Below are 144179 nucleotides of genomic sequence, written 5' to 3'. Positions count from 1 at the left end.
GGTACGATGGCAGACAGTGTCGAAGGCCGCGGAGAGGTCGAGGAGGATGAGGGCCGCTGTTTCTCCGTTGTCGAGCAGCGCTCGGATGTCATCGGTGACTGCGATCAGGGCGGTCTCGGTGCTGTGGTTGGCCCGGAAGCCAGACTGCGAGGGGTCGAGGGATCCGTTTGTCTCGAGGAAGGTGGCCAGCTGCTTGTTGACGGTCTTCTCGATGACTTTTGCAGGAAACGGGAGCAGCGAGATGGGGCGGTAGTTTTTGAGGTCGGTGGGGTCAGCCGATGGCTTCTTGAGTAGATCGCTGAGTTCGGCGTGCTTCCAGCTCTCCGGGAAGGTAGCAGTGTCGAAGGAGGTGTTGATGATGTCCCGCAGGTGGGGTGCGATGATAGCGTCGGCCTTGTTGAAGACGTGGTGAGGGCAGGGGTTGGTCGGAGATCCGGAGTGGATGGAGTTCATCGTGCGGACGGTGTCTTCGGTGCTTATCGCAGTCCAGGCGCGGAGGGTGGTGGTGGGGGGCGGTGGTTCGGTTGTGGTGATCGTCGGTTGAGTGCTGAAGCTGTTGTGTATGTCCGCGATCTTGTTGTGGAAGTAGGAGGCGAGGGAGTTGCAGAGGTCTTGCGAGGGGGTGATGTTGTTGTTTCCGGCGTTGGGGTTGGAGAGCTCTTTGACGATGTTGAAGAGTTCCTTGCTGTTGTGGGCGTTGTCATCCAGTCGTTTATGAACTTCTGCACCGGGTCTTCAGGGAACTGGATTCACTGCTGCTCCTGCTACTCCTATTACTGTGGAATGGGAAGCGGTGTAGGATGTAGAGTTTTCTTACAAAGTTGTGTTATGTTTAAGTGAAAATGAAGCTGCAATATGGTAGACACAGGAATCTCCACAATCATAATCATCGCCACACGACTTGTCTTGTATTGTTGCTATTCACAAACCACCTCAGCAGAGGCGGTTAAGCTGTATGTTTGTACCTTGCTTGTCTTAATGATCTGGAGATATACACTTAATAAAGAAATATTTTTAAAAAACTCATCAGTGTCTGACATGGGCTTACACACTGCCCAATGCTGTTGTGGGTGGAAAGAGAGGGGCACATGGTGCAAATGGGTATCTTCATTGTAAGTCACCCACATTCTGCTCTTTCACAAAGACCACATCTCACAAAGTAAAGACAAATGTGGTATAAAGTGCTTTTGCCTTATTGGGTGTGTTGCAACTTGAATTAATCTTTGTCTTACCTTTTTACCTTACCTTTCTTCTTGAAGTTTTTGGCAGCGCTGGATCTTTAGAAAAGTTGTCTTGTTCTGATCACACTTTACTACTCTCTCATAGCATCATATTCAGCTCTTTCAGTCCATAGGACACTTATACCCCTGAATGCATTTCTATGACTACCTCTGCCTTTACCAAGGTCAGAAACATTTAGTTATAAATCAGAGATGGTGCCTCTTTAAATGACTGTTGCCAAAGCTCTAACTCAAATAATGGTGGAGAGTTGTGAGGCAGAGTCTGACACTGTGACAGCACCAGAGGGAGAATGCCATGAAGCTGAATCTGGGAGTGATTTTTCAGTCGCAATACCTTCCAATGATGACACATCTTCCAGTGATTCAGAGGAATATGGCCCTGGTAGTCGTGATGTCCCTTCACAAGCACAAATTGCAGCAAAAAGCTAATGATAGGGTAGACCTAAGCAGAGTGGAGGCAGGTACTGAGCCGAACATTTGGCAGACTCCTAATTTAGTTCAGACAGTAATTACCCTGTTTGTGGGAGATGGTGGATGTACGGTCATTAGAGACAATATTTTACCTATTGACTACTTCCATTTTTTTCTTCCTTGAGGAAATTGTGCAGAACACAAATGTGTATGCCAAACAGTTTCTAAGAGAGTTTGAAGGCCCTCTGGCACCTTACTCTCGGGCACACATGTGGACTCCCACTTTTCTTAGGTAGCAGAAAGAAATTTCTGGGTCTAGCACTGGTCTACTTGTAGGGTTTGGCCAAATACAGTTTCCCACCGGTTATGAGCAGATAAAAAGTTTTCTTTTGTTGCAGCATATGCTATAGTTCAATGAGCCTTCTGCTGCATTGCCTTCGGACAACACAGAAGATGACAGATTGTTCAAAATTTGGCCAGTAGTGAAACATTTGCCTTTCCAAAGATTTATATTCCTAAAAAGAATATAGTAGTTGACAAAAGGACAAAATAGGTTTCTCTTCGGGCAGTACCTACTTGGTAAAAGAGCTTTTTATGGCATCAAGATTTATATGTTATGCAAGAGCTCTACTGGTTATGGTTACAGCCTGGGCTTATACACAGGGAAGTCAGTGAGAAGATTATATTGGAGCTTGCCCAATCTCTCCTTCTTAAAGGTCATAACCAACCTTTATGTAAATATTTTTTATACAGGAGTCCAACTGTTTAGTGAACTATATGAATCTGGCAGTGACATGTAGTATCATTAGAACGCACAAGAAACGATTCCTTAGGAACTTCTTTGCAAGAAACTCCAAACAGGCCTGAACAGTGCATTGTGTTGCAGCAAATTGCTTGCTATCAGATTTTCCGACAGGTGGGAAGTAAATGTGCTCACTACACTTCAGGATGAGAGCACTTCTCCCGTCACAGTTTGGAGACAGATGACAGAAGTCCACAAGCCCGCCTGTATACTTGCTTTCAACAAGTAAATGGGTAGAGTGGATAAAAATGAGTAGGGTTTTCAACCATATAATGTGAGTAGTAAAAGTTGGTATAAGAAGATGGCTACTCACCTGATTCAATTGGCAACATATCATGAGTATGTTGTCTATAAGTAGACCACCACAGGAAGACTGGTATCTTTCCTGATTTTCAGTTGGTGCAGGTAGGTCGCCCCCAGCCGCCGCACGGTCCTCCTGTGACGCTGACCCCGCTGTCGCCTGCCCCCCGCCGCTGCCTAGTGCCGCATGAGCCCCACGGGTGATCGCCGCTGTGGATTTGTGTTGCTCTGTTTTATTTTCATTTTTGTGACTTTTGCTCCGTTGTTATTTCATTTCTGTGTCTCTTGCTCCCCTTGTGCCTTGTTCCCCTTTGCCTTCTGTGACCCCTTACCTCTGTGACCCCCCACTCCCCCCATTGTCCCACGCTATCCCCCGATCCCCTCTGTGCCTTCTCCCCGCCGCTGCGTCCCTGCGGCCCCGCCCCCCATTCGCCGCCCCACTCCCGCCTCCCAGCTGCTCCTCCCTCCCTCAGCCCCTCATATGGAGGATGTGCGGCATTGAAGGGAGCGACCTTCGACCCTGCCCGCAGGTAGGTCGCCCCCCAGCTGCTGCACGGTCCTCCCGTGACGCTGACCCCACTGTCGCCTGCCCCCCGCCGCTGCCTGGTGCCGCGTGAGCCCCTCAGGTCATCGCCGCTTTGGATTTGTGTTGCTTCGTTTTATTTTAATTTATGTGACTCTTGCTCCGTTGTTATTTCATTTCTGTGTCTCTTGCTCCCCTTGTGCCTTGTGCCCCTTTGCCTTCTGTGACCCCTTGCCTCTGTGACCCCCCGCTCCTCGCATTGTGCCATGCTCTCCCCCGATCCCCTCTGTGCCTTCTCCCTGCTGCTGCGTCCCTGTGGCCCTGCCCCCCTGCCATCCCCATTCGCCGCCCCATTCCCGCCTCCCAGCAGCTCCTCCCTCCCTCAACCCCTCATATGGAGGCCACACAGCGGGCGCGCAGCTGGTGCGCCGCTGCCAGGGTACCCGACTGAAATACGACTCCGCCGCCCTCAACGCACTCAACACCGGACGACCACCCGCCTGCTATCGAGCCACCCTGAAACGCACCCACGGACCCTTCACCTGTCAAGCCTGCAAATTCACCTGCCTCCGACCCCGCCCCCCGCCAGCCACGCCAAGCAACAACGACAACCACCTCAAGTGCATCCCCCTCAACACCCGCTCCGTCCACAAGCACGCCGTCGAACTCTGGGACTTCCTCGACTCAAAAACACCAGATGTTGCCTTCCTCACGGAGACCTGGATGAACACGTCCTCGGCCCCCGACATCGCCATAGCAATCCCGGACGGCTACAAGATCACCCGGAAGGACCGCACCAACCCAACCGGAGGAGGAATCGCCATCATCTACAAGAACACCATCAACATCACGACCAACGCCAAAGACACACTCTCCACCGCCGAACACCTACACTTCCAAATACACACCGACTCCAAGACCACCCTGAGAGGAACGCTCATCTACAGACACCCGGGCCCGCGCACACAATTCAGCAAAACCATTGCCAACTACATCAGCCCGCACGCCCTAGCCTCACCAGAATACATCCTCCTAGGGGACCTGAACTTCCACCTAGAGAAAAACAACGACAATACACCACCACCCTGCTCAACAACCTGGCCAACCTCGGACTCAAGCAACTGGTTGACACATCCACCCACCGCGCCGGCCACACGCTCGACCCCATCTTCTCCGCCAACAACCACGTCTCCTTCAGCCACTCCACAGAACTACACTGGATCGACCACAGATGCATCCACTTCACCTTCAAAAAGAATACATCCCACCACCGCGCACAACAAATCCCCCGCAGATGCCGGAGCAAAATCACCACAGACCAGCTCCTCTCATCACTAAGCCAGAACCCGCCAGCCGACACCGCTGACCCTAACAACGCAGCCCACAACCTCGCACAATGGATCACCACCTGCGCCGACGACCTCGTTCCCCTGAAGAACCCCCAGGCAAGACCGGCAGCAGGAAAACATCATGGTTCACAGATACCCTCAAAGAATCAAAGAAATCCTGCCGGACCCTCGAAAAAACCTGGCGCCACGATCGGACTTCAGAAAACATGACAGCCCTCAAAAACACCACCCACGAACACCACCAGCTGATCCGCACCACCAAAAGGACATCGTTCAAAGAGCGACTGGAAAAGAACACCCACAACAGCAAGGAACTCTTCAGCATCGTCAAAGAGCTCTCCAACCCCAGGGCCAGCAACAATGACATCACATCGTCACAAGACCGCTGCAACTCCCTCGCCACATTCTTCCACCGTAAAATCACTGATATACACAACAGCTTCGGACCCCAAATGCCGCCTCTAATCACAGAACCAACGACCCCTACCACCACCCTCAACGCATGGACACCCATCAGCGCGGAAGATACCACCCACGTCATGAACACCATCCACTCTGGATCCCCCTCTGATCCATGCCCCCACCATATCTTCAACAAAACCGACAGCATCCTCGCACCCCACCTCCGGAACGTCATAAACAGCTCCTTCACGTCAGCCACCTTCCCGGAGAGCTGGAAGCACGATGAGATCAACGCCCTACTGAAAAAACCCACGGCGGATCCCAAAGACCTCAAGAACTTCCGCCCCATCTCTCTTCTTTCCTTCCCGGCCAAAGTCATCAAGAAGACCGTCAATAAACAGCTGACCGCTTTCCTCGAGACGAACAACTCACTCGACCCGTCCCAGTCCGGATTCCGAGCAAACCACAGCACTGAAACCGCTCTCATCGCAGCCACCGATGACATCAGGACCATGATGGACAACGGAGAAACAACCGCCCTCATCCTCCTGGACCTCTCAGCAGCCTTTGACACCGTCTGCCACCGCACCCTAATAACCCGCCTCTAAAACACTGGGATCCAAGGAAAGGCCCTGGACTGGACTGGGTTCCTCTCCGACAGAACCCAGAGAGTCCGCCTCCCTCCCTTCCGCTCCGAGGCCACAAAGATCATCTGCGGCGTACCCCAGGGCTCCTCACTCAGCCCAACCCTCTTCAATATCTACATGATCCCCCTCGCCGCCATCGCACGCAAACACACATTAACATCATCTCCTACGCCGACGGCACCCAACTGATACTCTCCCTCACCAAGGGCCCAGCCACCGCCGAAACCAACCTCCAGGAAGGAATGAAAGGCGTCGCAGAATGGATGAAGCTCAGTCACCTGAAGCTGAACTCAGACAAGACGGAGGTCCTCATTCTCGGACAATCCCTCTCCACCTGGGACGACTCCTGGTGGCCCACAGCGCTGGGCTCCGCGCCTACTCCCACGGACCACGCACGTAACCTAGGATTCATCCTGGACTCCTCCCACTCGTTGACAAAGGCAAATCAACGCCGTATCTTCATCCTGCTTCAACACCCTGAGCATGCTCCGAAAAATCTTCAGGTGGATCCCCACAGAAACCAGAAAGACCGTCACCCAGGCCCTCGTCACCAGCCAACTGGACTACGGAAACGCCCTCTACGCAGGAACCACAGCCAAACTCCAGAAACGACTTCAGCGCATACAAAACGCGTCTGCCCGACTCATCCTCGACATCCCCCGCCACAGCCACATATACGCCCACCTAAGAAACCTGCACTGGCTCCCCGTCAACAAGAGGATCACGTTCAGGCTCCTCACCCACGCACATAAAGCGCTCCATGACAAAGGACCCGAATACCTCAACGACCGCCTCTCGTTCTACACCCCCACCAGCCAGCTCCGCTCAGCCAGCCTCGCCCTCGCCACCGTTCCACGGATCCACAGAACCACTGCTGGAGGAAGGTAGTTCTCCTACCTGGCCGCAAAGACATGGAACTCACTCCCCGCACACCTTCGACTGACCCAGGACCACCTCACCTTCGGGAAGCATCGCTATTCAAGCAATGGCAGCACCCGTCCCTTTAGCGCCTTGAGACCCACAAGGGTGAGTAGCGCGCTCTATAAATGTACTGATTGATTAAAAGCCTTACTGCTGTAGAAGCAGTAGCTTCTACTTCGTCTGTTGTGGAGGATATAGCAAGGCTGAAGTATAGACACTTTGCCAATCACATTCCTGCAACAGAGTAAAAGAGTTGCTAATATCGCAGATGCTGAATTTATGCTCGGCAAGGAGAGTGGTAGGAAAGTAGATATCCGTGTCTTCAGGGCCCATCTCAGTCTGCCTGTGCTTTCCAACTTGCTTCACCTTGTACCAAACAAACGTGAAGTTCTGGGACACTGACTGAAGTGGACCACATAGATTTGGGGTTACTTTCTGCCCAAAATGACTGTTCATGCATACCATTACCTGAGTAGTTGTGTAGATTTTGAAATGTTGAAAGAAGGATTCTAATCCAAGATCCCAAATGAGATATGAGCCACTGTGTCTTTTCTGACTCCAGTATAGTGAACACATTGGTCTAGCTTTTGACTGCTTGCCAACTTCATCCTCCTTCAAAACGTGGTGGGTGTTCTGTCCAAAGCATTACAAATGTATTTCAGTCAATGCCCTGCACTTAACAGTGGGCAGGACATGTGTCATGTTTTAACTGAATACCCTTTCTTTCAAAACCTAAGGCCATTAGTCTTTTCAGAAGATGTTCTTTAAGGAATTTAGTAGTCTTTGTCCTCGAATATTTAGCCCGATTTTCAAATGCAAATTTGATGACGATGTCCAAAGAATGGGCCACAAATGCATCCTCAAACACCCCCTAACTTATTTTCACACAATGGAAGGAGTTAGATGTAGTGCAGTGAGTGCACTTAAAGAGCATGAAAGACTTGTCTTCCTGAGCATAAGCAGGCTGCCGCTGAGAAGTGTTAGTAAAGGTGCACATGGCACCCTCAGGGTGAAAGGCAGACATGAACATGTAGTCAGAGCTTAGCCAAGGTTTGTTTTCACGGGGATCTCATGAAATGAGAATCCAGATGAACACGGAGGAGTAACATGCAGATCACTTACCCATCACTATTCACATATGTCATAATTGTGGCCTGCTTGCCTACTTCATGCTCTGTCAGAACATGGTAGATATCCCACCGGTCATATTACCAGTGCATTTCAGTCAATGCACTGCACATAATGGTGAATGAGACATGCACCATGTTTTAACTGAGTACCCTGTCCACCAAACTGTAAGGCCCTTAGCTTTGCCGTAAGTGATCTTCATGGAATTTATATAGAATCTGCCCCAGAATGTTTTGCCCCATATACAAAGGTAGATTTGCTGACACCATCTGAGAAATGTGCCACAAATGTATCCCCAGACACCCCCAACTTACTTCTACATGTTTAAGGAGTTGGATGTAGTGCATTGAGTGTGCTGAAGACATGTAAAAAAGGCTTTCTGAACCATAATCAGGCTTCCATGCTGAGGCTTTAGTAAAGGTGCACCTGGCACCCTCGCGATATTGGGACTCCAGTTGAGATAAACATGAAAAGGCAGTCAAAACGTAGTTTAGCTTTGTTTTCATAGGGATCTCATATAGGTAGAAGGCAGATGTTCATGATCGAAGTGACGCTGTGGTCAAGACACTAACCCATAGCTTTCCAAGCTTTTCATGTTGGTGACACACCTTTTTGTGAAAAAGATTTCAGGGACACAGTAACGTGAGGAAGCACAGCGAGCGAACCCGAACCACCTATGGTGGGTTCGGGCCCAACACACACATACCCCACCCCACACACCCCACACACACACCCCACACAACCCCCCCACACACACCCCACGCACACACCCACCCACACACACACCCCACACACACCCCACACCCCACCCACACACACCCCACACAACCCCCCACACACACCCCACACACAACCCCACACACAATCCCCCACAGACACACCACCCCACACACACACCCCACACAACCCCCCACACACAACCCCACACACGCCCCACACACAACCCCCCACAGACACACCACCCCCCACACACACCCCATATAACCCCCCCACACACAACCCACACACACATCCACCCACACACACACACCCCACACACACCCACACCCCACTCACACACACCCCACACAACCCCCCCACACACAACCCAACACACACCACCCCACAGACACACCACCCCACACACCCACACACACAACTCACACCCCACCCACCCAACACCCCCACACACAACCCAACGCACACAACCCCACACCCCACCCACACAACCCCCCACCCCACAGACACACCACCCCACACACACACACACCCACACATACCCCCCCCCACACACACACACCCCACACACTCCCCACACACACCCCACACACACCCCACCCACACACACCCCACCCACACACACCCCACACAACCCCCCCCCACACACACACCGGGGCCAGTTTGTTACTGGGGGCCAGGTTTGCAGCTGTGCTGCAATATTGCCCCCAGGTTACAAAAGCAGCATACAAGCGTTTCCAGCCTGCCAGGGCAGGCAGTGCTTCCCCAGAGGCAAGGCAGCCAGCCAACCCCAACACCCCGCCACCCCCACTCCCCCAGGAACGGTCCGAGAAAATTGCCAGGGCTGCCTTCGGCTCCCAGTCCGGCCCTGTACACAGCTCTCAAAACATTGACAGCGCTCAATGAATAGAAAAAGTATTGTGTGTTTGTGAACGTGGGAGAGGTGATGGTAAAGTGGAGGCGACAAAAGGAAGTACTTGCACAAGAAGAGAGTGAAGTGACAGTGATGCGGAGGAAGGAGATGAAGCGTGATGTATTTAGATGCACAGAACACACATACAGAAGATGCCAAAGTCCCATATGCAGGAACACAACTACTATTTATAGGTAGAACAAAACTGAGGAACTAAAGGGACCCAAAAATGCAGCAACACTAATCATTTTTATAGAAATTAATGTCTACAATCTGTAAAAGAAAGTGGGGAAAGCACGTGACTAGAAATGTTTTTCTTCAATAAAACGAGTACTCTTAAAAATAGAATTAGTTCCTCATTTTCGGTCATTTCTGTCACAGGGCACTTAGCCTAAGCTCACCTTCTGCTCGGCAAAGAGAATACCACAAATATTGACCTGAGCAGTGATGGTGTAAAACAAAAACAATGGGGGACCAAAAGACAGAAGAAAATGCACCATACATAACGTAAGCATATCTTCGTATAAAAAAGCCAGCAATATCTAGGGCCTAAATGTTACTGGCTTTTTTATACGAAGATATGCAGGATCGACAAATAATGCAGATCATCGTGTGTGGCATCCCGGGCCCGCTCACAGCCGCACCCGAGCACTTCACAGGTCGTTAAAGACCTTGTGCATGTTAATGGGGCTTTGTTGTTGTTTCACCCCTTCTTAGAGCCCCTGCAGCTCGACTCTGCCGATTGCCGGCAGAAGTTATCTCATCCCGCCATCCCGCGACACACCTACGGCTGGGGCGCGACACAGTAATGTGTTGCGCCACACAGTTTGGAAAGCTGTGCACTAACCCAACAGTGGCTGGCAAATGTATGGGTGTTGGCTGGCTGAACGTGTGGCAGTTGGTTGGCAAAATGTGTGGCTGTTGGCTAGTGGAATGTACAGCTGTTTGCTGGCAGAATGTGTGGATGTTAGCTGGTTGGAGTCTGAGACTGTTAGGTGGCGGAAGGTGTGTATTGGTTTGCCAATGTGTGTCTGTATAATAAGTTGGTTGATGAGTGGTTGAGTAGCAGTGTGATTGGTGTTTCAGTCTTGTTGCTGTATGAATATGATGGGTCCTTGAATGGAGGTGGTTTGTTGATGTGAGTATTGGGTGTTTAGACCATGACTGGCGGTGTGAATGACTTTCTGTGGCGTGCATGGAACGCATGTGAGTGAACCGTAAAGTGGTTGGTGCCTGCATGCAGCTTTATGGTTTACTGCCACTAAGTGATGGGTTCAATATTTTGATACTTATTAGTATTTACTACTTGACCCTATTACTACTCGTAGTGCCAAAACCAATTGGTATTCATTTGTACTTCAGCTGTGGATATACTACGAAGGAACAATAAAAAACACTCACATTTAAAAAAAAAAATACCCAGAGCTGTTCAGGGTGACTTAATCTGCATCGATCCGATTCTTATATCCACAATGCCAAGCACATTTCCAACTTTTCCTAAATAGCTAATAGCATGCATGTTACTCACATTTCTGTGACAGATGCTTTCAGAATCTGAAGTTATCTACAACATTTCTGCAGCCAGTGTTTCCACACTTGTTCTCATAAAAATGCTACCCCCTGTGTGTGGTTTGACAAAGTGCATGTGACCCAAACTATATCATAAAAGGCAAAGTGGAGCCATTGGCAATTGGGTAGCTGTGGTGTTTTGGTCCGCGCTTGGCTGCCATCCAGGCATTTCTGACAGCTAGACAACCGGGGCAGTCCAAGGCAGTGTGACTCATGTGGATTCCATGAAGTTTCTTACCCACGATGCCCTGCACCTACAAACGTTGCCTAAAATTGGGCATTTTCCTTCCATTTCTGTGACGTAAACTTCCAGAACTTCAGGGATCCACAAAATGTCTACCACTCATCATTCCCCTACTTGTCCTGATAAAAATGACTTGTTTGGCTGGGCCTAATGCCCGCGACAGGAACAGATCAAACCAGGGACAATGAGAGTCCTTGGAATTTTCTGAAATTTCTGGATTTGATAGGTTTCCCTGGGTTGTGAGCAAGTCCAAGCCCAAAATCCACAGCCACCAAAATTTAAAAAAAGGGTTGGTTTTCAATGTAAAAATTTGATGTGTCCATGTTGTTGTTTGGACTCTTTTTTATGTCACAGGGGCTAGACCCACAAGTGAGGTACCATTTTAACCAGTAAATATATGGGAACGCTAGGCGGTGGAAATTTGTAAATTCTCGCAGATTCTGGAACATTTTCTGGCAGAAACGTGAGGAAAATGTGTGTTTTTTGGCCAAAGTTTGAGGCTTTCAATGGCTTCTGGTTCAGAAAACCTTGTCAGATCTAAGCAAGTGACCCCACCCTGGACTCCCCTGGGTGTCTAATTTTCCTAAATGTCTGAGTATAGGTTCCTTGGGTGGCAGCTGAGCTGGCGCCTAAATTCTGCACCTACTCACATTGTAAAAAAAACGTGTGCACTTTGCTGAGTGAAAAAAGGTGTCTTTAAGTCATGTTTTGGGGTCTTTCGTGTCACAGGCGCTACACCAGGCCACACAAGTCAGGTATTTCTTTTATTGGGAGATGTGTAGGAACACAGAATTGTAGAGTATCGGTATTACCAATTGAATTTATCTGAATCTGTGCTTTCCAAATGTAAGCCAGCGTGCAAGAAAGAAGGCATTTTGTAAATGCCCTCTGAATTACATGATAGTATAGCTAACCACGTATTCAGGGGTGTACCAGTAACATCTGTTGCTAAACTCAGCATCCGGTGTACATTTTAGAACTACATAGAATTCCTTCATCCCCATTTATCATTCTTTATATGTTACTGTATAATTTGCTATATAGTGGCTACAGAATGAAAAATAAATGTCAAGTGCCGCTCAGTTGTTTGCTCTTGCGACCAAGTGCTAATGGAGATCCTACAAACCCTATAGAATGCCACAACGATCTGTCTGATATATTAGTGTACTGCTTTTGGACATTGGTTATCATGGAAAGACGTGACAGTCAGATGAAAATATTGTCAAAAACAGCAGTTTTTTCTGTTATTTTTTTAATTAGCAGTTAGTTTCTGTGGGAAATCATTGAGAGATCTACACAAATGGCCCCACATGCTGAATTCAGAATGTTGTCTACTTTTCAGAAATATATAGCTTTCTGTGATCGCCCACGGGTTTCATACCTGTTTACAATATCTGCTTCTACTACAAACTGCAAGTAGGTTGAAACCACAAAAAAATTGAAACATAGACTACCTCTGCTAAAACTGTGGTAAAAAATGTTTTTTGATATGACTGTGGTTCTTCCTGAAAGCTGGAAACCTGGTGATCATAGCGCAGCCCTTTCATTGATACCAATTTAAAAAACATTGTTTCTTGAACAGCCCTTTTTTTCTAAATTTTTCTCCCAAAAATGAAATTTTACAAAATTTTGGCTATTTCCTCGGTTCCTTTCAGAAGAATCCAGAATTCTTAGGTTTTCGAAAAAAAGGACACAGATTTACCGTGGATACCTTTTCCGGAAAAAAAGTTATGAAGGCATAGACATTAAGTACATCAAATAGGTAAAAAGGTGCTCAGCACTGAGTATGGAAAAGCCTTATGAGCAAAAGGGTTAGGGATGTGTGTTAGAACTACTACCAGCCAAAAGATAAATGTGGTTTGTGCAATGGGCCTTCTTTGTTAATGATTAACAACAATAAATAGGATACGTGCAGTACTGCCGGGGTTTGAGAACATCAAAAAGAAATTACTTAGTGTTTGACGTGACAATCAATAGAGGGGTCATATTTATGGAACACAGATGAGTGTGAAGAGGGAATTGTCTTTACTGTATGGCAAGAGCTTATGGAGTCCTGAACTGTCAACCATGATTATGCCACTGCATTCTAAATTATGAGCACAATAATGCCAAGTCTACTAAATGCTAAATGATGAAACTACCAAACTTTGGTTGGAATCTAATGTATTAAAGTAACTTGATTTAACCACAAGGTATCACTTTAAGAACGATTTAAGACATTTGCTCTTTAGACGGTGAAAGAGAAGTTCAATGGTGCTATTTCAATCTGCCAATTGCACTTCCATAAAAACCTCAATGAGTGTATATGATTGCCTGACCATGGGAAAATGATCCCTTACCTTCAGGTTGGACATAATATCTTGATTTGCAAGGTGAGAATGCTCACATGCTGCCAAGATCTGTGCCGTTCATGTTGTACCCAAATTCATCGATCCATTGCTAGACAGTCCAATGAATGATTCATTAGAAGCCATTGTCAGTTGTTCATTATGTGGTATTCTCAAGATAAAAGGCTAAATAATTCAAATAATGCACCATTTTGCCCTGCAAGAAGATCTAGAAACACAGTCTGTGCTTTCCAACTTGCCTGATGCAGCCAGAAAGTACATCTACCAGAAAGCACTATTGAGTTCTACTGGAAGACTGGCTACTGGAATCTGCTCTTATCAACCTTTCAGATGTTATGTTAAAGCTCCAGTACGGATACTGCCCGGTAACCACCTACAACTCCAGGACCTAAAGAAAATATCTCACAACCTATGTATGCTTTTTGGAAGTGCTTTAACAAAGCACCCTGACAGGATCCATACAAAGGTAAACACTTCACAGGGGTGGCTGGACACAACTATTAGATTTAGGGCCTGATTTAGATTTCAGTGGATGGGTTACTCTGTCACAACAATGACAAATATCCCATCAGCCGAAATATGAACTCATAGGATATTATGGGATTTATATTTCGGCGGATGGGATATCCGTCACCATTGTAATGGAGTAACCCGTACATCGAAATGTAAATCAGGCCCTTAATATCTAATCCTATCTTAACCACTTTATGTCCTCAAATTGTAATCCACCATGCAATTTATCAGTGAATGGATGAATAGCAATTATCTAAAATGTAACCCCGATAAAACGGAGTTGATCCTAACCGGTGGGCAAGCCAAACCATGGAATTTCAACTTCTGGCCACCCGATTAGGAAACCCCCCACTACCAGCATGCTCCATCAAAAGTCTGTGTATTATTGTCAGCAGTGATCTGTCTGTGAAAGCCCAGATTGGTTTCCTTCTGCTTCTGCCAGCTGTGATTAATCAGGAACATTAATAGATTTCTAACTACAGGAGCCCTAATCCAAGTCATTTTGGCACTGGTAATCTCCTGCATTGACTATGCCAACTTACTTCATGCAGGTATCCCAGCACATCAACTAAAATGCATGCAGTTAGTGCAAAACCAAGCAGCCAGATTAATCCATCACCAGCCCAAATGGCACCATGTCAAACCACTAATGGAAAGTCTACACTGGCTTCCAGTTGCCAAAAGCTGCACATTCAAGCTAGGGTGTATCACCTTTTAAGCTCTATGCGGCAACAGCCCAGCATTTGTATCCTCTGTGATTCAGTGCTATGTTCTCAAGACCTTAGGTCTTCGCATCTGAATTTTTTTGCTCATCCCGCCTCTAAACGTAAGAAACATGGAGGACTACGTTTTGCGGTCTTGGCCCCTCAATCACGGAATTCTCTCCTCATAGAGATTAGATCACTGACCTCTTACGCACAGTTTAGGAAACAGCTAAAGACCTGGCTGTTCCACCAGGCATATGACTAATACCCTCACTGTTGCATCACTCCCTGGACTCTAGCGCCATGAAACCACTTTGTGTATGTGCGCAATATAAGCTCTTTTAACATAACAGAATATGTAGATATGCTGGAAATAAGCACAGAATTATAAATTTAAATTGGGCCAGGGGCCACAATACAGTGACATTTCCCTGGGAAGGGTTGTCCCTTTCCCTTTTCATCAGGATTACTACCACACCTGTTGTGGTCTTTAATCCCTGCCTCTGCATTTGGCCAAATGATGTGATTTTGGACAATCACCATTTGAACCTATTTCTCTGCTCCCCCTTTTGTCCAAGATTAGGATTATTTATAATCACCTCAAAAACTGTGGTAAATGTGTGGTTATAAAAGAAGAAGTAGACTGGATATTGTCTCAGGGGAGGGTGGGTAGACAGAACTCACGCTCATGGTTTATTCACCAAAGCATGATATGGTGGTAAACTATTAGCCATTGAAACAAGAAGTGCTGTGTTACAATTACAGGTCTCCAACTTTACAAAATCACACTCTCCCTATGCATCTGTCTCCAGATTTGACAATATGTGTGCACCTTAAAAGAGAATTAAACACCAAAGGCATAATCCAAGATAAGCCTCCAGCATGGTTTTAATTCACACACTCATGGATACTACACAGTGTTACTGCAGGTGTCCACATTTTCTATTTGCATCTCTAATGTTGACTTGTTGCAAGACCCCTCCTGTGTTGCAGCTCCCCCCTCCAGATGACAGACAGGTTACTTCTTCTCTCAGTTCACATAGTGATATGTGGACAACCTGAGGCAGCTAGTTGTGAGCAGCAATAAGTGGGACCTATGGCATCCCTCACCAGCTGAGTGTGGGACACAGGACAGACCACGAACATGTGAAACAAACCTGTAAAAAATGGGACGGTTGTCCAGTCTACTTTCAGTGGGCTTTGGGTCAACTCCTTGCTCATGAGTGAATAACTCTTGAATGTCTTCAGTGTCTGCTCTTGATAGAATGGCTTTCCTTTTTATTGCTGTGTATGTCCTTCCTAGGAGAAGTTAATATCACAGTGTTTTTATTAGATGAATTGTATCATTTAGCTGCATACTTGAAGGGGGTCCTGTTTTACTTTTGTATTCAACGCCCCATGGGAGTGCATGTGTTGCCTTGCTTTCTTCCCCATTTGTTCCTCTGCCCACTCTCTTTTTACTCATCTTCTCTATGCTCCCTGCCCCACTTCCTGTAGTAAATATTATTTTTCATCTTTTATTTATTTATTTTATTTTTAATGATGGTCACACGGATGCAAAAATATTACCGGGCTTCTTGCTTCCTTTTATTGCGCTGTCACACTCTTTGTTTTTACTTTTGCTTACATTTCATTTACCATCCTAAAGTGGCTGTCCTACATGTTAGAATGGTAAATTACAAATGGTCGCCATGTGTCTCAACACATTGACCCCAACCTGTGTGCATTCTCTGTGACTCACACCTACGCATGTGTCACACCACATACAAAGGTATCACCTGCAATCTTGGAATCTGTATTGTTTTAATAGAAAACCCATTGCAAGATTGCCAGCCAGGTGTGCACATTTGTCAGGAGGCATGCGTTTGTATGCGAATGAAGTACAAGCACAAATCATTAGAAAACCCTTTTGCTCGCCCTTTAAGAGGTCAACCCTTTTGGCTTTTCCAATGCTTGCTTACTCAGGTCAGACCTTTTGGATTTTCCAATGCTTGCATCCTTAAGTTCCAGGTTTATTAAGCACATTGCATTTTCTGGTACCTGCCTCCAATGTAGTTTACTTTGCTCTCATGTGCTTTCTTTCAAAGTTTTATGTTACTCACCATGCATATTTCCTTATTCCAGTGCCACTCCCGCTTGCAGGTTGGTTTTCTTGTAATGATAGTCTCTACTTTTGGTGTGTGTTTGAGTTCTGCCCATATAGTTAGTTTCTCTGTGCATTATTGAGATGATCATCTTTGTAGTGGTATGATACATTCTATTGTAGGCCCAGGACCTGTACAGCTAGATAGGTGGGAGGTTGTGTTTTACAGTTGTTGACTGCAGGTTAGCAGGCTCTGATAAAACACTATTAGCATTGTCTATATTTGACAACAGGAAGGGCATTAATGCCTGTGCTGTGGGCAGTTGATTTCCTACTTTAGTTTAAGGATATGCATACACTACAGAAAGATTTACGTTACAGCACAGTTGCAGGTTTTCATCCACAGGTCCCACCCAGTCTCATACTTCTGAGACTGTTGAAATGTTTAAGCAGCCAGTGAAGAATCAAAATATCTTCCTTAACCAGACTAGCGGGCCTGCAATATGTCAACAGATCCTGGTTAGCTGAGTGCAGGCGTCTAAGATAAATGTATTTAACAAACGTCTGCAACAAATGAGGACACAATGTAGTTTACTTTGCTCTCATTTGCTTTCCCTCAAAGTTTTGTGTTACTCGCCATGCTTATTTCCTTTTTCCAGTGCCGCTCCCGCTTGCAGGTTGGCTTTCTTGTAATGATAGTCTCTACTTTTGGTGTGTGTTTGATTTCTGCCCATTAAGTTACTTTCTCTGTGCATTATTGAGATTATCATCTTTGTAGTGGTATAATACTGATATAATATTGTAGGCCCAGGACCTGTACAGCTAGATAGGTGGGAGGTTGTGTTTTACAGTTGCTGACTGCAGGTTAGCAGGCTCTGATAAAACATATATGCACTATTAGCATTGTCTAAATTTGACAACAGGAAGGGCATTAATGCCTGTTCTCTGGGCAGTTGATTTCCTACTTTAGTTTAAGGATATGCATACACTACAGAAAGATTTACGTTACAGCACAGTTGCAGGTTTTCATCCACAGGTCCCACCCAGTCTCATACTTCTGAGACTGTTGAAATGTTTAAGCAGCCAGTGAAGAATCAAAATGTCTTCCTCAACCAGACTAGCGGGCCTGCAATATGTCAACAGATCCTGGTTAGCTGAGTGCAGGCGTCTAAGAGAAATGTATTTAACAAACGTCTGCAACAAATGAGGACACAATGTAGTTACAGCTTTATGAACCAGGCACGTGGCCTCAATAAGAAACCACTGCCCCAGCGGGAGCCAATACAAGGAGCAAATTGTGGGGAAATATCAACCAGATTTGGCATCCTGGGGCCATATTACACAAGTGCCCAAGGAGTGCACCAGGTGTTTGCACCCAGTTTGTGCGCCATGGTTGCACTTTGGTATTACAAAAGGATCAGCAAATGCTTGTGTGTCCCCTTCTGTAACACAGATAGCGCTGGCGCACATGTAGCGTCAGCGCTATCATTAGAGGGCGTTCCCTCATTTGCATAGGGGCTGTGGCCCCACGCAAATGAGGGAATGAATCTCTTTGCCTCTGCGCACCACTGTATTACCGATGTGGGCACAGAGGCAAACATGCATTCAGCTGTGAGAGTAGAAAGCTGGCCCCCATGTGCACCATCATGGTCAGGAAAGTTGCAGTGCCTGTCCTTATAGAGACAGGGGTGTCTTTCAATATCATGGACTATGAACAGTATGAAAAGCTTCAGCCGCGAACCCAGCTGGGAGTCTCCAAAGGCAAAATCTTCACATAGGGAAGCAAGCACTCACTGTGCTTAATGGGGACCCACTTCAATGTCACCAAGGAAGGGACTGGTACCCCCCTGAGTTGCCAAGCAGAGGAGGACCAGGCCTTGGCTTTTTCGCTCAGTACGTACGCACTGACTAAGCAAGTGCAATCATGGAGGAGTTCCCTAGTCTGTTCCAGGGCCTTGGCCATCTACAAATAACACAAGTGAAGCTCCTCATTGACCTTACCGTCCGGCCAGTGGTGTTACACCACCGAAGTGCCCCCCTTCCACCTTCTACCTTAAGTGAAAGCAGAGCTGAGGAAACTGGAGCAGTTAGATGTCATACAGAAAATGACGGGGCCCACCCCCTAGGTGTCCCCACAGGTTGTCGGTCCCGAACCGAGACACCAGAAGCAGTGTGCCTCTGCGTCGACATGCACCTCCCAAACGCAGCGATATGCTGCGTTTGGGAGGTGAACAACGCTGATAATGGATGACATCATCTCTGACCTCAACAGGGCCCAACGGTTTTCTAAGCTAGACCTCATCGCGGGTTACCACCAGCTCGAACTAGACCTCACGTGCAGGTACATCACTACCTTCTCTACTGACCTCGGCCTCAGGAGATACAAACGCCTCAATTGCGGCATCTCATTCCAGAATACTATCAGGGAGATGTTGTCCGGCCTTGCTGGTGTGCTAAACATAAGCAATGACATTCTCAGGTATTCCAATACAGTTCAAGAGCATCATAAGCGACTCTACACTGGCGAAGTGTGGCTCAATGGTTAGAGCAGGCAGACCTCGATGCAGAGCTCTTGCCAGGGACCAGGGTTCGATTCCTGCCCCGGCGGGTCTCGGGCTCATTAATTCCCCTGACCGGATATTCTCGCCTCAGTGCCTATTCTGATCATGGGTCCCACGCTGCAACTCTGGGCAATAGCTTGCTTAGTCTCCACAACGGCCCCCACAACGCGAGGGATGCCTGGTCTGCACCATGGGGGTGCCCAGGAGTGGACACTTCAAAGGGAAAGCCAGGAAGGGATCCCTTGCGGTATTCGTACAAGCGCCGGGAAACACACTGCGGGTAGCTGTGTGCTATACAAGTACAAAAACATTACATTTACATTTACGCCACCCCACCCTACCTAGCCGAGCATGGCCTGACCCATAAAGAGAAGTGCTCCTTCTTTCAGTAATCAATTGAGATTTTTTAGTTATATATTTTCCAAGGAAATAATGTGGATCAGCCTGAAGAAGGCTGAAGCGATCCACACCAACACCCAGAAATGCAGGAGAAGTACAACATTTTCTGGGTCTAGCCACATACAGTGGCCGGTTCATCCCGGATCTGGCATCCTTGTCGGAACCCCTAAGGGCCCTCAGACATCAAATGGGACTGGACTGATCAGGAAGAGGAGGTTTGCCGAAACATAAAAGGGGCCCTTATGAGCGATGCCATGATAACATACTATGATCCTGGATAGAACACGGAACTGATCATCAATGCCAGCCTCCTAGGGCTGGGGGCCATCCTCATGCAGGAGTCAAGCCAAAAAACGTGGGTCCTGATTGCATACGCCAGTAGAGCACTCACAGCTAGGAAAGCCAGGTATGCGCAGATTGAGAGGGAGGCCCTAGTCATCCGATGAGGTTGCTGTCATTTTCATTTCTATGTGTGCGGCCTTCGCTTCACAAACTGCTGGCCCCCTCTGCGTCGGCACGTCATGCAACCCGCCTCCCAGGAAGGAGCCATGGGCTATCCAGCTACAGATGTGCAACTTTACAGTGACGTACGGGCCCGGAACATATAACCCCGTGGACTTCCTCTCAAGGCAGCCAGGGACAGGAGTATGGGTTGACAAGAAGGGGGAGGAAGTGAACAAGTGAACGGAAGCCTTCGTCAACATGGTCGTGCAAAGTGCCGTCCCTGGGGTGATGACATCTGAGGACATCCGGATTGCAGCCAGCACTGACCCCTTTCTTCAAATGGCAGTGGATGCTAATCACAATTGGGAATGGAATCGTTTTCTGGATGGAGCCAAGGGATGGAACACAGAAGACAAAGAAGTCCTCACTCAACTTTGGCGTGTCTGCCACAATCTTAGCTACACCATGGATGGACTCCTGCTGAGATGTACCAGTAATCACTTGACACTTAAGCCCTGAGTGGCTGGCTTGGCACACTGCGGACACCAGGGCATGGCCAAGAACAAGGACAGGCTAAGGAGGAAAGTTTGTGTGGCCTTTAAGAGAAACTCACAGGACCGGATAGTGGGGTAAGACTCGGTTTTATTGATTTTAACACTCGTTTTTTCCTTGTGGTGTTCCTATAGTAGGGAAGAGCCAGTTCCGCTTCTTTTTTCTCGGGGGAACAACGAAGTCTTCGGCGTTCTGAACCTCCTCTTCTCCACTCCAGCGTGGCGTGTACCGGTTACCCAGAAAAGAAGGGAGAAACACACTCCGTTTTAGGACTGGGTTCACAAACGTGCACTGTTCTAGGGGAAAGGGAGTGAGGAACGTGGTGCTCAATAGTGGCTCGAGTGACGATTAGTGAGTGGGATGGGGAGTGTAGGAAACGTGGCTCGAGTGCTTTACTTCGGCTCTGTCAACCTCCTTCCCGCCCACGCCGCAATGCGAGCACGTACCTGGTGAAGCCACACTTCCCTTGAAGTGTGGCTCGGGGATTCGCCTTGTCGTTGGCCTCCTGGATTCTCTCCTTTCCGCTGCTCCGGCTCTTCTCCGTCTTCCGACCGCTGTTCCTCCTCCGCTTGCACTCCTTTGCCTGCCGGTGTAGAACACGCCGAGTCAGGATCTCCTCCTTCTTTTCCGTACTCGCTGGTATCGACGTCATCAGAGGGGGTGTGTCGTCCGTCGAACTCGGCCCAATTAAAGAAACAGTGTTCTGTTTCTTCGCTGCCTCGGCTCTGTTTGCGAATCTCGTCACAACCTGCTACGCCTGGCTGCATAGAAAGAGATGAAAGGCTCAAGTTCAGTCCTGGGTTCGAGAGCGAACTCCTCGCCTCGTCACAGTTTGGTTCCTGGGGATGAATGAACTAGTAGATGAATGTGGACAGCATGTGTGCCCCCTGCCAAATCACTGGAGTTGGACTAGAGCACGTCCCGGTGGCCAAGGAGGACAGTCCTCGAAACCCGTTGATCCACCTCATCATGAACTTTGGGAGGTTCCCCAAAGGGAGATTCACTATCGTCATTATGGATGACCATTCCAAAAACCCAATGGTGGAAGTGATTCCATCAACAGCATTCAAAGAAGTCTTCCCGGTGCTAGAGAAAACATTTACACTGTTCGGACTGCCTTACGTAATCAGAGCTGACAATGGACCACTATTTCATGGCACGGACTCCAAGAACTATTTCAAGTCTTATGGTCTGCCACCGAAAGATCACACCAGCGTGGCCCCAAGCCAATGAGGAAGTGGAGCACTTCATGAGGACCCTCAACAACACTCGAAGGATAGGGGTCAATGAGGAGGAGAACCTCAAAGCATGCCTCCAAAATGTCCAAATGGCCTACCAGTAAACCCCTCGCAGCACAAGCAGGAGTGCACCTGTGGATTTCATGCTGAAGGGACCGCCCATGGACACCATCCCCGCTAGGCGCTGCCCATTTTAGATGAAGAGGCTCTGCAGGATAAGGATTAGGGGACCAACGCAAAAGCCAGCTGAGACTGAGGAGCCCACAAGCCTACTCTCATGGTTTTAATGTTCATTAAAGATCGTCACCAATAGCTCAAATTCTGGACACCTTTCGAAAGGACTCCATGGCATATCACCAGGATGCGCCAAAGGGAAACCGTAAGCAGGAACATGTCCTCGTTCAAGAAGGCCCATGGAACTGTGTGGCCAGACCTGGCCAACCCTCGTCAGCCCCCCTCCAAGGAGGACTGGAGTCAGGTTAGGCGCTAAGGGTGAGGACCCCTGCCCTGAGCGCAGAGAGGCAGACAAGGAGCCCGCAGTTCATGTCCCCGTGTCCCAACAGAAGCCAGCCAACACGGAGGGAAGACAACAAGGTTTCAGAGGGGGGCAATGGGGCGCAGAGCAGGTCCATACCACCGTACAGCTTAAGGCCAAATCCAGAACCCAGCCATGTCCTCATAGATTATGTTTGGGGCAACTGAGATCTAAAAGGAGAAACCGAGAGATGTGGGAGGGATGTAGAGTACCACCCGGACTCTACCTATGTAAGAGTTGAGCACACACCCTGGAGGTTGGGTGCGGCCGACAGGATGAAATAAAAGGGTAGTGGGCTGCTCGAGGCGACGTCCAGGTAGTGAGAGTGTGTTGAGGTTATTGTTATCCAAACTTAGCCTGATTGCCATCTCTTCCCAGCCTCTCTGCACCATGGATCCCTCAGACATCCCATTGCACTGCACCCGCCTGCAAGGGGATCTCTAATCCGTATTAAAAGTGCAGGCGGGTTGCCGCCTGCACAGGAAAACATGGAGCAGCTTTTAGCTTGTCCGTATTTCTCTTCAATGTGCTGCCTAGGGGCAGCACGGGTTTGCAGCTGCCCTGAGGCAGCGCATTCAACATAGAAGGGTGCACTTTTTAGGTTTCGACTGCAAAAAAGCTGCGCAAGCAGCTTTTGCGCAGGAGAAATCTAATGAGTTACAGTATGTTGCTCTGGAATACGCCCTCTGTTCCATTGGCTAGCTCCATAAATGGAGGCTAGCCATTGGAACAGAGAGGCGTCCGTCATGGCCGGACCAGATTCGGGGGCGTTCCCGAGAATTTTTGGCTTTTGGCTACGTCATGCTACGTCAGCCAAAAGCCGGGAACGCCCCCGAATCTGGTCCGGCCGGGCCGTGCTTGCTGCTGTCCTGCCTTCCTCCGTGTCCCTCCTCCCGCTGTCCCCCCTCCCGCTCTCCCCCCTCCCGCTCTCCGTGTGGTCCTGCCTTCCTCCGTGTCCCCCCTCCCGCCGTCCCCCCTCCCGCTCTCCGTGAGCCCGGGGCACATTCTTGTTCCATTTAAAGCACTGAGTTGAAGCGACCAGAGGAGCAGCAAGGGGCGCGAGCGGGTGTGCTGCTGCCTCCGTCCTACCGCTCCGTGACTTGAGCCACTGGTTCCTGGCCCTCGCTCAGAGTTGGTTATCTGACATAATATAACGTCAGGCTACACGTCCAGCGTGCACCATCTGCAAAGGGGAGATCTATCCTTTATGTGGGGAATGGTTCTTAAATTCTTGATCGCATCTCACTACAACATATTAAAAAAAAAATAGCAGCTTCCCGTTTCAAATCTCCGGAATTCACAAACCAATATAATGGTTTGAAAAGCTATGCCAGATACACACTGACTGCTTAAAATGTCCGTCATCAACTGTAGCAGGACTCGTTTAACAACGCTATCGATGCGGTGGGCTCCACCTCCACCACCTGACTGACATAGCAGCCCAGGTCCCTCTGAGCTAATAAGTTACTGTTTCCCAAACCTCAATGGATAGATGTCGGAAGGATGAAATGCGGAGTTGCAGTTTGAGCCTGTGGTTGCAGGTAGCAGTCCGATTTCAACAGAGATTGATCAATTCACAATGTTTCCTCAAATACTATGTTGAATTCGATTAACTCGATTTTCTGAAGAACATTTGAATGTTGTGCTGTTTTTATTTAAAAAAGCAAAACCTTTTTAAACAACAATCGTGGTCCGCCATAATGATTTCTGTATCTTTAACCATAGCAGGAGCTATCGCAATTGAAGAACAAGTTACTATTAATATGTGTTTCCTTGCGTGTCTTGTCAAATGGGTTCGAATTCTGTTGTGCTTTTATTTACATTTTCTTTATATAAATATAAATGCATATAAACCTATATAACCCCTGCTCTGCTTATCAAGCACGGCCAACAGGACCGCAGGAGTTACTGATTGTAATCTCCCGACCCCCTGGGGGAATAGGGCGGGGAAGGGCATCAGGGAGGGACTCGCATGAGTGTGTATATTGATCGCACTGTTAGAGTGTACGATCAATGTCTTTATCCACATTGGCGTGGGGGGCTGCAGATGAGCACCTGGCCCCGGGCTAAAAGAGCAACACAGGCCCAGATGGTACCAAGATCCCCTCCCCCAGCGCTCTTCCTTTTCCAAACTAGCGACCAACAAACTTCTAGCAGTCTTACCCTCAATTTGTGTTTATATGGATCGCTGCTGTGTCTGTCTCCATGGACACTGTACCCAATATAATAGATTGTAATGGTTGTTTCGTTGAAACTAGCCTTATAAATCAGGGCAGTTGTTGGGATAGCAGTTTAGCACATGCGTAGAACTGACAACGACTTGATCCAATGAGGTTCAGGGGGTTTGTTACACTGTAGACGGTGCGCGCCAAGCTGTCTCTTGAACAAGCATTTGCAATGCAATAGGTCTCGCATTTATGCAAGTTAAAGCTCTTTCCATTGTAAATGACAACTTCTTTTCTTTTTGTTTTAAAATTTAAAACCAAAATAAAATCCATAGCCATTTACAATGCCAATAGCTCAAACGCGCTTAACTGCGAGACCTATTGCATTGCAAATGCATGTTGTTATAGTCCTCACTTTGCTGGCAGTTGGTTATCCGTAAAGAGTACTCTCGTTATTCTCTTCATCCCATGGGCCCTGCCCCCTCGCTGTGCTTGCTTCCCTGCCCCCTCGCTGTGCTTGCTTCCCTCCCTGCCCCCTCGCTGTGCTTGCTTCCCTCCCTGCCCCATCGCTGTGCTTGCTTCCCTGCCCCCTCGCTGTGCTTGCTTCCCTGCCCCCTCGCTGTGCTTGCTTCTCTGCCCCCTCGCTGTGCTTGCTTCCCTCCCTGCCCCCTCGCTGTGCTTGCTTCCCTGCCCCCTCGCTGTGCTTGCTCTCCTGAGTGTGCATTGGCTCTGGGTGGGTGTGTGTGGCTCTGAGTGGCTGTGTGTGGCTCTGGGTGTTTGTGTGTGGCTCTGGGTGTGTATGTGTGTGTGGCTCTGGGTGTGGCTCTGTGTGTCTCTGGGTGGCTCTGTGTGTGTGTGTGTGTGGGTCTGTGTGTGTGTGGGTCTGTGTGTGTGGCTCTGTGTGTGTGGCTCTGTGTGTGTTTGTGGCTCTGTGTGTGTGTGGGGAGGGCTCTGTTGGTGTGGGTGGGTCTGTGTGTGTGTGTGTCTTTGTGTTTTTGTGTGGCATTTGCCAGAGATTAAACTATTGGCATTGTAAATGACAATGCCATTTATGTATCTGTTTTCAAAACCAACATATAAATACAAATGTTGTCATTTACAATGCCAATAGCTCAAACTTTTCAAAAGGCGAAACCATTGCATTGTAAATGCTTGTTCTGTTTGCACTCTGGGGCAACTGCTTTGAATATGCGCTGCGGTGTAAAGAGGAAAAGTGCGCCCTAGCTGTAACAGGGCCCCTGCACGAGACGGCGCGGCTCCGTTCTGATGCACCGTTCTGATTTAGGTAGCCGTAAATAGACACTACTGCAGTAAGCCGGTCGAGCTGAAATAAAGGTGTTAACCGCTACCACTATGTGAGGGTGGGCCTGGGGAAAGGAAAGGAAAAGGGGAAGCATTCTCAGGGTTACTAATGTTAATACTGTAGCTACGTCTAAAAGGCACTTACCTATTCTTAGACATGTTTATATTGTATAAACAAACAACACATTTCCACTCACCAGAATGTATTAAAAAAGCCCTATTCAAATTGAAACAAAAGTATCCAACAGATTCACCAAGGTACACACAATCACACTTCACGCTAGTGAGCAGTCTGTACACCCATGTAAATGAGCATCATAATGGGTAAGATTCTTAAAGGGCCAGGTATAAAAGTACCAGTACTTCTTCATGTGGCGAAGAGTGCTGACTTTCTAGGACTTCACAGAGTTATAAGAGAACTTCGGGAAAGACAGAGACAGATTTCCTGCAGCACTCTGGTGCATGAGATGTGCTCACATGGGCTTCACAGCAGGTGGAAAAAACAGCATGTGAGAGTCACATCCAATGTGCATTTGCAAATGTACTCTTTATCTAGGAGCCAAATATGTTTCATGGTGGAAAACCCCTTCCTACTGCACCCCACTACATATGATGGCATTCTCTCCCAATGCCAACATGTAAGCGCCCTTAGCGCTGCTTTTAACTCGAGCAATCCCCACATGTATGTTTCCATTACGAACATGAGGTGTGTGAATACCCCTACTGGTACAGCATGCTCCTCCAAGAAATGCACAGAATCCCGCCCAGCCCAAAACCAGTGTAATTGTCAATCAATTCCACCTTACTTACAGAATTTCTGCTTTATTAAGAACACTTTCCAAAAGTAAAATGCTAAAAATCCAGATTGTGCAAATGAGGATTGGAAATGTACATTCACAAATATATTTTTGCCCACCTAAGCTCTACTGAGATGAAAAATGCTTTGTAAATATTCCGCTGTGCTGGATGAATTCCTCGCAGTGTAAGTGTTTCTTCCTCGCTCATAGATTTGCCTCAGCCCTTTACTTAGGGAATCTCCATCTTCCTAAAAGCAAGAGAACTGCTCGTGCAGAGATGGTAAACAGCACAAGTGTTCACTGTCCAGGGGATTTCATGGTAAACACCGTAAATGCCCATAGTAGAGGCTGTCTCTTTTCTTGTGTGGGTGTGCACTTGGCACACGCCCAGCCCATGTCGTATGCATGCCCACGCTCAGGGCAGGTTGTTGCACACATGTTGACCCTCGCGTGCACTCTCTCCCTCTCTTGTCTATCAGTCTGGATTCCACAGCCGCACATTCCCGCCACGACCGGTGCTTTTTTCACGGCGCCCGGGCAGATCCTGATAACCGAGGCTCCCTGTAATGAGTGGGGAATGCACCTGGTCTCATCTAGCGTGGGAGGGGTCTGCTGGTGCTCTCCCTCCCCCGTGCTGCCCCCTTCTGGATTCCACCCCCTCTGTAGTCTCAGATATGCATGACGTATGTGATACACCTGCCCACGGTGGAGCTGTATTGATGCAGTGCTGTTCGCATTTATTGTCATAAACATAAGGAGTGCTGTTGTTGACTGGAGCACGCCAGGATCATAAGGTGCCCGCCACCATCTCTGGCACTGGAGGGGGCACTGGACACCGATGAACTCTTTGGAGAGTCCATCTTTCTGGGCTCTGCGATGCCAGATGAATAGCAGATTTGGAGAAGCACAAACGTCCTAGCAATAACAAAATAATCACAATGGGCCCGATTCACAGAACTAACTTAAGACAAAATCCTAAACTTACTACTTTTGGTATTCACAGAAGTTAGGATTTTGTCTTAAGTTTGTCTTAAGACAGACTTAAGACAACATCCTAACTTAAGTCTGTCTTAAGTCTGTTTTAAGACAAACTCAAGACAAAATCCTAACTTCTGTGAATACCAAAAGTAGTAAGTTTAGGATTTTGTCTTAAGTTAGTTCTTTGAATCGGGACCAATGTCTGTAACAGTGTCAACCCCCCAGTCAATAGCAGCAACCAGAGAAAAAAGTCGAAGGCTACAAAATCCACATGCTTGGAAACAGCGTGTACTATATGGGGTGGCTAGGAACCCGTGTTACACACAGAGCTGAGCATTCTTGAATCACAGCCTTATTGAGGAGGGGCCAAGCCTGGTACCACCAGCTGGGCAAGCAGGTAGTACTATAACAGTGAGTGTAAACGCACAATTAAGGGATTCATTACAGAGTGGTGGTGTATTTTTCTGTTTTTATTGGTCTGCATTGAACAAGCCGACACAAGCAGCCATTACAATCCGGCTATCTAGGAATGTATACAATGTAAAGATTATGTGACCGATTCTCAAAGAAACTCGGCAGTCTACGGGCTTGCTTTTAAGTGCGGATGTTTTCATTTCTGCAATTGGCGAAGGTCGCACTCCTGCACAACTATTTTCAATTTTATTGGGATCATATTTTTCCTCGCAGACAAACTCACCAGTTGAGCAGGGGCGGCTAGTGACATTTGAAAGTGGTGAGGCGTAAACTAATTTGCATATTGCACCGCAGCGAGCGAGCGCAGCAAGCGAGCTGGAACCACCTTGCATCCATCCATACATCATTCATGCATCCACCCACCCACCCACCCACCCATCCTGCATCCATACATCATTCATTCATGCATCCACCCATCCATCCACCCATCCATCATCCATCCTGCATCCATTCATGCATCCACCCATCCATCCATCCATCCTGCATCCATCATTCATTCATGCATCCACACATCCATCCACCCACCCATCCATCCTGCATCCATCCTGCATCCATAATTCATTCATGCATCCACCCACCCATCCATCCTGCATCCATCATTCATTCATGCATCCACCCATCCATCCACCCACCCATCCATCCTGCCTCCATTCATGCATCCACCCATCCATCCATCCTGCATCCATCATTCATTCATGCATCCACCCATCCATCCACCCACCCATCCATCCTGCATCCATCCTGCATTCATCATTCATTCATGCATCCACCCACCCATCCATCCATCCTGCATCCATCTTTCATTCATGCATCCACCCACCCATCAATCCTGCATCCATCATTCATTCATGCATTCACCCATCCATCCATCCATCCATCCACCCATCCATCCTGCATCCATCATTCATTCATGCATCCACCCATCCATCCACCCACCCATTCATCCTGCATCCATCATTCATTCATGCATCCACCCATCCATTCAACCATCCATCCTGCATCCATCCTGCATCCATCATTCATTCATGCATCCACCCACCCATCCATCCTGCATCCATCCTGCATCCATCATTCATTCATGTATCCACCCATCCATCCATCCATCCACCCATCCATCCACCAATTCTGCATCCATCCTGCATCCGTCGATTCTGGCGCTATATAAGAAATATAATAATAATAATAATAATAATAATTCATACATCCACCCATCCATCCATCCTGCATCCATCCTGCATCCATCATTCATTCATGCATCCACCCATCCATCCATCCACCCATCCATCCATCCATCCATCCACCCATCCATCCATCCATCCTGCATCCATCATTCATTCATGCACCCATCCATCCATCCATCCACCCATCCATCCTGCATCCATCCTGCATCCATCATTCATTCATGCATCCATCCACCCATCCATCCATCCACTCATCCATCCTGCATCCATCATTCATAAAGGGGTGGGGATCGTGGGGAATAAACATTGCATATAACACTGACAAACACAAATGTTGCAGAAGGGCAGAAAAACGAGTGCAAATGAGGGCAGCAAAACGAGTCTAATTGACGGCAGAAGGGCAGCAAAACGAGTTGCAGAAGGGCAGCAAAACGAGTGTAAATGAGGGCAGAAGGGCAGCAAAACGAGTTGCAGAAGGGCAGCAAAACGAGTGTAAATGAGGGCAGAAGGGCAGCAAAAGGAGTTGCAGAAGGGCAGCAAAACGAGTGTAAATGAGGGCAGAAGGGCCAGCAAAACGAGTCTAAATAAGGGCAGCAAAACAAGTCATTAGCAGTTAGATGGCCGACAAAGCTACACTCATTTGTAGCAGCGCGCCAAAAACCGCCATTCCAAGCGCGTGCATAACGACGTTACTTCCTATAGTGTTTCTTTAATGAGTTAATCAGGTATTTACTTTTCTATCACCACATTTCATAAGCAAACCTGTGCTGCCGAACTGGCGATTGCTACTGTGGCATAATTTAATAAATAAAAATCACTCGGCATCTATATTTCTCAAGGTCGGATTTCACTTTCCGTGTACACTACACTACCCAGACAGGGGGTTATGTACCCGGGCTAGGTATCGACCAGCCAATCCTGGCGCTGTATGGTGCCCCCCCAGCCAGGATTGGCTGGGGGGGCACCATAACTGCTCGCCCAGTCGCCCTGTACAACCCCGGGGGCTGCCGCCCGCCCCCATGTCCTCTCTAAAGGGAAAATCAGGGAGGAAACAATCTGCGCATGTGCGGGCATGTTTGTGCCCAAAAGTCGACATGCGCAGCTTTAGCAGGCCCCACCCCCCTGCGCGATCCGGGAAAGTCGGGTGTCTCCCGGATTCCCGGCCGGCAGGTAGCGCGATTTTTTAAAAAATTTGTATGTGGTTTAGTGGCGACGCGGTGAGTCCATGGGGCTTAGTGGGGCTACGCCCCTACGCCCCAATGGACGCACCGCGCCTGCAGTTGAGGTGGACTCCTTCTCCAGTACTACTCTGGAAATTGATTTATTGCGGTCCTAGGCATAAGTAGAGATTGATTCCAGAACGGGAACTGACCGAGGGCACATTTATGAATGCCCACAATCCACAAACTCACAGGTTTGTGGCTGCGCCCTCATGTTCTAGGGCATCTGCACCCTGAGGTGTCCTACCACACGTGAACAGGTTTACCATCATGTTATTTTACAAGAATATGAGGTAAAATTATGCAAATTAATTTACACTCCTAAATCTAGTGATTGGCTCGAGTAATTGAAATTACAAGTGTGAATGGTTTTGTGAATTGGATCTTCCTCTCCTCTGGTGTTTGTCTCAAAGCCATTTGTTTCCATTACTCGAGTGTGTCTTGCCCCGATTAACAGTCTAACAAAGTGTTCTAGTTTCTGGCATTACAGAATGCCTCGATCCAACCAGAACAACAAATGTTCCGGAATGTAGAACAGGAGTAAACAATGTGTAAAATTAAAATTGAGGATTATGCAAAGTCTAAGTAGGTTATGACCAGTTGCCCACTTGGAAAATCAAGGGAATTGTCGAACAGCTTTCTGTGATGAAGGGGCTGGGAGCGGAATGCTAAGACGGATATTTGAGCACATATTTTTAGGCATATCCTCAGCCTGTAGACTTAAGATATTAACTGAAAGCACCACTGCAGGGTGATACTGTTTGCTCAGTGATACTACTAATAGAGCTACCACCTGTCCTTGCGGGAATTAACCAGGTCAGGTTTGACCATATGAGTCAAGGAGAGATCATCATGACAAACACCTGCCCCATTGGGGCCTACAAAGTCCTAAGGGCTGGAGATGGCTTGTTCGGGCCCCCCTCACAAAACGCGACAACTAGAAATGCCAGCCTATGTACAATGGTGCACAGAATATTAGATGAAACATGTGTAATGTAGACATTATTTTCTTTAGACATAATGTTACTGGCTAAATTGTTTTATCAGTATAAACTCACATTTGGGGAATTTTGTAAAAGTGCGAATGGCTCTGTGAATCGGCCTTATCTCCACGACAGCATTGGATACGTTTATAATAAAAAAAAATAGGAAAAAAGTCAAGTGGAGTGAGAATGTCATTATTTGAAATTCGTCAGGATTGCAATTCGGTATCAAGGGTCTAAAGGTTTGACTCAGAAACTGTGGCATACAATTCGCTGTCAACACCGCGACACCCTCCGCACGTGGCTGCGTGCTGAAAAGGGACCTGTCACATAGAGTGAGGAACAAAGCGATGAGTAACTTTACTTCTGATACTGCATATGGCAAAGCTGCGAAAGAGCAGACTAAGAATTTTGAAGCACATAGGATGCCAGAACCTATGCAATGGTCAAAAAGTCTGAGACACTCAAAGTTGCAGGCACTACTGCGGACACTCAACTGAAAGAGGTGAACTTCTCTGTTCTGCTCTGTTCAGTGTCAAAACATGTGAAGAGAACTAAAGGAAACCGGTTCATTTTCAGGATTGAGCTACAGAGTCTGTCTTTTCTGCAATGGGTGAGTTGGGAACCCTTGTAAAATAAACTTAGAGCAGCAAATTGATGTCTCATCGATCGAGAGATCCCTCTCGGAGAAAGGGTCGGTCCTGCAGGTCACTCCTGAGGGGAAACATCCTTTACAATGCAACTTTTACCACGCAGTGCTTTTACATCGCAACTTTTACAACGCAAACCATTACAAAGCATTGCACTGGGGGTCGCTGTAGGATAGGGAATAGATTTAATTTACTATCCAACACCTTCCCTACTATCCACGGGGACTGGAGTTGGAATAGTAAATTAAACTATTCACTATCCAGCACCCCTCAACACTATGCGTTGTAAAGGCATGCGTTGTAAAAGTTGCGATGGAAAAGCATGCATGGTAAAAGCATGCGTTGTGATGTCATACATCCCTCCTGAGGAACCCGTGAGCCTAGGGCAAGGAAGTGTCACCCTGGAGACTGTAGAAAGTAAAGCCACTGTTCACGAGGGGACAAGAGCCATAGTCCTGGTGGCTTCAACATGGCTGCGTAGAATGGAAGAGATACCCAAGGAATCAGCTTTAGGAAATAAGCCTGCTTTGTAAAGGTAAGAGATTGTGGGTATTTGAGAACTAAAGTTTCAAAACCAATTTGAAAAGGTAGAAGTTTTGAAGGGTTCCACGGATGGAAACCTAGGATGCTGTGTGGCTGTAAAGCTTTGAATGATATAAAAAGTGAAGGACTATATATCTCCCCGGCAGAGGCAGCACATGGCACACAGCAGTATCTGCTCAGTGATCCGCTTAACAGGTTCAGTCCAATGTTACAAGTTGACGCGTACAATGTGTGACTGAGTTGTGTCTTAGGGAGAAGAACTAGGGCCAAGGCAAAGAGGCACATCCTGGGCTTTTTCTTAGAAATGTTTACAAGGGAAGCATCTGAAATCACTTATGCTTGCACATTCTTCCGCGGAATTCATTTTTGGCTCACTAGACTAAGCAAGCGAGCTTGAGTAACGTCATCGGAGGGGGTAGTTGAAGCTTTCTCATTTGATGAGCGACGTTCATGTTCCACTTGAGCGGTATCTTATTTTGAGAAATTGTCAATAAAAGCACAGTAACATGTAAACTGCAATTCAGCAGAATGCTAACAATACACCCGGTTGTAACTGTTTCAAAAAACGTTCCATACAGTGATCTTAGTCGATAATTGCTCTGCTGCAGAAATATGTCTGTATATTGCAACTTCTTTTCATGCCTCCAAAGATATAAGGTGTCCTTCTTCGGTTTCATTAATCTGGAAGCTGTCATGAGTACCTGCTGCTTTTTTACCAACTCCACCAGCGTTTACTCCATAGCAACTCATTTGTCACCAAACTGATGTAATGTCCTGCGTCTGACTTGTAGAAAGAGCATGGGAGCCCTTACTGTGGTGATTTAGTTTTACAGGGCTTGTACGTGATGCAGAAGGGGAGGAAGTCATGGGCTGTTTGATTCCGAGGACCTTTTGAGCTGCTTGTGCTCGTTTATCTTCATAAACCTGCTTTTCTAATACATCAGAGTGTCATAAAGTGTCACAGAACGTTTCAGGTGAAGATCTGATGGTAAACAGTGGGTCATTTTTGACTGTATTTCAAGTGTCCCTCTCAGTCGAAGAAAACATCTCTGCATGCACTTAACATGGGAGTGTTCTGACTTTTTAGGTCTCGTTTATCATGTTTTGACCAAACCCGAAAATCGTCGCAGATCGGCCTCAACCTATTGTTGATAATTTGTCTTCCCTGTGGCCGGAAGGGTATTTGTCAGTTGGATCCCCAGGTAAGTTATTTGATTGTGTACTCATTGGTCTGGGATTCGAGAGAGTAGTGTTGCTTGTTGTGTGGTTGGAATTGAGATGTGAGGATCTAGGAATTTTGTAGGTTCAGTTTGAACCCTAAAACTTCTCCAAATGTGTCCTATTGTTACCTGGAGGAACTGGACAGATCCGTAATAGTGAGGATCACGTCATCAGCATACATGCTATTCGATAACAGGCGTCGTCTGAATGGGATGCCTGCGGCCTGGTCTTGTGGCCAACCCACCGTGGGCAGCCAACACTCACTGCTCATTACCTTCCCCTGCTTACTTCTCATTTCCTCTTCACTGCATTCCATGCGGCCACTGACTCTAAACTAGGGGACCATCATAGAATGGCCTTGTCCATATTGTGTAATTAATTTACATTTCCAAGATGGCCAACACTTCGGTTCTAATGGTGGTAGACATACTGGAACTTTAAAACAGTGATACACTATGCACAATATACCTGAAACACAGATACCCCATGCTATGTTTAATTGTATTTGTTATTGCAAACATATGCATATAGCTGGGTCTGAACTGATCTGTCGAAGTGAGCTAAAGAATGATGATGGATTCCACCCAGATCTGTGACTAGGGGTGAGTGTCTAAAAAGTTTCTGCACTCCGTCCATCATCTCCTTGTGTGTGCTTTGTTCGCCCTAAGTTTCAGGGTATACCCAGACGTGGGTCTCTTGCTCACTTTGCCACTGGATTTAAGCTAGCCTGACTGGTGAAGGGTGTTATCCAGAAACCGGTCCCAGGATGCTTGTTTCCAGTTGATGGAAGACCTGGCTTGGCAGTTCGGGCTAGACTGTTCCCATGAGACACAGGGTCAAGACTGATTTGCATATAGCTTGGTCTGACCTGAGGTGGCGAAGTGAGCTAAAGAATGATGATGGATTGAACCCGGGGGGGGGGGGGGGGGAGAGGAGTGTCAGAAAAATGTCAGCGCTCCGTCCATCATCTCCTGGTGTTTGCTTTGTTTGCCCTAAGTTCGCAGGGCATGCCCAGACATAGGTCCCTTGCTCACTTTGCCACTGGATTCAACCTAGCCTGGCTAATGAGGGCTGTTAGCCCGAAACTGGGCCCAGGATTCTTGTTTCCGGTCCAGAGAAAGCATAGTTTAGCTGTTCGGGCTGGACTTTTCCCACGAGGCACATGCTCAAGACTGATTTGCAAATAGCTCTGTCTGAACTGAGGTGGCGAAGTGAGATAAAGACGATGATGGATTCAACCCAGATCTGTGACTGAAAAAGTGTCTGAAAAGTTTCAGCGCTCCGTCCATCATCTCCTTGTTCTTGCATTATTATAAGGTTGGCAGAATCAATATTTATGTACTGGCATAGTACAGGTGTCCAGGCAATATGGTGCTGAATAGCATAGTGCTCTGATGTGCTGTGAATATAACATATTTGATATTTACCACAATAAATCTGCAGTTTTGAGAATTTCATATGCGAAAATAATGCATAAAAACTCTTGATTTTGGGGGATCTTTCCTTTGCTACTAGGGACAAAGTCTATTTCCCTCTTGATTTTGCAGCCCACTTGGGACTTAGAATAACTTTTGATAAGGGTCTTCTTTTTGGGGAAGGATCCAGTATGTAGGCCTTGGAGTCTCAGAGACCCCTCTGAGAGAGAGTCCACTGCGTAAAAGGAGCCTCCGGCAACAGAGATAGGTAAGTGATACCACTTCCCCTGGGATCACAACTTACTGGACTTTGGACGTTGCTTTGACTCGTCTACCGGTTTGTGTCCCCGTCGCCCTTCCCCTCCTCTTTCCATGCGATGTCCTTCACCCTCCCCTCTTCTTTCCCTCCTTCATTACCTGTCTACTTCCCCAGCTCCTTCCTCCCTCCCCTGAATCTTTCCCCTTGCCTGCTTTTCCCCTTACGTATTTGTGCTTATTGTTTATCTTGACCTTACAAGTAACTATGTTGCCATGCTCTAATAACTGTGTAACCTTTGTAACGATGTAACCTGTAACTATGATCTGATGATCATGTAAAGCGCTCTGATACCTCCGGGTCAAGCCAGCGCTATATAAAACCTTTAAAATAAATAAATAAATAAATAAATGCCCTAATTCCTAAGAACCTTCATGGTCTTATTTTTTAATTTTGTAATAAAACCCTTGAACTATTCCACTGATCTAGAATTCAGTTAATAAGTGGGTCCTTTACCTAATCAACGGTATTTCTGATGTTGATGTGTTGGGAGGTGCCTTACCTTGAGGAGAAATTGCCTCACGAAATTGAGATTTAACACCATCCAGATTAATCAAACTGCGAGCGTGCGGTTGAGATAAAGTTTTGGGGTATCACAATTGCATGGTCCTCCGTGCCCCCACACTCACACCACTGATGTTACCCCTACCTTACCAGATCATTTCGGCTAGTCACAGAGAGCCACTTGCTTCATGGTGCCAGCCCCGGAGACCAGCTACTTGTTTGGTTAGGTAAACAGAGTTACTATGAAATTAAATGCACAGTAAAATAAGTCAATGAGAACCAGCTCGTTTATTTGTCCTTTTAGAAAACTATAGCCTTTTTTTAATTTAACTTTTTTAATAAGGAAAGAATAAGTGACCATTAATCACTACTCTAATCTGCTGTTGTAATCCGTGTGCAAACCTGTAGACCGCAGGTCACTCTGCTGTCAGGGAGACTTGGCTTTTTCTCTTTCTGAGGAGAATAAATAACCTACCATGGTGTGGCAATGACATACGCCTTTACAGAGCTATGAAATGGAATGGGTATTTTGAAATCTACCCTATCAAGGGGGCAATACACCAGGGAAACTGTGGTAGCGGGTCCTGTGTCGCAGCATCCAAACCTACTTATAAATAGACCATCTTTAATTGTGAATAGCTACGAAGAACTGAAGGTTTCAAGAGGAGACTTCCTCAGCTCAATCCTGCAGGAAGAACGCAGGAAGTTCTGGTACCTCACTTCCTGTCACTCTCTGCCTCTGGTGATGTTGCTGTTCGCATGATCTTGGGAACCTGCGCTAAAACTGTTGCACACATACACTTCCATTTTCCGTCTTCCGTGATACGCGCTGACCCATTTACTTGTTACGCCCAAGTGGAGCTTTACGCGTGTTATGGGCGTTTCTCATCTCAATAGTGCTGACATTTAGGTTTTGTTGTTTGTAGACCCCCAGAAGAAGTGGTCCTGGTTTATTAGAATGGTATCCCTGCTGACTGCTCGTTTGGAACTGCAGCTCAACGGGAAACTGCTCAGGAACATAAACTCACAGTTGCTTTTAATGTCATTACTGAATTATAAGTAATGCCAGAGAAAATAATTCCTAGAAGTATGTGGAGTGCGGATTAAGCCTCGTTAGGACCATTTTACGCTATTAATCTTGGCATTGTTCTTTCTAGCAGTTGTACAGGCCTCGCTTCCTCGCGCGGCCACAGCGGCTTTGCCTGATAGGCAGCGCAGGATAAAATAGTTATTTATCCGATTTTGCTGCTGTCACTTAGCATGGACTTTGCAAAAGCATGTGTGGAGCCCTTGAGCCCACTTCGAGGAATAAAGCATTTGCTTTTATTCAAATTAGGTCTTTTGGTAGAAACCTTGTGTGAGAAATACACTTTTAGCGAAAAAGGAAGATCGGAATACACTTTGATCAAGGTCCTTCAGTAAGAACTATTTTTTACTAAAAAGAAAACAAGATTAGACTGAATCCCCATTTGTGCATCATCCAATACCTGCTCTGCCTTAACTTTGACAGTCATCTTGCACACTCATCATTACAGGGGCCAGTACTAGTTCCCAAGTAGACTGTGACAAGACTTAGAATGGTAAGTTAGATAGGTTGAGGTAACCGTGGGTACAGTGGCTGCCAGCCCCAAAGTGGAAATAAGCATAATACAACTAAAGCAGTGAGAGATCTTTACTGTAGGTGTTGGGACTCTACCCTCCTTTTTTTCCAATGTATAATGTCCGCCAGGCTGAGCGAGGGTCAACTTGATAAGACACTTGCCATATCATGGTCAGGCAGCTAAGAGTTTTTCATGCTCAGAAGCAGACATGCCACCCAGCGAAGGTTGCTGGGCCGAAGATCTCGGAGTGCTGTGACATCATGATACCTGCAAAGTGCTATGAAGACCCTCCCCCAGACGATGCGCGGCAGTATCACTGATCACGTAAAAACTGGGCTCTGTAGGTTACAAGTTGGAAAAGCTCCCCGCCTCATTCCCTGAAGCGTCAGATGTTACAGCCAAAGCTGCCTAAATGGAGACCTTGTTGTCTTTGCCAGTGCCTCTTGCTGGCTTTGAGCCCCCAGCGTGACTGCTTCATCACCCGACTTTCCCCCGCATAAGCACGATGAGTGCTTTTGTGGGTACCACAACTCCCTGCTATTGACTGCCTCAAGCTTCCTCTTCCTGGGGTGTCACGATTCCACAGCCAGCATCTCCTCCCTCTTGACTTGCTCATGGAGTGCAGCCCTTATCACGGTCATGGCCACCCAGTGAGTGGGGCATTGCATGTTTGTTTGGGTGCACTTGTGTGTGTCCCAATGGCTGGGTGTTGTTTTAATGTGTGTGTTCTTGTGAGTGGGAGCATGTGTGAGTATGCAAATGCACTAATATTAAATTCTAGGAAGTTGCCTTTTCCCTCCCTGAAGTTCCTGAAGGCTAGATTGCATGTGGCTTTCCTGCTTCTCCCAGCCTGTGTTTGAACTTTAAAAGCTTGAATACGTGTGGAATGCCTCCCAGGAACAATAAATAGACTGACCTGAATCCCATTTCTTACAGATACTCATGTCATTTTCAGTTTAAGAATCTGGAGAAGACATCACCCCTTCATCTGTTTTCAGCAGAGGCGTCTCTATTACAGTTACCACTGTGACTTGGCAATGGGAATGTTATTTATATTGACTGCCAATAATCTCTCTTGTGAGTGCAATCTGTCCAAAATGTAAACGCCTGAGGACTCTGGTGTGGAGACCACGTGAATATTCCAGCTCCTCCCTGCAGCTTCCGTCCATGCAAGATTACCAAGGATGCCTACTGATCGTACTCTGGTCGATTTCCATCTTTTTTTAAAATATAAGGCCTCCCAGACATCACCCTAGGCAGTCTCACTGCTCCACCTGTCCCATCTTCTGCAAATGGCTTCATTTTGTAGAAGAAAAAGGGTTTTACACAGTTTTCCGGTTCTGTCTCCCATTCTGTGAAACAGTCGCCCTCTTTTTTTTCAAACGATTTACTAAGTATTTCTACGGCTTCAAACTGTAATATACTGATCTTGAATGTAATACACCTTTCGTGCCTCGCTGCCTTGCTGCTCAGCCAGTGTGGATGGATGTTCTGTGGAATGTTGGATGTGTGCTGAGGTAATGGAATGCTGGGATGCCTGCATGTGGAGAGTGTCAGTTGAGAGGAAGGCTGAACAGCAAGGAAGCTGCTCCTGGTGGGGCTCTATGAAGAAGACCTACTCTACATCTAATTCTGTATTACTCCATGGTGTGATTCCTGATCTACAAAAATCTACAATAAATCTGCATGGAAATCCAACTGGCCTCGGTTCCAATTCACTTATTACACAAGCCCTAAAAACATTCCTCTCTGTGCTGTGTCTATTGAGGGGCACACGAGGCTTTAGCCTGTGATGTACAGCACCACTAGCCAACTGGGGCAGTAGCGCACTTTGAAAAAGCTCTAGAACACAACAGACCAAGCAGCCAGTCAGACGGGATGGTCCATACAGCTGACAGACGCCGATGCCATCACTGACTCGGGTGCAAGTGGAAATCATTTTGGATTCTCTTGTTCTGGACATTCTCAGTCCCCGGTGTGCCTGAGGCCTCCTGTCTCATGGAGATCTTATTGGAAGCAAAGACTAAGAGCTAATATCTGCTGTGAAAGAAGCAGCAACAGTAACCCGGGCCAGAGCTGGGGACCTTGAAACTATTGTATGTGAGGAGAAGCAGGACATGGGCAGAACCCATGGGCCTGGCAGTCCATATCTGTCGTCAAGACTTCCTGCCATGTATCAGATAGAAATATGCGCACACATGCGACTGAGATCCAGATAGTATGTTTATCCATCCTAGAGCAGAGCAGAGCAGGGTTTCAGTGGCTGGCTGGGTCCCTCCAGTCCTGTTATTATTCTGGGGCCTTCTCCTTAGACTGGTCCTCAAAAGAACACATGCTCTCTTCTGAAGTTTCTCAGGGCGCACGCCATGTTTCTTTTACCTCCGTAGGAAGGATGGTGGGCTACCGTCAGTGGGATGTTTTTGATGTGAAATTTTTAAGAGGGTGGTTCACCTCACTATCACTTCTTTGAACTGGGCAGACCCGGGGGTTATACTAATAACAGCTCAAGTGTATATATTACAAAGTAAGGGTGCAGTCGATTAAATTAATTCATTTGATAATCTTAGTTATTTTTCAAGAAAACATTGAAATGAAAAAAAAAACTGCGAATGATGTATAATGAAACAAGTTACGCCGCACATTGGCCAAACACGGATAGGATACCTTAAACGGAGGCTTGGGTGTTTTTACTCAAACCCATTAAAATGTTTTCCTGTGAAATGACCTGTGTTTATGTTTAGGGAAGGTGGGCATTTTAGCACAACTGGAGGAAGTTAGTGCAGTGTTTTTTGTGGATACTGAGTGCTGTGCCCCTTTTATTTTTACAATGTATATATGCAACTTGTTAGTGTTGTAACTGTATATATGTAACTTGTTAGTATGTACCTTTGCAACTTACCTGGTTCTTTTGTGAAGCGCTCTGACACCTTTGGGTAAAGTTTGCGCTATAGAAAACTGCATTAAATAAATAAATAAATACACATTGCCCTTGCATTCAAAGAGCGTGTGATGCCGCCTGGCCCAAGGGTGCAAGTGGGTCTATGTGCTTTTACCATATGTAAAGTTAAAAGCGCCTCCTTGTCATCTACTGGCTTACTCGACGGTGACTCCTTAAATATGCAACAGCAACAATTCACCTTCAAGTAGATTTCAACATTCTTTCGAACTGTCAATACATCAACATGTTCTTTGTTTAAAAATGCAGTTAGCATTTTATTACGTTTTTGCCAAGATCCGACATAGTAGACAGCGTCATGCTTTGCTGTAATTTCTTAGCACTCAGTAATAAAGTAATGTCATTTAAATATTTTGTCCTAATAAACCACCGTGGAAAGCAGAGGAGCACAAACTTAATTCATCTGTAAGGACAAGTTAGCTCCCCCTTTCTTTGAACCAGTACATGGACCCCGTCCAGCCTCTAGTTGTTCTTAAGGCAAAGGGGGCTGAGATTCTAGATCCCACAGTGATAAGTGCCCACCACTGACAGGAACCCTGAAACAGCAGGCTTGCTCTTTCTGCCCAGCTAGAGGATCAAGTTGCCTGGGCCAGGCCTATTTTATCCACAAATACTTAAGCTGCTGCTACCATTTGAAGATATCTGTCTGTTGTCCAAGCCTGACTCTCTTCTAGACTAAGGCTTTCACCCCCCCCTTGTCTTCCAATTGCTTCCTTAACCTCTTTTTTTAAGGACGAGCCTGCGAGAGCATGCACTAGTGCATGAGTCTCGCTTGCAAGACACTTTTGTCCACAAAAAGGGCTTGGAGCCTGCCCTGTTGATTACAATTTGTTAGCTTGCGTGGTACTCTTCTTTACAGCCTCATACTTCGTCACTGCAGGCCTAATATCACTTCCATTTCTCTATGTGGAGCAGGGACCAAGCACTGATTGATTCAACTTAATCACTGCCCGTTCACTGCTCCCAATGTGATCAAGGTACTACTTTGTTCTGTTTAAGATTTAGTGCCCTGCAAACAGAAGGCATATGACTGGCAAAAATGTGCCCAGTAGGACAAACAACATTACAACATTACAAAGATTTACTTTCTATAGTTAACTTTCTCTTACTTTACCAAGTGTTCTTTTCTCACTTTGCACTTTTGTTTTTGCTCGTTGGTTCTCAAAAGATGAGGATTATGTTATTGCAAAGTGACAATGTTTCTTTCTTAAGTGCAACTTCTGAAATTATGCTTTAACAAAGAATCGTGCACTACACCCCAATCCACCCCATTCTAATCGCCCCATGTCAATCCACCTCACCTCACCTCACCCCACACCAATCCGCCCACTCAGTCCAATCCAACCCAGACCAATCTAATCCACCAAACTCCAATCCAAACCAAACCATTCACCACAATCCAATCCACTCCAATCCACCAAACTCCAAGCCTCCAAACTCACCCCACTCCATTCTGCCCCACTCCAATCCAAAATATTCTGCCGACTCCAATCTTCAGCATACCAATCTGCACCACTCCAATCCAAAGCAATCCAATTCAAAACAATCTGCCCCACTCCAGTTCAAAACAATCTGCTGCACTTCAATCCAAAACAATTTGCTCTACTCCAATCTGAAATTTTCTCCCCACTACAATCCAAAACAGTTTGTCCCACTCCAATTTGCCCCAATTAATCCAGGACAGTCTACCCCACTCCAATCTGTGGCACTCTAATCCAAAACCATCTGCCCCACTCCAATCTGCCCACTCTAATCTGACCCACTCCAATCCGCCCCACTACAACCTGCTCCACACCGCTCAAAACAATCTGCACCATTCCAATCCATCCCACTCCAATCTGCCCCACTCCAATTCAAGATAATCTGCCCTACTCCAATCTGCCCCATTCTAGTCTGCCCCACCCGCGTCTGCCCCACTCTAATGCAAAATAGACTGCCTCACTCTAATACACCCACTCCAACCTGACCCACTCCAATCCACCCAACCCCAATGTCCCCCCTTCAATCCAAAAACAATCTGCCCACTCCAATGTGCCCCACTCTAATACAAACCAAAGGGCCCCTCTTCAAGCCATCCCAAGCCAATCTTTCCCACTCCAATCCAAAAGAATTTGCCCCACTCCAATCCAAAACAATCTCCCCATCTCCAATCAGCCCCAATCCAAAACAATCTGCCCCACTCAAATCTGCTGCACGTCAACCCAAAGCAATTTTCCCCACTCCAATATGTGCCACTCCAATCAGCTCCAATCCACTCCAATCCACTCCACCGTATCCCAATCCAATTCACCTCATCCCAATCCAATTTAATCCACCTCAATCCACCCCACTCCAACCAACTCAAGCCAGTCCAATCCAATCACCCCACACCAGTCCAATCTACCACAATCCAGCCAAATCCAATGAATCTCACTCCAATGTACCGCAGCCCACTGTAGTCCACCCCACCCTAATCCAATCCACCTCAGTCCAATTCACCTCAGCCCAATCCAGTTCACCCCAATCCAATGCACCCCACTCAATCCAATGCACCACACTCCAATCAATCCACTGCACAGCAATCCAATCCACTCCACTTCAATCCACCCCAAAACATGTTAATGCAATCCACCTCTCTCCATTACACCTCACTCCAGTCCACCTCACTCCAATTCAACCCACCTCACTCCAATCCACCCACTTCATGCCATTCCACCCACCCCACCTCATCCCATCCCACCCAGTTTAATCCACCCACTATAATCTAATCCACCCCATCCAGTTTACCCCTCTCCAATCCACCACAGTCTGCGGCAGTCCATCTACCCACCCCACTCTACTCCAATCAACCCCAATCCAATCCATCCCACCCCAGTTCAGTCCTCCCCATACAATACAATCCATCCAGCCCACCAATCTTCCATCCAACCCACTCTAATCCAATCCACCCCACTTCAGTCCACTCCATCCCACTCCAGTCCAATCCACCCACCTCCAATCTAATTCATCCTACTCCAAACACCCTACTCTAATCCACCCCACCCCATCCCAATCCACCCCAAACCAATCTAATTCACCCCACTCCAGTCCACCTCACACCATTTCAATCCATCCCACTCCAATCCACCCCATCCAGTCCACCCACTCCAATCCACCTCTACCATCAATCCAACCGACTCAAACCCAATCCACCCCAATCTGCCTGAGACCAATCCACCCCACTACCTCTATCCACTCCAACGCACTCCACCCTATTGCACTCTACGCCACTTCTCTCCACTCCACCGCGGTCTATGACCGTACACTCTACGACACTCTCTGCCACTGAACCACTGAACTTTACTCCCCTCTACTTAACTCTACGATACTCTACTCCCCCTGCTCCACTCCACAACATGCTCCTCCAACAAATCCAGTCTATGACACTCTACTCCCCCCACTTCACTCTAGGACACTCCACGCTACTAACCTTTAGCCATGGTGATCAACAGCCACACTGGTGTACAACATGGCAAAAGACATTGCCATAGCCAATAGTCTTCTACAAACATGACCTATTGGATTTTCCAATACTTGTGTACCTTGCCCCACACAAAGCACAATCTTGCCACCATGGTATTGTGCCTGCATGCTAGATGCAGTCACGTGCAGTCTGATCCGCTAAGGTAACTAGCACTATCCTGGCTCCTTTGGGCTGCTCTTCGCTTGAGCCGGATTGCAGCACCTGCAGTATCCGTGCTTACGTGAGTCTTCTGGCCAGGCTCCGTTTCAGATTCAAGACCCCACTTGTAAGTTGCTCTGACATTCCAAAAACACGAATGATGGTGGAACCTCTCCCATTTGGAAGGCACTCTCTAATCGGATGATCCTATTGTTCCAGAGTCGGACTCTTTTTCCATAGACCTCTTATGTTGCGGTTTGTCTTATTTTACCTTGCCACCAAGAAGGGAATCTTACTCTCTGCTGTTGTCACTCTTCCTCTGAAGATTCCACTCTCGTTTCAATCTACACCAGCCTGTTTCCAATACTGACAAACTTCTCGGTGGGGAAATGAGACATGCTATTGGAGTTTTCTCCTCTTTGGAACACCTTGTAATGTCCTTGCCAACTCCCTTGCTACCTTCTGACTATGCATGATTGGCTTTGCGTCCTTGGGAAAAGGCTTTCTTGGTGTTCAACAGCCTCAAGAGGGTCCCTTAGAATGGAAATCAGTTTTCCTGCTTCACTGGCAGAGCCCTCACCTCTTGCACAGCGCCTCTCCGACTTTACCATCATACGCCTATATGCCTTTGTTTTTTTTATCCGCACCACCTGGGTTAAAAACCCCCAGCAGGAGAAGAGTTGCTGCAGGCGTTATGGACCTGCACTCACCATCTCATATCTCGGGTCGGTCAAGGGAGTACAGTGGTTTACCTCCAATTTTTTGGAGCATAGAACACCCTCTTACAGAGAAAAACTACCCCCTATATTCAGGTTTGATTTTTCAGCAGTGGCGGCTGGTAACTTTTGAAAGTGGTGCGGCGCAAAATGTCATTATGAGTGCCCTATGGCGAGCGAGCGAGGCAAACCATCATGAGAGGAATTGGGGGTTTCTCCAAAGGCCCGCCTCCCTGCCGGATTTTTTTTCTTTTTTCAAGTGGGCAAATGGTGCATTTTCAAGCAAAGTTGAGAAGTAAGAAGGTTTATAAAGCAATTGTGAAAGTATAGACCTAAAATATTTAAAATATTTAAACACATAAAAATGCTCCATATCTCACAGAATTTAAATTGTATAACGGTTAGTGTAGTGTATAGTATAGAGAGAAAACCTAAGCAGCAATTGCAAACGTGCTCAAAAGGAAAGACATGAAGCAAAGGGAACTAGTGGAAACAAAAGCAGTTTCAACTGACACCATGTGACCGTGGGACTGAGTGCAGCATTCGCACCAACCAACATTCTTCCCAGTCCACCTCACTACCATTACCTTTAAAGGACCATCCAATGAAGATAAAACAGCTCTCTGCAACCGGTCGAGTATCTTGAACGCTCAACAATAGGCGTTCTAGATGTTGCTCTGTTTGACGTCTGCTTGGGCTTCCAGACCTGTGACATCATATACCAGGGGGCCGCTTTAAACAGACTGCACCAATCCACATTCTTCAAGCCCATACATGCATGTCCCTGTGCGCCATAACCCCGATAGGGGTAGGAAACCAGCCCGAAGTGGCATTGGTGCGTTATATAGATATGAGAATAGAACATTTATAAAATTAACTATCAACCGAACAGCAATCACAGATACGTTTTACGTACAGTTAGCGGGAATTTTGAGGAAAAACACAAAACGAAGTCCTTCTTTAATTGTGAAAAAGAACAATTCCAGTGTGCTATTGTGTTAGCGTTACATCAGTGGGTTTTACACAAATGGGACTGGGGGCCGGGGGGATCATCTCTTTGACAGGAGCTTCCTGGCAGTTGTGAAATCAGCCGACTCTTCCGAGGAAAGGAAAGACGCTTTCACATCATTAATTGTCGTGTCCTAGTATTTTACCTGGGCCCTTTCAGTCCCCACATGACGCTCTATGTACGTGGTCAGATTCCAGACATTTCCAGATCGAACCTGCTACCTGTGCCATCATGGCACATTCCACTGTTTGCTTTAATCACACTGTTCTGGACAGATACATAAAACTTGGAATAATTGCGGACAAAGGAAACCATTAGGGAAAGACTAGCAGGCATACACGTTACCATCCATCTACATGCACTACGTAATCAAAGTGATTATTTCTTCAAGAGCTATGTAACCCAGGCAGAGCTATTGCTGTTCACAACGTGGCTCCTCTAGCAATAAATCCTGTGCAACACAAGTCTTATTTCTGCAACATACGTCCCAGGTTCGTAAGTTAAACTACAGACTATTCCTAAAAAGACCCATAAACTGCCAGCCAATACACGTCTGGCTGGGTGATGTTCACCTCTATGATGCCCGATGGCGCAGGCGGCAATCTCACATGCCACTTTCAGTATACACCTTGGCATCACAGGCCAGTTTCCTGACAGTGTCAGGGCACTGAAAGCGGATCTGCAGCATCTTGTCCTTCCATCCGCTATGATACATTTTGTGGTGTTTCTCCCCGTAATTCAGGGGCCAGGAGTAATGATCAATGTCCATGGGTTCCGACTACAAATACCTTCTTAAAAGTCTGTGTGCGCCGCCACCAGGTATGTTCACACGCAGTTGCAGAAGACTTTAATGGGGCCACTCTGTGAATGGAAGCCCAAGTCCAAATTATCAAACCAAGGACCGTTCTAATCTAGAACGCCTATTGTTGGTGATTGTTAAAGGAGCTGGATTATCTCTCTGCACACTGAGGTCCCTTTAAAAATGGCTGTTTCCCAAGCACTTTTCCCATCACCAGAGACCTTCACAGACCAGCACAGCTGCCGCAAGAGACTCCGAAATTAGTTTGAGACTTCCACAGAAACCTTATCTGGGGGGTAGGGGGGGGGGGGGGGGGGGATGTACAATGAGCGATTTCTCCCCGCACAATGAGGGATGTTACATGATTTTAGAAATTACTGCTGGAGACAATTTTAAAGGGATACATCAATTTAAAGGAGAAAAGCCACGCGAGACGAGTTTACAACAGCAACCATACATAAAGCTGAACTGAAAAAAAACGGAACAGAACGAGAAATCCCTGGAAGCAGGTTTTTATATACACGCTCACAGTTAGCATCTCCACCCTTCCAGGGAACCAGCAGGTACATGCATCATTGGTGCCGTTTGCGATTCCTTAATTGCGAAAATTAAGGAATCGCAATTAAAGATTCGCAAACGGCAATGCATCAAAAAATTGCAAAATTTTTAGCGATTCCTTATTTTTCCTTAATTGCGATTCACAGTTTGCGAATCGCAATTAAGGAATCCCTTCCCATTGATTCCTATGGGCCAAAAGGCCCATAGGAATGAATGGGAAGACAATCTCAATTTGCGATTCGCAATTAGCTAATCGCAAATTGAGATTGCGATTTCAAGGGTGCAGGGGTGTCCAAAGGACACCCTGTTGCACCCCTGAAATCAATCTATGCACATATGTTGTGCACATACATGCCCTAAGGGCATGTGTGTGCACAACATGACAGTTAAAAAAAATGCACAAAATTGAATTTTTTACATAATTCGCAAATTACCATGAGGTCCAACCTCATGGTAATTTTTTCCTCCTAATTGCGATTTCGCAATTCTTTTTGGGTGTCATGCATTGCATTTAAGAAATCGCAAATTGCGATTCCTTAAATGCAATCGCATTTTCTGAAATCGCAAAAAATATCGATTTCTTGGAGTTTTGGATTGATGCATCCCAAATAGTGATTTGGGAATCGCAAACGGCCGAATTTTGCAATTCGCACCGTTTGCGATTCCTAAATCACTTCATGCATGTGGCTGCAGATGCGGCCGGCATGACTGGAGGGGGGGGGGGCATGCGCGGGGAGGGGGTGTATTGGTTAATTTAATGAAGAAAACTTACCAGGCATCTCCTCCGGTCCCGCTGCGCATCACGACTCCTCTGCAACGTGGTGGTGGAAGTAACTTCTCTCCGCTCTTTTCTTTTGCAGCAACAGGAAATACTAACTGTCAATTAGGAGACTGGATGCGACGGGGGCCGGGCGGCTGACCCTTGTATACTCTGTCCTGGCATTTGATAGGGCATGGGGTGACTTTGCGCGCGCAGCATACCAAATGGTTTATGAATGTGAGTGAGGAGCAACGCTCCTCTCTCAGATGCGCAGACCATCTTCTGGACGCAGACCATCTTCTGGACTCCTGCTCGCCTCTCGCCTGCGTGCGATGTGTGTTGACATGCGCACTGTCTTTCGCCCATAAAGCACAGGCCGGCCCGGAAAAGAAAACAGATGAATTGTAAGCTGTCAATTCGTCTGCTTACATTCCTGTTCACCTGTTGCCCGATTCTTTTGTGGTGCGTTGCCCTGGTGCCCCTATGGACCAGCCGCCACTGTTTTTCAGTTCAGTTCAATAACTTTATTTCGGTTCAAGGAACCATAAAAGTACACAGTCAGTCACCAATAAATAAGATATTTCTCTACTGCCGGTGTGTTGCTGCTCAAATCTTCACTCAAGAGTTAGGAGTAGCTTGCATAAGCATTCTTAATTCCTCTCATTATCATGTCCTGGGAAGGCCTACACATATAGTGGCTGAAAACAAAATAAAATACTTTGCTCTTATGATGAACATTTACAACAATACAAAGCTGATGCCAGACACCAAAAACTTCAGTTTGGTACCTGCTGAGCACAAATTCAAAACGCTAAAAAAGAATGCAAGACCACACAGTTTGACCCAGGAACATTGAGCCATTTACCCCCAGAATTTCAGATGATGCACAAAATCCCTTTCCACACCCCTTAGATATATACCACCAGTTTCCTTGAACGCTATAATATGGTCGTAATTGTCTTGGTCTGCTGCTGCTTCACCCCACAAGGTCAGGTACCCTCTCCTCCCCTTGCTCCAAGTCCTCAGATTCAAACACTGGAGGTCAAGTGGGCCTGTAACTAGAGGATTAACAACAGCCATGACACTTCAAAGAAAGGACCACCCACAGATGTAGCTGGGATTCTTGGTTAGCGTGCTTCACATCCAGAGCTACAATCAGCGTACCTAAAAATGACTATTATAAGTAGGGCTCCCAGTTTTCAGTTTTTACAGATTTTTCCAAATACAGGCAGACAACAATGTGTTTCTTGTCTGTTTTTATTTTTAAAAGCAGAAAAATACAGAAAATGTTGCTTTTTGTGAGTGACTTTTCATCGTGCCCTGCATGAATTCCAGACCGGCAGTTGAGCAGATAGACCGCATGGGGAGTTACAAAACAGGATGAGAGTTCCTTATCTACCAGGCATATTTAACATGTATTTGTACATAATGCTAAGTTTTGCCTGAGGGTGCAATGTTTTGCTACATTGGCTGCTCAATTTGCTAAAACGTAACATGCATCAAAGTATGAGTGCATGCTAATCAGTTAAATAAATGTGGAAATATATCATTTTATCACTCCATTTGTTCTTAAACACAGAATAAATATGGATAAAGGGTAAAAAAATAAATATGGATGAATACAGATGGAAATGTTTAAAAAATAAATACCATAAAACCGGGAGCCCTAATTATAAGTGCAAGCTCAACGGCAAGCCAGTCTATCTGCATAGCCGATGACCCCCTGGATCTTCTAGTCAACACAAATAATGCAATAAGTGCATCCCTTATACATGCCACAGATGAGACAGGAGCACTCAGCCAGAGACAGAACTTTCTTTGAGTCTAAACTTGAGCCTGACTAGGACTGGGGACTGTGTACTCTGTGCACCCTGTACCTTACTTTGGTCCAGTATATACAGAGCCACTTTCTTACACTACTGCCTACTTCATGACAATGTGTCACTTCTAAAGTTTGGTTTCACCGCGCCAAGGACTAACCCTTTTGAGGAACACTCCAGAGCAATAAATATATTCATTTTCATGATTATTGTTAACGATTGTACAAGACCAGCAATTGGATCAACTCTAATCCAATGTTCATTCTTGCTTATGATCCAAAGTATGTTAGAAAGAATTGTTAGTAAATAGTGCCATGAGATCACCAAATGGGTGCGGTCAGTTTTTAATTCATAAAATACAAATAAATGAGTTCAGAGCTCCACAGTGTTGTTTAACTCCCTGCAGATGGTGCTGCCAGGTGCCAGTGTTGCCAAATAACAAGGCTGGCTAGTCTTGACTCCACCCTGTGCTTGTTTCCTCCACCACCCTACGCTTTGTCTCTTTATCTCACTTTTGCAGAGTCCTTTTAATCCTTGACTGCTCCCTTTGCCACTTTAATCTTTCTGTTCCTCCTTCTTTCTCCCTTTTCTACCTTTCTTCTTGTGCCGGTGCCACCATCTGCACACATCAGGCATTGGATGAAATGGATAAGATGTTACTTCAAACCCTGACTTTATGTGCTTATTAAGGATTATTTTTTACTACTTTCCTACACAATGGATTACTTCCATTTTCCTATTTTATGAGTGTGCAATTTTTATATTAAACTGTGCATCTAATTTCTCTTGAAAGGGGGCTGAAATCACAGTAACTGTCGCATGACACCGAAGCCTGGAACCGTTTAAAGCCCCTAGATCTGTACCACGTGGGCAGGGATGCGAAGATTATGAAAAAAGAAACTATATGTGCTTTGCGTCTGTACTGAGCTCCCCTGCATTACCCCACTTCTTTCGCTATTCCTGTCCACCAGCCTTCTCCAAGGGCCTGTCCTTTGTCTCTCAATTTGTGTCATCTCCTTGCTTTGTCTGGTTGCAAGCTCTCGCTTGTTGCTTGCTCTGCCTTATTTGTGTGACCAGCTTTGGTGCGCTGTCACTCCCTCTGAAAAGATGGCTGTCTTCTACCACAAGTTGCTACATTTCATGATATAAATAATGTCAACCATTTACACAGCGCACATTATGAAGTACAAATTCACCTGACATTTAAATAATAACAGGTGCAATTGTTGACTTAACAGCACTTATTTTATAGAGCCTAGAAGGAGGAGAAGTGAAGGTGGCATTGCCAGGAGTGAAATCTGTGATCCAGATGCCTGCAGCTGGCGCTCAGCCAAGTGGACTGTTTCACAAAGTTATTAACTTTCCACTCCCGACACATTTTTCTATTTGCCTCCCTTCTTCCTCCAGCACCTCAGCGGCGCTACACGGGCCATGGAAAGCCAGAAATCGTCAACATACAAAACACCATCGATATTAAACGTGTTTACATATACCGACCACCATCTGCTGATTGCATAATTTCACGCTGTCTTTAACCTGGCCTTCTCTGCAGTGCTTTAAATGGAAAAAGAGATTTGCTGGTACTCACCAAATAGATTCGGATGGGTCTGGAAGGATGCGTGTCTGGGGCGTGCCTTCGAGGTGGGCAAGTACAATATCCAGGGTAACCAGACGTACCGGATTTGCCCAGACAGTCCTGGTTTTTCATGGACTGTACCAGCGTCCCAACACTTTTTCTACAACAAAGAAGTGTCCCGGTTTTTCAGCGTGCACATTATCACCACAGTGTGATTCAGGTTCACATTTCCTCTGACCCTCTATTAACACAGGACCATAAGCTGATCTGTTGAAAAAGCCACCTGCTGTGTTGCCTCACCTTTCTCAGGCAGTACAGCAGGATTTAATGAGCGGCGAATCAGTGTCCCAACACTCCAAGCCAGACTCATTAGCAGCCTGCTCCTGGGTTTCATCATAAATGGGGGGGGTGGGGGTATTTATGTGTGTGTATATGTGTGTGTGTGTGTGTGTGTGTATATATATATATATATATATATATATATATATATATATATATATATATATATATATATATATATATATATATATATCCCACCAACAAAAGGTACTCGCACTCCAGGAGGTATGGCTTCAAGCTGTTTTATTTCATTACATTTAAGCCAGTGCTATCACCGTCACCAAGAAATAACCAACACGTTTCGGCCTGGATGGTCTTGATCATGGCCATTCAGGTCGAAATGCATCGGTTATTTTTTGGTGATAGTGTTGGCAATGGCTTGAAGACATACCTCCTGGCGTGTGAGTACCTTTTGTTGATGAAATATTTGTGGAATTTGATCCATTCTGCGACACTTGCACTGGTCGAGAGCTCACTGACAGAGGAATCATCGTTGACTATATATATATATATATATATGTATATATATATATATATATATATATATATATATATATATATATATATATATATATATAGTGACCGTGAATATTTGTAATGTAGTCTATATGTGATCGTGATCTGGGCCTGCCCAAAACATAGTCCAATTTCTATGTCTATGGGCGTCCCGGATTTTATTCTGAAAATCTGATCCCCTTAATAATATCAGCATTTTCTTCTTCAATGTGAAGTGCCCTAGTGCCCTTGGCCAAGTTCAGCTCAGAGGTGCAGGGCTAAGTTGTTATTTTTTGTAGTTTTATATAGCGTGAACTTGGCCCGAGGACATTAAAGAGTTTTACCTGAGAATCAAAAGTTTTACGTGAAAGCAATTTTTTTTGTTTTGATGGCATGGGAAAATTTAAGGGATTGGCCCAGATTCACAGGATCCTGTGCAGACGCTGGGATTTCACCTACCTGTGCCATCAAAATAAAAAGTATTCTTTCATGTAGAACTTGTGCTTCTCATGTAAAGCATTTTAATGCCCTCCTGTCAAGGTCGCTCTATATATAACTACAAAAAGGACCAATGGTGCCCTGTGCACACAAGCCGAACTTGGCCGAAGGGTGTTAGGCGCTTTGCAGACAATGAAGACTATTCCAATGCTGCAACCTTACACTACAACTGACAATGTGGAAGTTCCAGTGTCGGAAGCTGTAGCCGTCAAGCCACATATCCTTATTCCTGTTGCGATATCACTCAGAGTGTAAGGCTGCAGGAGCAACCTATCTCTGGAATACACTCGCCATTAACTGGCCCATAGCCCAGAGCCTGACCCTCAGAATGCCACTAGGAGTACCGATACTCTCTTGACACAGGGAGAAGTCCCGGTACTCAATCGGAGACCACTGAGAAGTGCCGGCCCATTTTAAGCACTGCTTCTCCCTGCTCAGGCTTTAACTTGGAAATAAGTCAGATGCAAACAGATACATAGACTGCACACTCACAAGCTCTAAGTCTTCAAAGCCCTTGTCCTTGGGGGCGCTCCCGAAGATGACCCACAGGTTCCTATGAGGAGACACAGAAACATCTCCCCTCGGCTGAGTGTAGGCGCAGCCCAGAGAGAGACCACTGCCCACCTGGCCTCGCGAGGACAGTGGCAGAAGGATTCACACAATGCCGTGTTGTGTAGAAAGGTGAATTGTTCACCCTCAGCTGACCATATATGCATATATATGTGAGAGGTTTGGCATAGCCTAATAGAAAAATCAGAAAAATGTTAACTAGATTTATTTTAACAAGTTGACCTCAAATAGCACGTTTTAAAGTTGAACCTTGTCAAGTGCAAGACACAAAATGTGACTATTCGTGTTTTTTTTTAATGAGAGTAAAAAAAACAGTCCATTTTACAAGAAGGATAACTTTCCTAGCCTGGTGCGTATTTGTGATTAATAGTTTTCAGGACCACAGAGGTTCCATCTTCACAGGGATAACATGAAAGCGAAACATATATAAATCTCTATAAGATCCACCTGCGGAAGGAAGCATGGTGTTCTGAAAAACTTGTATCTACAAATGATATTATAATATAAGAAGCTTCCTGTTAATATTTTGGTCCTTTCCCCCCTTGTTTAAAGGACACAACGTTCTCCTCATCCAGATAGCATGGCTTCCCACCAGATCTGACAGTCAAACAATGGCGGGAGCGATGAGTGACGTGTTGTCTGAGCACACCTAGGCTGTTACAAACTGCTATGAACAATACTGCTATGAAAACGGAGCACGCAATTTTTTTTTAATGTCTGGTCCACTTCCTTGCATTTAGCCTTTGTCGTGTTCTTGTTTCGAGCTGGATCCTTTCAGCAAGGAAGCTTTAAAGGTACTTTTGCACAATGAAAACCATCTCATTTGCTGTCTGTGCTGCGCGCGCTAGGTGTGTTTGTGTAGAGATCATACTGCAATCAAGGGCGGCTCTAGGTTCATGGCGGCCCTGGGCAGGGAGCGTAGGTAGGGGGCCCCGTAAGAGGGCGTCCGGGCGGGCGGAGTGCAGAGGTCAGTGAAGAGGGAGGTCAGGGTGTTTGGAAGTGGAACAAAGCCGGAGGCCGCCAAATCCCTGCCAGGGTCGGCCACGCAAATATGTATCCATCATCAGGGGATTATTATATTAAGGATATATATTGGCGTGGCGGCACCTGGGGTTTGGTGGTCCTGTGCAGGTGCCCAGCTTGCACATGCCTAAGGCCGCCCCTGCTGCAATTCAGAGCTGGACTGGGAACCCAAAGCAGCCCAGGCAAATTTTGTCAAACCAGCCCCGCCAACCCCCCGTACAGTGCATGATGAGTGCAGCAAGTCAGCCTGACCACTGCAATGAGGTCTTTGGAGGGTTCTCTCCCCAAAACAAGTGGGGAAGAATGGTGCATTTGTTGTATTCTCTGCACTTATGTTTCTCTGTATCCCTTTAAGTCCTGCATTCCATTTTCCCTGATGTCATCTTCTCCTATGTTCTGTCTTGTCAGTTAGCTCCTGCTTTCTGATGGGAACACCAGTTATTCTCTATGGTGCTTAATAAACAAGAATTAAGCCTTGCATCTGTCTTCTAACTTCATTTACAACAGCATTCTACACCACATTTGTCATTATATATTCAATTTAATTAGCTTTTAAAGCATAGTAAATAATGAGCTTACAGAGTACCTGGATACGGCAATCTTTGTTGGGGCTCTTTAATGATTACCTCACTATCACCATCCATCGGTGGCTCTCATATCTCCGTAGCCCCCCTCTCTCACATGTATTTCATTTGTTTTATAGCGCCTCTCAAACCAGTGTAGGCTGTCGGAGCACTTCACATTACATGCACATACAGAGACAATGAATCATGAATCATACATGTGTAAATCAGTGTTTAGAAAATGTTACATGAGGCAAAGGGGACTAAAAGGTGTAGGAGTCACATGTCATCCATACTGGTAGGCATTTTTTAGAGTGCACGGTCTGGATATGCACACACGCAGTATTCAGAACATAACACAGTGGTTAGGGTTCACTTTAATAATAATAATGACAATAACTTATTTCTACCCAAACAAACCTTTTTTTAGAAACATCAGGATAATGAAAAACTGAGAAAAAACATACCTTTCTAACCCTTACCATGTAGTTTGCAAGCAGATCTTTGATGGCAGTTCATAGCTCACTGTGCTATAATACAATGTAATTTATGAACTGCACAGTGACAAAAGAATCTCTGTGACAAAAGCAGTAACCCACCGAGCTATGCATACTACTTATGCATGATACACTTTCTGTGCAGCAGGCGTATGAACACCCTGCGCCACCATAGATTAGTCAAAACTGCCACTAGACAAAACGTCCACCTATCTCCAGAAAGTACATTAATCACCAGAGTTATCTTTTTTTTTTTTTTAATTTTTTGAAAACCTTTATTGTGCATCAAGAAAGAACAAATACGGGCCTACAACCATCAGGCCGGCCACAGACACTCATGAAGCACCGGTGCATGCAATACGGCGACATAGTAATACGTCACTGCCATCAGCAAGTATTTAAGAGTTACACTGGAAAGCGTCGTGTTACCACGTCCCAGGATCAATGAAGGTTAATTTTAAATTTTGTTTTCTGCAGCTATTAAAATCAATTTGTACGTTTTCTTAATCGTGAAAGAGAAATAATAGGCTAAGAAGGGAGAGTCCGTGCAGGTGGAACATGACATTAGCTACAATTCACTACGTAATCTAGCAACCTAACAATCAAGTCCCCCCCCAGGCGGCATGGCAACCAGAAGTATATGCGACAAGGGTATCAGTCCTAATATCCCACCCAATGTCCGCCGCCACCCATCCCCTAGTAGGCCTAGACACGGACCAAGACAGAAGAAAGAGGAAAAACAAAAGTGAGAGAAAAAATAAGGCACCATAGAAACTGAAACTAGAAACTAAAATACTAACCCCCCACCCTACATGCATGCAGAGGCTACGGCCTGCCCCCCCCCCAGCAGTGTGTCTGTCGCCCAATAAACCCAAAATATAGCAAGAAGAAAGGAAAGAAAAAGAAAAGAAAAAATACCATAACATCCCAGATATAGAGAGTGAGAAAAGGCCATCCTAATCTTCAACTCTCAAAAAACACAAGGGAGTCGAGAGGAGGATCAATTCTAAATGTTCCCGGTCCCCCTAGCCACTAGTACATCTTCCACCCTGAATATGAAGCACAATAGCAAATATCAATGCAGATACAGATGTGGAAAGCCAACTCGCAGTGTGCGTCCGAAATAAATGCAGAACAGTCCCAACCCCGTCTTAACCAACCAAGAAGCCGATAGGAAAGAAAAACAGCCTAGCCCTGGCCCGATCTTAAATGCGTCCCCGAATACACTCCCCGAGGAAAGCCCGCCCCCTCCGAAACAAAGAGACAATATGGCCGCATAGAGGAGGAGAGTGACTCAGGAGCACAAAATGGCCGTCGAAAACCACAATAAAATCCTTTGTCCATCGTAGAAAGTTCCTCCGGGATATCCGAAAAATGTAGGCTCCTCAATAAAAGGAGTAAAGACCACGGAGAAGGAGTCATCGAGGGGGCCAGAGGTTGCATAACCCGGTCACGAGTCAATCGCGATGTTGAGGGCAACAATGAGGCAGACTCGGGAGGAAGGGGAAACAAAGTATTCCAGGCGGGTCTGTCGGACGGCCGGTCGCGGGCGCCAGTAGAGTCCAAAGCAGGCACATCCCTATAGGCAGGAAGAAACACTGTATCCCCACAAGGCTCCGGCAGAGGCAAATCAAAGCATTGCTGGGACCAGACATTGCGCTCCTGCCCCAGATCGGATACCAGTTCGTCAAATTTCTCACCCAGTACGTGGAAGCCATTGCACATTTCTGATCGGAAGTCACACAGGGCGCTCAGGATTGTTCCACAAGATAGTGGTGGCTGCAGCCCCTGCTTCTCGATCCTCAGGGAAGGTGCTTTTGAGCTGGCCCCTAGCGCAGGCAGGGTAACACAATCCACGGGCAGGGATGGGCGCTCTCCCCCGTGCCATGAGTCACCAAACACAGCCATGGTACCGGGAATCAAGAGCAGTCGCCGGGGCAGGTGCAGCACGAACAGGCGCCAAACCAGGTCTCAATATCACAAAAGTGAATTCCAATCAAGCACCCGCTATCCAAAGCCGCCTCGCATCAGGCTGACACACCGGGACAAAGAAGCAGGCAGCCGATTCTAAGCAGGCATGGCCGAGCGACCCATGCCGCGCGCATCCAGCCCCAAACAAAGGATCCGTACCTTCAGAGCGTCTAGTCCCAGCAAGCACTTACAAGGCACAGCTTGCGATGGACCGCGACAGGCAGCGCAATCAGGATTGTGTCCAGTGAAAACGACACCACCTTAAAGTCCGCGGCGCCTCGCGGATGGCCCGGCCGCCCCTAAGCCTCCGAGGCACAGCGACGAGCGGCAGTGTAGGCGAGGGTCCAGGGCTGCAAACAGCTTCGCAAATATCTCCGGCCCCCGGGCGAGCCGAGATTCCGGAGAAACACAAATGGAGTCAGCACAGCATCACAAACGTTCCGCCGCCAAGAACCACCAGGATATAAGTCAGGATGTCGGTGCGGAGGAAAAGGGCTGGTGGAGCCGGGAGCCTACACGTCTGCTCCGGTCGCCATCTTGGCTCCTCCTCCACCAGAGTTATCTTGACACTTTTATTGTTACTCGAAAACTGCTGGCTATACACGAACTAAGCAGTGCTTTTACAATTGCGGTACTGCTACGCAACCGATCCCCACCCTCCCAGGCTCCCAGGAAACACCCGATGGCTGGTACACCAGCCCGGCCTTGCTGTAAATGGTTGACCCGTACAGTTACTGTACTGCAGTGTGATTCGCCGCCTCTATTACCCATATCTGTCCACAGTACGTGCTCAGTGAATCATTGTTCCGGCCTTTCCTCACAGCTAAAGCCTGCAGCGGCTAAGCGTGGTGGCTGCTTCCATAGCGAGGCATGACTAGAGAGCCCCAGGGCATCACCAGAACTGGTGCTAGGCCGACAGCTGTCCACACACGCAGCTAACTGACGGGAGGGGTGGGTGTTGGGTAACAAACTATTGTCCTAGATTGTGTGCACCACAATTGTGCCACAGCTAGAGGTTAGCTAAGGAACGCGTAAGACAGCCAAGAACCATATACACACATTAAAGAAATGCAGAAAGAACGGAACCTTGGAGACACCCTGAGAACAGGAAGGGACCGTTCTCCTCCCTCGAGTGGTCTCCTTATGAGACAATAGCCCATGACTGTTTATCTGTCTCTCTTTGCTATGCCTCAGCCAATTAGAGCACAGCGGGGACCACCCCCAGCTGTGGCACAGATGTTTTTTTTCTCAGCTGGCGCTGCAGGTGTTTTCCTCAGTCAATCAATCGGAGGTCGGCACGCGCCACAGATGGCCAAAGCAGCAAGGAAGCCTTGTTAAAAAGTGCGATTTAAAGTGTTACTTTGAATGGGAAGAAGTAACACTGCTTACCAATTACCATGTAAGTATTGTACTACTTTGCAGAGTTCTTTTTGATTATTTCATTGTTTGAACCCAAATATTTTTTTATTTTTTAAAACAGCAATATATTTGGTATGTTTCATGACGTTCCATTGCCTTTTATCTACATTTGAAGGTGGTGCATGGTTCATAATATTCTTATAGCTGTTTTCAGTATTCTGTGGCGTCCAATTGCTCCTGTAGAGACTCCCTCACCTCTCCTCCTGGCTTTTTTTCTTCCACTACCATTAAGCAGAGGCTGGTTCACCTACTCAGTTGCTGCCAGCTAGACCAACACCCAACTCAACTATCTCCTGGGTGCACATTGGGAGGACAGTGACAGTCTGTATTTCCCAACACTCATGTTCACTTACTGAGATGCTTTCTGCATTTTATAATTATAAGACTCTAAACAAATCAAGCACAGTTGCTTGCATCTCACTGTCCTGATGATGACCTGATATCGATGGTGTGTTGAAACATCAACATGGACAAGTAGACTAGGGAGAGAATACAGTCTATTTCGAGTGTTTAACTGTCCCCACTGTCCCATGGCCATTTGCTCTATTGTATAGACATTTCTTTCTTGCACATATACGCTGTGTGATTATTAAAAACACATGGCATTTCACTGGCACACTGGCTCTAAGCTCAGTTGATAAAAGCTGTATATATTGTCATCCAGTTTGCTTCTCTAAATGGATAGTTAATTGTAGCACACTCTACAGTAGCATTTTTGTGGCATGATAATCAATGCATTAGGCTAATCTAGCCGGTAAAATATAGGATCATTAGTTTTTGTAGTGTGAACATGTTGAACTGACATGCCTTTACTATTTACTCTTTTTTCTTGATTAGTCCTTTGAAACAACTGTTTCATATAAAATTGATTACCCAGGCTCTGTTTTGGTACGTTGGTCTATTTTTAAACACCTGAGTGCACAGGCAGTGAAGTCCAGGATGAAGTCACGCCTCCGCCTTTACTCAAGTCACTGCCTTGCACTGTATGCTTATGCCAGTCGTTGATCCGTACATGTATACGTACAGTAGAACTGACAATGACACTTTAAATACACCATGGCTCCTTTGATCACTTGAGAGGCCTGCTTAGACAACAGTCACAGAATGAAACTCTAGCACACAAAAATAGGCCATGTATTTACCTTCCACCAATGTTGCCAGCTACACAGATCTATACAGAGGTGTAGGTAGGGTTAACAGAGAAGAGGAAAATTGGGTGCAACTATTATAGCATATACCCATGGGATGGCATCTAACTGGGCTCTGTGAATAGGGGCTATTCATTGGTTTCCTGTTTTGTTCTCGCAAGATTTCAAATTGAAATGTTTAACTGGATAGAGGTACCAGGACTTAAGGTGTCGCATGAATTGACTACATTTTTTGGTGCTGAAACACTATTGTGTACAAGGCCAGTACTTACAGTGGGTTTTGGGTCATCCCATTGCTTATCATTGGTTGGATTTCTTGTCAGTCTCAGAGCTTGCTGTTTACGCAATGGCTTCCCTTCCTCTGTCGGTCTCTCTCCTGAAGAGTGGCTTCCACACCATCAATTTGATTGGATTACATCTATCCGTCCTTTCATTACATTTAGGGAACTATATTTTCTTTTGCTTTCAACACTCTATGGCAGAGCATGTGTTTTCTTACTGCCTCCCCCTTGCCCTAGTGTTCTACTTCCCATTGACACCCCCACCCACACTCTATCTGAATGAATTTATATATGTGTGTTATGAATTTTTTGTCAACCTAGCCGAAACTCAGAAGAATGCAACTTGGACGGAGAGCTTGTTTCAAATAGTGAACGTGGCCTGTTCCTGCATCATAATACAGAGTCTATTAAAGAGGTATTGTCTTCAGCTCTTTCATTAATGTGTGCAGAGTGGGGACTGTCTTCATAGACATGGAGTGGTTTTCCAGAGCCCAGGTGCACCCGGTTGAAAAATGTCCACTCCCATGCTTTTTCTTTTTTGCCCTTCTTCGTCTCCAGTCAGAGTGTGCAGCGAGCCATCGGAGGTGTTGGGATTTCAGCAAAAGAAAGAAGTATTCAGTCATGATGGTTTTGTAGATGATCCTGTTGGTTTTGAAGATGGTGTGGGCCAGTAAGAGGAGCCATTGAAGTTTCATCCAGATGGGAGCAGTGTGGCCATATTTCTTCAGGCCCCTTACGTGGCATTCTGCTGCATGTAGGATGTTTCTAAGGGACGGCAGTGTGAAGTCAGGGAGACATAGAACACGGCACTTCCACCATCCAGATGCAAGAGTACCAGAGCTTGAACAACAGTTCTGAAGTTGCTTTCTTAAGGGATTGATTTAACTTCCTTTAGTAGAGAGAGAGCTAGTACAAGAGTGGCTTAGTTTTCTTGGTGATGTGTTTCTTGAGGGTACTCTGTATCCAGGTTAAATCCAAGAGCAGTGGAGAAGTGTGGCTCAGGGGTTAGAGGCGGCAGACCCGGAAGCTGAGATCGGCCCTGGACCAGGGTTCAATTCCCCGCCCCGACGGGGGTTGGGCTCAATAATTCCACGGACTCGATAATTCTCACTCCGGTGCCTACTCGACTCACGGGGTTCACATTCTGTGACTCTGGGCAATAGCTTGCTTAATCTCCACAATGGCCCCTCGCGGCGGGATGCCTGGCTTTCACCTTGTGGATACCCTGCTGGGTTATCTCACAGGGGAATACCAGGACGGGTTCCCTAAGCAAGCGCATAGATGCCTGCGATGTGGGCGATTTGTGCTATGTAAATACATGTACATTTACATTTACAAGAGAATTAGAAACAGATGAAAGTTGGGGTTATCCTGCCAAGCAGGGCTGGCTTTAGGGCAGTGTGACTGGTGTAGCCGTAGCTGGCGCTGAACTTCTTTGTGCCCAGCAATTTTCAGGTAAAAAAAATGTTGAGATAACTCTGGTGATTTTGGTTCCTACTGGTGAGAGATCGGAATGTTATCTAGTGGTATCTTTGGCTCATCATAAGGTGGTGCGGAGGGTTAATGTGCCTGCTGCCAAGAACGTGTACCCCATGCAGATCAAAGAACTGAGTGTGAGTGAACTATGAGTAGCACTATGAGAGGCTATGGGGAGGTGAGGTGCACTGTTGGAGAAATGTAGTGAGGGAATTAATGGAGAAGGAGGTCATGGGGGTGGGCGCCAAAAAAGAGACTGCCCCACATGACGCCACCGGCACCAAAGCCAGCCCTGCTTCCAGGTACATGTTGTTGAGTCAGGTGTTGACTAGTTATTCCTTGGTGCTCTTGGCGTGTTGCCACCCAGCTTGTCTGTTGCAGTCCTCACCGTAATCCCGTTTATCTAGCTCGGCTATTTTCGTACACCTCTCTCCCTCCCTAGGGCTTCTCCTTTAACTTTTAGTAGGGACTAGCAGCTGTAATTTGCTACTGATCAATTCCTTTCTCTAAATGCACCTTTACACATTTTTATATTTTTTATATTTAATGCTCCAAGATGAGTGTTTTCCATCTTGGAGCAGTGAATTATAAAAAAATAAAAACATTTGAGCAGTGAATTATAAAAAAAAAGTGTGTGTTGATGCATGCAAAGGTGTACTTCTTCGCACTGGGGTCACCACAGAATCCTGACGCATATATGTGCATGCATGTTTATTTGTAATAGTTGGCCTTGTGCCAGTTTTTGAAATGTAGCCAAAATAAAAAAAACATGCCAGCAACATTGCCACATTTGTACTCTGCTTTACCTCAGGGCCACAAAAAGGTAAGATGCCAAAAGTACACAGGCAGTGTAAGGAAAATATAGCCCGACATACTTTATTTAAAAAGTGCACAAATTATCACTTAAATACCTTGCCCAGGATTATTTATTTACATTGCTAATACATTGATGAGGTTTAAAATGTACCTTGGAAGTGCTTCAGTATAGGGGGTGGGGGCATGATTCCTCTTCCTGTGTGACACAATATAACTCTCACCCCATATTACCTCGCCTCCTCCATGAACTAAGAGATTTATTAGGGTGGCATGGCGCCTAATTTAAAAGAGGAAAGTCCTAGGTTAGGAAAGTTGTATCTGATAGTTTTACCTGCTGACATGCAGCAAGTTATTAACCTTAGTGCCCCACTGAGTGCCACAGAAAGAAAAGACGAAGCACTTCACCCAGCCGAAAATAATTTTAATGTGCTTTTGAAAAGTCCGGTGCTTTAGTGAAATAAAACTTGTATTTATTTTATTTACCCAAGTTATTAGTATTTAAAGGAAATACTCGGGGCTGCGTGCTGCTCACAGGGTAGCGCCCTCTGGTGTGGGTACAGTGCAGACGGTATCTCTTTGTCTAGGGAGACAAAATCCATGTAGCTGCGCTCGTTTTACACTTTACCAGGGTACAAAATAAAAATTAAAAGTACAAGTGACTCATGAGGCTGCCCAGGTACTCTATGTAGATTTGGGCTTTGTGTATGAAAACAAATAACCTTAGCTGGAGTTTCCCTTTTAAAGTAATGGTAGCAAGCGGTTTTCTCAAAAGGAAGTGTCAGCCAGCAGTCAGAACTACTTGACACAGGGAACTTCCGGTTTCAACCACAGAGCATTAGGCCGTCAGTGGATGTTGTGTGGCGTCCCCGGTGGTAAGAAAGACGCTCTGACTATCCCGCTCAGTTATTTTCATGTTATCAAACCTGGAAGACGCCCCTGTCATGTTTACACACGGGCCTGGACCGCAGGCGGTTAATGGAGGCCTAGCTTACAGAGTGACTGTGGGAAAATACATGGCTGTGAGAAGGCCGACTACGGTTCACGAAGACACGACGTGTCTTGTGGTTAACCACAGTTGTTATTTGAAGACGTATCTTAGTGTAATGTCTTTATGTATACTTTATGTTTGTCATAGAGTAACGCTACAGGTGAACACCCAGCGGCGCGGGGTACAGTGACAGAATAGCAAGATGTACACAAAAAAGTTTTACTCTAACAACAAAGTTTTATTTACAAAAGCATGTGGCAGTACCGTGCCATGCAAATGTCTGCCTCGCGTCATTACGGAAGTGAATGGTACCGTACAAAAAGAGCTCAAGTCGGGGTACCACACGGGTGGAGAGCTCCGATCTCTTATGCTAGGTATACCATGAGAGCGGAGTCTGGATTCGATTAATGTATTAATACATGTGTTTTTCTTAAAGACACAGTAGAAATTCGCAGAAAGATTCTGTCTTTTATATAATTTCCTAAGGAGTGCAAAAAATAACCATGTTGCATAAATATCTTCTTTTTTCTTGTTAATGTACAACAAGAAAAACAGAGCAGAAAAAAGAAAAGCAATATTACATTTTTTTATTATGCTCCATGACCTGACCTGCCTTTCTTCTAGACTGATGGCTCTGGAAGCAATCATTGTGACATCAGAACTCAACTGTAATAAGTTATTACAGTTGAATTCTGAAGTAATGTCTTTAAAATTATTATTATTACTGCAATTTGTTAAGTGCTCAGATACTCCACTGGGTTTTCCGGGCAGTTCAACAATAGGGTGGGTGTCTTCCAATTCTGCTATATTAAAGCAGCAATGCCACAATCGGGTGGGTGTCTTCCGGTTAATGTACATTAGACAGCCTTGTTTTAAGGTGCTTACGAAATATTGTTAGTGATGAGCAGTTTCCCAGAAATTCCGGGAGTCCCTTTCAAATTTTGTCTCTGGATATGTGAAGGATCAGCCTCCCATGCATGCATGTTTAATTAAAGGAACCACGCATAGAGAATAATCACTGGAATGTAGAGTCTGAGATGGTTGGTAATCTTTTACCAGTCCTAGTACATATCCTGGGCCCTTCCTGCTCTAGCCTTTTGCACATAACATAGGACCTTGAACGGAATTATTTTTTCTATTGGCAACAACTGTAATTACCGCAAAAGACATCCTTGCTGCTGAGTTCTGGACTACTTGCAGTCGTTTAATAGTAGCTTTTTCTGCTCTGATATATAGTACATTCCTATAGTTCAGCCTAGATATCACTAGTGTCTGAATCCCCATTCTTTTAGCATGAGTTGGTAGCTGCCAGATGATTTTTCGGAGCCATTTCAAAGTGGCAAAGCATGTGGCCTCTAGTTTTGTCACCTGTGGTTTCAACATCTACCGCATTCCCCAGATGTTTTGCTTTTTAAACTGGGAGAGGTCCCAAACTTTCCAGACAGTGTTGGGCACCCCACATGGACTGGTTCTTGCCTAATACAAGAACCTCTGTTTTCTCTCCATTGCGCGTGAGTGATGGCTTATTCATCCAATCCGCGACCAGCCTCAGTCCGGAGTTCAAGGTCTTTGAGTTATGTCTCTGTGCAGATGACAGTGAGAAGTTGATGTGGGTGTCATCTACATATGAAAATAAAGTGAGACCGCAGTTTTCCACTAAGTCCGCTACGTGGGTACAGATAGATATTAAATAGTGCCGGATTCAGGGATGACTGGTGGGGAACTCCTGAAATCATGGAAGGCCTCTCAGAGGAGGCTATTGCTGAGAACACCTGAAGCTGCCTCTCTAAAAAAAAGAAGTCCTACAGGCGAGGGCTGTATCCTCTAATCCTAATTCCATCATCTTTCAAGGAGTGTGGTATTCGACACAGTGTTGAAGGCTGCACTGAGATCAAGGAATATCAGTGCTGCCATCTTTCCTCTGTCTTGGAGCAAACTAAGAAAATCAGTAACTCCTAGCAGGGCTGACTCTGTACTGTGATCTTTCCTGAATCCTGACTGGGATGGAAGAAGGCTGTCTTGTGTCTCCAAGAAGCTGTATAGTTGTACATTGACATGCTTCTGCATTATCTTTTCCATAATAGGGTGCAGAGATGCTGGTCTTTAATTAGCCCAGTTTCCAGTGTCCAGGTTAGGTTTCTTTAGGAGGAGTCGGGCCATAGCATGTTTCAATGCTTTTGGAATCGTACCCTGTTTTATCAATGAGTTGATCAGTTCTACTAGTGGCTGCAAATTGTCCCCGTCTAAGACCTTCATCCTAACTGCCGGGATCGAAGCTTCAGTGGATCTGAATTTAATTGATGTCAGCAGTGACACAAACTCCACCAGATCCTATGTATTCAATGACCTCAGTTTGCTTATTAGATCTTGGTTCCTCTGCTCTTTAATCTCCGGCTTCTCCGGTTTACTCTTTGATGGAGAATGGTTCTTCTTTCCTTGATTTAGTGTGATCTGGATGTCTGCAACTTTTGAACAAACAAGCAAGCTATTTCCATGCACTTAGATTGTGACAGTTCTGGTATTGTGAGGTTCTTATTGGGATATGAGAGTTCACTCTTGACCTTGAAATTGGTTTTTGACCACCTATTTGCTGCGTTAATTTGATCCATATAATAAAAAGTACAAGCTGTTTTACAGATCCTGTGATATGTTTTAGGGCACATTTATATATATTCTTGCTCTCCTCATCCTACTCCTCCTCCACGCTCTCCAGCGTTTTTTTGCAGCTGGCTTTCTGTAACCACAGTGCCTCTGTAAACCACAGGGCTGGTGGATGGCATCGGCCCTTGGCAACAGGTTTTTTGGTACCACAATGTTTAATGCATCCCACAGCCAAGTGTCAACTGTGGATTGGTCCAATTCTACCCCTTGTCCTAATCTTGGCGTTGATTTTCTTAGTAAGAAATTGCTTTTTATTTTAATCCCGATATACACAACAGTCTCTAACGTATTTATAATCGGTGACCTGTAACACACCCAGTCGACGATTATAAAGAAAAGACAAAAGAGCTCCTCTATTGTACATGATTACAGCTGAGTTCTGAGTCACTATGCCTGCTGCCAGAGCCAACAGCTGAGGTGAAAGGTAGGTCAGTTCACTGAGCAGAAGTGAAGCACCTGTTTGAAGCAACAACTGAATATTGCTCTTCATTCTTCTGTTCTATTTTAATAGCTTACAATAACAGACAGAGAGAATAGGTTTATTGTTATCACTCCTTAGACAGAGAAAAGCTAGAATCTTTCTGCATGTTTCGTTTCTACACAGTCTGAGGTACTGCAACTTTTTTTTAAACTTACTTGTATTAAACTGTTTCTAATATCTGTTTGCAACAACAATCTAACACGTTTTTTAAATGCGTTTTAGTTTTGCACAAGATGTTTTATTTGTATTCTTCATATTTGCAAAGATGCAAATTTTTTCATACGAAAGAGCTACTCACCAAGGTTTTAAGTGGTTTGTGTGAAAGTTGATGGTGTGACCATGTATTATATGAGGTAATGTACCCCCTGGCATACATGATAAGGATTTTGCAAGTCACCGAGGAGTTTAATAACCTTATACAGAAACTAAGCTTCAGCCTCTTACCTCTATATGGTAATGGAACTCCTCAATGACTTTCAATACTCTTATAATGTACGGCAGTGGGTATTTTATTCCTCATATAATGCATCACAAGTCACCGTTTACAAAGAATTTACAGAGACGTTTTTGCAAAGGGGAGGAAACCTTTTTTTTTGTTTTGTTTATGTAAGCTTTTTGCACAAGATCGTAAAGCGAGTTTGATTTTTGCACGTACTCAGCAGACCCTCGCCTCCGCCCATGCCCCATAGTCTGGCTAACAACAGGCAGGCAAGAACATAAACCAAGCATTAGAAATGCAATAGGTCTCGCAGCATTAGAGTTAGTGCTTTTAGAATTGTTTATGGTTTTTTTTGTAAATCTTTAGCATGAGGTTGAGGGTGAGTGAGGGTGAGTGAGGGTGAGGGGTTGAGGGTGAGTGAGGGTGAGTGAGGGTGAGGGGTTGAGGGTGAGGGGGTAGGTATTTTGGGATGCGAGGTGACACCGCCACGAGACCTTGTCATAAATGCATAAAAACATATCCCTATAAAAAGAAAACAAAACCCGAGATAAACAACATCCCTTAAGGAAAGTTACGTGCTGTGAGCCGCGGGGAGGGCTGTCGGAAACACCTACGGAACTGACATTTTAGAAACGCGTGGGCTGCAGGAAGGTCCCCCGGCACCTTGCAGAACAGAGCCTGCTTGTGATTGTGAACAGTGTGTGGTCGAATCTGCCCTCCAGCGGAAGGAACGCATCACATTGTAAATGCACGCAGCAGGGGGCGTCATGATTACCAGAGTGGGCACAAGTTGGTTGTGGGGGTCGAGTGCGGGGGGATGGCGGTTGGGCGGTACGGATAGAGGACTGGCATTTCTCATAGGGCTGCAGTGGGTCGGAAGGAAATGGAGGGGGGGGTGCTGGCCCAGTGGTTAGTGGAGTTGGGAGTGTGCCGTGGGACGGTGGGGGCTTGCAGTGGGTGTTTGGCGCCCCCTCCCCCTGGGTGGGGGAAGGATGGGTTTGGACCGGCAAAGCGGGCCCTAGTGTGCTAATTGCTACGGTGTTGACGGTGCAAGTAATACCTGGAAAGACAGCCCCTGCTGCTCCCCTCCGGTGCGAGAAAGGCTGAGCAGACGGTCTGTATCCCAACTTGAAAGAAAGCGAGCCCCAGTCTGCGTTCCCGCCCAAAGTCATTGAACACGAGGAGAGTGGGAGGGTGTAAAAGACTTTACAGGAGACGCCGGAAAGTTGCCTGGAGGCTGCGGCTGCCCTTGATTCTAAGTCACTCACATGCGCTTGCACCACCCTGTTGTCCTTATGCTCTCCGCATGCCAGTCAGCCCAAATGCCACCAGTCATGCGCTCCACCATTTCTTCATCATGCTGGCTGGAGAGGAACGTTAGAGCTGTAGGTTGACTTGCGCCCGATCGGCTGGCAAATTTCGGACCACGGGAGATTTTGACGGCGCCTGCCTTTTGTCAAGGGCAGTTGAGTTTGGGGGGGGGGGGGGTTATTGGTGTCCTTTGGGTTAATCTAGTTGCGGGGGCAGGAGACCAGTCTCCCGCCAGCGATACTTTGTAGGCCGGGTTCAAAACTGGTGTGGCAGAGGGGCGTGTCTTGGGGATTTCTCGGCAGGCGGTGTGCAGAGCATGAAGCATCGCAAGTTATGCCAGGATCGGAGCCCGCGGGGTGCCAGGTGGCTGTGCTCTGGGGTGGGGGGGAGGGGGGGGGTACGGGCTTCGTTCCCGACCGTGCAGGCATGGCATGTATGAGGCCCGTCCCCCACACCCGAGCAGGGCTTCGTCATAAACAAACGTGCAACTTTAGCCCACGCAGCTTGTTTGTTTTACGTTCACACAAATGCAAAGCATGACTTTGTCCTAAAAATTAATAAGAGATATAATCGCAAACCAAATTTCTAGCCAATTGCATAATGTCTTGTGATTTTAAACAATATTCACAAAATTTTATGAGAAAATTCTGTGATTCGACTGCTGGGAGGCAAGTTCTATTTCGACTATCCATTCCATAAAGTGTGACAGTCCATCTGGGCCATTTAATGCCATATTTCTCCCAAGCGAACGTACCTGAATCGAGATGAAGATTGTCACCACTTCTGCCACCAACATGAAGTCAGACTCCCCATGAAACAGGAAGAAGAAAGTAGTCGCAAACGTGATTCTGATGATCCATTAGAAAAGGCTTGTAGTAGGAGCAATGAGGGGGAGGAGAAATGCGCTGGGGTCAGGCGGGGGAGGGCGGGTTTGGAATGACGAGCTCGCGAGGCGGTGTTGGCGGGGAGGGGGCGGAGCGGGGGAGAGGGTGTGGATACTTTGTAGGCCGGGTTCAAAACTGGTGTGGCAGAGGGGCGTGTCTTGGGGATTTCTCGGCAGGCGGTGTGCAGAGCATGAAGCATCGCAAGTTATGCCAGGATCGGAGCCCGCGGGGTGCCAGGTGGCTGTGCTCTGGGGTGGGGTGGGGTGGGGTGGGGTGGGGGGGGGGGGATACGGGCTTCGTTCCCGACCGTGCAGGCATGGCATGTATGAGGCCCGTCCCCCACACCCGAGCAGGGCTTCGTCATAAACAAACGTGCAACTTTAGCCCACGCAGCTTGTTTGTTTTACGTTCACACAAATGCAAAGCATGACTTTGTCCTAAAAATTAATAAGAGATATAATCGCAAACCAAATTTCTAGCCAATTGCATAATGTCTTGTGATTTTGAACAATATTCACAAAATTTTATGAGAAAATTCTGTGATTCGACTGCTGGGAGGCAAGTTCTATTTCGACTATCCATTCCATAAAGTGTGACAGTCCATCTGGGCCATTTAATGCCATATTTCTCCCAAGCGAACGTACCTGAATCGAGATGAAGATTGTCACCACTTCTGCCACCAACATGAAGTCAGACTCCCCAAGAAACAGGAAGAAGAAAGTAGTCGCAAACGTGATTCTGATGATCCATTAGAAAAGGCTTGTAGTAGGAGCAATGAGGGGGAGGAGAAATGCGCTGGGGTCAGGCGGGGGAGGGCGGGTTTGGAATGACGAGCTCGCGAGGCGGTGTTGGCGGGGAGGGGGCGGAGCGGGAGAGAGGGTGTGTGTGAAACGAGACGGAGGGGAGAGAGGGGAGGGGGAGGAGAAATGCGGCAGGCAGGCAGGGGAGGAGAGGAGGGGGGAGGAGAAATGCGACACGGCGGGAAGGGGAGGGGGCGGAACGGGGGCGGAGAGGGGAGAGAGAGAGTAGGCAAGGGTAAACAAACACGGACGTGCACGCGCCCGTGACTTTTAAGGTCAATGCGCATGCGCATAAGCTTAATGCGCATGCGCATTGACCTTAAAAGTCACGGGCACTGCAAGGAATCGCCACGATTCCTTGCAGTTAGATAAAGAGTGGATGAGCCCCTATAGTCTCGCTTGCTCGATGCGCATGCGCATCGACAGGCGAGACCTAATAAAGGTATACTGACTATAATGCCATGCACTGAGAAAGGATACGTTTTTTGCTGGAGCAAAAGTTTATAGAAGATATTTTGCGCAATAATATCAGGCCTGGCTCCAGGGTGTGCGCAACCACTTTGTTAATGTAGTGCTTTAACGCTTAAACGAAGACATCTCTAGGGGCTTCTGTAATCCCTTCTCACCCGGAGGAAAGGGCGAGGCATCGTCAAACTGTTGCTTGACAGTACGATGCTCCCCACGGTTTGCTGTAAATCTCATCTGACACAGACGGTTTGGCTGCTTCAAAACAAATGACAGATTAGATGTTTCACAAGTTCACAGTCATGTGTTACTTTTCCATATCACTTGGCAGAAGATCGCGCCAAGTGACAAATGCACACAAAAAAGGAATGAGCCGATAAATCCTCCCAAGGCCTTTCCTTGTTGTTGCTGTGGTCGCTGTTACGAATGGTGATCGATGCTTGTACTGTTCTTTCCTTCACAAATAACCCATAGGGCTGATTGTTTTAGCACAACTGCATTTTTTACAGCTTAATCAAGAAAGGGAAACAATACGCGTTCCCCCAGTGTATGTACATATGTTTGCATTCTATAGGAATACATTTAGCCGAAAGGCAGCGGAGCCTGGCACAGGGTCAAAAGCAAAGCACAGTCAAGAAGATGTGATAGAAAGGGTGGCTGGTTTTACTGCCTCATGAGATAGTGTTCTTTCTTTAGCCCCTTCCTACATTGGAGCAGGGTTGGGGCAGTCCTGATGGATATAGGGCTATTGTTCCAGATACTTGTCGCATAGTTGACAAGGCCTGTTTCTTGTTTTATCATTTTTTCACTTCAGACTCGAATGTAAATGTAAATTGATACTTGTATAGCGCACTACTCACCCGCAAGGGTCTCAAGGCGCTTGTACGAATACCGCTGTGGAACCCGTCCTGGCTTTCCCTGTGAGGCGTCCACTCCTGGGCACCCCCAGGGTGAAGGCCAGGCATCCTTAGCGTTGTTGGGGCCGTTGTGGAGATTAAGCAAGCTATTGCCCAGAGTTGCAGAGTGGGACTCTATGATTGGAATAGGCACTGAGGCGAGACTTATCAGGTCCGTGGAATTTTGAGCCCAAGACCCACCGAGGCGGGGAATTGAACCCTGGTCCCAGGATAGACCTCTGCATCAGGGTCTGCCGCTCTAACCATTGAGCCACACTATGATGGTGTCATACCTGCAGGTGTGCAGCGTGCCACCAAAGATGGGGGACATGCCATCCACATAGAGAGAAGTACTGGTCAGATGGGTTTGTAGATGTTGTCATTAGTTTTGAAGATGATGCAAGCTGGAAATTGGAGCCTGTGGAGTTTCATCTGGCTGAGGGATATGTGGTCATGTTTCTTCAACCCCTTAATGAGGCCTGCAGCAGGATGTAGGATGCTTTAAAAGGGGCTTGTATGGAGTCTTGGAGGCTATGGAGCAGAGCATTGCCACCACCAAGATCAGATACAATGAAGGCTTGTCCAGCAGTTATAAATCATTTTTTGTGAGAAATTGTTCCACTTCCTTAAAGAGAGATAGGTGTTACCAGGCCATCTTGATTTTTTTTTGTTTACTCTTTTTATTCGGCAACATAACAAGAAGCACAGCAATGCAGTACATAAATAACATACAATCAGATGCAAGATATGCATAGGTTATTTTACATAAACTGATACAACAATGATTCTTAATTCCGGTATCCCTCCTGCGGCATTTAATGGGCCTTGCCATCTCACTTCAAAGCGTCGTAGCTCCACAGAGGGAAACAGGCATATTCCACCCCTGTATATATTCCATGCAGCCCACTTTCGATCCCATTTTTGGGGCAGCCTCTGTGCTTGAAAACATCCTTCTCCGCAATCATGGCTCTATCCATGTCAGCAACCCAGTCTCTAATAGTTGGAATTTCCCCCACACCCAATTTTTGTGCGCTATTTCATTTTGCAAGGGCCCATCCCAATGAAACCCATGGTTTCTCGGTCTGGGTGCGTTCCTGGTGACACTGTCTAAGGCAATAAGGATCAGTCCTCCTGCCCATCTTGACCAAAACTCCTGCTGCAAGGTAAACTCTTTGAAGGATTTTGAGTTGGACAAGTTGCAGTCTCATGGGGATGGCTACCTCCTTGCGGTGCCACAAGCGCGTTAAAAGATCCGGGTGGTTATTAATCAATTTTTTATAAGTAAGGGGTATGGCCTTCTTGACTATGGGGTCTTCTAGTGGGGAAGCCACAGGAAATGGATCGCCCCCCAATATTGCTGTTTTAGGCGTGCAGCTGATCTGCAGACACCTAAATATTTCAGATTGTGCAAGGCCATATTCTTTCTGCAGATCAGCAAAGGTGGCCAACCCTTTGGAACCCCACATGTCCCCCACCGTTGAAATACCAATCAGGTCCCACTTATCGAACCCAGGGTAAGCACTCAGATGGGGGTTCTCAGAATGTAATTTTATTGTGCCAGCCCAATTTTGTACTGACTGTGTGCCAAGTTTCAATTGTGCGTGCTGTTGGTTCGGTTAGGTCTTATTTCCTAGGGTTCGTGTATAGTGGTTTGTTGTATCCGCCTTGTCCCATGAGCCACCAGCCTGTCCGGGAACTCGGTCCCCCCGATCCCCATGAGCCCAGCGGTTGATCACCACAAGTTGAGATGCCTGGTAGCATGACCTAAGGTCAGGCAATGCAATTCTCTCGTCCTACCATCTTGCCGATAATTTCGGCATCGCTATAAGTGGTGCCTGCCCATCCCACAGCAGGGTACGCATGGCACTATCAATGCTAGAAAAGTAGGAGTCGGGAAACCTATCGGGAGTGTTTTGCAAAACAGAGAAAGCGAGGCAACGCAAACATTTTAAAAAGGGCTGCACGTCCCCATCTTGATTTTGTTGGTGATGTGCTGTTGGGTGTGAAATTGTGCCCGGGGTGAATCAGAGTGACTTGGTATTGGGTGAATGTTGGGGTTTGAATCTGTCCATGCTCATGTTATTGAGGCAGGTTTGGACTGATTGTTGCCTGTCGTTCAGGGCTAATACATGGAATTATTTTTTTGGTGGAATTAAGTTTCAGGTGAGTCCTGGACATCTAGTTCTGCAAGTAGTTTTTGAGGGTGTTAAAGCTTTGATTGTCTTGGGCAGAAAAGACTTTCAAATGAAGAGGTGTAGAGGATCATGTCTTCCTGTCCTCCCAATAAAGAAGCACAAATAGCTCCATGGCTAGCTCAACAGGTCAATGAATTGACTGCAGTCATATGTGCTTAACCTAAAGTTCACTTATTCACAGATTCGAGGTTTAATGCGCGAACCTAATCTATTACCCCATTATTTAAAACATGTTGTATTGATTTTCTTTAACATTGATGAACCCCAAATATATTTCATGTATTTGTAAATTATTAAAGGCAACAAAAGAATAGATTTGAATTCTCAATTTTGTGATGTTCAACAATAAGATGCATACCTTTTGCTTGGTAGAGGAGGTAGACGAGTTTATTGAAAGTTTGCAGCCAGGTGGCTAGTAACTTTGGCATAGGAATCCGTACACCCCGGTATGACTGTGCACTTTATTTTTTATTTTAGGCTTTTTCATACTTTTTTTCTTAAAAATTTCCTTTCTTACTTATCAATAATCACTAGAATTTGACACACACTTCGGGGTGCACCCATAGGGTTCAAGCCATGAAGAGTCAGGGTTGGGTTTTCCAGGGTAGGGGATGTACAGGGAGCACTGGGTAGGGAGCATGTGGGAGATTTTTTAAAAAACAAATTCTCAAAAGCCTCATTAACGCTGAACTTACACTTAGATTAAGACTTTAAAAGGGGATGGGTGAGATATGAGAACATTTTATGATTTTTATCATGGAATGTAAATTGGCCTAGAGTGAGAGGAAGACGAGATAGGGTACTACAGTACTTAAAGGATTGCCCCATGCAGATCACTATTGTACAGGAAACGCATTTGACGGAAGAGGGCCGGGAGATCTTTAGGGCAAAAAGATGGATTCATCAAGCAGTATGTACAGGGCATTCTGCCGTGACAAAGGGGGTGGCTGTTCTGGTGAAACATGGGGAAAACATTTCTATAGAAGACAGTGTCTTGGATAAAGTGGGAAGATTGCTTGTGGTAAAATGGAAGATTTCAGAGCACAATGTCACGTTGGTGGGGTATTACAGTCCGAATCAGGATGACACTGTCCCTTTAGAGGAACTGTTTACTGAATTGCAAAATTTTCCGGAGCCGATTATTATGACAGGGGATTTTAATGCCGTTCCGGATTATACTTTGGATAGATCTACAAATATGAGGGCTGCGGTAAATCCCAAAATATCACAGTTGATTAGACAAATTATGGAACAGTTGGGCCTGTGCGATATTTGGCTTCAGAGGTCCGGGCCTCAGAAAGGTTACACATATTACAATAAGAAGTACAGCCACCAGTCAAGGATTGACTACTTCTTAATAGACAGCAGTCTGAAGGATTGGGTACAAGAAATCAACCAAGTGGGGATACACTTGTCAGACCACTCAGCGGTGATGCTCCGCTTAAGCCTAGGGGAGGAGGGTTGGCCAATTGAGATGGACACTGGACCGCGCAATCCTATTAGAAGAGGAAGCCACAGATGTATTAAATAAGGAGACAAAAGAGTTCCTTGAAAACAATCTGGGTTCCACTTCGATAGGCATGGTTTGGGATGCATATAAAGCTTGCTTGAGAGGCAGATTAGGTGTTCTAGCAGCGGCAAAAAGGCGGCTGTACCATAAAGAAGTTTTGATATTAGAAGAGCAGATGTGGACAATGTAAAAGGAACTGGTCAATCCAAGAGTAAGCCAGGGGGAACGGGAAGTTTTTCTACGAGAAATACTGTAAATAAAATCAAAGTTAACTGCAGTCTTACAGGACAGGGCTGGAAAGAGATGGGAGGTCAGTCGGTTGGCCCACTTTGAATATGGCGAACAAATGTGAATGCTTCTGTATTCCAGGATTATATAAGTATTAGGATTCAACATATTTCCGTTATGAACAGATAAAAACAAGTTCAAAGTAAAACTGATCGAGCCTATGAATGAAACATAAAAAAATCGGTAGCATGTCACTGTATAAACAAAGAGCATAATAATAATGAAGTAAGATTTCAGATATTTGTAAGTTATTAAACTTAAAAAAGAGGAGGAGATTTGAATTCTTCTTTAAGTTACAGTGAATTGAAATTGATCAATATTTGGGAAGATGTGGGTGATGGAGGAGAGCACATATAGAGTCCCCAGTGAAATGTGAGCAAGTGTAAGGTATCACACAAGCCTTATAGTATTGTGTGAGGCTTCATAGCATTGAGATAAGGTTTAATCTCATTCATCCAATGGTGCACACTTGTTAGGTAGTGCCTGATTTAACAGGTGAGTCAAATTACGATACGTATTTGAGTATCATCAGCCTACAAGTGGAAGGGTGGGTTGAATTTGTGGTAGATGTTTCTGAGAGGGACCATGTAGGCATTAAAGCAGTTGGGTGTTAATGTTGACTATTATGAGATATCCAGAAAATGGTAGCATAAGTGGAAAGGTAGAAAGCAATGTTAACGTGATGGGATGTGTTAGCGAAGAAAAAAGATGAGCTATTGAAGGGCTGTTCTTCAGATATGATAGACTGTTTAGTGCTAGTGAAGTACTATTTGTGTTTGATGGTCATCAAAGAGGATCAGTGCACAGGCCAGGCCCTGGCCCAAGTGTTGTGAGTTCTTCCCAAATGTTCATTAAAGGGTCTTGGTTCCTTGAGGATAGTGGCACACGGACTGGAAGTTACTAAGTAGACTATTCTGTTTGAGGCGGATCTTGAGTTATTTAGCATTAACTTGGGTACATTTGCTAGACAGAGGAGGTCAGCGTTAGGCCTGCCATTGACCAATGGCCCTTCAAAGGGCAATAAAGCTATCAATGCATTGCTAGGCAGCAGACAGACACCTGCATATTCAAGGGAGAAATTCATAATGCCTGTTGTATATGTGGGCTGAGTGTTCGCTGACCTTTGCCTGGCAGGTGTCATTGGGGGAAGCCGTGGGAATTACCAGTCTAAGGATCTTGGATCATTCCTCCTCTTGCACGGTGGTGAAATAACTACATGCAGTGGAGCAGACAACTGTTTATGTAGTTTCTCATTGAGGAGTAACAGTGTTTGCTGTGTTAGGCCACACAATATCTATTTTGCTTGAGGGTATCACATAGCTTGTAACATAAGATTGCCTTATGTAATGGCATAACTGACAGTTCACTGTCGGCTCTATAGAGTTATTTCCCTGTGTTTCCACATCACCTTTTCACTGCTCTCTCTTATTTTTAGAAGGTGATGTTCCTCAAAGAACCATTCTTCCAGTTTCTGGTCTAACAGGCAACAGTACAGCTGGCAGGAAAGGCAGCATGCTTAATAGTATAGAAAGGAGAAGCTGATACAGGTTTAATCCCATCAGGATGAGAGGAGGTAGTCAATATGATAAGGTTCAGCATCTGGGGGGAAATTCGACCAAGGCTGTGACCATTATGTGAATGTGTTATTTTCCTTTTCAGTGAAAACATGGCTGTCCATGTTATTAACCACACTTTGTACATAAACCTTGAATATTTGTCTGCCCAGTTATTTAAATACTCAATATTGGGAAACACATATAAATGTTGAGCATTTTTGTCTGGATTTCTAAAGCCTGTAAGTTTTGCTGGGAATGTTTCTTATGGAACTGATAGACTACAATGCATGTGAAGGAGGAAGATGACCAATGATGCAGTTTACAATCAGGTACGTGAAGCACTTGCTATACAGGTCATGTGACTATAATGAGCCAGGCTTGTGGACTGTGCTGTGGGATGTCCCCTCACACCTCGGGGAAACAAATATTGATGCACCATGACAAACAAGAAGAAATCGAGAAAAACCCTTCAATGCCAGACCTAGTGCACAAGTGGAGTCCTATGAGCCAAGAAAAGCCCAGGGTGAATGATAGACAATGATGCAGGGCTGTCAAGGATGTGCTTCATAGAAACGGAGGCTTCAGCGATTTGCGTCTTTAGATAATATACATAAGAAAAGGAACACCCTGGGAAAGAGGGGTTGCCAGAAGCAAATACAAGGTCCAGTGGGAGGTAAAGACAGGAAGGGCTGGATGAGGTGGTAAGAGAATAATGGAAGAGGTGCGTTCATATGGAGTAAAAGATTTTGTTATTCATTTAATGGTTGGTTTTCATTGTCTTCTCTATATGCGTTACACTCTTCATACACAAAATGGAACTAGGTGCCCCTCTTCCGCACAGACTTCTATTCTAGTATGAAAATGGATGTAGTTGCCTTTTATATGAAGATTTTTGAGAAGAGTAGAAACTGAATAAGTTATCCAGGTTCAATAATGGAAAGAGGGGTCGAGAAGAAACTTTGATAGTTGTGTGGATGTTGGTATTATGGTTGAAGTTCGCTCTTGCATGGAGGATCCTGGAACCCATATTCCTGAAAAAAGTCAGGACCATACAAACTGTAGGAATGTGCTATACATATTCACTTAGGAAAACTAACTGTAAGGATCTGTTCCCTTGAAGGTGGCCAACAGTGGCGGAGATGGGCAGAGTACAGTGAGGAGGGGATTCTATCCATATTTTATGAGATTTTTATTATCAGAAAAACATATTTAGGCCTTACCCATGTCAGTTGTGGTCTACTTTGATATGTAACTCCCAATGGAAAGGAAATCCCTGTGCTCCATTGTGATCCAGTTAATGCTCCTATGAATCTTGTGCCATTTTTTTTTATTTTCAACATACATAACTAAGGTCCATCCGCATTTGCCAATGTTACCCCACTTTCATCTCAGGTTAACAATTCCTCTAATTATGGCTTTTATATAGTTAAGAATTGACGTAAAAACTCTTGCAGTTCCTAAAAGTGACCACAATACACGTCTCCATAATGAGCCACGTAAATCTTCTTTCACTATACCCTTGAAGTACCTGCAGGCAGTGTGTGCATTCACCAGCCTCATAGCGCTCAAAGATGGATCGCAACACAAGCAGCCATAATGCAAATCCAAGTTGTCTTCTCATCACATTGTCATTGCTAACTGTTGTGATCTTGCCATCTTCACATTGGCCTCTCCTCTGCCTTCACCTCTTTCCTTCCCTTCTGACTGAACTACAATTTTAAGTACATTGACATGGGATTATGTGGTGGCAATTCTGTGTGACCCTGCGTGTTTTCCTGCGGTATATCCACTATGGTGCGAGAAATGTGTATCAATTCGGGGGAGCCGTCGTTATGGCGGGGGCATCGGGAACTAGGCCCTGGCTGGATCGTTGGGCTGGGGGCAGCACAGTGTGGAGTGGGCCTCACCGCAATGCTCCCCGACCTCGTAACTCCCGCAGCCTGCCATCGGCCCTCGCATCTCTGCCCTCTGGTCCTCGTTCCTCACTCGACCCACCTTGTTGGTGGCGGCTCTGGAGGGCATCCCGAAAGGCCCAGAAGCATTTGTAGGTTGGATTGGAGGAAAAATGCGTGTGTTGGGGGGGCAGTCAACGCATGTTTGTTGTGTTGGGGTCCCTGTTTTTGGTTAGGCTGAGCATAACTGAAATCGGTGGGAGCCTGAGTGCAAGTGCCTGTTTTTTTCGGCAAAAGGAAGTGTTTTCCCCACAACCTTGATTTGTGGCTGATTGTGTCTTTTCCTGTGATTGTTTCTGATTTGGTTGAGGTGAATTTGAAAGCTTCGCTTAGTGGCGAGGCTTTGTCCATTTGCAGTCACAGGTCTGCATACTGCAAGGGTTCATTTCTCATTGGTGGTGGCAAGGATATGTAAAGTCTTCCTATTCGGAGATCTTAGTGGTTGCTGGCACAAGCAGTCAGTGTCTCTCTGGCATTTACCAGACAGGTGGAGTTTTTTGGAACTGGTGCAGCCCCTTTGTTCTGGTGTTTTTGGGGTTCAGAGGGCAATTATAAAACACCAGCCTGTTCACTTGCAATCATGAAGTGAGTCGTGTATTGAGTTTGTGGTGTAGGACTACAGGGCTAATTGCTGCCCTTTTAGCATCTCATTCATTTGACATTATGCGGGGCAAAGAAGGGCAGCAAGCACCAGCACATTATTGTGGACATGGAGGCTTTGATGCGTAGAATGGACGCAATGGATGAATTGTTGGCGCTTGTGTGCCCAGCAGCCCCGCAGGAGGGCAAGCACCTGAGCTGGCTGCACCTACAGAGAGGCCTTAGATACATGGTGTGCCGCCAAGTGAAGTGTTTCCACCAGTAAAGAAGCGGGATAGGAAACGGGCACAAGATGGTAGTGAAGGGGGTCATGCTTTTCAGTTGACTTTGGATGTTGGCCTGGTTGGTGCAGTCAGTGCAGTTATGGCACAGCATGTTACACCTTCAGTGATAGTACCAACGCGAGTAACAGTATTGTACAGAGTGAGAATAGCTGCATCGGGTGTCCCCAGCGGTTTGTGCAGGTCAGTCGGATTTGGTGGCTGATTCGGCCAGTGTTTTTCCCTGGTTACCAAAGCAGATTGTAAATGCCTTGAAAGGCGGTGGAGGAAAGACTTCTCGGCACAGGTGAGGAGGGAATATAAAGTCACCTTGAAGAGGTATCATGGGCTCATCGGAAGGGCTAAGGCATCTTATTATCAAGAAAGGGCAGCGGAAAATTCTGCAAAGGAACTGTCCAAGGTCTATAAAGAAATATCCTCCCTAGCAAAAACGGCAGTACCAGCAACTGGCTCAGAGGAGTCATGCAACCGTGCGGCGGATTTCTTTGCGGAGAAACCTAAGAAACCGCACATTAGCCCTGACCAACTTGATAATTTGCGTCCAATTTCCTTACTTCCTTACTTCACCAAGGTTGCGGAGAAGGCTGTAAATACGCAATTTACAGTGCATATCGGGAAATACAATCTCCTTCACCCCACTTAGTCCGCTTTTCGGGCCCTCCATTCGATGGAATGTTACTCTCTACTGAAACCATTAGGAAATATGCAGATGCGGGACAGACAGTGGCCTTAATTCTGCTTGACTTAAGTGATGCCTTTGACACTTTTGCCCACCATAATCTGTTGCAATGTCTGAGGAAAGGAGGTGTGTCTGGCAGTGCTTTGAGCTGGATGGAATCTTTCCTGTTGGAGCGCCGCTTCCAGGTGAGGCAGGGCTCCCAGTCTTCCAAAGTCATCAAACTTAAACAGGAGGTGCCTCAGGGATCTAGCCTGAGCCCGACCCTGTTCAATCTCTATGTCACTCCTCTAGCTGAGATTGCAGGAAAATACAGAATTATGGTTGTGTCCTATGGCGATGACACTCAACTGGTGGTTTCCCTTACACAGGCACAGGACATGGCAGCTTCCAACATTGCGGCATGCATGCATGAACTAGCAGGGTGGATGGCTAATAACTGCCTGAAACTGAATGGCGATAAGAGTCTGGGGCCCACCCCCCTCGCCATGCGCTCGGGCTAAGAACCTCGGGGTATGGCTGGACACTAAGCTTTCCTTTGAGTACCATACCAGGCGGGTAGCAGGTGCCTGTTTTAGAGTCTTGCGGGGCCTTCGGAAAACCTTGGAAGTGTTGCCTACTGCAGCCAGGAAGACCATGGTGCATGCCCTGGTGACCTCGCGCCTTGATATGGTAATATACTGTACCTGGGTTCTACTGCTAAATGTGTGCAAAGACTCCAAGGTATCAAGAACGCAGCAGCTCGGTTGGTTCTTATGCTCCAGAGGAGAGCCTCTTCTAAGAGGGGGTTGCTCTCCCTCTACTGGTTGCCGATTAGGGAGAGAGCCTTGTTCAAGGCACTGTGCATTTGTCACTGAATCTTTCAAAGGATGGGCCCCTCCTATTTGTTTGATCTACTCATCTACTCACTCTCTACTCTCCAACCCGTCAACTCAGATCAAGCTGGACGGGTCAGGTGTGTGTTCCTGCCATTAAGAAAGAAAGGATGGGTGGCCGTTCCTTTCACTTTTTGGCCACACAGCAATGGAACAAACTCCCCCTGAGCCTCCGGCTGGAGGGTTCGGAGGTCACCTTTCGAAAAAAACTGAAAACGTATCTTTTCCCCTCTGGTTAGTTCCTCTCCGTAGTATAAGTTTTCAGTTGCCCTGGGCAGTTTGCACCGCAGTGCGGAACACACTGGCCTAGTGTAACCACGCGCTTTAAAAATGTGTTTATTATTATTTGTTGGGATGTTGTCCTCCCCCCTTTATTGGGAGCACATTGGTTCGTGTGGTGGAGAGTGATAACAATGAGAAGGCTAGGAAGCTGGTGGCCCATTTGAAGAGTTCCAGTGGACAATGCCAACAAGGTTTTCAGGTTGGGATTGGTGGCGCAGGTTCAGTAGTTGTCAGTGGGTCCACAGGGGCCACACAGGTGGCACAGAGGCCACTAAGTACTGATACACAAGTTGCAGAAGGTGTGGCGCAGGCCACGCCGGCAGCAGCTGAGGTCTCACCTCCTTCAAAGGAGTCTAGGCTGGCAGGTATGGTTGCGCCATTATCGAGTATCGGTCTTGGGATCTGCATTCTGAGCATGATCAATGTGCAGACATGTACTACCTAAGGTAAACAAGAAGATTTGGAAAGGGAGTTATGTGGAGATATGGGAACTGATTTCTGATATGCCTGAAAGGGGGGGGGGGAGTAAGGGGTGTAAATAATGTTCTCCTTCGAGGCATTATGCATGTTGGCCTTATAAGAAAAAGGTGAAAGAAACCTTGCTTGATTGGATGAGAAGTTTTACAATTTTCCAGGCTATTATGAGAGAAAATTATCTACATTAAGAACTCAATTGGCATGCTACCAGAATAGAATAATGGGTGATGACTTTTAGGGGGACTGCATGGGGGGCTATGATAAAGAATTTAGAAGGATAAAGGCGACTAGGCCCACTTTGGCATGGGATAAGATTGAGGTGAATACCTAGTTGTGTTTCATGAGGGTGAAGAAGGTGGAGGCTGCCACAAGTCAGCCCTTTCAGGGAGCATTCAGATCCACTCACACAGGGGAGCTTGAAAGGGGTTGTGCTGGAACTTTAACAGAAGGTTGAGTTCTAGAGCCCCTGGCACGTGCACGTTTAAGTATTAACTAAACTTGCCACCCGGAAACACCACCAGCTGATCCGCGCCGCCAAGAAAACAGCTTTCAAGGACCTGTTGGACAACAACGCACACAACTGCAAGGAACTCTTCAACATCGTGAAAGAGCTTTCCAACCCCAGCGCAGGAAACGACATCACCCCATCGCAAGACCTCTGCAACTCCCTCGCCTCATACTTCCACAACAAGATCGCGGACATACACAACAGCTTCAACAACCAACCAACGCACACCATGACCGAACAACCACCCCCCACCACCACCCTCCACGCCTGGACCCCGATCAGCACCGAAGACACCATCCGCACGATGAACTCCATCCACTCCGGATCACCGACCGACCCCTGCCCTCACCACGTCTTCAACAAGGCCGACGCTGTCATCGCACCCCACTTGCGAGACATCATCAACACATCCTTCGACACCACCATCTTCCCTGAGAGCTGGAAACACGCCGAACTCAGCGCTCTACTCAAGAAGCCAACAGCAGACCCCACCGACCTCAAGAACTACCGCCCCATCTCGCTCCTCCCGTTTCCAGCTAAAGTCATCGAGAAGACCGTCAACAAGCAGATGGCCGCCTTCCTCGAGACGAACGGATCCCTCGACCCCTCACAGTCCGGCTTCCGAGCCAATCACAGCACCGAGACCGCCCTCATCGCCGCCACCGATGACATCCGAGCCCTGATGGACAATGGAGAAACAGTGGCCCTCATCCTCCTAGACCTCTCCGTGGCATTCGACACGGTCTGCCACCGCACCCTAGTACGGCGCCTCAGCAACATCGGAATCCAGGACAAGGCGCTGGAATGGATCATCTCCTTCCTCAACGGAAGAACACAGAGAGTCCGCCTACCACCGTTCAAGTCAGAGGCCTCCGAAGTCATCTGCGGCGTCCCTCAAGGATCATCTCTGAGCCCCACCCTCTTCAACGTCTACATGAGCCCCCTCGCGGCCATCGTACGCAAACACAACCTCAGCATAATCTCCTACGCCGACGACACCCAGCTGATCCTCTCCCTGACCAACGACCCCGCCGCCGCCAGAGCCAACCTGCACGAAGGGATGAAAGAGGTGGCCGAGTGGATGACGACCAGCCGCCTGAAACTGAACTCGGACAAGACGGAGGTCCTCATCCTGGGCTCCTCGCCCTCCGCCTGGGACGACTCCTGGTGGCCTCCCGCCCTGGGCACCGCACCCAAACCGACAGACCACGCACGCAACCTGGGCTTCATCCTGGACTCCTCCCTCTCCATGACCAGGCAAGTCAACAACGTCTCCTCGGCGTGCTTCAACATCCTACGCATGCTACGGAAGATCTTCTGGTGGATCCCCACCGAGACCAGGAAGACCGTAACCCAGGCCCTCGTCACCAGTCGACTGGACTACGGCAACGCCCTCTACGCCGGTACCACCGCCAAGCTCCAGAAGAGACTCCAGCGGATCCAGAACGCCTCAGCCAGACTCATCCTCGACATCCCACGAACCAGCCACATCTCCGGACATCTGAGAGACCTTCACTGGCTCCCCGTCAACAAAAGAATCACCTTCCGCCTCCTCACCCACGCACACAAAGCCCTACACAACCAAGGCCCGAGCTACCTCAACAGCCGACTCAACTTCTACGCTCCCAAACGCCACCTCCGATCAGCCAACCATGCCCTCGCCGCCGTCCCCCGCATCCGAAGAGCGACTACAGGAGGAAGGTCCTTCTCCTACCTGGCCGCCAAGACCTGGAACTCCCTCCCTCCCGACCTGCGCCTGACCCAAGACCACCTCTCCTTCAGGAAGAAGCTGAAGACCTGGCTGTTCGAGCAGTAGCGGCACCCCCCCCCCCCCCCCCCCCAGCGCCTTGAGACCCTACGGGTATGTAGCGCGCTTTATAAGTGTCACTGATTGATTGATTGATTGACTGCTCCTTCTGCATCCTCCCCTCGCACCAGAAGTCCAAGTATTTTAAGACATCAAAAGACAGAGGTCCAAAGAAGCGCAAATAGACAGCCCTTGTTGTTTAAGGCCCCCTCCCGAGTGAATTGGCAGGCATTGGTGACATGGTTGAAAGCATTCTGTAATACAGCTGCGGGCGCAGTTTCTGTATGAAGGTTTTAAATACTGTTACAGAATTCCTGCGGTTGGTTCTGTGGGGGTGCCATTTTGCAAAAACCATCACTCACTAAATGAGGCCAGGGAAAAGATCCAGAAGGAAAGGAGGTTGGGAGGGTGGCATGTCCATTTGACTCCATCCTGCTGCAGGGTTTTGTGTGCTTCCTTTTGGGGGTGGTGCCAATGAAAGATCCAGGGGATCCTGTGCCCTGTGCAGCAGAATATGATCCCCGCAACCTATCTGGTTGTTTTTTGTGCAAGGGAGGGTCACTGCCAAGGAGCCCTTTCAGCCACCCAATATTCCTTACCTGCGAACTACTCTGTTTGTCTAACTTACTATTGGCCACTAGCTCCCCTACTCTAAAAGCCCCATAGAATGCTAAGGAAAAGACTGCTCTAAACAGGCATACCTCTGCAGGTGAACTGCACCCCCTTTCTAGGCTGGCGATGACCTTCCATGATTTTTGAGGCCCTATTGGCAGCATAGCATCTTGCTTGGTCCCTTCTAGCCAATGCCATTCCTTCAGTGCTCTCTCCATAAGGAACCCCCTGGTCCCATCAGGGCGCCCCTGCACTTTCTTGATGAAGGAAATCGCAGCCATGTGCCGTCTAGCATATAACACCTGCAAAAGAACAATTGATGGATGGAATGCTGAAAAATGCCAAACATTCACCCCCAGTAAAGAGATATGTGCCTAAATCCATCAACGTTTTGCTCACCATGCCATTCTAGTTTGGACCCAGCCATATGCAAATCAGCCTGGTCCTCCCTGGACCGGAAACAAGTATCCTGGGACCCAGTTCTTTTTGACCTGGGGGTGAATGTTTGCATTGTTTAGCATTCCGTCCATCATTTGTTCTTTTTGCTTTTGTCGCCAATTAGTGGGAAGGGAATGCCCAGACATGGGTCCCGTTCCCACTGCGCCACTGGATTCAAGCTAACCTGGCGGTGTGTTACCGTTACAACGGAACTTTTACAACGTAATGCTGTTACAACGCAGCTATTACATCGCAAATACCATTACAATGCATGCCATTACAACGCATGGCATTACATAGCAGATGGTATTACAACGCATACCATTACATCGTAAGTATTGGTAAGTATTTTTTTTATTTTTTTATTTTATTTAATATGTTATTATTGATTTAATTATTATTAATTATAAAAAAATATTTATTTCGTTTTTAAATATTATAAATTAAATATATTAATTTAAGTATTTTTTAAAATAAGTATGAGTATAGGAGTATATGTTTTGGGGTACTGATGTATATGTTTTGGGGTGTTTGGGTATTTTTAGGTTTTAGGGCAGTGTTTGGGTTTTGGGGTACAGGGGTGTTTTTAGGTTTTAGGGCAGGGTTTGGGTTTTGGGGTACAGGGGTGTTTTTAGGTTTTAGGGCAGGGTTTGGGTTTTGGGGTACAGGGGTGTTTTTAGGTTTTAGGGTAGGGTTTGGGTTTTGGGGTACAGGGGTGTTTTTAGGTTTTAGGGTAGGGTTTGGGTTTTGGGGTACAGGGGTGTTTTTAGGTTTTAGGGCAGGGTTTGGGTTTTGGGGTACAGGGGTGTTTTTAGGTTTTAGGGCAGGGTTTGGGTTTTGGGGTACAGGGGTGTTTTTAGGTTTTAGGGCAGTGTTTGGGTTTTGGGGTACAGGGGTGTTTTTAGGTTTTAGGGCAGTGTTTGGGTTTTGGGGTACAGGGGTGTTTTTAGGTTTTAGGGCAGGGTTTGGGTTTTGGGGTACAGGGGTGTTTTTAGGTTTTAGGGTAGGGTTTGGGTTTTGGGGTACAGGGGTGTTTTTAGGTTTTAGGGTAGGGTTTGGGTTTTGGGGTACAGGGGTGTTTTTAGGTTTTAGGGCAGGGTTTGGGTTTTGGGGTACAGGGGTGTTTTTAGGTTTTAGGGCAGGGTTTGGGTTTTGGGGTACAGGGGTGTTTTTAGGTTTTAGGGCAGGGTTTGGGTTTTGGGGTACAGGGGTATTACGACTTTATATAAATTAAATTAATTAAATTAATTTTATTTAATTTAATTAAATTAATAACAATATTTACAATTATTAATTTAATTGTATTAATAAACGATTACAATTAAATTATATTATTTAAAAATGTTTAATTAATTAAATTCTTTTAATTTTATTAAATATAATTATATTATGTATTATTTATAACTTAATTAAATTATAATTATATTTATTGTAATTAATTGCATTATATTATTTTCTATTTATAAATTTTTTATATATCATTAATTATATTATTTTAAATATATTAAATTAATATATTATTAATTTAAATGTATTAATAAACGATTATAATTAAATTATATTATTTAAAAATGTTTAATTTATTAAATTCTTTTAATTTTATTAATTATAATTATATTATGTATTATTTATAACTTAATTAAATTATAATTATATTTATTGTAATTAAATACATTATATTATTTTCTATTTATAAATTTTTTATATATCATTAATTATATTATTTTAAATTACTATAATTAAATTAATTACTGTTTTAATAATGTTATATTATTTTTATTATTTTAAATTAATTTAATTAACTTTATTACATTTTTTTAAAAAAAGATATACTTACCAATACTTACGATGTAATGGTATGCGTTGTAATACCATCTGCTATGTAATGCCATGCGTTGTAATGGCATGCATTGTAATGGTATTTGCGATGTAAAAATCGCGTTGTAACGGAACGCGTTGTAAAACATCGCGTTGTACTGACACCAATCCAACCTGGCTGATGAGGGGGGAAATACTCCCAAACTGGTCCCAGGGTGCTTGTTTCCAGTCCAGGGAGGACCAGGCTTGGCAGTTCGGGCTGGACTGTTCCCACAAGGAGCAAGGTCAAGACTGATTTGCATAGGTATTGGGTCAAGCTGGGGTGGCATGTTGGGCAGAAACACTATGGATTAAACCCAAATCTTCGTGACTAGGGGTGAATGTTGGCATTGTTCAGCATTCCATCCATCATTTGCTCTTTTTGCTTTTGTCACCCTAAGTGGGAAGGGTATGCCCAGACGTAGGCCCTGTGCTCACTGTCCACTGGTTTCACCCTAGTCAGGGATATACCCCGATACTGGCCCAGGATGCTTGTTTCCGATTCAGGGAAGACCTGCTTGGCAGTTCGGGCTGCACTTATTTACATATAGCTGGGTCAAAACTGGGGTGGTGTGGTGAGCAAAAAACGATGGATTAAACCCAGATCTTTGTGACTGAGGGTGAATGTTTGCATTGTTCAGCATTCTGTCCATGATTTTTTTTTCCTTTTAGCATCTGAGGCACAGCCCTTCCAGGACGGGGTAGAGTGTCCAGGTCAGCCAGCGACGCGGGGGCCCATCCATAAAAGGGGCAGCACAGGGTGGAGCGGATCTCCTTGTGCCGCTCCACATCGTAGCCTCACAGCGCCACTTGCCGACCTCATAACGCCCACAGTCTGCCATCGGCCCTCACATCTCTGCCCACCGGGAGCTGCAGGGGCTGAGTCCTTGTTTCACCACCCACCCAATTTTTTTTTCCAGAGTTCTATTTAGGTGTGTCAATTTTATTCTGATGCAGTTTTGTCATATTTTATGCGGGGTGAGGTCTTGATTGGTGGGGACCCTTTGGGTCCCCTGCGACATCCTTTTTCTAGAAAAACAACGGGTCAAAAACAACCCAGGAACCTCGGCGTGCCTTTGACCATATGAAGATTTGATTACAACCGCACTTTGACGTTTAATTAATTACAACAGCCACTGTAGGAAAGGCACCTTTCCAGCGTGATCACCCCCAGTTTTTCACCTTTTGCTGGAGTGTAAAATAGTGCCTCTGCTTTTGGGCTCCATAACTAGCTCTTGGTGGAGGGCCCTAGAGGGAATCTAGGCTATGTGGGCTTCCAGCCGCAGTTGCTTGGATGAACTACTCAGCATTTGGTAAATTGTAACTGAAGCAACCACTACTGGGGAATTGTAAGATTTCTCAGCAAGCGAGTGCCTCTAAAAAGCCAGTAAGGCTGGGGCCGAGCCAAGTCCTACTTGAGGCAGAGATTCATGTGCAGTTGACTTTCCCCCAACAGGACAAATCTTTCAAGGTCGATGAAGTGTCATGAAATCTCGTGGTTTCCTCGTAGGCCAGTTCCTTACTAACTTAAAATGCCTCATTAGCAGAGGCTTCTCTATTTCTGTTAACACAACGGTCACGCCTGCTTTCAGTTTACCCTGTATTTTTTCCAAGAACTAACGCATATGAAGCCAAAGCCAGTTTGGAAACCCTGCAACCTGTTGTGAAGCAGAGACAGGATCGCGCGCCTGCGGAAGATAAATTGAGCCACCGCTGAAAGTAGGAAATGTCCAAACAGATGCATTGGCTGCCAAGAGGCGTGTTTCCGGATGTGCCGCGAGACCGCGAGCATTCTAAGCTTCGGCGCCCAGCTGTAATCGACAGGAAATGATGTTTAGTGTTCTCGAGCACGGTAAACCGGGTCTCATTGGCGAAAATTAGATTGAAATCACTTTGCATTATTTATGTTTATGGAAGATGGCCGGAAACATTCAATACACATTATGTGGAGTCTCTGCTGAATCAGTCAAACGGCAGACACAAGCCATCACGTTCACTCTACTGACTGCTCAGTACAGACGCAGAGCGCATATAGTTTCTTTTTTCATAATCTTCGCATCCCAGCCCACGAGGTACAGATCTAGGGGTTTTAACGGTTCCCGGCTTCGGTGTCATGTGACAGTTACTGTGATTTCAGCCCCCTTTCAAGAGGAATTTGATACACAGTTTAATATAAAAATTGCACACTCATAAAATAGGAAAATGGAAGTCATCCATTGTGTAGGGAAGTAGTAAATAATAATCCTTAATAAGCACATAAAGTCAGGGTTTGAAGTAACATCTTATCCATTTCATCCAATGCCTAATGTGTGTAGATGGTGGCACCGGCACTCATTTGTGGAAGATAGAAGAAAGGTAGAGAAGGGAGACAGAAGGAGGAACAGAAAGATTAAAGTGGCAAAGGGAGCAGTCAAGGATGTAAAGGACTCTGCAAAAGTGAGATAAAGAGACAAAGCGTAGGGTGGTGGAGGAAACAAGCATAGGGTGGAGTCAAGACTTGCCAGCCTTGTTATTCGGCAACACTGGCACGTGGCAGCACCATCTGCAGGGAGTTAAACAACACTGTGGAGCTCTGAACTCATTTATTTGTATTTTATGAATAAAAAACTGACCGCACCCTTTTGATGATCTCTTGGCACTATTTACTAACAATTCTCTATAACATATGTTGAATCAGAAGTAACAATGAACATTGGATTAGTGTTGATCCAATCAGGGCTGGCTTTAGGGCAGTGCGACTGGTGCGGCCACATTGGGCGCTGGCCTGTCGAGGGGGCGCTGACCTCAGGGGGGGGGCGCTGTGTTCAGCAATAGCTTATGATTGGAGAGATGAGGGACATTTTTGCCCGGTGGTAGTGAGAGAATCTGAGGAGGCGGTCATGGGATGAGGGGGGCCCCAAAAATAATTGTTGCACCGGGCGCCAACAGCGCTAAAGCCGGCCCTGGATCCAATTGCTGGTCGCGTACAATCGTTAACAATAATCATGAAAATGAACACATTCATTGCTCCGGAGTGTTCAGAAGGGCTAGTCCTTGGCGCGGTGAAACCAAACTTCAGAAGTGACACACCGTCATGAAGTAGGACAACAGTTTGCCAATTTCTGACGCTGCATGCACTTTGTTTCCTGCACAGACACCCTATATGGACACCGATGCCAAGTCCAAAGCAATTGCCAGATGGCACGGAACCACGGTGTCAGATGTGTACGATCATCCAGAAGAAACCAGCTCTTAAAGGGATTTCATTCTAGGATGCCTCAAGCACCCTCAACATCAGAGAAGGTTCGCTACCAATGTGGGCTGCACTGTTTATGGTCAGGTGTATTAATTAATTAAGCTTGTTTGCACATTCATCAATTTTAAGGTAATGGGTTTCTAATTAACATTCAAACCTTATTGTTCCATTACCACCTAAAGCCTACATTGATGCTCCTGCCAAAATACAAACATTTCAGAACACACTTTGGCTAGATGTGGTCTGAGTATAGCTAATGGCTTCGATGCATTTTATATTTTGTCTCATTTTGTTTTATACTGATAAAAAATATATGGCAAAATCAGGAAAGTTCTGGGTTTAGAGGTAGAATCAGAACCAGAAACTCAAACTATACTAATTAGGATACACACACATGCTCTTATGTTACCAATGGCAGTCCAAATCTGTATTTGCTTTCATGTATGTGTGGCTCAGACGGGGCTATCCAGGGACAGTATTAACAATAAATACTTTCAGAGAAACAGCTGTCAAGGTGAATTTAGGATTGTATTGATGCATTCGTGCCATTTGTTTAATAAATTAGACCTTCAGTACCAAATGCATAGATATTTTTCTCCAGAACTGCACTCTGTGCTGTTTATCAAATTGAAAAGAGATGCATGTAAATCATTTTACCTTGCTGGGTGATCCCAGGTGGATGGAACTAGGTAATCATGAAAGCAAATAATCGAAACCTGCTTGCCGAGTCCATATCGGGGAAGGAAAGGCTGATGGTTGCAGCAGAGTGTCGGCACTGTCTGGACTGCCGCTTTGCATACATGGAGAATCCACTAACTGACAGCGCCCTGACCATAAGCTCAATTTTCCAGTAGGCCATGAACGCCAGTAGCTGGGAGATGCGTCTATCATCTTGGATATCTGGGTATAACTTTGCTTTTGGATCTCGGGCAGTTTGCTACGTAATCATGATACAATGTTGCGGCAGCCAGCATCTTTCTAGAAATATCCAGGAGTTTCTTTGTAAAGAACAGTTGCTTCCTTTTGACTTGCTTGAAGGACATTGGGAATAAAATTAAAATATTCTGAAGATCGAGTTTTTGGGTGGAACAATGTGTATATTTAATATTAAACTCTTTTAAGACTGTAGGATTATCCTATCACACTTGGGGGTAAGCCTTGGGGTTTTTCCAGTGATTGAACAAGATGAAACCTCAAGTCCAAGCAATCAAGGACACAATATATATTCTTCTGGTCTCATTACAATTTGAGATTACAATTACTGTAGTAAAACCACACTGCCGCTGATCAAACTTGGTGAAATTTCTGGGTGGAAGTTTGCAGAAAATGAGAAATTACAGTGAGAATCAGATTTTCCAGGGAGTATCAAATCAGCACTCTATCCTTTTAAACTTCTGTAACTCTGGGCGTGGGATACCCCAGCAGTATTATTACACAACAGTGAGTACGGCCAAATGGTAGTACGGTGAAAATGCCCCATATACACTTTCTTTTTTAGCCTACTTTATAGAGAGACTAATAGAAAATTTTGCCAATGTTCATTCACCAAAGTCACACCATCAAGCTTAGCTCCTTGCCTTTCTTGGAAGGATCATCGAATATCTTAAGGACTCCAAATCTCCTCTGGCCTTCAGCTCGAAAACTGAAGCCCTCTTACTTTTTATCCTCCTCCCGGTGTACAGAGTCTATGACCATTCCCCGTAAAGGTAAAGCTCTTTATCTCTGCTCGGTTCATACGATAGCAATACCATTCATCCATACTTCGATATGGTACTGGGGGATTTGAGTAGTGTAGGTATTTCTGCCTACTATTGCATTAATTAATATAATAAGCTAAATGTGCCATAAAAAGTGTAACGCATAAGGTAAACTGACACGTATTTAAAATGTGCTAATTGGTAGCAGGTGGTCATTGTTATTCATGTAGGCCGTAGAAGGGCCATGAAACAAGCTTTTCCAGCTAGAAGGGAACTCAATATTGCTGCAATGTTCACTACGTGATTTAGAAACTTGACCTAGAATGACATGCTTGGAGATGTTGTTGAATCTTTCGGTTTACCATAATGTATTACTTTATTAAACAATATTTTTATTTTGGAATGTCATGTACTTTCAATTTTCTTATGTTTCATACAAAGCTTGAATATAATAATTTGTGCAATTAAACAATAATGATAGATTCATAGAGTAAAAGAATGCATTACGTAACAGTGATTTTGCCTTTTAATTAGTAGTTCATTTTTCTTGCAGAGAAACAAATGTATATGTGGAAGGTCGATCTGTGTTTAAAGGCTATGGAAACTATGCCTGATGTTCCAGAATCTCATCGCGCAAGATTTTAGCTAAACATGCAAGAAAAAAAGTTTAATTCACATGTGTAATGATGCTGTTTAAAAGCCAATAAAATATGGTGAAAAAAATGATTGTGTGAGCTTTGGGATTAACTTGTTTAAATGCCTGGAGAACATTTTCCTGGCCAAAGTGGGCATCATTGCCTGCAGTGGTCCTGAAATCTGCAAAAATTCACATCAAACCATAAATGTAGGCTTGATGAAGCGGTGATTTGGGAAATTTACTCTCCACTTTCAGAATAAAGAGCATCCTCACTCTTTGAGACTGAAATAGCTTACAGAAAGCCAGGAAATTGATGGGATACGTCAATCATCTATTTTGTACACTTTGAAGAGTGAATTCTCTATTGATAAAGATGGTAGGCATCTGCTATCGAGAAGTGACTAATGCCTTTTCAGAAAAAACAACCAAGTTGCCTTCATTAAAAAATACTAACCCTCGATAAGTCAAGAGGTCTTTTTCTGTATACCTAAGAACTTCATGAGTGCGAAGGAAGGTGCCAGCTCTCTAAAAATTGTTACCATACGCAATGGGCAGAAAATTGTGACAACGTAATCCCAACTCCAAGACCTAATACTTGGCTGGCCTGCTTGATGCTTACCTCAAGGCCTTTGTGTCCACTGCCAACAATCTGAGGACATACGCCTCTATACGGAATTAATAATACAGTCCTTGCCATTAAGAGGCAATCACTGATGACATAAGGGGTCACATTGGAGTCTGTGACCTGGAAAGCCCGCCGACCATCCAAAGCTCCCCTAGTAGAGAATGGTGGACTGCAATAGCCCCATTGTCACCTTCTGTCCATTCCCCACAGGACGAGTGGAGCTGGGACAACACGCCGCTATGTACAGCCAGGGAGGAAGAAAATGCAGAAGGTGGCTTTAACTGGGCTTTCCAGTACGGAGAGGCCCCTCCCCCAGCTGAGAGATCAAAGGAAGGAGTTCTAACAGCGTTTGCGGAGGAGTGGCGAAGATGGGAAGCAGAGGACAGCGGAGGGGAAAGAAGAACGACTACTGAGGGAACCCGGGCAGAGCCTGGAGGCCAACTACACCACACACCTCAGAGCAATGTTCCAGGAGGAGCGTGGCTACACCAGGTACAGGAGAGAGTGTCGGGCTGGGTGGAGAGGCGGGGGGAGCCCGGTAGTGTAGAACCGTTTCACTGGCAACTCACCCCCCCCTGTTTATCCCCTCCTGAGTTCCATTCACCAACCCTGTTCACTCGCTCCTCACAAGTTTCCTCCTCTCATCCCGAAAGAGAGTGAAACATAGTGAATAAAGATACACTCGCTCAGCAGTGATCCCTGCACTCCCCGGTCCCCTGGGTGATTCGTACGACTTTGAACGTCATACCTCCACATGTTAACCACGGCTGGAGTACCCGGCAGCAGTACTCTCAGGACCAAAATATAAAGCAGGAAGTACCGGCCTAGGACCATTTGTAACCACGGATCTGGCCCAGTGTACGAGAGACAGACTCACCAATCGCCCTAAAAGAACCTTTAAGAAAATAAAACCTTACTTATCAAGACCTGGTCTCCGGTCCGTTACTTCTATCCCGCCACAGAGTCCCAGGCATGTTCTGTCACCCAGATTAAACCAAAAGAGTATCCCACACCCTGGTTCAGTGTTCTCGTAGGGAGCAATCATGAACACGCCATCAAGAGTCTGCTTTAACAGCTGCTATTCTAGAAGGCACCAAGGCATGGGAGTAAAGAAAATTACAGTATATTTCTACCTACTGCTTGGACAGAAGAAGGAAATTATCATCCGCTGCCCGTGCAGGTAAGAGCTGAGGGGGGGGGGGGATTTCGGCAGACGATGACGAGGGGAAATTAAATAAATAATAGATGTTTTCCCTCGTCGTCTGTCAAAATGACCCCCCTTCCCATACTCGGCCCTACTAATCTTACCTGTACAAGCCGCCGCTCTAAATTATAGGACCAAGTGTTAGGATATTTTCTAGAACAAAAAGAGGAAAGCCTTGTCAAATTGCAGCTGTGGGGCAGAGCTATTCTATTGGCTTTTTTAAACAATTACAGAATGTTCTTGTTGGACTTTTTACAGTGTGTGTGTTTATTTTCTTGTCCTATGCACTGCACAACCCAGCAGGAGGGAAGCAGTGTTTGGAGACATTTAGGGGTTCACAGCCGGGACTGCGAGTTCTGTCATTAACTCTTAGGCCACAGGGAACATTTCTGCCCCATTATTTTACTTTCAACCTGGTCATTTTCGTTTTTTTTTCTCGCATTTTTGTTTTTGCCTTTTATTTTGAAACGGTTATGCGTGCTATATCTTTGACTGGTTTGTTTTAAATTCATGTACTGACAAACTAAACACTAGTAACTAAACTGTGTTTGAATTAAAACACATGTTGCTGGGCTCTAAAATAAGGCGTTATTATTTCCAAACTCAAGCGCACTCATTTTATTGACATTAAAAGGTGAATTCATTTACTTAGTGTAATTGAACCGCCCACCTTCAAGTTATACTCAGACCTCTGTTGCAAGTGTGTTACTACGCTGATACAAATGACCAGTTATGTACCTTGTTACATCCACCATGACCTCAGTCACAACACGAGTTGAAAGAACAATATGCAGGAGCTCAGACATTTCAATCTTTATGAAGATATGAAGAATGTGCATTAAGTTGATCAAAGACATGCTGTAACAATATACTCATGATGTATCTTACAGCAGCTCAATTAAAGCATGGTTATATGATATGCATTTTAATAACCACCGCTATGGAATTCTCTGCTTGGCATTGCCAGGCCCCTCTTCCACAGGCAGTGGGGTGTACTGGAGAGCAGGAGAGCCCGCCTGATGTCAGGCTCAGACACGCGCTGCTCCACGTCACTTAGAGAGGTCGTGATCCGCTAGGCCTCAAGGTAACCCCATTCCTAGGGCTATCCCTATGCTCCTAGTACGAGCAGGGTGCTGCTATGAATAGCTGGCCGCTCCCTCAGTAATGTGCCGCAGCAGCCAGACTGAGGGCGAGCACGCGCAGAATGCGGCATCAAGTTCCAGAATCCTGTCACCGCCTGGCCCTCAGAGGTCCCGCGTGCAGCTGGACTCCTGTAACCCAATGAACCTACAGCCTGGAATGTAAACAAGCATCAGGTGCGCGAGGCCGGCCGTGCCCTGAGGTATCGGGTGCTTGCGCGTTTTTTAGGTCTGGTTCGACAGAGCAGCTGTCGCCTGACCTTGTGAGATCACCAGAGAGAGAAATGTAAGATTTTCTAATGACAGAGGGGTATTGGCTCCTCCTACATGTTGGTACCCTTCAGTACATTATTTGAGTGAGCAGACGTTTTGTGCTCCTGCTCTAAAAGAGTGACTCTTGCACTCCTGTTGGCTGTTGAGGAGTTCATTCATCCTCACCAAAGATGTCCCCCACTTTCAAACGTGAAACGCCATATGATAGGCTACGTATTTTCAGGTTTTTTTTACATAAAAGTGCTGGGTTTCCGCACTACCGCTCATGTTTCGCGCAGTCTCCCAGCTGGCACTACCCAAGCAGGGGCAGCAGAACAGAGACCCTACTCCCCACCTAAGGAGGGCTCGGTGCTGTTAAAAGAAGTGCCAGCAGGATGAGGGCATTCTAAGGCCAGCCCCCCAGGGGACTGCTCCCTCAGCAAAGTGGAGCACCTTGTAAATTCACTCTTGAGGATGCGGTGTTGGTGATAGATGGATGGCCGAAGTAGCAGTATGCGTGCACATGTATTTATAGGTTTGCATGAGAGTGCGGAGGGGCTGCAGGCTGAAACGCGTTAATCTGCATCTGTATGAAGAATGAAGTGATGTATTGTGAGACCTAAACATATAAAGGTGACAGGGAGTGGCAGGAGATAACGCGAGAAGTGATGCAAATGTCGAGGTAGGGCTGGGAGGGAACTCAGAAGGAGGGTATAACTGCACCGTCAATGCAGTGCAGTCTCTCCTTCCTCTGGGGCAAGGGCGCTGTTGCTGCAGCACAGGACACAGCTGAGAGACAAGCAAGAGTCTGGTGGCCGAGAGAAGGGAGCCAGGGGTGGCCTTTATGATAGGATCAGGCCTGCCTGTAGGAAATTGACCAGGAATGATTTTCTGACGGGCCTCCTAGGTTGGTGCAATCACGTACATCAGGCAAGGTCCTCTCCCAGGCAGCAGAATCTTGACAGGCACAGTTATTGCCAAGGACTTGCCTGTGCTTTCAAATGCCAGAAGTGACAATTATGTGTAGGCTGATGCCACTGTAAGATATGAAGGATGCTGGATTCATTGTGTGCCCTCAAGCAAGTGGCATGTAGGGCAAAACAATGATGAGTTGGAATGCTACCCTGAGCGATTGGCAGTGGTTAGATTTATTGCAAGCATTCCTCCCGTCACCTTTCGTTTGTTTGATGTAGCACCCTAAGTGGCAAGGGTATGCCCAGATGTGGGTCCAGTGCCCACTGTACCACTGGAACCAAGCTACACTGGTCTGACGAGCCCCAATAAGGGCGAAACCGGTCTTGGGTTGCTTGTACTTCAGTTCAGGGATGAGCTGGTTTGGCAGTTCGGGCTAGACTGTTCATATAACTGGTCTAAAGTGCAGTGGCATGTTGAGCAAAAAATACAATGGGCTGGAATGCTACCGGAGCGATTGCCATAGGTCAGACTAATTGCAAGAATTCCTCCCATCTTCTTTTGTTTATTTAATGTAATGCCCTTTATTCCACTGGACACAAGCTACACCTGACTGACAATCAGGGCAAAATTACTCTTTTGCAGCTTGTGTTCCAGTTCAGATAGGACCTGGCTTGGCCGCTTTGGCTGGACTATTCCCACTAAAGTAGGGTAAACACTGATTTCCATATGGATGGGTCCAAACTGAGGTTGCATGGTGGGCTAAAAAACGATGGGTGGGAATGGTACTCTGAGCGATTGCCAGCTGTGAGACCTATTGGAACATACCACCCATCACCTTTTGCGTGTTTGCTCAAATGAGTACCAGCACCTATCTTACTCATCGGTTTATATTGTATCTGATTCCTTCTTTTTCTCACCACTTTAGTTCCATCCTCACTCTCTCCTTTCTTCCTTCCAATCTCTGTCCTTCCCTATTTTTCCGTTCTTCTTTGCCTCCTTCAAACCCTCCTTCTCTTCTCTCCCTTCTTCAATTGCTTCCCAACTTCCCTCCTTCCATCTTCTCTTTCTTTTTCCTTCCTCCATTTCTTTCTTTATTCTTTCATGCTATATTTGCTTGCTTCCTCCCTTTTATTCCCCTCCCTACCTTGCACCCTTCTTCCAATACACCGTTATTCCTTCCTTGCCTCCTATTTGACTTCTGCTTCTCTTTCTTTTTTGGAATACATGCTACCTCTATACTTTTAATGTGGGTTATTCCCATTTCCTTTTTATTTTTTGCCATTACCCTTATTGCTATATATTTCTTCGTTAAGTATTCTCTCTCTCAAATTACGCTTCCTCGTAGTACAAATCAACAGTTCAATGAAATCTCTCATACTGTTCTTTTTTATCATCTTGCCATACTTCATCCTCACATTTTGTCAATGCTGCCCATCTTCTACATGTGTTTTATCCATATAGATTGACCTCTTGCCTCTCAGGTTGATACTGCATTTGTCAATATGGGTACTCCACTGGGCACAATCCTGTGAGCCACGTAATATCTTTGTGCTTAAAATGTCATGATCACCTGTGTATATTACGATTCTTAGTTATTGCCCTACTAGATGTTCACTTCTAGCCGCTTTCTACCCTCTTTAGTCCAGACCTGTGAAACAAAAGTGCCCTGGGTACAACACAGTAGCTCATGGTGATTCTCCTGCAACAGGCTATTCGCAATGTGACATATGCAATATAAAAACATGTTTACTCCTGCTATTAATTATTAACGTATTAGAACATGTTCAATGGCAGAGAGAAGGTCCGCGCCTTCATTTACTTACGACACAAAAGCATGCAAACATTCCACACCCCAACCACAACCGTTCCCCTGCTTTGGTGTTCGCTTATACAAAATGAAGGTAGATACAACAACTATTCCAGGTCCTGCTTCTGGGGCTTCAAGGTGCAAGAGTGCTGTGGTGAAGGCAGATTTCCCTATGTTGCCGCATGTAAGTTATCACTTTTCAGATTCTGGCATCTCCCAAGAGCACTTCTCATCTCACATAATAAACTGCTGAGACACATGAAATAAGATGTTAAGAAATCAAAGCAGATTAAGGAAAGGTGTCCACATAGCTGCATCAGCAAGAGGACTTGTTCACACAAGGCAGGTCCAGCAGAGAATGGGTGAGGAGGTGGGTATGTATGATTGTGTATGAAACAAAGTCTGCATGCATGTGTCTGTGTGTATCTGTGTTGTTCGAATGCCTGCCACCCATGATGGTTAAGCCAAAAAAGGGAGGGATCATGCTGACAGACAACTGTGATTGAGGATGCGTGTATCTATGTGTGTGGGGGGTGGATGCCACTTTAAAAGTGGTGGAATCTTTGAGGTCGTTGTCATTACATTGAATCAATATAAACAGCTATAAACATATTACTGTGCTTTCAGACACAAGTCTTCACCTTATTAATCATCTGCCAAAAAGAAATTACGCCTCCTAAATGATACATTTCTATCAAGCCCGCTTGGAACAAACGTAAACTGAGCTATTCGTTTTGCACAAATTCTTTTTTTTTATTGACGTTTTGATTAAACAAATTGTACATTGTTTCAATGCCAGTATGTTCCAGGACTTGAGTATGTGCATGAGTCAACAAGTGCTGACGATCTTATCAAAAGACAAACACATTAAATGGGCATATCTCTCCGGCCTCTGATCAAACGCGACAGCAACTTGCAATTACATGCAAATATAAGTAAACTATAATTTGATCACGTTATTATGGGGTTAATAAATACACCAGTAATCTTCACGTACAAGATGCATGGGCATTAAACAAAACGTGGACACAAAAGATGCACAGGTCGTTTACCCCAGAACCCTGGTAGGAAATGCCATCTTGAAAATATTGTCCCTGTCCAATCAAATTGGCCTCTCTTAATATGTAAAAGAATAAGTTGCAGGGCCTTACATTTTCTCAGAAGCCTGCATTCAGTACTACAAATATCGAGGGAGCCGATAATCATAGGCTGCGTAGTTGAGAATCCACCTCATGCCTCTTCCAACCACCACCTGGTAGTCCCTACACCTTTATCGCTCTCTTGCTGGTTATTTTTCATCTGTGCTTTCTCCCTTTGTCACTATTTTTCATTCTTTCTCTTCCTCCTCCTTTCACCCTTTTATGTTTTTCTTTCTCTTAATCTGGATCAAAGTCTGTTGAGGCAAAATAAGTGCCGCTCCCATCCTCGTCGCCAAAAATGTTGTAGATATAAGTTAATGTCTTCACAAAAATTCCTTATAATGAGTTTTATTCCATCAGAGATAAACCCGAACACAGCCAGACCAGGCACAACCAGCAACCGAACTGCCGTATTCAAACAATAGAATGCAAATATGTCACAAAGGCATTTTTAAAACATTCCCCAGCATCTCGCTGGGTACAACACAATGAGCTCAATACATTGCGGGTGGGCTTCACCAGCAACTACAGGCTCAAATTAAGCACTGCATTTTGGTGATATTAACCAAAAGTGATCATTTATTGCGAAAAACTTGCTGCAAGCTTAAGTCCAGGCTGGGCAAACTGAAACAAGGAAATAGCCCCATGCAGACACTGTGCTCCTGATTAATAAACAACAGCTGTCCATCAAGCGCTGTCTTGCAATCCCTTTTCTATCACCGAAAACATTTAGGTGTCTTCAAACGTGTGATAGCTATTCTAGACACCACCTGTGTTTTTTTCAACTAACATCTTCATTTCCCAAAAATTCAATGCCTGAAGGATCATCCACCTACAGCAGTGATACCCAAAGTACGGCCCTGGGCAGCCCTCCTGACCTTTACATACGGCTCCTTGGGCAGCAGCAGCACTGGGCTGCCGTTTACTCGACTCAGCACTAACATGAAAAAAACTGTTAAATATACAGCAAACACTTATTTAAAGGTTAAAATACAGTTAGGGAAAGGAAGGGATCACTGACAGCATATCGACAGTCAAAATATCGACTTGCCAAAATATCGAGGTAAAAATATAGAATGCCAGAATATCGACTTCCTATCTACAAACAGGTAAGTACAAAAATATCGACCCCAAAATATCAATAGGAAAAAATATAGACAGTCAAAATATCGAATTTTTTAAATATCTTAAAAGTAATTTAAAACTAATATAATAATAAATATAATTAATTTAAACATACTTAAAATGCTTAAATAAACTTAAAATTAATAAATAATTATTGTAACTTAAAAAAAATTAATTTTAAAACATATATATATATATATATATATATATATATATATATATATATATATATATATATATATATATATATATATTAACAAAACATATACAATATTTTTTCCGTAGGGTAGTGAGAGGGTTAAATTTACTATTCACACTCCAGAGAGTGCAACAGTAGGGAAAGCGTTGGATAGCGTAGGGGTAAAACTTACTATTACCACTCCAGAGAGCGCAACATAAGGGAAAGCGTTGGATATCGTAAGGTTAAAAATTACTATTCCCACTCCAGTGAGCGCAACAGTAGGGAAAGCGTTGGATAGCGTAGGGGTAAAAATTACTATTCCCACTCCAGTGAGTGCAACAGTAGGGAAAGCGTTGGATAGCGTAGGGGTAAAAATTACTATTCCAACTCCAGAGAGTGCAACAGTAGGGCAAGCATTGGAAAGTGAGAGGGTAAAAATTACTATTACCACTCCAGAGAGAGCAACAGTAGGGAAAGCGTTGGATAGCGTAGGGGTAAAAATTACTATTCCCACTCCAGTGAGCGCAACAGTAGGGAAAGCGCTGGATAGCGTAGGGGTAAAAATAACTATTCCCACTCCAGAGCGTGCAACAGTAGGGAAAGTGTTGGATAGCGTAGGAGTAAAAATTACTATTCCCACTCCAGTGAGTGCAACAGTAGGGAAAGCGTTGGATAGCGTAGGGGTAAAAAATACTATTCCAACTCCAGAGAGTGCATCAGTAGGGAAAGCGTTGGATAGCGTAGGGGTAAAAATTACTATTCCCACTCCAGTGAGTGCAACAGTAGGGAAAGTGTTGGATAGCGTAGGAGTAAAAATTACTATTCCCACTCCAGTGAGTGCAACAGTAGGGAAAGCGTTGGATAGCGTAGGGATAAAAATTACTATTCCTACTCCAGAGAGTGCAAAAGTAGGGAAAGGGTTGGATAGCGTAGGGATCAAAATTACTATTCCAACTCCAGAGAGTGCAACAGTAGGGAAAGCGTTGGATAGCGTAGGGGTAAAAATTACTATTCCCACTCCAGTGAGTGCAACAGTAGGGAAAGCGTTGGATAGCGTAGGGGTAAAAATTACTATTCCTACTCCAGAGAGTGCAACAGTAGGGAAAGCGTTGGATAGCGTAGGGGTAAAAATGACTATTCCCACTCCAGTGAGTGCAATAGTAGGGAAAGTAAATACTTCATATATAAATTTAAATAACATAAATATTAATGCCAATTACAAAATAATTAAAATATTTTACAATTTTATAAAATATATTAATTAATCAATTAAAATTACAAATAAAAATTTACTAATAATAAAAATGACTTACTAATACTAATTATTTACCAATCACCAATAAATTCATTTATAATATATAAATAAATAAAAATTAGAGAAAAAAAAATATTTTAAAAATGTAATTACTTATAATTAAATTACTTCCCAAGCTATTCCCCTATAAACAAACAACCCACTACAGAAAATAATGTAATAAAAGTAACATATTTATCAATTAATCAATTACAATAAATTACCAATTATATTTTAATTAGTTACCAATTAATAATTAATTAACAACTAATTGTAAATAAATACCAATAAAAAAAGCATATTTAATTAATTATAATTAAATTACTTTCCACACTATTCCCCTATAAACCCACAACCCGCTACAGAAAATAAATTACTAAAATTAACATATTTATCAATTAATCAATTAAAATTAATTAACAATTATATTTTAATTAATTACTAATTAATAATTAATTAACAATTAATTCTAAATAAATACCAATAAATAAAATAACATTTAATTAATTATAATTAAATTACTTCCCACCCTATTCCCCTATAAACCCACAACAGAAAATAAATTACTAAAATTAACATATTTATCAATTAATCAATTAAAATTAATTATCAATTATATTTTAATTAATTACCAATTAATAATTAATTAACAATTAATTCTAAATAAATACCAATAAATAAAATAGCATATTTAATTAATTATAATTAAATTACTTCCCACCCTATTCCCCTATAAACCCACAACTCGCTACAGAAAATAAATTACTAAAATTAAAATATTTATCAATTAATCAATTAAAATTAATTACCAATTATATTTGAATTATTTACCAATTAATAATTAATTAACAATTAATTCTAAATAAATACCAATAAATAAAATAACATATTTAATTAATTATAATTAAATTACTTCCCACCCTATTCCCCTATAAACCCACAACCAGCTAAAGAATTATATTACACAAAAATTAAAAATTAATATTAACTTACCTTAAATTCTATATTTTTGTTGTCTATATTCTGTCTAGTCGATATTATGTCCATTCTATATTTTTGATTCGATATTATGTCCATTCTGTTCGATATTAAAATTTTCTAGTCGATATTTTGGTAGTCTATATTATGTCTAGTCGATATTATGTCTATTCTATATTTTTTACTCAATATTGTGTCTAGTCGATAATAAAAACTCAATATTTTGACTCTATACCGAAAGGAAGCAACTAGGCCCTTGACTTTAGGAACACCTTCATTTGTGTAGACAGCCACTAGATATACATGCTTTGCTACCCCTACACCCACTTTACACCACCTGCTGGCATCAGTGTGGCCCTCGGTCCCACCATAGATCAAATTTTGACCCCCTGGGAAAATGTTTGTGAGTACCCATGACCTTCAGAAACCTGCTTAACCTCTACTTGATAACAGCTGCACCACAATCCACAATCATGTTCAACCAGCATTGTACCCTAAAGATTAAGTCCCACATTACGAGGTCCCTGTAGTGAGGTTAGTAACTCCTACCCCTCCAATATATTGACACTAGAGTGATTGCATGAGGGACCCTAAGAATACCCCTAGCAACAAGCATTTACTGGGAGAATCAGTACTTCTGTGTCTAATTATGCAATAAATCTTATTTATTCTTTTGGGATTTTACCTGGGGACTTCAGTTGATTTTCAGTCACAGTCCACAGTTGAATAGCAATCCGGGCTATTCAGAATGGTAACTTATACTGCTGAATAATTTACGTGTGAAAGTTTGCTCTTTGCCTTATAATTTACAATAAGGAAATCTCTGTCTTGGTGGTAAAAAGTTACATTTGGTAAAGTGTTGGGAAAAGTGCAAAAAAATATTAGATTTGCAAAAAATACAAAAAATCTGTAATGATAAATAGTCATGTAAATTATTTTTAGATATTTATTTTAAATCCGTGGCGACTTCTCAAGTTGGGTGGAGGAGCCTCACTCCTCCTGCAGTGAGCACAGCAAAAAATAAAATGGCAATTAAGTAACTTTATTACCATTTTACTTTCTGCTCTGCACTGCCCGCTGTTGGAGCTGAGTGATAGGGTATTGTGGGGCATGGCCATTGCTGCAGTGTGCAGCCTGGGAGCAGGTAGGAGGGGTCCCTGGCTACACCAGCTTAAAATGGGCATGCCACTTTGGCCGGCTGTCTTGCAACGGCCAGCCTGACATGGGCAGTTTAAACTTCTCCAGCCCCAGCGGTTATGCAGCTGGGTGGATAGACAGCAGAGGCCCCTAGTGCCAGGATGAGCGGTGAGCTAGCCCGCTCCAACCAATCCCGGCACTGCTGTCATGCCGTGTAACAGCATGAGAGCAGCATCGGGATTAGTTAGTACTCCTTCTTCTAAGGTCCATATCTTTCACCTCCTCCGCAATGGGTGTGTAAATAGAAGTGATTATCGCGGCATGGGCAGTTCATTGAGCGGGGAGTTGAGACCATCAACCGTAGAAAGGATTCATCCAGTCACCCTCCACCCACACACGCTAACGGGAGCGCATCAGGCACAAAATGGGTAAGAAAACACTCACCACTATTACAAGGCTCAATTCTGGTGTTTCGGGCCTTTTGTTAGTCCAAGGATTCCTCATCGGTTACCGTTTGAAGCGTGGCTGCCCTGACAGTAGAAAGCTGGTCTTATTTAATACAATACAATACAAGACTAAATATTGAAAATTATAATTTAAATGACCAGAAAGTAGGTAAAACCTTCAAAAGAGAGAGACAGAAAAATCAGGAAGAGATTTCGAATGGGGTTGCAGTTAGGGAGAGTCACTTGAGGTAAATTACGATTATCTCCTAACCATTTACTAGGGTAGGTAAAACGCTGTCTGGGGACGACACCTCATTCGCTAAGGACTGGGACGATGAGGACAGATGGGGAGGTAGTGTTACATGATCATCTCTAAATGGTGTGGAGTGCACGGTAAACACTGAGCTCTGGTTAAAGAAAAGAGGATGTCCTTATGCAAATTAGTTCACAAACACGTTATTTAAATGCCCACGCTCCTGTACTTAGCACTGGAGAAGCTGCTTTCTTAACGCAAAGTAAACAAGTTCACTTTAGAGAAATGAGGATTAAAAACGTACCCTAAATTTTCGAAATGAAAAATAAATGTCCAGTTCTATTGTTAATGCTGAATGCTCGTATCTTTATATCTTTGGTATACGCTTTGAAAAATAAACGCATTTCTATGAATAGTTCATATGTTTTAGTAAGAGTTCTGACGGCGTGGGCAGTAATAATAGGTCTTGAAAGGGGGACTCTCTGATGGCATCCTTATCTTCCCACGGTTCCATCATTTCAAAAGAGGTCTCAACTTAAGGTGCTTTGAATAAAGGGTTGATTACCTACAAAGCCATTCTAAATCCTTCCTGATTTGTCTATCCGCCCCCCCTCAAAGGATTTATATACTTCCTGATTCCCCGGGTGTGGGGGAGTGGGGAGGTGGAGTCAGAGAGACAGGTGCCTGTTAAAAGCCTCACATTATGTATGCGGCCCAAAAGGGCTATATTGTGCTGAAACATAATTATATTTTACCTCATTCTTTCATAAAAAGAATTATCGGGGGGAACTCTCTGTGAAACTGCTCTTGGGACAGTCATACTCGCTCACAGTGCTTTCTTCCTCAGGTAATTTTCATTACTAGATTTCACAGCCTATCACTTTTACAGATAACTAACCACTGCGGTTTTAAATGTAAAAAAATGATACTGCGCTTTCTCTTAATTTTGAATTAAATATTTAATTAACTTAAACATAATAAATTAAATGTAACTTATTTTTCTAAAGTTGTAATTTTAAAAATAAAAATCATCGAAAGTAAACATAATATTTACTAATATGTGGAAACTGTTGAAAGTGACGTATACAATTCATTGTTTATATTTTAATAAAACATTTCATGAATACACATAAAAGCAACATCGTGCTTCCATCCTGAGAGTCGCAATATGTTGTACCTTGGTGAACAGAAACCAGGGTCATGACCACATTCCTATTTGACTGCTTTGAGATACCCTGAAAATAGCCAAAAGTTGTTTTAACTTGCTGTGTATGCATAGCCACATGTATGTTTTTATCACTGCAATGCTCCTGAAGTAAGCTCGTGCTTTGCCAAATGGCATATTTTCAATATTACTGTTTTTGAAAATATAAAAATAAGTTTCTGCACTTATAATACATATTTTGAGCACCAGCTACTGTATTTCTCTTAGTATATTTGTTAAATAATGGTAGCTACCAACAGTATTTAAGACGTAAAAAAATCCTTCATTTTAATATGATATTTGCAGAACAAATCTACTGCCCTTTATAGCACATCAAGGAACACAATGACATAGCGACTCAATGTTCCTGGACCATCTGAATATTTTTCCCGGATGACTCTTCTACTCTGAGCGGTCTAATACCTTTCCAAAGAAAACTCACTGCATGAGGGTTCACTGATCAAAGGCAACCTACTTACCATCTAGTCACCTCTTGGTGGTAGCTAAACCATAACCCGCAAGCATATCCAGCCAAAACACGACCATCACTAGAATTGACAAATACAACCTATGGAACAAGGTGAAGTATGCAAATATGTATTGCACCCAAATGCACAACAAACACAATGCCAGATATGACACCCTTCAAAACACACACAAAAAACCATTGATTAACCAGGTACCTCATACCCATCCAAAACGGCGGCTCCTAGATATAAGGACTCTAGCTAATCAAGCAAAAGGCCGTGGCAGATTCATAGAAAACCAATTTTATTCATTTTTATTTATTTAATGCGATTTTCTATAGCGCAAACATTACCCGAAGGTGTCATAGCGCTCTACAAAAGAACCAGTTGCGATACATAAGGATTTAGGATTACATGAGTTACATAAAAGGTACAAACAGGAAAAAAATTGCAAATGTACAAGTTGTAAAGTGACACAGGGAAGAGATACAAATAGAAAGAATTGCAAATGTACAAGTTGTAAAGTCACTCAAGGAAGAGATACGAATGGATAAACTCTAAGAATCACATAGGAATGGTATTGAGTACAAAGGTCTACTGCATATACTAGTGGTTAGAGTTATCTCTATATACATATATATACAAATAGTAGATTGTCTCAGGATTCCATTTTACCAGCGATTCGGCTTGGACAAGTATATATCACATATTTACAGAGTGAAAAGAGAAAAAAAAATAATAATAAAAAGAGGTAGAGAGCGGTATGTCGGGGAGAAGAGTTGGAGGCCTAGATTGGTGAGAGGAGAGAGGGGACCTGAGGGGGAGAAAGAGATAAGGCAGTCCAGCATAAGGGAAATGTCTGAAGGTCAGCAGGATGGAATCCAAGGGACCAAAGGAAAGGACAAGAATCAACAAAATGGCGGACCCGGGTCGTGGGCATCGATGGAAACCATCTGAACATGGCAAGATGCACCCAGGGCAAGAGCGACAACAGGAGAGGGTCCCAAAATGGCGGGGCGCACACGAGTTCGAGTCCAAAAGTTACGAGGGCCAAGTCTAAAGAAAACCAGGGAGCCGACCCAACGGAGGAAGAGCAAGAGGGGAAAAGGAGCCAGACAGTCAAAAGGATGAGCATCTTCAGTATTTGCACCACCTTTCACCACTGCTGCACACACATGATCCCTGGTCTAAATGCTCCCACGCTCCTGTACTGGGCACCATAGTCCACCCTTGTCATTAGCTGGAGGGGTGTTAAAACAAATCCCCAGGTCTCCACCCAGCTGTCATGCTCGACAAAAAGCTGATGTCTATCTTGGCTCTCCCAGGGGGGCGTTAGCGGCTTCGTTGAATGCAACTGTCTGCAAAACAGATACTCCTAAAACAACAGAAATACAGTTTATATGGAAACATTAGTTCAAGCGATGGTCGAATTATTATTTTACTGAGGGTAAATTGGGAGCAACAGACATGACCGGACTGGGACTAAATAGAGGGCCAGGCCAGGCACCAAGAAAGTGTCTTCCATCTGTGAAGCATGACTTTTCACCCACGTTCTGTTGGGTAGTACCGAAGGGCGTGCTGAAGGATGCTACTGGTGGAGTCAATGATGGTAGCAGTGTGCTTAAAATGGGGATCACAGCCTGGCCTGCGGATGCACCATTTCATAGGACATGCCATATAGATAACACCGGCTCTCTGTGGTGGGGTGAAGGAGGATGGGGGATTTTACCATTACTGCATGTTGTAGTTAACCCCCAGGTCGATAGTGCCATTCTGAATACAGCTGGTCTGGGATTAATAAATTGAGAAAGAGGCATGATATTTATCTTTAACATATATAGTACACTTCACGATGAACATTTGCAAATAGCTAGTAATAACTTTGCATAATGTAGCATGCAAAATACAAAGTCGCTATTAGAATAACTATTCATGCGGACCTACAATGCAGTCTATATATTATTCATTTAGTTGACATTATTTTCCCTTCATGCTTTGAAGACAAGATTCACCACTGTCTTCAATTTGCATTTGCCTTTTACACATTTATTTCACTTTTAATGTGAAAAATCAGGTGTTTTCTTCGCGTTGGAGACAATATATAAGCTTTCTTTTTCATCTTCGGGTCAGAGCATGCTTGAGAATTGAGAGAGCAGGGCCAATTCACAAAGGCATTTATGAATACATGGCATGAAGTAGTCCTCCTGTAGTACTCTTTTATGTACTCATACTTGCCACTCTGAATTGGTTCCCCCACATTTCTAGCATGGGAATGATCAAGGAATATTCATATGCAAATAGTCAGTGCTTAATTTGATTAGGGGGAGGAGCTGTCACCTACCACACTTTCACATCACAAAGGTTCTGCCTGAGCACACTCACAAAGGGTTTAACACCTGCCACGGCCCGTGGAGGGAGTTCTGTGAGGTGGTGAGGCGGGGCGGGGTAGGGGCAGGGTGGGGGGTAGTAAACGCTGGAATATGGATGTACAGAGGTAAGTAAACATTTAAATAAATAAAACGAATTTCGTTGCATGCACTGCATTGCATTTTGTGATGCAGCGTGCGCAACAACATTCATTTTATTTATTTAAATGTTTACTTACCTCTGTACATCCATATTCTGGTATTCACTACCCCCCACCCTGCCCCTCCCCTGTCCCGCCTCACCGCCCCCCCGGCACTCCCTCCACGGGCCGCGGCTGTTTGACACTAGTCTATTGTGACCGAAGGCAAGCTGGGGTCAGGATAGGGAGGCAGAAAATTCCAAACATCTCTGGGCTGGAAACCTCTTGAACCTTCTCTTTCTTCTAAGTGGGCACAAGGTATACATAATGCGCCTTCAGAACCAACTCTTCAATAAATGTCTGGAACTGTTGAAAACTCAGAAGAACTGCTATGCTGTTCTGGAAGAAGGGTTGCTACTTTGCTGCCCCACTGCCTGAGACGGAAGGCCTGGATCTGCATCTTGAACCCTGACCTACCAAAGTGACTCCAATATACCCTTTTCATTGTATTTTAGCCTTGACGAAGTCAAGTGAATTACCCGATATGACGAAACACATGTTGACTGGCCATGAAAAGACAAAAAGAAAATAAAGAACAAAAGACAAAGATTGTCCAAAATATTGCATAAATACTTTACACATTGCCTCTAAGTTACACCTGACTGCTTTTGCCAAGCTACCAGAGAGTTAGGCGCTGGTTAATTTGGGGTTGCATGTGACTTCATCCTGACAAGTAGTGGTTGCAGCATGAGTCTGGTTTCCCCCCTCCATCCACCCACAGTAACCCAATTTCCTACACCAGTGTCAGCACTGAGATTTGCTGGTAGCTCAAATAAGTAGGTCATGCAATTTAGTACTGTTTGTGTCTTTATTTTACCACAATGGTGTCACGACTGCTCCCGGAGTGTTCAAGATGGCGGCTCATCAACGCGCATGCGCGAGGAGGTCAGGCAGGCTTAAGAGCCTGACTTTCTCTCATCACAGCGCTTTGCGTTCTAGCCTTGCCGATGCCCGTCACGTCCGTTTCGTGGCATTTCCTGTTTCCGACAATCTTCGTTCCCCGCGGCAACTTCAAAAAAGATTCTGCGTTCCCTGAGGTTTTTTGTCCTTGAACTCTTTGTTTGTTTTCTGGTTTCCCTATTCCCCGGAGCTCATCCGCTATGCGGTCCGCGTAGCTCAAACTAAATCCATTTCTGGAAGACTTCCCTGTGACCGGACTCCTCCCATTGAATACCGAGGGCCAGCCGGACTGTTTCTGGTCGGGTTCCTCCTGTCGGCCGGACTTGCTGTTCTGTTGGCTGGCCGGACCTTGGCTGGGCGGTTCCGCTGGTCTTTTGGGGTTCTTCTGGCATTGGAGTTCCGCCCGTCCTCTTTCCTCTTTTATTAATTCCCATTACGACTGGCCCGATACGAGAGAAGCATATTATCCTATTTGGTGGCTGCATTTTCTTCATGACTACACACCAGTTTTTGGACTTCAACACTCCAGCCAGAAGACACTTAAAAGACTGGTAAAACAGCTCGCTGCACTGCTCTTTCTTATATTTAATACTATTGAGAAACACTTGGTATAACCAGCTTTTTTCCTCCGTTTGACTCTTAGATATATGTGGTGAAGAAGTACTGTTTGGTTCCATAAAAGTTTTCAGGCATAGCCCATTCATTTTATCCTATGGTGAGACAAGGGGTTGATGGGGGGAACTAGCAAATCGTAGTACTGCATACACTTTCTAAAGGTCTTTCTATTATTTTACTTATCTTTATAGGGAACATTAACAGTCTTCACATACACCCCTAACTGAGCATAGGAAGCTATAATAACCTTCACACCGACCATTTGATTTTGCATCCAGAGAACACATTTCGGTAATTATTCCTCCAACACATAATTCATGTGCATCCTCCTCTCTACTGTCTTGTAATTTGTTCCTTCCCTTACAGCTCCTGCCAAGTTCTAAAGCCAGCCAGTGGAGGGTATCACTGCACCAGCCAGTAGAGGGTATCGCTCCAAAGATTTCTTCCCCAAACCTTTCCTTGTTTTGTTTCCCTTCTTCCCCGCAGGCACCCTCGTGATCTAGAGTTTGATAGTCACTGTGGTGTTGGTGGGAAGTTGTGGACCTGTTTTTGGTTCCTGGACGCTCCTGCAGAAACAACGGTGAGATCCTTACAAATGGTTTCAAGTTTAGCAAGTGGAGGGAGCATTGAGGTCCGAATTATGACAGTGACAAGGAAGTAATCTGACCATTCCACTTGAAGAGGGTGTGAGAATTGAGGCAGGTCCTTCTTAGTCATTATCATGTCCAAGGAAGCACCCTTTTTGCTTATAGGGAAGATGCAATATTGAAATAAGTTACACAAGGATATAAATTGATCTGTGCTAAATTCGAGAAATACATATACAAAGTACTTTTTTTTGCTGCTGTGTGGGCAGTAGAGTATATTTAGGTCATAGGACTGGGTTCTTTTGTATGCAATCTCAGCAGTAAAACATTGGAAGAGGAAGGAGTTAAATAACTTTGGCACACTGCATTTGAGAGGTTACTTTTGTATCAGTGTGACCACTCCTATAGATCTTTATAGGTGGACAAAGTCTTAACCCTGGAGATAAAAAGACATCAAATAATGGTATGGCAGATGGGCTAAACTAGGTTTCTGTACGACTTAAAGTATATATGATTTATGGTCAAATAAATGCAGATGTGTTGCTAGAAACTGTAGATCTACAGATTAGAAGAGAAGCATTAATGTGATGGGTGGGTGTTAGTTTAATAGTATGAGAGAGTGTGATACTTCTGAAGTTATCTGGGCAGATGCAACTTTGTTTCTGTTTTGTTTGCCTAGTTCTTGAGATGTTTTGAATGTAATGTGGAACATTGTTATACATTTGAGAGTCTTGTAGTGTGGTTAGTGCGTTCCAGTTAACTAGTCTGGAGATTTTGAAATGGGAGTGGATGTGGGAGCAAAAGATGAAGAGTGGATTCTGTAAATCTTGAGTGTGCTTGTTTTAAGGATCCAGTTTCAAGCTGATGGTTTGAAATTTGCTGAAGGGATTAGAGAGCTGATATGTGTTTTGTTCAATGGAACACATTGCCAAGAAAACTAAAACAGCATAGGACCGGCTCTCTTACCACAAACAAGCGAAATGCCTCCTACCACAGACAGACTTAAGAACTAAGTGCAAGCTCTGGTCCGCTTTCACCTGGATGAAGTCAACACTTCTTGTTGGCCTTCATGACGCCACGTTGGCACCAGTAAAAGGCATCCTACAAGCAGTGGCGTGTTTCATCAAGGGCTTAAAGAAGTTCGAACACATCACCCTTATTGTGACTAAACTACATTGGCTCACCTTCCTGGCTTGAATAATCATCAAGGCAAGCTGCATCACCCACAAACCCATAAACGTCAACACCTCTGCATCTAGCTGAGTAACTAACAGCCCGAGGCAGATAGAATCAAAATAGGTGAAAGGACATCGCCATAATGGAACTGAAGAAATGTGCAAATGAAAATACCAAATAGAAGGCTTTCTCTGACTACGCACCAAGAATCTGGAACAACACCCACAGAACTGTTCTAAATATCCAGCGGAGCAGGAGGAAGAGGATGTGGCCTAATGGCTAGAGCGGTTGACCTCAAAGCTTGGTAACAAGGTTCAAGTCTCAGCAGGGACGCTCAACATCCTGTGATTCTGGGCAAATCACTTAATCTCCCAGTGCCTAACAAAAAGGAATGTGTCCGTCTGTAACGCAACTGGTGCTCATGTAAGCGCTCTGATACCTTTGGGTCGAGTTTGTGCTATATAAAACTACCACAAAAAGAGAAAATTGAAGTCACATCTCTACAAAGTTCCCTACCACCCTTTGAGATCGGAACTTCCAAATTCCCAGCCTCATTGTAAATGTTCAGAATTGTACAACAGAGATCTCGTCCACTGTCCGGCACTCCAGCCGGTTCCGCGCTTTATATATACCACATATATGCATACCCTGCAACAATAAAGTATTGATTCGAAAAGACACCCAGTGCTGAAAGAGCACACATAACAGACATCAATCAGCGCACACAGCAGCTGCCTAACAAGATAAACCACAGCATAACAACTGGATGAGCCAAAATAAAAACATGGGAACATTTTGCCCATCTGGGTGTGTGAAACAACTATACTGAGACAAAAACCGCAGTGTACAGATGTGGAACTTGCGTGCAGATGCAAAGGTAACTTGCACCAATATGCAATGCGTAAACCATTTTACATTTCCTATATGGATGTCAAATCACAATTAAAGCACAGCCCACAATTGCACTTCAATAGCAAACAGATGTTTGGCCCAAATATAGGGTGGGTCAATGCTTTATGGGGGTGCAATGTGTGCTAGCATTTTTCATCCACATGATATGTTGCTGACCATTGAGATCCAGCCATTTAGAGACAACGAAGCATTAAGTGGTCTCGGAAGCAGCTGCAAAGCCTTTAATGCAGCCCTGCCCATTTCTGCTGGTTACGTTAATGGTCAGTCCAACCCTAAACCAGGCCTAACTGATTTACAGTTAACAGAAACCCTTGTTAGTCAGTTTCAAAATATTAAATGCCACCAGACTGGGACACAGGGAAGGTCAGTAGTCTCCCGCCTGCCCTTAACTTCCCTCCTTTCCGTTTGCGGCTTCAGCCACTGAGTACTGTGAGCTCCAGTGATGGAGGATTAATTCCAAGGCAGGTTTCCCCTTTGATGTGAGCCCATATCTGGCATTGTATAGAAGCTCTGACAATCTAGAAGAATATTTTTTTTAAAGGGCTGGCTGTGCCCTATTGCGAACAGTGGTTTTCCCAGTGGCAAACCAGGGATGGCGGCCAGGGCATCAGGCTGCAGACTATACTCCTGCATGTCTACACCTTGCTCTGATGACCAGATGTGGTGTAGGGCCTCTTGTGTTGCCACATATTTTTTCATTAAGGGATCTGAATAGCACAGTATTGCAGAGGGATTTTCCAGTTGGTGGCACGCGCGGCATGCAAATGAGGTCACGCTGTTTAGAACAAGGTGCCTCTTACCTGAAGGCCTTCACATTCCTTTCACGCACAATTGGTCTTGCATTGCATCCCAGAATTTAATTCCTGCATCCCCAGACTAAATTACCTCTCCTTTTTATTAACTATTGGCCACAATCCCAATGCCCTTGGATAATAATAACATGCGTTCACTTCCTGGTCTATAAAAACATTCTCTTCTGAAATCCAATGGCGCCTGGCGTGGGCTGTTAAGAAGACCGCTCCTCTATCTGAGAGGGTGCTGTACTTGTCCAAAGGTGACGTTTGTCTGGCCAATGCTGATATCTTCTAGAACAGTGTGTCAGGAAGACGTCTCCACGTGCAGGATGGAGATAAACAGAGCACTGCTTCCAACTGTGCCCATTAAGATGCAGGGAGTGCAGGAATGTATTTGGAGCCTGCACAGAACCCTACATTAGAATAAAAAAAAACACTCCTTAAGGGAAATGTCTCTTTCTGCCTCCTTGAGCCAGAACAAGGTGAAGGCAGCTGAAGTAATTGTTCTGCACTGCAAGCAACCACAGGAACATAGGATACACCGCGTAGGTTTATGGGATATGCAGACAAGAGTAAAAGAGAATTACTTTTCCTTTAACCAATCTGTACTTTTCAGAAGGCTGCAAATATTCCAGTGGTCACTTCTGAGCAGGATTGCAGCAATTTCAATGACATAGTGCTGTCTGTTCTCAACGGGCTGTTGCCAGTTTTTTTGGAACGCACTGCCTCGGCTCAATAGGGATGCAGTCATTTATATGACACTAGCACCACTTCTCAAGAGGACTGAATGCATTTCTATGGCACAGTTCCACCTTGCTCGAATTAATCTCAGCCACTAGCGACCACTCAGGGCTGGATTCTAGCCCATAGTTTTTCATCCACTGGGCCCCTCTAGACAGAGACCTGAGTAAGCAAATGAATCTTGGTTCTGATCCTACGGGAACAATCCAGCCCAAACTGCCAGACCCGGGCCCCCCAGATCAGAACACAAGCAACCACAGACTGGTATTGGTCTATTTAGGCATCATCATTAAGATACGGCTTGACTCTTAGACGTCATCATTAAGATACGGCTTGACTCTTAGACGTCATCATTAAGATATGGCTTGAATCTTAGGCGTCATCATTAAGATATGGCTTGAATCTTAGGCGTCATCATTAAGATATGGCTTGAATCTTAGGCGTCATCATTAATATACGGCTTGAATCTTAAGCGTCTACATTAAGATACGGCTTGAATCTTAAGCGTCATCATTAAGATACGGCTTGAATCTTAAGCGTCATCATTAAGATACGGCTTGAATCTTAAGCGTCATCATTAAGATACGGCTTGAATCTTAAGCGTCATCATTAAGATACGGCTTGAATCTTAGGCGTCATCATTAATATACGGTTTGAATCTTAGGCATCATCATTAAGATATGGCTTGAATCCTAGGCCTCATCATTAAGATATGGCTTGAATCTTTGGCGTCATCATTAAGATATGGCTTGAATATTAGGCGTCATCATTAAGATATGGCTTGAATCTTAGGCGTCATCATTAAGATACGGCTTGAAACCAGTGAGCACAGGTCTGTGAATACCTGTAGCACTTACATTGTCTGCTACAAGACGCAACATTGATGGATAGAATGCTTGAATTAATTTGAGCCGCTGATGGTTGATCGGGCCACATTCCAGTCATCATTTTTTAGCCACTGTAGCACTCTAGACAGAGACTTACCAAAGGAAAATCAGTTCAGGGCCTTCTCCAATAGGAGCAGTCCAGCCCAAACTGCCAGGCCAGGTCACCTCCAGATGGTAACCCAAGCAATCCCTAGAATGGTCTTGGCCGAATTAGTCCTCATCAGTGATGTATAGCTTGATTCCCTTAGCACAGTGGGTACGCTATTCACTTATGGCCATATCTGTTGCACTTATGTCGTCTACTTCAACAAACAAACAACTGATGAAAGGAATGCTTGAATTAATCGCTGCATTCCAGTCCATTGTTTTTCACCCACTGAGCTACTCTACACAGAAACCTGACAAATGCAATTTAATTTTGGCCCATGGAATAGGTACAGTCCAGCTCGAACTGCCATTACAGTTTGTCATGCTGCAGGACTGACATCATTTAAATGACAGCGAATTTGCATTTCTCAGCAGGAGAGCAGTGATTTTGATGGCACAGTATGGCACTTTTGTGTAAGATCGCATCCATTGATGGCACCAAAGCGCCACTTCTCAGCGGGACTGCGTGGATTTCAGTTGCCTCATACAGGTACTTTTCAGCAAGACTGCAGCCATTTAAATGGTACAGCACTACCACTTTCCAGGAGTACTACAGCCATTTCTTTGGACAGTCCTACCACTAGTCTCAACTACGGTAGCCATTGCAAGAGTAATGTGCAGCAGAGAGGTGTTGTATGGTATTGTATTATATCATTTGTATAGTTCTTTCTTCATCCCATATGGGGCAATGAAGCTCTTATCTGCACAGATAGTACAATGCACTGTGTATTTGGAAGGGTTTTGTATTTGTTTTTAACATATGTGGGAAGTCTTTTCATGTTTTAAGTGATGACCTGTGAGGAGGTGCAGGTGTTGCGTAATGTGTCTCAGCGCTTGGTGGGTTGATGAACGAGAGACAGACACACTTTGTCATAGTTTGTAGTCTAGTGACAGGTCTGATTACCTCTGCAAGTCCCTTTATTGTGTTAGAATGTGTTTTATGTTCTCTGTCTGATTTCCTATGGTGGTTGTGGCAGGAAGTCACATACTCTGAGATCTTATGGATCCAGTGAAGGTAAAAGTTATAGATTGTGTTACAGCCCTCCTTTGTGTGACTCCTATCATGAGATGTCAAGTAAGGAGATTTGCCAATATCCACTGCAATGTATTCATCCCTTCTGGCGTTGACATTATAGGCGAACGACACTCAGAATATGTGACTATTCAGGACTATCAGGATGGACTATGTTGCATTCCTACTGTGACCAGGAACATATGGCAAATGTCTACCATCCTTGCGGGCATATCTAATTATAAATGAGTGGTTAGTTAAGCAGGCGGTTCAAACATGGGCAGTGGAAGGGGAGACAGGGAGAAGGACGGAGGCTGAAAGGGTCATGGGTAAAAATGTAATCTGAAAATTGGATGTGAAAAGCAATGAATTATATATATTGTGACAATAACCTATCTTACCTGGAAAAACGCGTGGCTACCCGATTACCAGTGTTGCTATAAAACACAAAAAAAGCGATTTGCTGTTTTCACCTGCAAAAAGCTTGTGGCAATTGCAGGAGTAAATAATGCAAAGCATGTGGCAATGGTGTAACTACACACACTTTCACATTTTTTTCCTGCAAATCATGATCGCAGTGCACACCGGTGAAACAAATCACCCTCCTTCAGTGACGACATTAAAAATAATTCCATCTTCCTGGCACAGTTTTAAAGGTAAGAAAAAGAGACGCTCCCTATTAAAAAGAGAAGAGCCAAATGTACTGTTTTCCTTGTTACATCAAAGTTGAAAAGTCTTGAAGTTTAAACCACCAAGACATCGCAAATACTGTTAACACTGACCGCATACGACTCTGGTATTAACCGTTGTGGTAAATTATGCTGTAAATTTGCCTAGAACAGTTTCAATGTTTAAATTGTAACGTGTTGTAGATGTGCGAATTGATATGCGAAAAAACCTAAAATTCAATAAAACAAATGTAAATAAAAGATAAGAAGAAGTGGATAGAGAGCGATGTTCCCTCTGTTGCTCCCCTCAGCCTCTAGGGAGTGGTTCTGTTCAGCATTTGCGAACAGGGGCAGGAGGCGGACCCTGGGTGGGAGCACTGGTGCTGCGGTCAGGTTAGGCCCTTTGTCGGAGTCTGTCTAGGAGGCAGATTGCTGTCAAGAAGACGCCGTAAATAAATGGCGTTGTGCTTTTCACGTACACACAATGGCAGGCACAGAGCTCCTTACCAGGCCAGGCACTTCTTGGGGTAAGGTCGTGCATGCTAAGTAACTGAGGAGCCTTGAGTGACCCGGCGCTCTGTTTCCTGGCTCCGCCGGCTGCATGTCTGTCAGGGCCGTGCCTGTGTTTTATTGGGAGGCACCATCATTTTCCCTTCCCCAGTTGCTGGCAGGCAGTGAGACCCTACAATCTCCTGCTTCGCTTCCTCGCACTGCCTCGTCATCTGTTACATTCACTTTGTACAACAAGCAGCGATCAGAGCCCGGCAATTACAATAATTTGCACTTTCACATGCAGGGAAAGCAGGAAGAGGCGGTGCTGGGGGCCGGAGACAGGATTGGAGCATGAAAAGTGTGTTTGGTGTTCTGAGGAAAGAGCTGCTTTCAGGAGGCGCGAGTCGCATCTGCTGTCAGGTACAAAGTGAACGAAGAAGTGCTTTATAGGGTAAGGACAGACAGACACGTGCACGAAGGTGAGCCAAACAACTCCACTGTGAGCAAAAAAAATGCGCGAGCACGGATTACTCTATAGCGCCCAAAATGCTAACATGGGAGCATTGACGCCCATTCAATGAATGCCACTAAAGAAACAGACAACAGGTCAGGGGGAAACTACAGGGGATGGGAAGATTTTTTAAAGATATTGTTGTGATTTATGTCACTTTTCACTATGCACATTTTTATGTACGTAGTATTATTAATTCGGTGTCCTGTATTCATGATAAAATATTAACCTGTTATTGTATCACTTTCCGTTATGACCAATATATGTATGTAATAGTATCAATATGGCACTATGTGTTCCTGATGTTATTTTACCGATATTATTTTGTATTGGTTACTTTGGTTTGTCCCGTTTCCCCCCCTTCCTTTTCATTTACCATGGAATGTTCCTTATTGGAATGTTCATATTTAGTGACAGTTATTGAGGTTGTCAGCTGAGGCGACCCGAGGTTAGGATAAGAACAAACTCCTCTTAGATGGACCGTTGTTTGCAGCTTTTTTAACAGAGGTCCCTCTGGAACCGGGGCTCTGTACTAGCCACGTCAGGCTTGAGATGGTCAGCCAGGCCGTGCTTTCGAGCTTGCCTCCCAGTTTAGTGATGAGCTCAGCGGTTCAGGCGTGTTGGATGCATTGTGACTGCTTTCAAAAATGTGGTTCAAATTTATATCATGCACATTTTTAGTCGGACCGGTGAGTGGGCCCCAGCATTGCCTCCTACTGCGCCAAATATAGTGGCTGAGGAGTCTGAGATGGTTTCTCAGGCAGCGAGCCACAGATCCGTGAGTTCACGTTGTAGCCGATACTTGAAACTGCAGCTGTAAGTACAGGCGCCAAAATCATTGTCTGCATAAAAGATTATTGCAAAGTGTTCGTCCCCCAGAGCAAGCTGCAAGCACAGTTGATCAGTGGCGGCTCCTCCGCTAAGGCAGAGGAGCGTCACCCCACTGCCTCAAAGGAAACATACAATGATAATAAAGCATCGGTATTATCATTGTATTTTTCCTACGGAAGTCAGTGGCTCGCGTGCGGGGCTGGGAAGCACAGGGGGAGGAGTGTTTCACAGTCCCTAAGTGCGCATGACTGCTTGGCCGGCCCTCTTGAATTACACAGCCTGGTGAGGAACATGCAAAGCCTCCTTTTACCCGTCTGAGTGCCGAACCACGGGTGCTTCCTTTTGCTGCTGCCGGCCGGTACTGGGACCGGAAGATGAAGAGGACGGAGGAGAAGCGGCCGGCATCCTTTTCAAGTAAAAAATAAATCCTCCATTCGATCCCCCTCTGCCCACTACCCCCGTCCGGTAGCAGCCTCTAATGCATTTGATTTGTCACCGCTCTACTCTTACGGGAGGTGGTGTACACTGAAACGTCACTGTCACTCTTTGTGACAGATGCTAGGGAGCGAAAGGGTGGAAAGGTACAGGTTTTTTTTTCTTCTTCATTTTACCAGTGTTTTTATTTTATTTATGCCATCCCTTACAGAACAAGGCAGATGAAAGGACTCATCTGGAGCTTAATCCACATTGTAAATGGCAAAGAGCCACCGTGTGATGTCAGCAGTGAAAGAGGCTCACACGTGTGTTCTAAAGACACAAGGTTCCGATGCCAAACTTATCGACAACAATCTCTACATTCTCCAGTTTGCAGGGCCACAGTAACCAGAATGCCCTGAACCTTCATAAGGAGATAACCCGGTGGAAGACAACCCTTGGGCGGATGTTTCAAGTAGGACCGGCACAAGGGCAGCTGAAGAAAAGAGTATGAAAAAATTACAAAATATCAGGTGATGGATATCATAACCACAGTAAAGGGACATGTTAAGAGGAGTAAAGACATACATCTCTTGATTACTGAGGCAAGTCAAAGGTCTTGGCAACTTATGCATCTCAAATACAAGTCACATCTAGAAGTTTGGTTTGCGGGTGGGTTTGGGTGTGTGCGCCCTGCTGGTGACCCTCATCCCACTCACACATGTACTGAACCTTGCATGACTTCCAGAGCCTGGAGCGGACCAACGAGCACTGGTGGCTGGCCAATCGCTGCACCAGTGGGGAGAGCGGATTCGTGCCCGCGGGCTACCTGGAGAGAGTACAGGTGAGAGCATGCAGCAGTGTGGGGCGGTGCCCGGGGACGGGGAGTGCAGCTGGAAGACGGGAACAGTGACTTGCAGAGAGTCCAGGTATGGGCAGAGGTGGTAGTGGAGCCTACCTGAAGATCCACTACCTGTAGGATCGATCAGGTGTCCAAGTGTGTACAGAGGGTGGCGGGGAGTTCAGGTTGTGCATAGAGGGGAACAGGATGTTCAGATGTGTCAGAGGTGGGGGTGGAGTCTGCCTGACCATCCAACTTTTGGGTTCCGGAGTAGATTGCTACCCACCGAATAATGCTTTAACACCTCTTCAAGGGTAGCAAGCCCTATGTAAATGCAAAACTTTCCTCTTCTATCCCTCCACTATCCTGTTTCAATACAAATAACAAACTTGCATGTCCACCACTGAAATTAATGTCATATTCCCCTCTACTAATTTCCCCACTAATCCTGCTTGGATTCCAGAGTACCATTTTACCTGCCAAAAAGCACTTCAACGCCCCATCAGGGGTTCCCTCTGCTATTTCTCCATTATTCTTTTCAATCCAAATAACAGACTAACATGTCCACCGCTCAAATTAATTTAATTTTCCCCTATACTAATTCACCACTAATACTTTTTGAGTTCTGGAGTAGCGTGCTACTCGACGAAAAAGCGATTTGAAGCCTCGCTAGGGGGTGGTAAGCCCTATATAAATGCAATTGCACTTACAATGTATTTCTTTGCTTCCATTTTGAATACTCACCATCACCAAGCATGCTAAACTTGCATCTGAAGAACCAGCAAATGTGTCTATCTATGTTGGTAACTGTTGTGTGAGCTGCTGCCATGGTGATACGGCATCAAAACGCCAGACAAGCCACTGAAGCAGGACATGTTCTGGATTAAGTCAGTGCTGGGTAATTATTTCAATTGAAAGGTGTTGCGAATGCACGTGCTATACGTTGATGTTCGGTTATTGCTAGATTTTGTCCTATTTCGGTTACCATAGAACAGGAAATGACATGAACTGATTAAACAGTGGAACAGAGGGATGAAAGAAGGAAAGCTCCAAATACTCCATCTTTGCTTGAGCCTCATCACTGCTCCTTTTATCCCAACTGAGCGAGCTCACGTCAAAGGAATGTTGTGAGGCAGCTGCAACACACATTGCGAACTTAAGCATCAAACTTACCTTTTCAATCCATCCCCTTTTGCTGTAACCAGAACTCCATCGTCAGACTCCCAAACTTTTTCCATGTGTAACTAGAATTTATGTGCCAAAAAATGTAACTGTGCATGTCGAATCGGGATCCTTTATCACAAATTTAGGATCTGCAGGTGGTTACGTATGGAGATTATAAAAAACCTACAAGAAGTACAGATTTTTCTGCAGTTATTAATGAGGGGGTTTTACCAGGGGAGCAAGCAATGCAAATTGAGTGAACAGTCATAAAATTGCAACTTTGGGAGTGTTCTTGAACTTTTGCAATACCTTTGCCACACTGTAAGGCACAAATACTTGGAAATATAGTTGATAATAGGCTATATAAAAAATAAATAAATAAAGGGTCCATTTCTCACAGACCCTGTCACTAAACCAGGGCCTAATTTGTAAGTAAATAAGTGTCAGGACTCTCGTCAGGAGGCCACTGCAGCATGGACCACAAATCCCCCTGCCATCCTGCCAATGGTAGCAACAACACAACTACTAACCATCATACTCCTGCAAGTGTGACAATTAGGAATATTCCAGGGCCCCAGAGATATAAGAATGGCTTGGGCAGCAGTTAATAGTAATGTTAATGCATATTGAATTACTAATTACTGTTCTTGTGGTCATCTCAAAATTAGCCAGACAACTCCACCTTGTGGCATACTGTCACAAGCTCCTGTGTTGACAATGAAGTGCTAGTGCCGAGCACCAGAAACCACAGGCTCAAATTAAGCACTGCACTAAGCACTAACCTGCCTTACCTAGTTTCTAATGCCTTATAAAGCTGCTTCATATCTGAATCTCTTAGTGGGGCATTTCAAATAGTGAAAGTCTGCAGACAAAAAATACAGATGCAGCCATCTAAAGGTCTGTATCATCAACTCTAGATTACATGTAAGTCATAGGACAGCTAGTAGCGTAATGGTCACAAAGTTACATGGAACGGGTACACATCTGAGGTTCTCCAAAGGCAGCCCTGTAGGGCCGGATCTATCCCAGATTTTTAGAATATCCTCATTTAAAAATCTGGCATGGATCTGGCCCTCCAGGACAACTTTGGAGACCCCTGACTGATAGGCTTAGGGGCAAGTGTGTACAGGCCCTATTGCTTGTGTGGCCCTGAAGATGTCTGAGGGCGTAGGAATGAGGAATATTGCACTATGGGCTGCAAATATTCTGAAACTTAATGTAACACTGGCAACCACAGCTCACTGTTTAGCTAAAGAGTGTTCCTCAAGAAGGCTACAATGCTCTTCCTTGTTGCCACCCGGGAGAGGAAGCTCAAAACCTTGACATGTCCTGGGTCATAAAGCTTGAGAAAATGCCTAGTAAGAACAAGCATTTGCAATGCAACTGTCTCTGTTTTAGTTAAGCTTAAGCAATTCTGTTTGTAATTAGGTCGCTTTTAGCTTTGCTTTTATTAGTGTTTTTTTAAAACATTTATGTACATACCATGCATATGTATGTATATGTATGCATGCATTAATATTCGTATTTATATAGATATGCAGATGTTTATAAATGTTTATATCTGTTTATATATGTATGTGTATATATATATATTTATACACATACATATGCATATATATATATGCATATATATGCATGTTATGTACATGAAATATTTACAAACACTAATAAAAGTAAAGCTAAAACGCAACCTGATTACAAACAGAATTGCTTTAAGTGTAATAAAGATGAGACCTATTGCATTTTGAATGTTTTTTCACTAGTGCCTTTAGACAAAGAGAAAAGGGTTGGAGTAAGGTCACGCTGCTTTTTCAGTGTGAGTAGTAGAGAGTGATTAGTAGAGAGTGATTAGAGTGTGAGTAGTATTGAGTAGTAGAGTGTGAGTAGAGAGTACTAGAGAGTAGTAGAGTGAGAAGACTAATGAATAGGGGGGTGGATGAATGATGGTTGGGTGGATGGATGTAGGTGACAAAAAGTGGATGAACAGGCGGCCATGGCACGGGCATGCATTAACTATGATGACGTATGGTGACGTCTTTGGGTAATCCCGTGGTTTAAGGGGCATGTTTTTTTGTTGTTTTTTTTAGCTAATAAATTAGTAAATTCTTAACCATTCTTCAAAGTTTCTCTTAAACTTTCTCGGACCGCTGGTGGCAATTTTTTTTGTAAAGGGGAAATCGTTCATCACACTTAAAAGGGCTATAGCTGCACAGGGAATACATTGCATTTTGGAAGTGGCAGGGGGGGTCAGTACGTTTAGGCAAAAAAACGTGTTGGGAATTGTCAGGATTATTTGTTAGTTTGTTTTATTTAAAGGACTGTTTGGCTAAGGGCTTTCCATTTTGGCTTCTCTGTAGCCACTTGTATACTCTGAGATATATATAGGAAGTAGGCATGTGTAAATATACACATAACAATAAGAAAAGTGTGCACACTTGTAACTGGCTGTAACAGCAAGAAAGTGTATCTTGGACGTGTTCGAGATACTTGTGTTAAAATCCATTAGAAGAAATTGTGGCCGAGTCGCCCAAGTGTCACCAGTATAAACAGGCGGCCCACTCTCTAGTCACACGTGTACCAAAATCCCTACCGGCATTGTGTGATCATGTGCAGATCATCGTTCTCTCTGTTTTGACCCCTTTGCCCATCAATATGTTAAGCCACAGGAAAAGCTTTGCCCTTAGCTCTGCGGTTGTTTACACTAGGCACGGGAAAGACATGCATCGCCCTGAAGAGGGCAACCCACAGTCTGGTTCCCTCGTCCTGTCCTTTGCACACAGCTGTGAGTACCCCAACCAGAGTCCAGCCACTGAATGCACATCCGGTTCCACCTGGAGGGGCCGTGGTTACTGGGAGTGTTCCTGCCTGTAACGGAGAGCGCTACTAACAGCAACAAACTTTATAACAGCGCTCTTGTCACTTCTAAGCGCTGTAAATAATCTGTGTTACTGTTACTCAATTTAAAGATGACTGACGGACCTCAGAAGGATGGTCTGCCCATGACATCCGATGTCAGCAACAAGCGTTCAACTCTCCAAGCAACCTCATACTGTGATTATGAGGTTGTTCCGCTCAGCCCCGTTTGTCGGTCTACAATCCTCAGCAACATACACCATCTTACCTACGTTACAGATCTCCGTTCCTCCTGGCCACCGGTCTGTTCAAGATGGCGGCTGACTGACCGCCACGAGAGAGCTGTTTCTGTGCCCCGCTCCTAACCCAGCTGTAATTGCTAAGGAAAGAAATGGAGCTGATCAATAATGGGAAATCAGCGTTCGTGTCACTTCTAAGCGCTGTAAATAATCTGCGTTACCGTTACTCAATTTAAAGATAACTGACCGACCTCAGAAGGATGGTCTGCCCATGACATCCGATGTCAGCAGCGAGTGTTCAACTCTCCAAGCAACCTCTTACTGTGATTGTGAGGTAGTTCAGCTCAGCCCCATTTGTGGATCTATAACCCTCAGCAACGTACACCACCGTACCTACGTTACATATCTCCGTTCCTTCCGGCCGCCAGTCTGTTCAAGATGGCGGCTGACTGACCACCACGAGAGAGCTGTTTCTGTGCCCCGCTCCTAACCCAGCTGTAATTGCTAAGGAAAGAAATGGGGCTGATCAATAATGGGAAATTATGATGAGAAATTACCCTACCTGATGAAATATAGGACCTCAGCGTGGTCTGAAGTACTCTGATGGCAGCAAACAGGCCGCTCCGTCTGTACTGTTGGAAAGAACCGCTGCGTTCGGCTGCAGTGGGTGTCGTCAGAGACAAATTCTCGTGAGAATGGGAGTATTCTTTAATTTAGCATGAACATGGAAAAAGTATCGATATATGGAAAGTAAACCTTCTTCTGACTATACGTTCATTTATGTGACTGTAAATAAATATTTTAAATATTGTATTCATTGAAAAAATATTGCATGGCTCAGAAAAACATTTTGTCATGCATATTTATTATATTTTTTCCCTATGTAACAACTAAGTTTTATACCTACAGGTTAGCCTTTTATAGCGGTAATGGTTTCACAAACGTTCTTTTTTTTCTATATTAAGATGGCCGTCTCAAAACACGAGCATAGTCTATCTTATTCAAATGCACATAAGAACGAGGGCTGGGTAATGGTGAAGCGATGCAAATTAGAATGCCCGCCCCACGGAAAAGCACGTAATAGACAAGGTGGCCATTTTAGGGCTGAATTATGCACACTAAAAGGACCGCTCGCAGCAAAAGAATCAAAACCTTGTTTTTTCTTTAATAACGCGCGGTCAATAACTGAAGAGTTTCGGTTGAATACATGACAACTAAATAAGTAATGATCCCAGCCGGACAGTTAGGAGCTGTGACCCACAGTTGTTTTAAAATGACAGCAGGCGACATCCTTTTCTCTTTCAGAGCTTACTGCTGTGGTAAAAGGTTCCTTATCTTCTTTATGGGGCCATCTGTTTGGACCCATAAAGAAGATAAGAAGCCTTTTCCCACAGCAGTAAGTCAAGTAAGCCGTCTGAAAAGGACGGGGCTTAAAGAGAAAGAAGTACGAAACTGGGACCTCCTTTCCAATGGCTGGCCACTGTTTAGCATGAACGGTGACGCCAGCCAATGGAAAAGAGGGGCGAGGTTTATCCTCGCTAGTGAAATCTATCCCCTTAATTTAAGATCTCGCCAGCGAGGCTGCGTATGTGCGCAGCCATCGCAGGCCAAGACCTAAAAAGTGCAATTTGATGTTTTTACATGTTTTTGTAGATGTTACTGAAGCTGAAAATGCCTTGAACTGAAGATAAAAACATCCATTGTTGGGAGTTGTTCTGCAGTCATGTAGGTGGGTGCTTTAAGAGAAATCCCATTCAGTGACCTGGATTCCTGGGGCGTAGCTATCACTAGTGCACCGAGTGCAGTGACACTGGGTCCCAAGAGTGTGAGAGACCCACTGAACCCAATTATGGATGTCTTCTACTCTCAATGGCAGGCTTTTCTCTGCTGCTGCTGGATTAAGCGCATGTCAAACATTCCCAGGACTCCAATGCTGCCCTCGTAACTGTTGTCTCCACTCCGCCATTATTTACCGCAAGGGTTCATTGACATAGCAGCGTGAAGAACCGGGTTTTAGAACCCAGCGGCGCCAGGGGCACGCCCAAAGTCTTCGGGTTCACCTGTCTTAGAATACAGAGACACGGGATACTTCTTGGTGGCGTCAAATATCGAGTTTATTAGCTGCAGCCAGAAACAGAAGTCCACGAAGTACAACACAGCGTATATTCGTAGGAGACTGCTCAAATTTGTAAGTCCAGTCATCCTCTTTTATGCCAAAAATCACATTCTGGACAAACACCCACTATTTACAATTTGTCCAATCATAGGTAACATTGCAAAAGGTATCGCATGAAGACAAACCCACTTTTCAGTTGTCCGGCCCACCATTAATTATACAGACAAGCCAAACATTCCTTCTTACACAAGCCGGACAAACCCATAATAAAAGACCACAACCCATATCGTAAACAGACCATAAAAGAAGGAACAGAAACAGATAAGAAGCAGGATAAGGTGTGTGTGTGCGTGCAATAAACTCTACAATGTCCTGTGCTTTGATCCTCAATCTTGATCAGCTACTGGGCAAGGAACTGGCTTGGCAAGGTCAGCTTCAGGCAACAGGGTCAGTTCACTTAGGTCATTCAGAAGTCAGCTAACGTGTACGTGTACTAAGTACTCGTTCGGCCGCAGTCATCGGCCTATGTGAGGGTAACCACAAAATGGCTGCCATCCACAAAATAGAACCCGTGGTTCAGAACGAAATCTCCAAATACATAGTGAATCCGTTGGTCTAACATGACGAAATCACTCGTACTTGCCGCACTCACTAGTTACGGTTCACTACTATCGAATTCGTAACAAAACCATGACATTTTGTTTGCAAACATTAATTTGGGAGTAATCCTTCAAAGGATTTTCCATATCAAATACACTGGGAGAGGGTAGTTCATACGGCACAGCCTATCAGAGATCCAGAAATATGGGCTACCAAAAGAGTTACTGTAAAGTTTTGCAATTGAGCCCCTGTCTTATGTCTTTATTGAGTGCTGCAATTCGTGTATACTGGTTTATACCCTAGTTGAACTGAAGACTATGACATTTAAAGGGAAAAGTGTGAAGCAACTCTATAGAAATGTAATTTCTAAAATGTATGTGTCTGTTGGGCCAGATGTTAAAGGTATGGCTTGGAATAAGTGCAAAATAAAAAAAGTTATTTAATATATGTAAGTTGCAGAGATGTTTATTGTGTTCATTAATATTATAGTGCAGCTTATGTAAGGTATATAGATTGTTAGAACAGTGGGGTAGCAACGGGTGCCAAGAGTCCTAACACAAGCATGGAAACTGGGCCCGAGGCACCTGTTACGTAGTAAGAAAGATCCTTGATTGAGGTGGAGAGGGCCTCTGACAGCCTGTGCCCGGGTGTCACTGCATCTGCTGTACCACTGATAGCTATGCCCTGTTAAAAGGCATTGCTATTTGTGAAACACAGGACATTGAACCAAAAATGAAGGAACCCTTCTTTCTGGTCAATGAGCTGTTAGAGTGGAAGCCGGAGAGTGAGAAAAGCTTCATGTATAGATTACGCTGGGATGACAGTGGAAGCGCATTTGCTCATCGAGTCTTGTTGTCCACCAGTAGATCGAACCTAAATTATAAGCAGTGAAAAGGGGCACCCCTATGTGAGAAAAATAGAAAACAGTAATATTTTTCAAGTGGATGACTCAAATGTGATGACCGCTCACCAATGAATGTATCAATATATTGCCATGAACCTCGGTGAAGGGTAGCAGAACGCTGACCGGGGTCGTAGCTCGCGATTCAATAGGACAGTGGTTCCTGGCAGAGGTTCTGGGTATAGTAGGTTGCGGTGTGGGTATTTTTCATCTCACAATGTAGTGTTCTTTAAAGAAGTTCCTCGTCAGCTGCTTTCTAAATTGCAGAAAGATGTGTGCCCTTCAGATGGATACAGGGATGACGTTGCAGACCCTGTGTGCATAAATCGATAAGACCTGTTGCCTGTTTATTTCTTGTGTGCACTTTGTCTCTGGTCAGATGGTGTTCTGGTTGCGGGTGTGCCTACAGCCACCAGAGGTGGTGAGCTTGTCAGACAGGCAGTGAGGGGTTCTGGCTTCAATGAGGCACAGAGGCTGCCTCGACTTGCTGAGTCCTTTTAGGGCACTGAGGAGAGATGAAGTTACATACAATTAGAATTTGCTGTTAAACTGAATAATGTATTCGCACGCATTTTTGCCACCGCATTTTTTCCAGAATGCCATTATTTAGTAATGTCAGCTCTTTCTCCTCCATTGTATTTCTGTGTTTTGTTCTGTTATTCATTTCAGTTGTGCTCTTACAATTAACATTTTCCCCCCAGTGTCATGGTTCTAGATTAACATAGGACCACACAAACTCCCTTGGCCCAGTTGATGAGTCATTATGGTAGCCCGTCATTGAAGAGAGTGCAAGAGATGCACTCGATGGGTTAAACCGCAATATATGACGGTGAAGAGGCACGCGCAGGAGGATTACAACAGGTGCGTGCAGCAGCAGAGACCTGATGCAAATCAGCGTTTGTGTATTTTTGACGTGCGCGAGGCGAGGCCTGGGCCTGTGCGACAGTCGCAGTTTCATCGCCTCGGGGAAGAACAAAGCACACATGCCTGTACTTTCCAAGAGCTGACCCCGCCAACCACCGGAAATGAAGCAGAACAAATGTAAATTTAAAGCCAGGTCGTTAGATGTTCCAGATGGCAAACTAAGATCGTCCCCTCGTCATCGCGAGACTATCTGCTTGACCCAAATGTAATAGACAGGTCTGTGTGTGCCGCTGCGGCATTGCAGATTAAAGCCTCACGAAGGACCACGCTCGGTTCCAACATGAAAACATTCTAAGAATTAGCAGAGTGCAAGCTGCAACCAGGCCAATTAGATGAAACCAGTAACAACAGGTCCCGACAAAGGCTGCCTCTCACCCACCATTGTTATCTGATTCCCGCTGCTGGCAGAGAGTGGAGACGTGCGCCTCACCCACACCTCAGAGCTCAACACTGCGAGTGGGAGAGGCATTTACTCATTTGTTATGATCAGCCGTGATCCAAGAAACGACCAAGCCTCTGCTTTCGTTTGTAGTTTGTGCTCTTCTTCGTTTTCTCAGGATATTTGAGTCTGCCATCCGATCCTGTCACGCAGTCTGCAGAATGGAGGCACTGAGCACATTTCCACTTTGGATTTCAAAACCCAGTGAAGATTCACAAAGATTGACAGAGATTTTACTGTGAGTAGGCGAGCCCAGACTTACTCTTCTAGTACTCCTGGTTTACACCTGAAGTTCAGCAATTAAATGTTACAGTAAGTGCTAAAAGAGTAAGTATCAATACAATTTTTGGGAATCGACCACCACACCTGCAAATCACTGTTGAGAAAGGGGCTTGAGTTTTCATCTAAAGTGGACGCCTGCAGATAGGTGTACCTGCTCATAGCTCATTGTATGCCACAGACTTCATGACACAAATGCTAGTGCCGTGAACTGTGAGGCAGTGATCACTGACCCGAAGTACACACGTCCCCTCTTCACTGTGGTCTAACTGTCCGAGAATGTTTTGCACAATGTTTCATATGGGTAATGTTTTTGTCTTTCAAATGGAGAAGATTATTATTGGTGGGGTGGTGAGGGAGATGTGGACTAAAGGCCAGAGCTGCATACCTTGGAATTTGGGGATCAGGTCTGAATCCCCTCTTCGGCTCAACAGTCTGTGATTCACTGCAAACCACTTAACCTTCACATGCCTTAAACCGATGTAACGCCTGGCTCTCATGTAAAGCGTGTTGATGCCCGTGGGCCAAGTGCACACTATCTAAAACTGCAAAAATAATTACATTTTTGTAATTGACCTTTTGTTACAACCACCACTACAACTTAAGGCCTGAAGAATGTTTGCTACTAATTAGCAATGAACAAATGTGATTTGAAGTTCATGATTGTCTTTCGTCATTGCAATAAAGGTGTCCGCCCTCTTGGAAGGAAATGCATCATGGCTGCACAACTGCTCTAGCGGTCTCAAAGCACAGGGTGATTGCTTACTGGCGAGGACTGGCAAAAACCATTCAAATATTGGAAGATGTTCATTGTACATATGTACGTTACCGGCGTCAGGGAGGTAGACCGAGATCCCATTCGCCATTGCAAAGGTCCCCTGCTGCTTGGTGACCCCCTTTTATTTGATCACTTTTTGAGGCATTGTGACCCTGAAACTATTTGGGACAGATGTCACAATACCAGTACCTTACAAAAGTGAATGCTGAGATGGCGTAATGCTACGCTTGTGTTGCGAACACCTACTGCAGTGATATCTTGAGGACTCTCCTGCCACTGATGAGTCAGAGCCTACACCGCTCATCTAAGGCGCCCATCTCTTTAGCTTGCCAAGGTATTGGCTCTGTTGCTGCTTCCTCTGTCCAGGTGGCATCATGCCTCACTGAAGTGAGGTTCACATGGAATTGGCCTCAAACACTACATGAAACAGACAACACACCAGGTTTAGCAGCACTTACACACAAGGACACCTCATAATATCGATCAAGTGTTGGAAACTAATGACCTCCCAGTGCATTCCTGTAATTGCAGTCCACAGTTGTACTTTGCACCTTGTATTTTACATTCATTGATTGCACCCTGAGAATTGCCTTCCCATCCGTGTTTCAGTCTGTCCTACTCATCAGAAGCGCCAATCTCTTTAGCTTTGTCGAGGTGCTGCTTCCATGCTGCACTGCATTGCGGGATCTGTCTGAAGTTCAACCTTTGATCAAACTGCAAAGCACCTGCTGGGCCATGTTTATCTCTAACACTTTTATGACCTGCCACTATTCTTAATTGCCCCTTACTTACACAAACCCAATGCACAAATTCACGATTGACAGCCGCAATAAGCAGAACTAGTTCCAAAGCGCATCCCCTAAGCAGCCTTACTGCGGGCAAGACCATAAAAAGGCACTGATAAGGGAATAATATTTCCTCATAGTACAAGGAAAACCTTTGAAACTCAACATGTAATGGGAGAGTATCCATTGCCCTGGTTATTTCCCATCCTGATGCCTGCTGCCATGTTCAACTTTCAAAAAGAACAATTGATGGACAGAATGCAGAACAATTGCATACATTCACCCTAGTACAGAGATCTGGGCCAAAATCCATCGTTTTTTTGCTCACCATGCCATTCCAGTTTGGAGCCAGCCATATGCAAATCAGTCTTGACCCTGCACCCAATTGGAACCGTCCAGCCCGAACTGCCAGGCCAGGTCCTCCTTGGACTGGAAACAAGCATCTAGGACCGGTTTCGGGCTTTCAGCCCTCATCAAGCCAGGATTCACCCTCGACTTAAAATTCTCACACAAAGTACACTTTGCCAAGAAGACCTGGTTCTAACTCTTCCTCCTGAAAAAAGTGAAAACATTTCTCCCCAGAGGGTACTTCAGAGTGACAGTTCAAGCCCTTTTCTTCTCCCAATAAGATGGAGAAAAAGTCCTGATCACGACATCCCAGAGACCACCTTCCCTCCCCTGAAAAGCAATCTTCACCCAGCCACATGGCTCATTAAGGGGCTGAAGATATCCAACCACATCACTCCTGCATTAAAAGACCTACACTGGCTCATAGTGCAACCGCTGCTAATCTCCAAGAACAGCTGCATCACTTATAAGGCCCTCTACACCAAAAACCCTGTTTTACACAGCCAAGAAACTACCAATAACTACTAGAGAAGCTCTGGCATCGCCAGATTACAGACTAAACACAGAAGGAAGAAGAAAACAAGAAATAAAGTTTTCTCAGTCTGCTCACTAGGAACTGGAACAGCATCCAATCAGACATCAAAAGAGCACCAGTCTTACTACAACTCAGGAAAAAACTGAAATTGAACCTCTTCATGGAACACTACCTCAAAGAGACTCACCTCTTCCACTATCTCTACCTCTTTCCCTGTCTCCTCCCATCTGTGTATCCCCACTGGGGCTTGTTGCCTGTAGAGCGCTCTGTTCCGCGAGATAGGTTTCAACTTTAGAAATACCAAAACATATATATTTACATTGGGTGACTAATGTGTATTTATCTTTCATCCTAGAAATCTCTCCCTTGTATATGGTGACTATGCAAGGGAACCTATTAAGCCATAGAGTGTGACAGCAAAGGGCACAAAAAGCACTGACAAAATAAAGGAAGCCTCATCAATCAGGAAATGGTGTACCGAGGACCAGACGAGCACTGTGAGTGAGGCTGAATTCTAGACCTGCAGCCACTACCCAGCCCACAGCAGCTGACAAGAGGAGGAGTGAAGAGGCCGAAGTGGGCAGGACCTGTGGAACTGACAGTTCTACTTTTTTGTTAAAAGTCAACCATCCGGGAACGGTTAATTCCCACAGTTGAGAACCTCTGCTGGAAAGCATAGGGAGAGGGACTCCTGTGCAGCAGAACCAAGGGAGGGACAGGCAGCTAAAGATGATAAAAGCCTTCTCGCTAGGATGCTGACTCCCTGGAAGAAATACAAATGTGTGCAATTGGTTAATTTGTAAATGTAAAGGCTCCTTGGAAGCCGGTATTGATTTTAATTGATGGAATGTCTTGCATCATGAGGATGATGAAGATTTAATCTTTTTGAGAGGTAATGCAATAATGCAAGTTTAAAATAATGACTTACATATTCACAGTGTTTTTCCATAGCACTATAAGTACATAAGTCACTTTTACCCACTGCACCAAACAGGATTCGATTCTGTGGCTCCCTCGTCACTCACAGACATCTGTAGTGACTGCATTAACCAATTGAGGTTTCGTAACGTAAAACAGCACATTTGCTTTTATTTTTCATTTAAAGTGTGTGTTAATCTATATCCTATTCCCAGAATGTGGAAGACCAATAAAATAGTTACAGAATAATATTTTCTTTTAAGCCATGCCTTTGATCCCAGACTCACTGATATTTCCCCATTGTACTTAGGATGACAGTTCCCATTCTTTTTTTTTTCAAAACACATTTTATTTGCATTTCCAGCCATAAGTGACTCGCACGGCCTACACCATATATGCACTGACTGAAATATCCAAATATGGCACCATTTTTCTTGTTAGTTGCTATATATCATAGACAAAACATTAACAAACAGAACAGCAATATGAGCAGTGTCAATATTGCATCTCCCCAGAATCAGCTTCCTGCATCGAGACGTCATATGGGGCATGTAGAGTATACACTAGTATAATAGGTCCGTATCTCTAACTGGGTGCATCGCTTGTGTCTGGCGTCAAAGCTATCAGTGAAATGCCTTGGTAGTCGGCCCAGCGCTGCTATATCTTAATCTATTTCCAAGGGCACCCCCGGGCTATAAATATTGGTCATTCCAGGCCCATGCAGAAGTCCACCCCTTGTTTCCAAACACCTAGTAGGGGAGGAGAAGGAGCCTTCCAAAGTCGAGCTACATCCCATTTTGCCAGGGTAAAGCCCAGGAATAGGAACTGTCGCTTGTATCTGTTTTTGGAATTTTGTCTGTAGTGTGTAGGAGAGTCACTTTGACAACATGGGAAGGTCCAAAGACATGGATAGACATGACAGAACCCCTCACCAGAACTTTGTGAGTGCTCTACAAGACTATGTCGTGTGTAGAAAGGTGCCCTCCTCAGTGTTACAGCACAGAAATATTAGGGTAGGCACTAGGCCAACTCGCCATAGTCTGTGTTGTGTATAGCATGCATGGTGCAGATATTTAAATTGAATGAAGCGGAGGAAAGATTGATGGCAGTGCTCCGTGGGGACTCAAGGGCTCGGTCCAGTCGTCATCTTCTATTGGGCCTATTTCTGCATCCCATGTTGCCCAGAGCATATCTAGTGTAGTATGACTGTTAGTGATTAGGGTCTGGTTTATCTTGGTAATTTTTTGTTCACCCGGTTCCCCCATGAATAATTTACCTTCCAACGAATTGAATTCTAGGAGCGTCGCTAGGTCCTTAATAGAGGAGGTCAGAATATGACAATATTGTAGATATTTGTAGAAATGTGTGTGCGGCATGCTAAATTCACTTTGGTGCTCTTGGAAGGATTTGAGTGTCCGCCCATGCATGACCACCCCCAATGCAGATATGCCTATGTTGTCCCAGCCTCGGAACCTGGGTAGGGCGGCCATCGGAGGGAGCAGGCTATTGTGCAATAATGGGGTTTTCTGTGTAAGACAGACCCAAGACCCCATCCGACGCAGTGATTGTTTCCAGACACATAATACTACCCTCGTCGCAGGTGCTAATGACCGAGACTCCACCTCGCTGTACAAGAATATGTGTATGGAGGTGTTGCCCATGAACCATATCCCAACCGCATCTGCTGGGTCATCTGTACCACCATTCATTGAGCACTTGCAAATGAGCCACTGTTCAATAAGACTGTAAATCAGCCACTGAAATACCGCTGCAGTATGTAGACTGATAGCAAGTTCATAAGGCCCCTCTGATTGCACCTTCCCCCTTAGAGGAATTTGCTGAGAAATGCATTGATTCACTGAAACCAGGTGGCTGGGATCGGCTACGGGTGGTTCTGCAACTGATACAGAAGGCGGGGTAGGGATACCATCTTAAAGATGGCAGATCGACCATAGAGCGTAAGGGGTAAGTATGACCAAGATTTTGCCTCTGGCCTAACGCGTTCTGTTAATGGACCGATGTTGTGCTGTCATGCAAGAGAGACACCGAAGTTCTTTAAGCCCTCTGTAGCACAGGTCAGATTAGCCGACCAAGCCGCAAGGCCCCGTATCCCCAGTATCGGCAATATAGTTGATTTGTTGGCGTTCATGTAGAGTAAAGACATCTCGCAAAACACTTGCCCACAATGTCCTCAGCGCATTTCAGTGTGGCGGTGCTGATTTCCCCTTCGCTAATCTGTGGCAAAGATATTTAGGCGATAAACGGGTGGTGTATATCGATGATGGGTGTAAACTTGGCAGGATATCTGAAGGATAATAAAACGGACTGTTGCAGCTAGCCTAGAGCACGTCTGCCATGTTGGACCACCAGGCCACGCCCCCATTCCCATACTTTTTAAATTATCTTCAACCTCTGCTCTAAGCTGATTTCCCCTGAAGCCACACCAGTAGTGACAAAGGGCTACAAAAATGATGCAATACATAGTGGTGTCTCAGGACGTGATTTTATGCCAGTTTAGAGAAGCATACAGAGGGCCAAAGATAAAACTGGCAGGGCTACCTACAACGGCGATTATGAGGATTGTACTAATGTGTGTTTTATATATATAAAGCCACTGTGTAATTAGAGATAGGACTGAGCTATATCTCGCGCCGTCACCGTGCATTGCTTATGATCACATATTACATCACACTTGACAAGTTCTATGAAATAATTAATAACATCACTGATAATATTTGAAATAACATCCTTGAAGACAACACTGTGCATGGCTAGGGTGCAAGTTATGGTTACTTCAGTTAAATATAACTTGTGAATTTCAGTTTTTTTTTTAGCTTAAAGTAATCTTTTTAACTGACATTTTAAGCTGAATATAACAGACTGTGAATTTAACTTTACTATGGCCTGGAGAAGGGGTAGGTCGTCTGAGCTCTCTTTACAGGACATTTATGCTCTTTTTCTCCTCATAGCTTTCTGAAACACTCAATCTCAGACCTCATCCCTTTCCCCTTCAGCTCCCTCTTTTCATTCTCTCCTACACATACTTCCTTGCATTTTCTTCAGTTCACCAATTCACTCACACACTTTTGCATATTCACAATTGCAACTTTCACACCTGACCATTGCTTAGTGCACTCTGCAGAGAAGCCAAGGATTTAAGGAGCATATGTTCCGAACCCCTTTATGACCCAGGTGCCGTAAGAAGTTGGCACTACTTTTTACACTACGTACTATACTTGAGTAATATGGGGCATACAAAAGCTACAGAAACAAACATCCTGGGAAATGCAAACACTCTTAGGATCATCATTGCTGTTCCTAGGCTGAATGCCAGTGCCTCTTTTTGCTGGCTATGGCTGTCGCCTGTGGTGGGGCAAAGGGGTGGCGGGTCAGAACCAGTAACAGCCAGCATGACTCGTGGGTGGGGGAGGTGTGGCGGGGGGTGGAATGGGTCAGGCGGGGGGGATCTAAAAAAAAAACATAATAATGTACCTTACCGCTGGGTCCCGCGTCTTCACTGCTCCTGCTCTCCTGCTCTCCTGCTTTCCTGCCTCTGACAGGAACAGGGAGCAGGCAGTCAGGCTCCCTCCCTTAAGCCAAACAAAATGCTGCAACCAGTGTTGTGACTGGTCGGGACCGCGCCCATCCAGGGGATAATGGGGCGGTCATGTTCTCCATGAAGGGTGGTATGCAGCCTGCATGGAGAAGGGCAGAGTGTGCATGAATGGTTTGGCCGGGCCGAGAAGGCCGACCAGACAGTCTTTGAACACTCAGGAGTGCTGCAAATCACTCCCTCCCTGCCTCCTCAAAGGGCAGAGCAGCCTCGCCTTCTCGCCTGCCTGCCTGCAATGTGCAAAGTAAACATAAAATGGTAATAAGCAGGGGGGGGGACGCTCCTCCAACCTAGTGGAGGAGCTGACCCTGGATACAGACGGGGCACTGGTCCCACCAGACTCCTGCCTGCTCAAACGCCACTGGCAAAGCAGTGCACTAGCGCAGATGTCACTTAAGTAGATCGAACACCGCTAAATCTAAATGCAGACTAACGCGAAAGTGCTCTGGTCCACGCATCCTGCACAATACCTTATGGTGTCATGTATCTGTGCACTGGTCACACACCATAAACTGTTTGGACTCTAACAATTAATCAATATTCCAGGCGACATTTGACCATCATTCTTATTTTGTACATAAATATAGAAGAAAATAAGTCCACGATTATGTCCTTTGTGGTGCAAAGTATTAGTTCAACATCTCAGAAACACCTATGCACGCACATGTGGATTCCTGGACATTGAGAAGCCGGAGCTGTGCCGTTAGCATTTTATCAGCTCTGTGAGCCATGGCATCCGCATCATACTTCCTGTTTGAAAGTTGAGCCTTGAACTGGGAGCTGAACGTGATAATCAGCCTCCTGAGGGAGGGCGCTTGACGGCCACGCACCAAATAAGCCTCAGGACCAGGCCTCACTGATAATGGGCTCATAGTTTGAAAGACGCATCTCTCCATTACCTACCTTGAGCAGATACTGAATGCAGATCGGTCCTGACTCCTATTGTCATAGCCGGAAGTCTGTCGAGATCAGTCCTCAACCTCTAGCCACTTTTACCGCCTTGCTTCTGTTTCCTCTTCTGCCCTAGAACCTCTCTTGCTTGGTCCCAACAATTTTCAGAGTGGGGTTGCTGCCATCAATGTTACATCACTTTTGGCATGGTGATGCTGAAAAGTCCAAGCGTAAAGAACAAGTTTAGCAAATAAGCAGTGCCCATGCAGCAGAAGAGTGGCAAGGGGTAGTATGTATTCAGTGGTGCAATTTGGAGCACACTATCCCAAAGATATAAATAATGCATGATGTGGAAGGGCATTGTCATTAGAAAAAGCACTGGCAAAGCCAATAGGTTTTGCCTACACAAGGGCTAATGACGTTGTTTGCCAATGTCTTTTAACCATGGTGAACAGCAGCGTGGAGTGGGGTAGAGTAGAGTGGAGTGGCATAGAGTGGTGTGGAGTGGCATATAGTGGAGTAGAGTGGCCTGGAGTGGCCTGGAGTGCCGAAGAGTGAAGTGGCGTAGAGTGGAGTGGAGTGGCATAAAGTAGGGTGGTGTAGTGTAGTGGCATAGAGAGGCGTAGAGTTGAGTGGCATAGAGTGGAGTGGCATAGAGTAGAGTGGTGTAGAGTGCAGAGGCCTAGAGTGGAGTGCACAGAGTAGTGTTAAGTAGAATAGAGCGACTTAGGGTAGACTAGAGTGGCATGGAGTTGTGTGGCATGATGTAAAGTGGAGTGCCATGGCATAGAGTGGCATGCAGCGGAGTAGAGTGGTGTTGAGTGGCATGGAGTAGAGTAGAGTGGAGAAGAGTTGAGCAGAGAGGAGTAGAGTTCTGTAGAATGGCATGGAGTAGAGTGGCTTTGAGTAAAGTGGCGTAAAGTAGATGGTATAGAAGGAAATGGGGTAGAGTGAAGTGGAGTAGAGTAGATGGCATACAGTAGAGTGCCATTGTGTGGAGTGGGGTAGAGTGCTGCAGAGTGGCACAGTGTGAAGGTAAGTGTCATAGTGTAGGGTGGTGTACAGTGTAGTGGGGTGGCATAGAGTGGAGGGCGTACAGAACAATAATGTAGAGTGCAGTGATGATGAGTAGAGTGGTGCAGATTAGGGTGCAGTTGTGTAGAGTGCAGCGGCGTAGAGTGGTGCATAGTACAGAGGTGTAGAGTGCAGTGGCATAAGGTACAGTGGTGTAGAGTAGAGTTTCACAGAGTGCAGTGATGTAGAGTAGAGTGCAGTTGCATAGAGTACAGGGTAGGAAGGGGGAGGAAAAAGAAGCAACATGGAAGGGGGCGGGGAAGGTATAGAAGCTACATGGACAGGGATATGGGAGATGGACAGAAAACACTAGCACTCATAAGGAGCGCTTAAAGACAAAAAAGTAGCTCCAAAAACGGAAGCAAAGAGTGGACACAAGTACTTGGTCCATGCTGCAGGCGAGGGCCAAACAAACAAAAAGAACATGACACCTGCATGCTGTGCCAAATGGGAGCAGACAAATGTTAAGCAATGGGCGGGCTGTAAATCCACAGTATGTAAAGAAAAGTCTCTCAGAGACAGCAGAGGCGGCAGACCCGGAAGCTGAGATCGGCCCTGGACCAGGGTTCAATTCCCCGCCTCGGCGGGTCTTGGGCTCAAAAATTCCACGGACTCGATAATTCTCGCTCCGGTGCCTTCTCGACTCACGGGTTCACACTCTGCGACTCTGGGCAATAGCTTGCTTAATCTCCACAACGGCCCCTCGCGGCGGGATGCCTGGCTTTCACCTTGTGGATACCCTGCTGGGGTTATCTCACAGGGGAATACCAGGACGGGTTCCCTAAGCAAGCGCCGGGAAACCCTTTGTGGGTAGCTGTGCGCTATATAAGCTCAAATACATTTACATTTACATTTACAGCGCATGCGCAGTCCAGCCAAAACCTAACAAGCATTTACAATGCAACGGTTTCACCTTTGCAAAAGTTAGAGCTATTGGCATTGTAAATGAATTTTTTTTTATTTATGTGTTGGTTTTGAAAACAGATAAATAAATGGCATTGTCATTTACATTGCCAATAGCTTTATCTCTCGCAAATGTGAGAACTATTGTACCCTACTGGACGAGCTCAGCAGACAGCAATTACTTGCAGATAAGTTCTATAACACAACAGTGACACTGCTAAATCCAGCGCTTCACAATAGAAACAGAAATGATACATGAGAAGATTACGAGTGAACAAATTACAAAAGCAGACGTTAAGTTACATGAGGCAAATGTGACAATTGTGAGCAAACAAAATACACAAGGTAGCAAAAGGTATATTACAGGAGGAATATACCAACTCGAAAGTTTCAAACCGGCATCCCGGAGTGGCCACGTCCGCTGGTTGAAGACGGCGGAAGGGAGACACAAGAGAGGGGCCATGCCTTAACGGTACAACTGTGAGAGCAGAGGAAGAAGCAAACACATGAGTCGGAGTCTCAGCGACTAAGCGAGCCAAGCCAGCGTGTAACAGATGAAGCGGAGAGAGAGCGGAAAGAGCACAGCCGGGCATGGCCAACACCAGGTTTTTATCATCCACGTCCAGTGGCCTCATGGAGCGACATCTTCCCTGCCGGCACTCGCCTTCGGCGGGAGCAGTTGGTCGCACTCCGTGCAGCGCCACTTATTCCCTCTGTAGTACAACCAGCCCATCAGTAGCTTACTCTGAAGTCGAGGATCTACAAAGACTGTTGTCAGACATAAAAAAAAACCTCCAGAGGTGGGGAGGGAGGGTGACTAACTCAAGGAATAAAAAAGGCACCTAGAAACAGTAAGGAGCTTGAAAATTAAAAAAAAAATAAGACTGGGGAAAGAAAAAGAAGTCAAACAGCTCTAGATCAGAGAAGAAGTGGTAATTTATTTTCTGGCTACACACAGGGCGCCTTTGAGGTAGTGTTGTCTCTTTGTCCTAGATCTTCCTCCTACGCTTCCACGCTCTCTCTTTGTACCAAGAAAAAAAAAGTTTGAGCTATTGGCATTGTAAATGACAACATTTTTATTTTTGTGTTGGTTTTGAAAATAGATAAATAAATGGCATTGCCATTTACAATGCCAATAGCTTAATCTCTTGCAAATGCCACACACAAACACACAGACCAACACCCACACACACAGCCACACAGCCACACACACAGCCACACACAGCCACACACATAGCCACACACATAGCACCCCACACACAGGAGGGGGCTGGACGGGAGGTGGCGAGGGAGCCCCCTTGTCCGTTTCAGACAAGTAGTAGAATCTTTGTCTGCTACACCCCGAGAGGTGTAACATGTGCTTGTTAGGTCTTTAATTGGGATGGAAAACTGGGTGGTCTCTCAAAGTGGTGTGGCCGATGTGATTATGGGCGTGGCCTAAAACACATAAGCAGCAATACTGAGCTTAGCAAAGTGTGCCGCCCAACTGATATTTTGCTACCTATGTCACTGCATACAGGTATATAATACAACAAGTAACCTTACACCTACAGCTAGTCGGGGCTATTGGCCTTATCGTGGTTGTTGGCTGCATACACAAATAAGCAACAACTATGGCGTCGTTGGTATAATAATTCGAATGCCTCAGGTCTTAAATGGTAAGACTGTCAATCAATCAATCAATCAAAGCATTTATATAGCGCGCTACTCACCCGGAGGGTCTCAAGGCGCTTGGGGGGAGGTCCGCTACCGCTCGAACAGCCAGGTCTTGAGCTGCTTCCTAAAGGCGAGGTGGTCTTGAGTCCGGCAGAGGTGGGTCGGGAGGGAGTTCCACGTCTTGGTGGCCAGGTAGGAGAAGGACCTTCCTCCTGTGGTGGCTCTTCGGATGCGGGGAACGGTGGCGAGGGCGTGGTTGGTCGAACGGAGCTGGCGTGTGGGAGTGTAGAAGCTGAGGCGGTTGTTGAGGTATCTTGGGCCTTGGTTGTGTAGGGCTTTGTGTGCGTGGGTGAGGAGTCGGAACGTGATTCTCTTGTTAACCGGGAGCCAGTGCAGGTCTCTCAGGTGTCCGTAGATGTGGCTGTGTCGGGGGATGTCGAGGATGAGTCTTGCTGAGGCGTTCTGGATCCGCTGGAGTCTCTTCTGGAGTTTGGCAGTGGTTCCAGCGTAGAGGGAGTTGCCGTAGTCCAGTCGGCTGGTGACGAGGGCCTGGGTGACCGTCTTCCTGGTCTCTGTGGGGATCCACCCAAGATCTTACGTAGCATGCGCAGGATGTTGAAGCACGACGAGGAGACGGCATTGACTTGTCTGGTCATGGAGAGGGAGTAGTCCAGGATGAAGCCCAGGTTGCGTCCGTGGTCCGTTGGGTGGGGTGCGCTGCCCAAGGCAGGGGGCCACCAAGAGTCGTCCCAGGCGGAGGGTGATGATCCCAGGATGAGGACTTCAGTCTTATCTGAGTTCAGTTTCAGGCGGCTGTTCATCATCCACTCGGCTACATCTTTCATCCCTTCGTGTAGGTTGGCTCTGGCGGTGGCGGGGTCGTTGGTGAGGGAGAGGATCAGCTGGGTGTCATCAGCGTAAGAGATGATGTTGAGGTTGTGTTGGCGTGCGATGGCCGCGAGGGGGCTCATGTAGACATTGAAGAGGGTGGGGCTGAGCGAGGAGCCTTGAGGAACGCCACAGATGACTTCGGTGGCTTCTGATCTGAAAGGGGGAGGCGGACTCTCTGTGTCCTTCCGGTGAGGAAGGAGATTATCCATTCTAGCGCCTTCTCTTGGATTCCAACATTGCTGAGGCGCTGCACTAGGGTGTGATGGCAGACAGTGTCGAATGCCGCGGAGAGGTCCAGGAGGATGAGGGCCGCAGTCTCCCCGTTGTCGAGCAGGGCTCGGATGTCATCGGTGGCTGCGATGAGGGCGGTCTCGGTGCTGTGGTTGGCCCGGAAGCCAGACTGCGAGAGGTCGAGGGATCCGTTCGTCTCGAGGAAGGCGGCCAGCTACTTGTTGACGGTCTTCTCAATGACTTTGGCCGGAAACGGGAGGAGCGAGATGGGGCGGTAGTTTTTGAGGTCGGTGGGGTCTGCTGATGGTTTCTTCAGTAGAGCGCTGAGTTCGGCGTGTTTCCAGCTCTCCGGGAAGGTAGCGGTGTCGAAGGAGGTGTTGATGATGTCCCGCAGGTGGGGTGCGATGACGGCGTCGGCCTTGTTGAAGACGTGGTGGGTGCAGGGGTCGGTTGGAGATCCGGAGTGGATGGAGTTCATCGTGCGTTGCGTTTCTTCGGTGTTGATCGGGGTCCACGAACTCTGATGAGTCTTGTTGACTTAAATCAGAG

This window comes from Lissotriton vulgaris, chromosome 5, assembly GCF_964263255.1.
Source record: "Lissotriton vulgaris chromosome 5, aLisVul1.2, whole genome shotgun sequence".
In the NCBI taxonomy this organism is placed as follows: Eukaryota; Metazoa; Chordata; class Amphibia; order Caudata; family Salamandridae; genus Lissotriton; species Lissotriton vulgaris.
The sequence above is the reverse complement of the archived record's forward strand: the minus strand, read 5'-3'. Positions refer to the sequence as shown.